Here is a 121,896-nt window from a genome sequence, read left to right as displayed (position 1 = left end):
TATATAAAATGAAAGGAAAAAGTAATGAAAAGTGCTCAAAATCAAGGAAAAGCAGGGTTTACTTTTTTAAAATTTTCTTACCTTTCGCGGCTGGTCTGTCGACCTCACTCATATATACGAGGGTGCCGTCGTATACTCTCGCGCCAAGCGCTGATTTTCCACCACACGGCACTAATCCTACTGAAGATTTCGTAAACTAAACTATTGATGTGTATGCAGTGAAGAAACCAAGGCTAATATGCTTGATTTAGAATCAGAAGTTTGAGAAAGAATGATTACTTTTTGTTAAGATATTCCTTCCTATGTATATTTGTTTTAGGACAAAAAAATATTTGAGTTAATTTAAATCTTTTTAAAAACTTCTACATTAGTAACAAACAGTAACTACTGAATATAGGAAATAATAACAAAAATAGCTACTGTAAATAGCAGTTAAACTTTAGTGTAAAATATTTTTGCCAGTCTTTGTTTAATGTTTTAGATAAAATTAAACGATTGTTTTTTTTTTTTTTTTGTTTTTTAGATTATAATCTCGCATTGAATATTTATCAGCAATTAGTCTCAATATTAGGTAAGATATGAATGGAATTGTTAAATATGCTGCTTTCTTGCAAAAATACAGAAAAACAACTCTCCCCCCCGAGGAGTTGACATTCCCCCCGGGTAAAAATGTCTGAATTCAACACATCTTCCATTGAGGCAGGTGCTTGGCTCAAAGCTTTGCCCTCACGTCCTCTAGGCCTTTACCTGAATGATGAATCTTTTAGAATAGCAATTGCGTTAAGACTGGGAGCAGATATTTGCGAACCCCATAAATGCCAAGCGTGCAAAAATCCTGTTGACGAAAAAGTTGAGTTGATTTTAGTTTAGCGTCCCTTTCAGCAGCGAGGCCATATGAGACGTGGACCTACTGATTAACGTGGAATCCGAACCACATGAGCTCCCTGACGAAAAAGGACTACATGGTCTCTCCTGTATAAAAAGCACAAGTAGACATCCTCGACACTCGAGCTGCAACGACATCATTGTGAGAGCACTCATCTCCGCATGGGTACCGGCAATAAGGGAGCCAAATGGCTGTAGTAGAACAGATGGAAAAAGACCAGATGGGATGTCCTTAATTCCTTGGAAGAAAGGTAAAACCTTAATTTGAGACTTCACATGCACAGACACTTTTGCACCTTTTAACCTTCCTTTCTCTTCAATCCAGGCGGGCAATGCAGCAGGTCGGAAAGAGATAGAGAAAAGAAGAAAATACAACAACCTTATGGAAATATATCAATTCGTACCAGTTGCAGTTGAATCCGGTGGCTCGTGGGGAAGGGAAGGCCTAAACTTCATAAAAGAAGTAGGAAAACGCATCACACAGTTATCCGGTGATGAAAGGGCAACCAGCTTCCTAATTCAAAGAATAAGCATGGCGGTGCAGAGAGGTAATTAGTGATGAGCGCAAGAGTCTTGGTCTTGCAGTTTTTGCAAGAGTCTTGCATGCAAGACCAAGACCAGGAATCCCGATGCAAGACCAAGACCAAGACCAAGGGGTGCAAGACCAAGACCAAGACCAAGACCATACCTGCAAGACCAAGACTCTTGCGCAAGAGTCTTGCACAAGTACCGGCACTACTTGAATTTTTTTTTATAGAATGTAAAAAAGAAAGAGATGAATTTCTTGGCTTCAGTAAAAATGCTACTGGAGTGAATGTGTTCCCAGTAGATTATGCAATCCGTGTGATTCGATCTCCCCCTGTAGCATATAGCTACAGCATGTCGTTTTCTGAATTGGTTGTTAGCGTTTTCTGTAGATATTGCTCGTTTTCAAGCCACGCACGTGTCATCTTGCGCCATGTGAGCTTTTTTGGTGGACAAACACTGTGTACATGGATTTTCTCGGAGTTTTCCCGTTTCCTCCCACTTTCTTCATTCTATTATTTCAGTCATTTCTCATCATTACCGCCTCCCTTAGGCTTGGTACATAATCGCGGGACGTTAAACTAGATACTTAATTCTTTTCAAAGGATATTAGTGGTGTTCTTCTACCAAAACTAAAGAGAAAAGTAGTAATGAACATCGGTAATACCGTACACCATAGGTGTCGACTACATGGATATAGTCTTGGCTCCGAGACTCAAGTATCCGTTGGAAATTTTTAATGTGTGCTCATAAAATTAATATCAAAATAACATTTTCAAGACATTGGCAAAAACTTAGTGCATGTGAACGCAAGTTTGATTTCATAGGAGGATGCTTATGAATAATTGTTTATTAATATAATTTTTAGCCTCCTTAGGTATACGGCATATCGAGGATTGAACGATATAACCAGAGGGCAAGGGCGCCGATTTCTCTGTAAATTTCGGGGACCAATTCAGATGCAGAAGGCATATATGAGGATTTTAAGACAAATTGCATTCAAATTATGCCAAATATTGTATATTCTTAAATAAAATAAGGGAGACCCACATCAGCTTTGGGGAGCCCTCGGCCCTTCATGATCGGCGCCCTTGCCAGAGGAGGCTAGGAAGGCCTGACCCCCTTAAACTTTTCGTGACCCCTCCAGACATCAATACAAAAATCACAATTAAGATTTTTTAAAGGAAAATTTTAATGACTTGCCCCCCGAACATATTCGTGCCCCCCCCCACAAACCTCTGTGGCCTCGGGCCTGCATATAACATTATACTATCTATATTATAAAATTGAAAGTGACTATTTTTGTGACTCCTAATCGATCTCGATCTCGATCAAATTTTCAACATAGATGAGGTTTGGGCCTGGGAGTGTTTTCATCATTTCACTTTGACAGTAAAACTTCGGGGAGGGGATAAGGGAGAGTTATAAAATAATAAATAAAACTTAATAACTCTTGAACCAAACGACCAATCTCGATCAAATTTTTAACATAGATAAGATTCAAGCCTGGAATGTTATCTGTCACTTCACTTTGACGGAGCAACGTAGGGCAGAAGGAGGAGGGATAGATGTACAAAAATCAATATAAATAAAAATAAAAGTGACTAAGTTTGTAACTTGATAACTCTTGAACCGATCTCAATCAAATTTTTAACATGTATGAGGTTCGGTCCTGGAAAGTGTTTTAGAGTTTGTTTCAATTTGATAGTAGAATCTAGGGGGGAGAAGGAGAGGGGGAGGTGTATATATAAAATAAATAAAACTTAATAACTTTTGAATCACCCGACCGATCTTAATCAAATTTTCAACATAGATGAAGTTCAGGCCTGGAGCGACTTTTATCATTTTACTTTGACGGTGCAACGTAGGGGAGGGAGAGGGGGAAGATATATGTAATATATATATATATATATATATATATATATATATATATATATATATATATATATATATATATATATATATATATATAATATATATATAAGACTGTCTGTGTGACTTCATCACTCTTGAACCAGCTGGTCGATCTCAATCAAATTTTCAACATAGATGAGGATCGGACCTGAGATGGTTTCTGTCATATCACTTTGACGGTGCAGTTTAGGGGAGGAGGAGAGGAAATATATTTAAAAATGATCGAAAATGACCGATATTAAAATGGAATCTATAGCTTTGGGGGTCGCTGAGATAAACAGTGACACTTCTGAAGCTGTTTAAATCCAAATTCAGCCCCGGAGCGTGGCGGAGGGAAGGGAAGAGATATAAAAATGATCGAAAATGACACATAATACCTACACCTGTAGGTAATTATCAAAAATGACCAAATATTAGTGTCGAATCCATACTTTTTCGGCGTCGCTAAGGTGAACAGTGATACTTTCGATCCCGTTTAAATGCAAATTCAATACCACAACTTGGGGAAGGAACGAGATATATAAAAATGATAAAAAATGACCATCATCAATATCGAACTTATAGTTTTCAAGGTCATTGAGATGAACAATGACATTTCCAATGCCGTGCCTCACAACATGGGAGAGGAGGAAATGCTTATATAAGTTTATTGAAAATGACCGATATTAGTGACGAATCCATAGTTTTCAGGGTCTCTGAGACGAAGAGTGAAACTTCTGATGCCGTTAAAATCGAAATTCAGCCCCGCAATTTGGGGAGAAGGGGGAGAGAAATATAAAAATAATCGAAAATGACCGATATCAGACAGCGCTTTACTATTAGTAAAAATGTGACTGACTAACGAAATATATTATTATTATTATTATTATTATTATTATTATTATTATTATTATTATTATTATTATTATTATTATTATTATTATTATTATTATTATTATTATTATTAGTTTAACCCAACGAAGTGGGTAATTGATGCTAGTAATCCATATTCACAAGTAAGACTTCAAATAACTTGGAGTTTGATGCTGTTATTTTGTATTTCTAATACAGGTCAAAAGCATTTATATAAATTGAGTTTACACAAAAGACCTAGACAATTGAGTCGTTTTCAGTTTTCACTCAAAATTTTTCTAAAATATTAAGAGTTTTATTATAATCATTATTATTTTAATTTTCTCTCTCTTTTTTTGGTCAATATTGCTAAACATATGCTCATAATCATTATAGCTATTCTGCCATAATTATTGGCTGGTTACTTGCTGCAACTGAGAAGATTCGACGTTCGGTGGTCCTCTGCTAGTCTCTTCGTCTTGATGTAGCAATTTTCCGTTTTAATACGTTCCTTCAACTAGTCTCCTTCGCTCCCTCCCCCTCTTTCCTACCACAATATCCTCTAGCACGTCCCTCATAATACAGTTCCTCCTCATCCAATTCCCTAATAAGTTCCTCTTTCTCCTCAGCCAATATCCTAATCAGTTCCTCTTCCTCCTCTTAACAATATCTAAAATTCTTTTTTTTTTTTCCCTACTGCTAATATTTCTAACACCTCATTCATTTTCTGTTCAACACAGCTAATTCTCTCCTTTTTTCTCCATGCCCACGTTTGGAAAGCCTGCAATTTTTTCATCGCTTTTGCGTAATGTCAATGTTTCTGCTCCATAGAGTACAGATTGGAATCAGTAAAACGAAATCTCAATATTTAATTGGAAGTTTGTTTAATACAAGGATTGGCTAATCGTGGTTGAAAAGAAAGATCTGACGCCTTTAGAGTGTAAACATAATTTTGCAATTCATGGTGTTTTAATAATCTGTGCCGTCTTGTTTTTCTTTCATGCGTCTCAGGGGTAGCCTCCCCAGTTTGGGAACCAGAGGAGTGTTGGGTCTGTTAAAAATATTGAAAGATTACGAAACGTTGTGATTTAGGCATATCTTATAAGTAGTGAAGCGTGGGCACCCATTAAAAAAAAATAAAGATCATCACATTTGTTGTACACTATCATCATACCTACACGAAGTTAAACCATATTACATTTAGAAACATACATTGTATTTCCATTACTGTTGGCGCATCGTAGAGTTTATTATCCCTCATATCCAGAGTAAAATTTACGTATTAAAAGCATAAGATTTCTTAAATGCAAGACTTGCAAGACTCTTGCATGCAAGACCAAGACCAAGACCAAGACTGGGTGTGCAAGACCAAGACCAAGACCAAGACCAAGTGTTCCAGTGCAAGACCAAGACCAAGACTGGATGTGCAAGACCAAGACCAAGACCAAGACCACCCCGGTCTTGGTCTTGGTCTTGCATTTGCTCATCACTAGAGGTAATGTAGCTTCAATACTAGGAACCATACCTCCTAGTAAAGCACTGGAGGAGATTTTCCTACTTTAAAAACAAGAGTAATGTGTCCATATTGTTGTATACTAATTATTTTTCATTGTTATTCATTATTATTTCAACTGCAACAATGTAATTTTAGTTTACAACTGATGTATTTGGATGAAAGAGGTGTTTATAAAATTATCTTCCAATTAAAAAAAAAATAAATAAATAAATGGCAATGCTTTAAGTGATAAATTTGGAAGATATAAGAATTATTTCAAAGATTAAATAACTCCTTCGTGCATGTAAAGAGTTGTGAAGCAGAAGATAAATAAACATTTCAATAAATGTAAGTAATTATTTTGTTGGTGAGGGAGATCAACGAAATAAAGATGAATTACTAAATAAAATATTTCGGGGGAGACTCCTCCTTACCTGCTAATCTATCTACATGTCTGAAATGAAATAATAAATAATAGAAATTTAAATTAATGGATCAAAATTATGTTACAGAAATTTTACTTTCCATACTAAACTTCCATATATTTCATAATCAAACGTTATACAATGAGAATACTATATATCAAAATCTTATCATCCTGTAGTACAAAATCGTTGGGTTAAGTTCAGTTTATATGGCTGAGATAGCATTTTATGATGGATTCTATGGAATATGTTACAAAGATGCAAATATTCAATGCGACATTCACTCGTGTCTTGATCAAAGTCTATGAATGGTTCAGGTGGAAGTTAGGAATCTGAAATAAAAGAATATAAATATAAGTAATCAAGTAATGGAATTATGATAAATACTTATATGGAATAAATAAATAAATACATACATACATACATACATATATAGTAACATTGTCCAATCAAACAATGCGCAATCGATGAAAGAGTGAAGAAAAGTGAGAAATCTAAAGTTTTACGGGCCGACACCCAGAAACACAGGAGATACAGAGGAAAGAAGGATCTAGAATCGTGTGAAGATAGCAATGCAAAAGATACACTAACACAGAAAGAAATTCTAAATGACATTTACACAACAGTATAGTAAGCAAACAGTGTACCCACAAACATGCTCAATAACATCCTATATAATGCAGTGTTGCCAACTGAGCACAAAATAAAGTTTTGTTAAATGGCACAGCACACAAATTATAACATCTAGCAAATCCAATTATAAGTAGAACCATACCTGTAAAGTCGTGATGTACAGTGTTGCCAACGTTTGAAGATAGGCCTATATGAATTCCTACATAAATCTAGGATGTAGAAGAGTACATACAGTAGGCTTACACGATTCGAACTAATTAAAACCAAAATATGAGACTATAAACAAGAATATAATCATTGAAGTACAAAAATAACGGACGAAGCACAGTGTCGAAGCATTTTTGCCAAAGGAAAATGTCAGAATAGTACTAAAACACATCACATAAGCTGAAATGATCCATGCCCTTGGATGACCAAGTGGTTCGCAGGCTCGCTGCTGGTGCACATGTTCGATTTTCGATTGGAGCGTTCTGCAACATAGTAGGAGTTGAAATCCTACATTAAGCTAGATCGGAGATGACTTGCACGATCTTAGCTCGTTTAGAACGTGAACAAGGAATTCATATAGGCCTATCCTCAAAAGTTGGCAACACTGTACATCAAGACTTCATAGGTATGGTACTGCTCATAATTAGATTTTCTAGATGTTATAATTTGTAGAGCTCCTTCGTGGCTAAGCGGTTAGCGTACGCGCCTTTGGCGTGGAAGGCCCGGGTTCGATTCCCGGCGGGAGCTCATGTGGTTCGGATTCCACGTTAATCAGTAGGCCCACGTCTCAAATAGACTCGCTGCTGAAAAGGGACGTCAAACTCAAAATCAAGAGTCTCAAAAGTTATAATTTGTGTTCTGTGCCGTTTAACAAAACTTCATTTTGTGCTCAGTTAGAAATATTGCATTTCATATGATGTTATTGAGCATGTCTGTGGGTACAATGTTTCCTTACTATACTGTTGTGTAAATTTCATTTGATTATTTTAATCATTTGAAGTTCTTTCTGTGTTAGGGTATCTTTTGCATTACTATCTTCACAGGATTCTAGATCCTTCTTTCCTCTATATTTCCTGTGTTTCTGGGTGTCGGCCCGTAAAACTTTGGATTTCTCACTGTTCTTCACTCCTCTATCGATTGCGCATTGTTCGATTGGGCAATGCTATTATCAATATAAGATGTTCTCTTGTGAGTGCTTCTATCTACGAATGCTACTGCATGCAATTCGTGGACCAACATGTTTCATAGATTTAAAACAAAAATCAATGGATATGTATGTGAAACGCACAGAGAAGCATGCCAGCGTTTAGGATTACTAGAAAACTATAACCATTGGGAGTTCTTCTTCTTCACTTTTAAAAGTGTTTGAAAAGGGCACCAGGAAATAACCAGTTTGTGCCATAAATGCTATAAAGAAAATAGTTGTGAGTTGATAAATTTCTTCAGTAAGAACTGTGAAGATCGATAATAGTTGATATTTTTTTTTTGTAATTCCGTTTTTTTTTTTTTTTTTAAGGAATTGTATTAATGTCTTGATTGGCATTTGTTGATTTATTGCTAAAATGTATTTATATGAGAAAAATGCACTTCCTAAATGAATATAAAGTTAATTTAGAATTAGAGATCTAAATGATTCAAAAAGTTCACATACAAAGATGATTCATAAGCACACTCAAGTAATCTATATATATATCACAGATTTTTTGATTTCATGTTTTTTTTTTTTTTTTTTAAATTTATATTAACGCCTGTTTAATGGCAAATGCTTCACCTTCGAAAGTAGAGATTTGTTTGTGTAATTTATATTGCAGGGTATTTATATTGCTGTAATAAAGAACATAGGTTGTTGACGATAATATCAGATGTAGTTTGTCTACTAACTCCCTCGTTTGATATCATTGCTGATTGAATTATCTTTCTAATTCCTTCTTTTAACTTTTGTTTAGATTGTGGAGTAAGTATTAATGTTGTCATAGATTCTTTATTCTTTCCGGAGAATTGTATTAGAGTTGTTTCCGGATGCTCTAATTTATGAGGATTCTTTTTATTCATTCCCTTCGAATCTTCAAGGGGGCGAAGTTATGATTTCCAGAACATTCCGATACCGGAGAAATCACTTTTCTTCGTAACATGTTTGAATTATATTTGTGTAGGATGAAGTTATCGGCTTTTTTATATGTCTTGTCATTATCATTTGAAGATATTTTTGTCTTGTTAAACTCATCCTTTGTTGTAGGAATTGAGTTTTGGCTCTTCGAAAAGCAGCATTGACAACAATCGCAGAACAAGTAAGAGATCTGTCTGCAATAATACTGACAACATGAAGTCCATCGATTCCAAAAAGATTATGGAAAAAATTGAAAGAAAGTATGAGCGATGATGTACTGCACCAAATGCGTCAAGCTCATCCTGATTTAAACATCGAGTTCAATGAAGATATACTGTACATAATCAAGCACTTATTCTTTTGGAAAATAAATGCTTAGCAATAAGCAATCAAACTTTAGTTTCACTTGGAATGGAAGCGCCAAATAAAGATGGACTCGATGCATTAAATTCCGAAATATTGAAAGAGAAAGGTTATAATGTTCATGAATTATTGCAATACATCGCTCAAAACAAACCATTGTTAAATGACATTCAAAAGCAAGCTTATGCGTTCATTATGGATCATGTAAACAGGGGTATGGGGGAGTAATCTATTTGGATGCATCAGGAGGTACCGGAAATAAAATATTTGATAAGTTTAATATTAGCTGAAATACGCGCCAAAAAAAGAAATTGCGCTTGCATTGGCATCATCTGGAATTGCGGCAATATTAATGCGAGGAGGACGAACTGCGCATTCAGCTTTGAAACTGCCATTAACTTTTGCAGACCACGAATTTTCCATTTGTAATGTATCAAGAGCATCTGGACGAGATGAACTTTTAAAACAGGCTAAAGTACTCATTTGGGATGAATGTACAATGGCATATAAAAAAACATTCGAAGCATTACATAGAACACTACAAGATCTCCGAGGTAATTCAGAATTAATGGGAGGTGCATTAGTGCATACTTTCTGGAGATTTTCGGCAAACGCTTCCAGTGATTCCAAAATCAACTCCAGCAGATGAAATAAATGCATGTTTGAAGCAATCATTTCTCTGACCTCGAGTCAAGAAAGTACAATTAACAACAAATATGCGAGTTCAACTTTTCAATGATAAAGAAACGAGACACTTTGTCGAAAACCTCTTACAAATTGGTGAAGGCAAGCATCCAATTGATTGTATAACTGGTCAAATTGAACTTACAAGTGATTTATGTAATGTTGTTCACAGTCCACATGAAATAATATATAAAGTTTACCCTAGCTTTGTTCAAAATTACACAAATTCAAATTGGTTATTTGAAAGAGCCATTCTAGCAGTAAGAAATGACGTCGTCGATGATATTAATTTAAAAATTCAAAACAAGATTCCAATAATCTCCAATAATTTTGTTGAGAAATTTGTATTCACCAATATTATGTAATGGAACAAGAATGATTGTGAAACAGTTACAGGGTGTCTATCGGTCACGAAAAAGTCACGAAATCAGAAAACGGTCATGAAAGTCACGAAAAAGTCACGAAATTTAGCTTTTAGGTCACGATTTTTTTTAAAATGTACAAACGTAAGTACAGATTTCAAAATTTCGTTCTATAAAACGTCAAAATTCACCACCAAAAAGGTCTATGGTCGGCTTTAGACGCTACCAAATCGCAAGCAAAGTACGTTTCTATCGCATGGATGAAAAGTCGGCCTAATTCGCACTCAAATTTGCTCTTGAAAATGTTAGGAAATTTTATGATTTGGTGAAGAAAAGGTCACGAAAAAGTCACGAAATTTCATTTTGGAATTTTAGTAGACACCCTGAGTTATCAAACAATATAATTGAAGCAAAAATAATATCAGGAAAGGATAAAGGAAAAACAGCATTTATTCCAAGAATTCTGCTCATATCTACCGAACTGCAGTTTCAATTCAAAAGACTGCAATTTCCAGTAAGATTAGCATTTAGCATCACTATAAATAAGGCACAAGGACAAACGTTAAAAAAAGTGGTATTAACTTAAAGGAATCCGGTCAGTTATATGTAGCTTGCTCTAGAGTGGGAAACCCAAAGAATTTATATACCTATTCACCAAACAATAAGATAACAAATGTAGTTTATAAGCAAGTATTGTAATAAAACAACTTAGTTAAGTATGAAAAAAAAATGAAAATAACATTAAATAAAAACCAGACTTTCCTTTCACTACAATTTTCTTCATTCGAATTTAATAGCATTATTGTTGCTTTTCTTTTTAAATGAATTTCCGTTCACCAAATTTTCCATTCTTGTAACCGTGCACTTCATACATAAAAGTACGAAACTTATTAAATAGTCACAAATCAATTTATAGCGAGTCACCTATTTCTTATAAACATATTTCCCTCGTGCGAAGAACGAGCATTTCAGCTAGTATATTAATAAATGTACATTATAGAAAGTATTTATGGTCATTCTAAATGGCGTGTATATTGTGCAATGCAAGTTTAATGAAACGAAAAGAAAAATTAAATCAATCTCCTCAGCCAAAAGAGAAGACTGATGCTTAAGTGAGTGCCACTGTGAGGCCTTTCCAAAATACATGTTTTTTTTTTCTTCATGTAAACAAAGTGTTCCACAAATGCAACTTCTCTTTTTTTTTTATCGAAAAGACACTGTAATTGATTAAATATTATTTTCAATTTAACATTCCATTCTCTTCTGATTGCATTGTTTTACTTGTTTTCATATACAGAGTGATTCGTTTAAAAGGATTCCATTTGGTTCTAGAATTTCTAATTGGTATCATGCAGCGACGTAACTGAGGGGCCCGCAGGGCCTGCAATGCGGGGGGCATCAGAGTTTGGGGGACCACCGTGAAGAAAATGAAAAAAAAAAAACTATAAGCAACAAAAAAAATGAGCTGAATACGGAATATCCATTTTCCTGAATATTATTATTTACTTTAGAAAAGGAAAAATATGCTCTGGATGAAAATTTATGCATTCTAGTAATACAGTTTAAAAATCATATTAGCACTCGAGGATTAAGGAAAAATAATTTTGCTACCGACTGTACAATGTGCTGAAAATGTCTTTTTTGGCGCAAAAATTTAAGCAAAAGGAATAGGTATCTCTCTTACTACATTCAGTTCAAAACCTTTAAAATTTACATTGTTGTCATTTCAATTTGGTATTACACAATGAAATAAAGTTGTAAACAATTCGGGAATTAGTATATTCAGGGGTAAAAGAGGAGCTGTGTTGGGAGATTGGCAAGATGGGTTAAGTGCGTTAGAAATGGCAATATGTAAACATATTAAAAGAAGAAAGTATTGTATTCGCTGTGGTTTTTTATGTTCGTTTATATGTCCAAGTCTGATAAAAATTTAAAAAAAAAAAATAATAATTTTATGTATATCAACAGAGATCAACAATTTCAGAGAAGACCTAACTATTTGATTTCAAGGATTATACGGAACCGCACTGACATGGAATTTTAACTTAAATTTTGGACTATTAAAACAGAATACATAATTTATATAAAACAAACCAACAAAGTGTAATAGGGAATACAGTTCGAAGCTGCCTAAATAAAACCTAACCCCTACTTCTGGGTTAAAGAAAGAAAGAAATGTCTTTTACAGGAGTATATTAAGTATCCGTTTATATTACTAAATTATATATATGGGTTTATATTGATGTCATTTTCAGTGAAAATCATATGTGGTATTAAAGTACGTGTCCAGTGGTACATTTTGGTTAATGATTCTTTTGCAGAATTGTTTTATAATTTATATATGATAATGCTTATGTGTAGTTAGGCCTATTTAGTAAGCCTAACGCTATAGGGAAAGTTTCTGTTTAACTATCTGCTGCAGGACATACAAGAAAATATAAATACATGCTAACAATCTGAAAAAGTAGGAGGACGGTAGGTAGCGGCATGACGTCCCACCGTCCCCCCGCCTATCTTTGCCCATTGTAATTTTTTTAGGAACTGGGGGGATGCCGTACATATTTTTTGGAGGTAGGGGGACGGTATCCCCCCGCACTTTTACCCCCTGAGTATACCTCCTATTAATAGATAACTATACTTTGGCTTCTAGCATTCTCGGTGTATGCACAGCTTTTTTGTTATTTCTGACCTTACCAATGAGTGTTTCTGCAGCGGAGAGTTCTAATCTTTTTCAAAATTAAAACTGATAAAGAACTAATTACGCAGTTCCATGTCTCAAGAAGGTTGACCTGTCTCAGTATTGTAAGTGTTGAATGTGAGAGAACAAGAGCAATAGACAAGTAATATAATAGAAATATTTGCAGAAAAAAAAAAAATGATAGAAGATTACATCGCTTCAGATGAACTTCGACATTCGTTTGTTTTTTCTGATGAGCATTAATTTTTAATTGTAGTTTAATTATATTCCATGGTCACTATGTTAATTATGATTTATGAACCATTGCCTTCTACAGGAACATAACATAGTGGCAAGTTAATGGGCATGGGAAGGGGGACCCAAAAATAATTCTGCGGGGAGGCCCGACATTTTTGCATTACACTAATGTTTTCATGCGGTTTGTGGTAAATGATTAGGGAAGGATGGGAGATTTATGGAACTATGTGTACTGGTTTAAATTCATCCCCGGTAATGTCGGCTACGCCTCACAAAAAACAGCAAATATTCGCCAGTGTACCTTACAATTGGAATGAGGTGCGGTGCGGTGCGAAGATTTGAATATTTTCTGTTAGATGACAACTTCAGCATAGTTAACAAGAAACAGGAAACAGGGCAGTTGTATTGGGAATTGTTGTGTTGTACTGTTGTGTGCTATTGTATAATTGTGATCGGGATACAGTAAGAATGGTGTACTCTTTGGAGCAACGTGTGTTGATCGTTAAAAGCTTTTGGAAAACGAAATCTGTTGTTGCTACACAAAGGGCATTTAGAAACAAATTTGTCTCACGTTCTGTTTCAGACGAGAACACAATATTGTCCCTAGTGAATAAATTGGGAGAAACAGGATAGCTTCTGAGTAAGACAGGGAAGCATCGGACCCCGCGGACGGGTGTTGTCTCCGTCGCCTCCCAAGAAATCTCTCCGTCGTTTGTCGCAAGAAACTGTCTATAGCTATTCATCAACATGTCAAAGGGCAGCTAAAACTGCAAAATTATGGCCGTACAAAACTACAGTTGTTCCAGAATTAAAGGATCCTGATAAAGATAAACGTGTTGTTTACTGTAACTGGTTTTTAATGTTCGTTGTGCGTAATCCGGATATTCTCAAAATAACGTGGTTTACTGATGAAGCCTGGTTTTATCTTTGTAGGTACATTAATTCGCAGAATACACGGTTATGGGCAATAGATAATCCACATAGCCTAATGAAAATTCCATTGCATTCACTCAAAGTTGGGGTACGGTGTGCTGTCTCAGCATCACGTGTAGTGGTACCAATCTGCTTCAATGGAACAATGAACACAGAGCGGTACAGGGAAATTTTTATTGAATTTGTTGAAAATTTGGACATTAAAATCACATAGGATGGAGCTACATGCCATACATCATATGACAGCATGGCCCTGTTTGAAAGTTGTTTTTTTTTTTTTTTTTACAATAGGGCGATTTCAAAGGGATTATGGCCTCCTAGATCTCAGGACTTGACTACACCTGACTTCCTTCTGTGGGCGGACATTTTCAACATCTTCTCTAAAAGTAAGATGTTATGCATCTTCTTTTATGCCATTAATAATAATGTAACGTAATAATTTTTATGTTTGAGTGTTACCATTAACAGTTAATTTGTATTCTGCAATTTTGCTTCAAAAATCAAAAATCTCATTCCAGTTGTAAGGTACACAGCGCGGACGATATTACCCGCGATGAATTTAAACTAGTGAACATAGTCCTATAAATCTCCCATCTTTCCTTCATCATTTGCCGCAAACCGCATGAAAATCGGACTTCAGTTAGAAATTCTAGATCCAAATGAAATCAGTTAAAAAAAAAAATCATCCTGTATAATTTTTATAATTGTTGCTGATGTCAAATTTATTATACAGTATATACAGAGTTGTTTGTTTTCTTTAGGTGCAACTTTTATTTTATGATTTTAGATGTTTTTATTTTTTTTCCGTCACAAAAAATGCCTTTAGTTTAAAAATATTCTGCGTCACAAAACGTTGCCTTTAGTTTTAAAATATTCTGTGTCACAAAGTGCACAAGAAATAAAATTCAATTTTAATAAACTTGTGACAGCTAATCCACCTGCTTCTGAGGATGTAAGTTATGTAGTTTTCGTTTTGCTTCAAGCATGAATGTAGTATTCTTCACATTGGAGCGGATTCAGGACGGACTTCTGGCGGGGGGAGGGGTTGTAATACTGCTACTTAGAGCTACTTTTAAGAGCTCCAGGGCCGTATGCAGAGTCATTTTGACATGTGATTAGAGTCATACTAAAGAGTTCAACTAACATAAGGTTCCTGTAGTAGTCAGATCTTTAGTATGACGCTAATCATTCCTCAAAACGACTCTGAATAAGGCAGCCAAACTCTGGGATGGATTTTATTTCTATATAAAATAAGAAAGTTTCCTCTTCTGGGGGGAAGATCGCCCCGTCGCCCCCTTCCCTGGATCGCCCGTCTTCACAGCTATCAGTGGTAGAGTGTTCACCTCTGGTGTATGGGGTCCCTGGTTCGATCCCAGCTCGCGCTGTGAACTTTGTAGTGGAAAAACACCGTGTGCGTGGGTTTTCTCGGGGTTCTCTTGTTTCCTCCCACTTTCTTCATTCCACCATTTCATTCATTTCTAATCATCACCTTTAGCCTAGCCGGCATAACTGCTGGACGTAAAACTCAAATATTTCATTTCATTTCTTCACATAGTTAGACCTAGAGTCACACGTTTTGTAAACGGTTGTTTAAGCGTACTGGTTTAGATTATTATGTGCGGGTTTAAAAAATGGAGATAATATAATGAGCCGAGATCACGTTGTTAATGTAACAGGTTCATTACTTTAAAAAATCTCTGCAAGTGCAATTATGAATACAAGCATTTGAATCATGAGCACAAGTTGAATATGTTTTGTGAATTTTCTGAAATATCTGATTGCAAAATGCAGAATACTTAGTTCATGGGGCTAATCAACGTTATACCTATATTCCGTCGCTGGAAAGTTGTAGATGCAAATTGAAGCCATAGGGAAACGACTGTAACGATTAGTGTTCCAAATGAAGCTGGAAACGTTGTAAAAGTGTGTAAAAAAAACATTTCTGAATGTTTCTGGCATTATTAAAAGGAGTATAGAAACGTTAGTTGCATACCTAAAGGAGGGCGAAATGACTTACTTTGATAAAAAGAGGCAACGGAGCTAGAAATAATAAAAATACCATGCTGATGATGACAATTAACGGATTGTTAACTACATAAACTCTTTTCCCAAATAAGAAAGCCACTATTGAAGGGCTAAGAGCGGTAGAGAGTACTTAAGCTCTGATTTCATCAAGAGTAAGTTACATTAAGCTTTTAACGAAAAACATCGCGAAAACCATGTTGGAAAAAAAATATTTTTTAAAAAGTATTGACATTCAAATTCCCAAAACTATCTTTTCGTGCGCCACACGTACGATACTTGTGATCTGCTACATGGCTCAATGAAGAGAACCGACTTGAAATTAAAACGTCGCCTGGAATTACATCATCGTAAAGTCGAAAAGGCCAGATAAAAATTGGACAGTCATCATAAAAACTCGCAAATCCCCAAGTTTTACTCTTGGACATTGAACAAGTTTCCTTTACTACCGACTCTCACTCACAGTAAAATGTAATACCCAAGGTAGCTTAGTGTATTCAATTTTAGTATACACATTGAGGACAACAATCGTGTTTTTACTTTTATGTGGGATAAAGGACAAACGGGGCCGAGGCGGTAATGAAATAGCATCCACCGTGTTAAAAGTAACGTTGGGGCACAAAATCCGGTTTTTAGGAAAACCGAAACCGGTTTTTGAAAATTTAAAAAAACGTTTTTTCACCGAAACTAGTTTCGGTTTTTCACCGGGTGCGGTTTGGGTTTTCAAAACCGGTTCCGGTTTTTTCCAAAATTGTTTCTATTTCTGACCAGACTAGTGTTTCGTTGTTCTCCAGAAACCGATTCCGTTTCCACAAAAATAGTTGTGTGTGTTTTCCAAAAGTTTTGGAGAAAACCGAAACCGGTTTTGGTTACCGAACCGGTTTTGGAGAAAACCGAAATGTCGGTTTTTCGGATTTCGGTTTTTCTAGATGATCTCTTATCGTGAAGAGTGTCACTGACGAAAAGCTGTGACCGAGATTTCGCACAAATAGAGAAACGAAAGAGAAAGTCTCATTGCGAGATGCCTGTAGGTCTTCTCAGAGTTATTGTTTCTGCGAGACTAGACAATCCCTATCTAGCATGTATAATGCAAAATTATGTTTTTTATGATTTTAAAACTGCAGCTAAGAAGACTTAATATGAAAGTGGCGCAAATCTCTAAGATTGATTAAGATAACAGAGTAAACCTGGGAATTTGTTGACTAGAAAAATATTTAATAAAATGGAGGAATGGAATGAAGACTTTAAGAAAGACATTTCAATGGAAAACTTCTCATCTTTCCTATCGATATGTGCTAACGATGATGACAGAGGACAAGAAAAAGGACTTGAGAGAAGTGCTTAGGGTTTTAAAGGAAGAAAGTAGTCTTGTGTTCCAGGACTTGATCAAGTAAAGCTTTCAAAGATTCCTCCTATTTTCATGTTTTTTATTAGCAATGTCATTGTACATACACTTTTAGCGTGTACATTTTTTACTTGTATACCTCTTTTGCACATAAACTATAATTTTTCTTCAGATAAATACGGTAGTGTAGGTTAATTTGAAGGATGGGAGAAAGCAAAACGTGTTGTAAAATTTTTACTTGAAAATTACATCCTATTTCACTGGAATGTGATTTATGTATATGGCCGTTAAAAAAAAAAAAAAAAAAAAAAAAAAAAAAAAAAAAAAAAAAAAAAAAAAAAAAAAACCTGGTGTATATGGTCCATTTTACTTTTTTATATTTTGGAAAATTTTTTGGCCGATGTAATGCAAAATATTTATACTGTGTAATAAAACTAAAAGTTCTTTTAAAAATTTTTTTTGTCTTTACAGTGTTTTCTACAAAAACTTCATTTTTCTCAAAACTTTTATTTTGTCTCTTGCCCCGTTATATATCTCCACTCTTCAAGTATCTCTTCTTATATCATGTTGAATTAGCATTAGGAAACATGTGGTATCATTATATAATTAAGTTATGGGTTCAAAATGCAATTCTTAATCCTTTTGTCTTATTGATCTGTAACTACACCACCATTCTTTCAATATTTTCTATGTTCTTTAAATGTACACTCAACTTCAACAGCATCATGTATACTATACAGTTTGAAGTTTTGAACATTTAAAAATAGGAAAAGATGCTACATTTAAATTTTACGCTGACAATTTAGTGCATTATTAATATAAGCCACTAAAGAGCTGTACTAAACAGTAGAAGAATAGGAATTACGTAAGCACTTACTTACACTGTGATATTTCGAATAAAAGTATGTAGATATTGTAAATATTTATGTGTATTTTTCAATCGACATCTTTGTATTATTTGTGTAGCTTATTCATTATCACAGTCTTCACTCATTATTTACACTCTGTTTCCGGAACATGTACTTTACTTCTACATACAACTGTTTTGTTAATTGTACAACAAAAATAGAACAATATTTCAAATTATTTACATTTTTTTTTTCAATAATAAAAAAGAAATCCATTTGCAAATTCATAACTATGACAATCGTTTCATTTTCTTCTTCATGTACAGTCTTATGTGCATTCCGAAACAGTTGATACATCGAGTCTCTTCAAATTTTTGATGTAATAAATAACTTTCTTTCTAAAAACCGAAATTTTCTCTAAGTATAAATACTGTCCATAAATAATATCTTCTTCAGACATCACCATCATTAGTGCAATATTTAACACCTAATCCTTCGCATCATTCCAGAACTTAAACCTAGAATACTGTCATTCACTGATTATTGGTGGTTCTGCCTCTGTAGGAGTTACAGGTGTTGTGGGAGCCGCAGCAGAAGGCATATAGGAGTCATCAACTGGTTCTTCTTTGATACTGACAATCGTAGGTGGAACAGAAGCCGACTTTAGAAAGAAAAGAAAGAAAAAAACATTAATACACATATAATGCATTTACCTTGCATTCACATTTAAAATATATACAGTGGCCACTCTTAGCGTAGTTGCTAACGCTCTTGCCTTCGTTGCGAGTGGTCCCGGGTTCGATTCCGTATAGGGACACTCCATCGAAAAAGTGTAAAAGCTTTTTCAGGCCAGCCATCCTGAGTTTTTCTCATTCACACCAGGCAAATGCCGGGATGGTATCTAACATAAATGCTCACAGGCCGCTTCCTTCTTTCTTCCCCAGTTTCCGGGTACTGTAATCGCCGAAGGACTCATCCTTCATAGTGAAGACTACCATCACCATAGATGCTGAAAATCTAAAAATCTAATTCCTCATCCTAAAATTTATACAATGCAAAACTTTATATAATACACGTCAATAAATGTTATACAGACGGTAAAATTACGATATTTGAAATGGCATGCCCATCATTAGTACATGAAATGGTATGAAGTGCAATAAAGTATACACTGGGTACAAGCCGGTAGTTGAAAGTAGGCCAAGGCATTTGGATAGATCAAGAAGGTGACAAAAATATAATATAAAGCTAGATCTTAGAGGACGGATTACCAGTAATCTTAATTGAATTGTATTCGTAAGATGGTATCCACTAACAGGCTTTTCTTTCTTAGACGATTAACATTCAATTCAAATTTCTTAAACCATAGCATAAGTTAGATATGTCTCAATTATTATCATTACAAGTCTTATTGAAATATGAAATATTAGCTGAATAAAAAAAAAAAAAAAAAAACTCCTCAGAAATCTAAACTACATGTAAAGTCCAACCAGTCTCATGCCATACAAATTAAAGATCATTTCCGACTGTATTAACATTCCATCGAATCTTGCAAGAACTATTTACAAATTTCCGAAGAATACCCGAAGACCGAAAATATTTAACTTATTATAATTAACTGAAGTAGTAATGTTTCACAGTACATGAATGAATAAGTCACTTTTTTTTTTCAAAACAGTTGTTTCCGCACTACCATCTCAATTGGGAGGTCTTATTTCTTTTCTTTATTTTTTTATTTTTTTTTTCTCACAATTCCTTTGGTTTGTCAAAATTAACGAAATGAAACAACCAAATCCAAAACATATTGTGCAGAATTAAATTAGGAATAGTATTTGGGAAAACTATCTTTCTTGGACAATGACAGCAGTTAATTCTTGATTCTTGGATGGACAAAGTTACGAAGGGTATTCAAGACTAAGCAACTTGGAATATGCTATTTGCAGATGACATCGTGCTAGTGAATGTGATCAAGGCAGCACTGCAAAAGAAATTAAGATACTTGGAGAGGAGCATCAGAGAGCAAAGGGGCTTAGAATATAAAAATTTTAAAAAATCAAATACTTAGGATCAATACTACAGGAAAATGCAGGAATAAATGAAGATGTAAACAGCAGTATTAGCCTATGTTGGACAAAATGGAGAGACGCAGCAGGAATGTGACCGTAGGGTATCAATAATGTCTTAAACGAAAAGTTTACAAAACAGTAGTGAAATCGTCACATTGCACGAAACGAAATGTTGGACAACGATGAAAAAAGAATAGAAGTTGCATGTTGCGGAGATGAAGATGCTGCGGTGGATGTATGGAGTGACGCGGAAGGGCAAAATTAAGAATCAAGTTAAACGAGGAACAATAAATGTGAGACCAGCAGTAGAAAAACTGCATGAAAGTAGACTACGGTGGTTCAGACATGTAAGAAGAACGCCTTCGCAATACGTAGCACCGAGTGGATGTTATAGAACTATAAAACTATGAGTGAAGCGAATCAAAGAAGTAGGAAGACAGTGTGTAGAACGATATGGTGCAGTGTGATGTCACAATGGATAAGACTTAAGATAGAAACAAGTAGAAAACAGCGATCAGAAAAGTCGACCTCAACTAGCAGAGAAGAAGGTTTAGAAGACCTTATTATAGTCTGATACAAATTTCTGATATTTCAGCGGCGAGCCGCTGCTATGAAATCGGGCGTTGCCAATAACAGGGCTCATAGTGGTCTGGTCTCTTGTAAATAGTTGAAAAGTGACAAAAAGTACACGAAAAAGTGACCAAAAGCACACGAAAAAGTGAACAAAAAGTGACCAAAATCTCATCATGCCTCTTTTTTCCTTTGTCAATTTCTCCATCCCCTCTCTGTTTGTTGTTTTGTTTCGTATTTTCTTCTTTACTTTTTTTTATTTCTTTCTTTTTGATCTTTCTCCTTTCTTAGATTTTCTAAGTATGCTTTGTAGTTACGGTAAGCAGACTTAGCAGATGTAAGAAGCTTCTGAGTAAGTGGAACCAGATCTGGCCTATTTCCGAATTTCTTCCCAGAAATCCCAGACATTATATTTAACTTAGCATTGAGAGTTTTCAAAGCCATGAAATATTCAAATTCATCAAATACTCTTAAAAAGAACATACAAGAAGCATAACACAAGACGAACATGATGAACCACACAAACACACACACACACACACACACACACAACGCTGAGCGGAGCGTTAACTATTGCGAGAGAAAACTAAGAGACTATTATGATAGAAGAAAGAATAGACACAGAAGGGTTCTCAACCCCACCTTGAGAGCTTAAGCATCCACCAACCATCCACTGTGCTTTAGAAAGAAGAAAAGCTGAAGTGAGAATAAAGCTGACTGTTACTGCACATGTGGCAGCAAGTACTGAAGCTTTCAAAAGAGTAATGAGTAACAAGTTTCTGCCTTTTTCCATTTATTTGTATATTTTTCTTAGAAAACTGTCAATGCAAACCATAAATCACACAAAAAAGTCACTTTACCTCCCAAAAAGTAACTTTTCGTGACAACTTTGAAAAAAAAAAAAAAAAAAGTAACTTTTAGTGACCAACTTGAAAAAAAGTAACTTTTAGTTAAAAGAGTGACTCGCTATGAGCCCTGCAATAATACCAGGTTAACTACCGATAGAAAATTATTCACGTTGTTAGACCTTTTGTTTGCTTTTCGAGCTGTCAGAAACCTACACAAATTTAAATCAAAGTTTAGATTTCCAACGCTTCAATAGCATAATTAGAATGAAGTAAATTTCTGGTTGGGGTTAAACTTACGTATGTCCGTTCTAAGCAATGAGTCAAAAGTGTTTATTGTATACTGAATAACCGTCGGTGACCACCAACTTAAACTAAACTATAGCCACTGTTCTTCATACTACTGTAACCATACCCTTTACATACAAACACAGTCAGGACGGCTCCTAGTTTCACATTCATTAATGTTTATGAAAGTACTGGAGAGGTTTGATGAAAGCTTTCGGGTCACATCCTAAACGAAGGGAAAATCCCAACCTACATCTTCTCGCGGGAGAAAACGGGCAACGTCTTTGGCTGCTAATGTAGGTGGGGACCGACCGCTTTTACCAAGTGCCAACGGCCTTTTCGGAGAGCGGATGAGTGGGAGGAGGTCAGGGCACCTTCTTGTTCTTAGGAAGGGAAACTGTCCTAAAATGCGGATGAACCACTAGATGGTCAACGGCATGGAGATGTGGAAAGGAAATGGGAATACTACCACATTATCTTTTTTCCAGAAGGGACGAAGGAGGTGAATAAATAAATATGATGGTTCTTCCGGAGGTAAAATAGTTCCCCGTTCGGATCTCCAAGTGGGAACTACTCCGGGAAGAATTATCAGGGGAGAAAATAATAACTTTCATTTCAGCATGGGAACCTGGAACGTACGAACTCTACGACGTGAGGGAAAATTTAAAAGTGGAAATGGACAAATGTAAAGTGGACATAGTGGACTTGAGTGAAGTGAGATGGCCAGAGAAAGATGAGATAGTATCGGGAAATTACAGAATATACTATTCGGGTGGCGATAAGACCGAGAATGGTCTCGCGATAGCAATGAAGAATGAAGTAGCAAGAAGTGTAACCAAAGTGGAATGCTGCAGTGACCGCTTGATGTTTGTAAAACTACATGCAAAACCAGTGGATATTGTGATAATACAAGTGTATATGCCAACAACTGACCATGATGATAATGAAGTAGAAGTAATATATGATCAGATTAGTGACATACTGCATCAGGAAGGAAGAGGTAAGGTTAACGCCATAGTAATGGGAGACTTCAACAGCGTAGTACGAGAAGGAGCTGCGAATAATGTAGTGGTACCATTTGGACTAGGTAGAAGAAACGAACGAGGTCAAATGCTTATCGATTTCTGTAAGCAACATGATCTGGTAGTGATGAACACCTGGTTTAAGAAAAGAAAAAAACAACGTTTCAGGAATAGTGTACGAGACGTGAAGACACTGCCGGGAGCGGACATTGGTTTGGATTACAATCTCCTGGTGGCGGAAGTGCAAACCTGGTTAAAGTCGATCCAAGAAAAATGGGAGGAGAAATCGAAATCGAACTTAGAGCGACTAAGAAATATCGACGATTATGTGAAAGAAGAGATTGAAGAAATTGACAATATAGAGAATAGTTGGGGAAAAGTTAAACAGATTCCACTTGAAACACTCTATAACAACATTGGCAGGATGGAAAGACCACCGAGAAAACCATGGATAATTGAAGCAATACTTAAGAAGATGGAGGAACGCAGAAGAGCAAAAAACACGGACATCAATGAATACAGATGGCTGAATAATGAATTGAGGAGAAACGGACAAAGCCAAAGAAAAGTACATGGAGCAAATATGTAAAGAAATAATGGAACTTCAACGGCGCGGCAGATATGATCTGATGTACCAGAAAGCGCAAGAATTAAGAGGGAAAGCCAACAAAGTATACGCATGTTGAAGATCAACAACGTCATGTAGTCAGTGACAATCAAAGAATCCTTAGAACCTACGAAGGTTATATAAAGAATCTGTATGATCAGAAGAACTGCCCCACAGATATTGCGTTCAAGTACAGGAAGAGGTGGATGATAAAAAAAAAAAAAAAAAAAAAAAAAAAAAAGGATCCAGTGTATTGAAAAGTGAAGTAGTACAAGCCATCAAAGACATGCGAAGAAAGAAGGCCACTGGAGACTACGACATACCAGTAGATTTGCTCAAGGAATTAGGAGACAACGCAATGAAAGTACTGACTTCACTTATTAACAAGATCTATCTGAGTGGAGAATGGCCAAAGGATTTTCTTGATGTTACAATGATTGCATTGCCCAAGAAAAACCAAGCAAAGAAATTCAGCGATCACAGAACCATTAGCCTGATTCCCACACTGGAAAGATCATTGTGCGCATACTGAACAGGCGGCTGGAAAGTAAGATAGATGAGAGGTTAGAAGAAGATCGATTTCGATTCTGGAAAGGAAAAGGCACCAGAGATGCTATTAGATTGATGCGAATTATATCAGAACGGATCCTTGATGTAAAGGAAGAGTTGTGTTTGTGCTTCATCGACTGGCGTAAAGCTTTCGACCGGGTCAATTGGACGAAACTTCTGAAAATACTTAAAGAAATCGGAGTCAACTGGAGAGATCGACGACTCATTCAAAACCTGTACATAGAACAACGAGTGAATTTGCGCTTGAATGAAGGAGAAACCAAAAGTGTGGAGATTGGAAGAGGAGTCAGAAAAGGATATAGTTTGTCGCCCCAATTATTCAACATTTACAGTGAATGTTTAATGAAAGAAGCAGTAATGGGAATTGGAGATTTCAAGATTGGAGAGCAGATCATTAACAAGATCAGGTAGGCACATGGTACGGTTATAATAGCTGAAACCGAAGGAGGACTCAGGAGATCATTGACAACATAGTTGACACTGGAAATCTGTATGGAATGGACATCAAGATCGAAAAGTCGAAAGTCATGAAAATATTCCGTGGAAACACGCCCTTACGGATCGGAGTAGAACAAAGGGAACTTTAAGAGGTCGATAATTTCAAGTATCTGGGAAGTAGTTTGATGAGAGACGCTTACTGCACCAAAGAGACCAGGTCAGGAATTGTCATAGCTAAAGAAACATTCAACAACAAAAGATCACTCCTACCTAGCAGGCTCAATATTGGACTTAAGAAGAAGTTAGTCAGGTGCTATATATCGAGCATTGGACTGTATGGTTCAGAGACTTGGACATTAAGGAAGTTAGAGAAGAAATATTTAGAGAGCTTCGAAATGTGGTGTTGGAGGAAGATGGAGAAGATAAAATGGACAGAGAGAGCAACAAACGAAGATGTTTTAAAACGGATAGGAGAGAAGAGGACACTTCTAGCCACCGAATTGGACACATCCTGCGAAGAAATTGTCTTCTTCACACCGCCATAGAAGGAAAGATGGAAGGGAAGCAAGGAAGAAGAACACAGCTGATCGATGATTTGAAAGATAGTAAAAAATATTGGGAGTTAAAGGAGGAAGCTGAAAATGAGAAAAATGGAAGAAACATTTCCAAGCCCAAATCTAAAGATTGAAAAAAAAAAAAAAAATCATTAGTCCAAGGACCTGCCGAAAGGCAGAATACTTAATAATATAATAAATAAAGTACTGTAGTCACGTTCAAAAATACTGCAATCTTTATTTAAATTTTATTAACCTTTTATGCACATTTTTATAAACATACAAAATCAGTGACGTTATTTCTTGTCTAAAATTTTAATTATACTTTCTTATCAGTCATTTTTCATATTCTCACACGAGTTCAAGCTTTTATTAAAAGTAAAGTGTGCCCCCCCCCTTTTTTTTTAACGTGAGTATACAGTATGTTTAGTAACACCAAATATTAGCATTACTATACTTGTTCAATGCCACGAGAACAAGTATAGTAAGTAGTATACTTGTTCAATGACAGGTGTTACAACTATAAATATCAGTACTTTAAACTTACCCCTTCTGTATCCCCTTCAATATGGTACCTTCCCATTAATACATCCATTATGGTCTGTGGTATGTGTCCACGCTGTAAAAAATAATGAATTTCTTTATATTACACAGTTTCCAAACATAATAAAGTAATAACAGAAATCATAGAGAACCATGCTGTATTATTATTTTTTTTTTTTTTTTTTTTTAGCTTATTTGAATTAACAGTTGTCCTAAAACAATTAAAACACTACATTATAATGCATATTCTACTTCGAATTGCCATTCATTTTGAAAGGATTTTATAAAGTATTTATTAATAACAACGTTCGAAATCTTTAAGTGACAGACTTATGAACTCTAGACTAAAGGAGACAGATGATTAATGAAAGTAATGATTATGAAATTAATGGAATGAATACCTGGGAGGAAACGAGGTAATTCTGAGAAAACACATCATAAAGTTATTTTCACCACAAACTCACATATCTAGGATTAATTCAGGGTCCTCGCACTAGAGATGAACGCTGTACCACAGTTACCGTGCCCCTCACCCCCCTGCTTCAGGATGTTCGACAATGATTGCTACTGTGGCTTAACTTAGTTTTATATTATTTTATTTTATTTATTTATTTCATAATTTTGACGCTCGTTTTATGAGATGCTATTCTTTGCTTTTAGAATGTACGTAGATACTAAAATGATATCAAACCTACGAATTGCTCGTAATATATGATAAGTGCGGGTTGATCCACACTTGGACGGAAGTTATTTATTCGTATTAGATAAGAGTTAAAAATCCATTTATTTTGACTCCAAAATTAATTTGATGCCATGTTCAGATTTTCATCTTCCTCCATCACTGTAAATTTCACCAACACATGAGTTCAAAGTTCAGCAGTATCCAGTTTTAAAAGTACATTTTAACCTTATTTGTTTGCCAAGTTACTGTAGTTCAAATATAAAAGCTAAAGTAGAAATTAAGGGTATGAATTTCAACTCTCAAGTGAAGAATGTAGAGTAGTGATAAAAAAATAAGTTGTTTTTGAATTAACTTTTATTTATTAAAGAGGGTTGAAAACGTAAAAGCCGTTTCACTCTTCGTTATTAAAGTCCAAATTTCTAACACATTTACCGACATATTTAGGAAAATTTTCATTAATAAGCATTTATTATACTAAACGAAATACGGAATATACCCACTAATTTTAACTTCTTTCACTAACACTAAAAAAAAAAAAAAAAAAAAAAAAACTTCTTTGACAATAAGAGAAAAATTTAGATGTAGTATAAACTAAATAAATACAGCTAAAGTCGAATCTCAATTAACATATTCCAAAAGCAAGAATGACAGCCTTATGGTAGTAATATAAAGAAAGACGCAATTATGATTCATCGGTGATAATGATATAGCATTTCCTACTGACGAAGTCTTTTAAAGCACATATAATTAAGATTGATTAGTTGATTGTACGTTCAAATGGGCACATCTGCGTCGGGGTTATTTATCCCTGTCACGAACTTGAGATCAAGTATGCGACCTGTGCACACCAAAGAAAATTCTACTAATGAACCCCTATACTGAAATGGAATTTCAAAGTATTGAGCACTAAATATGGATAAGATTTACAAAAACTGTGTATTGTTTCTTAAATAGTTGCTAAATAAACAGTTTCCACGATATTAACATTATTTTTACAAGAGCTAGAAATTCCCCGTGAGAAGTTGGGATTCTCCCTCGTTCTAGATGAATCAGAATGTTCCCAGTAATTACAATGTGATTACTGCCTTTCGTTTCGCAACGGATCGATATGTTAATGGAAAAGCTGCGCTACCAATTTACTTGCGATAGACGACAAACTCTCCCGGCCCGTAAAATATACATTTTTATCACACAGAAATAAACGTAAGCAGCGCGTCAGCTGAATTGATCATGAACATTATATTGTTTCTTATTTGAAAATTTTATGAACAAACAAATTAACAAAACATGATTAATCTACATTAGTCTCAAACATATGATACCCATAACATATGATTACCAAATTTCGATTTATTTCTTTTCTTTTCTTAGTTTTAGGTTTCTTAAATGTGTTTTGTCCGTTAACAGAAGAAAGAAGTTCTACCCATCAGCTGTACGTCAGAAGAAAGAAAAGTTCCGGATTAGAAGAAAGAAAATTTCCCCAGTTTCCAGTGATGGTAAGTATATACATATACATATATGTAGAATAGTTTGTAAATTTAGAAAACTTGTAGGTTTGTAGTAGTAAGAACAAACTTTGTAGGCTTGTAGTAATAGAAGTAGTGCGTAGTATAGTAGCTATTATATAAGTTGTTGCATGTATGACTTCGACATATTACGTATTCAGAAATAATGTAATATCCTTTACAGCTTAGTTTTATATCTGTGACCTATAAATATATATTTCTCATACACATAAATGTTGTACTGTATGGGGTGGAAACGTGGACATTACGTAAAGGTGATGAAAATCGACTGGAAGCCTTCGAAATGTGGGTGTGGAGAAGAATGGAAAGAATTAGTTGGGTCGAGCGCAAAACGAATGAGAGTGTGTTAGAAATGGTGGGTGAGAAAAGAACACTTTTAGATATTATTAGGAAGAGGAAAAGAAACTGGTTGGGACATTGCCTAAGAAGAGATTGTATCATGAGGGACATCCTAGAGGATATGGTGGCGGGAAAGAGAGGGAGGGGGCGAAGGATACTACAATTAATGAACAGATAGCTAAACATGCAATATTGAGTACTTTCACCTACTCCCTTAAATTATTTTCTTATTTCTTTATTATTTACTCGTTCTTTATCTTTGTTACTTCTATAATACTGATTATACTTTATTTTCGCCGATCCAGTTTAAGCTTAAGTAATCATTCATATTTGGGGCATGTTGTAATTATAAGTTGTATTTCTAATGTTGTAATTATAAATTTATTAGCGTAAATATTTTATGTCATATTATTCTCTAATTGTTTGTGCATTGACCATAGATAGGTTAGGTTTGCTGTTAAAATACCAACTTGTATGCAATAGCTATGCATTCGAATATACAAGACAGGAAGAAATGACAGACATACAGTATATCTCGACGCACTGAATAATTCCTGAAAAGTTTGAAACATTACCATGATATTATCAATGTCCCACTTAGTGTTAAAATAAATTGTTTTATTACTAAAATTTTGATTTATTGATTTTACTAGTATTTACGTCATTAATTAATCTATAAGTACCTAGATAAATTATTTTATCGGTAGGGAATTCTGCCGGATTATAACCAGTTAAGCTTCCATCTTTCCCATAACTAATTTCTTCCACAAATACTTAAATTCAGCTATTTCATTTCAGTTTAAATTGAACAACGATTCTTAAAATAACCATACTTATCAGTGTTCTGCACAGCTGCCTCGATAATATTTAAAACTAATTTAATTTAATTTATATTAAACTAGTATTTTTTTTTTTTATTCTTGATCTAACATTATACTCTTCTTTTTCTTTCAGATGCTGAATTTTGTGGCAACGTGTGAAGTACGTTTTGTCAACTTACTTTCATCAACAATTTCAATCTTTGTATTTGAAAGTAAACAAAATTGGAAAATTAAATTAAACGAAAAATGAACAAATGAGACAAAAACATTAACACGATACAAATCATAAATACCATTACCATCAATACCCATTAAACATATTGGAATTATGGTTGGTTAAATTGTAACGAAATCAGCGGAGCATTAGAACATAGTCGATGGGAAAATTATGGAACGGAATTCCATTGTCCCTCTCTCTCTTTCTATCTATTGTCACACTGACAAGTCGTAATGTTGCATAGATAGCCATGCTTGCACAGTGTGAAAAGCTTAACAAGTTGCTTTATCCTTTTAATTTATATCTCTTGTTCTTACCTGTGTTTCAGTGAAAGACATAACATGATTAAGCATTGGTGGCTGAAGATCTGGAGACGCTTGAAATACATCCTTTAATTGCGCTGGAGGAAGGTTGAGAAGTACTTGAAAGCTTTGTGGTTTTGTCCTTTGACAGCATTTGATGAATCCTTCCCACACCTTCTTTTGTTTCCATACCTGGAAGAAAAAGAGAAAGTATGAAAGATGTTACGTGGCCATGGATTTTACATTTTTATGGCATATAGAACAGTTTTTTCGGAAGTTCAACACACCTGCCCTTGCAATAAGTAAAGAAAAATACAGCAGAAGGCGATTGAACATCTTATTGCAAGCAGAAAATATTGTTTGGATACAAAAAGTCATACAAAAAGTTGACAATAAATACAAATCAACTCTAAAATCAAAGTCTTGTCAATTTTTTCACACTATTTGATTCTGATCTCCATGTTTCTTCTCAGCAACAGACTGAAGGGCTGCAAAAATCACTGGCTGTGAATTTAGCTGAATAAGAAACAAATTAATGATTATACAGCAGGAGAACACTAAAAGACTCAATACATTTACATTATATTCACTTTAAGACAGTCATTTTCAGCTGGATGCTCTGTGACGTCACAGTTTTCTGCTGCCATTCTCAATACACTGTACACTACACTGACCAGGAATGTTTTCCCAATAAAATGGACTTCGTATAATTTGAAAACAGATTTAGATAATCACTCCGAAGGGGTATCATTTTCCAAAGCTGTAGCTGCTAATGGGGATAAATAATGAAGTTCTGGCACAATCAAGTTTAGACAAAAGTGAACCCAGACAATGATAAAAAAATTTAATATTAATTTAAATAACCTGAAATGTATTTAAGTAATCTATAATAAATTTTAGTAACGTTATGCATACCATAGAAGTTGTTCAAAATCATTATCGTCAATGATGTAATATTAATGAAGTTGCCAAATCGATATGCACTTTTTTAATTTTCAAATGGCATTACGTCATGTTATTACATTATAAAATGACTACATAATGATAAGCAAAAATATGTATCTAAAACATAGCAACGTTAAAAACTTCTAACAGTTATTCGAGGAGATTGAAAGCTGCAGCTTTGATCCATAGATTGCAAAATACATAAGAAAAAAATTGTTTCTGACGAAAGTAATTCCAAAGAGGACTACCTTACCTCAAATACAAAAGTATATACGCTGACACAAGAATGTTATCAAAATAGAAAATTATTTTTTAATAATTTTGTACAGAATATTCCGAATGGAAAAGTTTCCAAACTAATATAACACACTTCTCCTATCAAAATATTACCAGCATACAAACTGTAAAATGTCAGTAAATTAAACAAAATAATCGTTAAGGAATCAGATTAGGAAAAGACAGTGACGTGAAAATCATTAAAATGATTTCGTTTACTAATATTTGACGTGGTCTTGTGGTTAGCATACTCTGAATTCCCACGCAGCAAATTGGGGCTAGAACATTACTCACTTCAAATATATATGTTTGATTTTGCCACTCGGAAAATACATTGAAACACAGCAGAAAACTTCATACGCATGTGAGACATCATCAAACGGTAACATTAAACAAATAGTGTCAAAGTAATGGCTTTGGTGATCTGTTATGTAGCTAATGGTTTTGATGGGGACTCATTGCTATAACCTTAATCCACATAGTACAAAAATGACATTTACCGAGTAAAGCAGTTTTGAAGAGAACTGTCCTATTTTCAAGTCCAAAAATATATAGAGTGACAAAATAATGTTAAAGTATAAAATTATATTTCAGTAACTTTGTAATAGATTCCTGTCCAATCCATTCCGATCAAGGATCAAGGCTGGATCAATGTGTCTCGAATTACTCTTAAAGTCTGCTACAATGATACGCATTATACACATTCTTATTATGCTCCTTGTGTATCCAAAGAAACCAACTGGAATATTCAGACACATAACAAGAAAATTAAGTAACTAGAGGTTGAATTTCAGAACATAAAGCTTCTTCGTATCACATCCGGAAAATAACCAACGCACTGATTGGTATTTGAGTTACGGAATGCTTTCTCCCATTCTTGTATCAAAGAAAAGTATAACGGTATCTCCTTCTTGACTCATGGACTGGACAATGCATTCTTGTGTCTCCCAAGTGTTTTCATTTCATTGCAATTCAATGGAATGAAGACATTTGGGAGCAAAACCTCCAAAAGACCTCAATATGGAAGAAATGAAACTTCTGAAAGTTCCACCGCTACTATACAGTTGTTTGATGTGAGTTTTAATGGGATATTAAATATATTTTGAAGCGTATCACCGACTACGCTGCCATTACAGAAATTCCACATAAATTGTATCAATGTAAAAGAAAGTTGCTGCTTTGGTTTACATCCAATATGCTCCTGCTTTTCAGTCACTTATCAATATGAACTCAGACTTTACACTGGTGAGTTCTTTCACTATTTGATATCCAAGAATGTGCTACGTAATCTTTCTGCATATTGTTCACTTTAGTCATGTGAACATTCTAATGTTTGTTCTTACTATGAAAAGGCAAAAGTGAAATAAAATGAAATCCTTAAGTTTTACGTCCCACGCTTATGCCGGGTAGGCTAAAGGAGACAGTGATAATGAGAAATGAATGAAGGAATGAAGTGGGAGGAAACGGGAGAACCCGGAGAAAACCCACGCACACGATGTTTGATCACTACAAAGCTCACTTGGCACGAGCTGGGATCGAACCAACGACCCCATGCACCAGAGGTGAACTCTCTACCACTGAGCCACCGCGGCCCCCTACTATGAAAATGCATTGTATTTTGTTCCTGGATCAAACCTTAGACATACATTATACCTTTACTCACATAACTAAAGTCATTTCCTTAACATTATTAATTTGATGTTAATATTCGATGATATCTCGGGTGTGTACAAAGTTTTCTACTGTTCTCCAATATTTCCGAATAGGAAAATCAAACGAAAAAGAAGAAAAACCGTAGATGATCAGGACCCTAGCCCGCTCTGTGGGAGTTCGGTATGGTAACCACAAGATCACATCGGAAACTGATACAAAGAATTCATTTTAGTAATTTTCATGCCACTCTCTCTTCCTGGCCTGATTTCTTGATGATTATTTTGTTTAGTTCACTGTAATATTTTACGGATCGTATGTTTGAAATATTCTGACATGAGAAATGTATTGTATTAGTTTAGAAACTATTCTGTTCGGAACATTTTGTACAAAGCTATGGAAAAATAATTTTATACTCTGACATTGTTGAGTCAGTCAGTGAATCAGTGTACGTATTTTTGTACTAGGGGCTAGGATTGTCTTCTTTGTAACTACTTTCGTCGGAAACTATAATTTTTTCTCGTGTATTTTGCCATCTATGGACCAAAACTGTAGCAATCAAGCTTCTCAACTAACTGCTGAAATTTGCAACATTGCTATGTATTAGACATATATATATGTTTGTTCATCATCATGCAATCATTTTATATATGTAATAACATGACGTAGTGCAATCTGAAAATTAAATAGTATATACCGAATTGGCAACACAACATTACTTACAGCACTGACGACACTGATTTTGGATAGCGGGGCTCCGTAGTGCAGCGGTTAAAGCATTGGACTCATGTCTGCGTGGTCCGGGATTTGATCCCCGGCCGATTCATCTCAATTTCCAGCGTTTACTCAGCGCCGTTATGCAAATAAAAGACGTGACAGCCACTAAGTCCAGAAAGCTTCTGATACCCCTGTTAGAGTGACACAACGCACTGACCACGTGTTCGTAACTACGCCACATGTAGTTTAACCGATCGCTAACACATAGCGTTGAATGGCTCGTGTCGACAGAGGATTGTGATGCCAGTGGTTAGGTAATTAGTTTAAAATGCTCCACTTTTATTAAACCTTGGTTGTGCCGAACTTCATTATTTACACTCATTAGCAACTACAACTTAGGAAACTAGTAACCCCCCGGAGTGGCTATCTAAATTCTTTATCAGTTTACGCAAAACTCATTTTACAGTTGGGAAGCATTCCTGGTGAAAAAACAAGGAGCAGATATCAAAGTTGGCATTTTATCTCCATCCCTTACATTGGCCTTCTTCTTGTTTGCTCCACTTAATATTTCTCAGTCCTTTCTCCGATCGCAAAACCATGCTTCTACGTCATGCATCGCCCAATTGGAAATGAATGCTTTAAGTTATGCCGCTGCTTAAATATCTTATAAAGAATCTGACATAGTTAAAAAGTTCATTAACTTTTTCATACGCTTACTATGCTTGATCTTGGGGTAATTTCAACAGCCTATCTGATGCATTCCTTAATAAATTTTAAAAGTAAAGAAACGTCTGTTTTCAGAACCCATATGAAGTTCTAATTGCCCCCCCCCCCCCCCCCACACACACACACAATATATATATTGAAACCGCAATCTCTAATTTCTTGGTAGTCGCCTTCTAATTATATCTTAATACCTTTATTAATCTAAACACAACATTACCGAAGCCCAAATTATTCGAGATACGTCATCACAAATTGAAAGAAATGTGTTAGAATTGTGTTACTTAGGACTAAACATGCAATACTAAATCTGGATTAGGGGAATATCGAAAAGAATTGGGATGGTGTTACTGTTCCACTTAGAAATTGTTCCAATCACGTCAATTTCAATACGTAACTCCATTTTCCGGGCAAGTTCAGAGCCTGCATGAAGGAATATTTTGTCTATAGGTTTGGAATTTGGCAACAGTGAAGACTTGGCAATGTCATTCTTTTATAATCCCAAGATGGTCGATTTCTTGTGATGAAGAGTTTACGTAATTGTGATGATGTAAACATTTGATTCGTCTATAATAATTATGTTTACGAACTTTAGCAAGAAATGAAAAAGGAGACCACTAAGAAGTTGAAACGGTAGTTTTGGAAGGTTTGTGTCGTGAGAAAGCAACTAAATTGAACTTCATGTCAATTACAGAAGCACAGGTTTCTTCATTTTTAAAATTGGCTGACAAAAAAAGTAGATGGACTGCTCAAATTATACAGAGATTACACATCATACGTGCATGAAAAGGTCACCGAAATGTTCTTTATTACAAACTTGAGGTAGACATAATTACTTATATAAGATTAATTACCTGCTTAAGTATAAGTCGTTGAAGTATGTTCATAACAAATCCTATAAGTCGTGGATACAGTGACAGAGACTGAATTACTGTCCGCATAAGGAGAGTGGGTAAAGGATTTTGTTCCATCAAATGCTGCATTACGACCGCTAATACTTCTTGTGTATATACTTGCTTTTCGCTGAAACACAACGATGTTGCTGGAAAAGAATGAAGAAAGAGAAATAATTGACGATATCTTGATCTATTATCTAATACGACATGAATGGACGCAAGTTCAGGTCTGTATTTACTAAGATTTTTTTAAGGTATTTTGCAATTTAATTTTACTTATCGCCACTGACGATGACGAAGGTTTGCCGTTGGAACTATCCCCGTATGGTCTATAAATATTACTGGCGCTTAATTAGGTGTCTTTTCTTTCCTAAATAACTGACATTATTATTAACAAAATTAATACTTACTATCAAAAGAAATAATAAAAGCAAATGGCTGAACTATGAGCTAATTTTCTAAACAAGCAAAATTACACATGCTATTACTTTTACCCCCTATCACTTCAGATCTAGTGTCCTGCTTTCCGAGAATTGATTTCCAACCAGTACTGCGTGAGTTTTTCTATGCTTTGTTCCAAATACAGTAATAAATGTAAAAACAAATCAAATTTACTCTGGGAACAGTTCTGGAGTACACTAAAAAACTCAATATGAAAACATATTAAGTGGAATAAATTTTCTTTTATATACATTTTACTAAGTGCTAAAAGTGAAACATTTTAAAGTCATTCTCAACAATAGATTTCTACCTACTTATTGAATATGCTTTAGTACATGTTGTTATTTCTAAATTTACGGAAAATCAAGTAAATAATTAAATACATATATAATAAATAAATAAATATAATCAACAGAGGACTTCACGGGAAAAAACACTTATAAAGCAAGAACTATCGCGAAATCGATTAAATATAGTAGTATTTTGTATACGTCAATACTACAAAATTTCAATTCAAATAGTTTTCATTTAAACAAAAAATAAAATGAAATCTTACCATCCCACGGTTATGCCCTTTACGCTAAGGAAGACGAAGTCTTATAAAACAACAATAATTTATTACAAAAGATAATATTCTTGTTTTTCTGTCTATAAACATCATCATCATCATTCTAGGTATTCTGCCCTTATTGGTAGGTCACGTGCCGCAGATGAGAAGCTTCCATGCTCCACAGTCTTCCGTTAACCTCTTCGTCTTCACGTATGATATTTCTGTTTTTATACCGTTCATTAATTGTAGCCTCCTTTGCCCTCTCCCTCTCTTTCCTGCCACCATATCCTCTAGCACGTCCCTCACGATAGTTTCTTCTTAGACAATGTCCCAACCAATTTCTCTTCCTCTTCTCAATAATATCTAAAAGTGTTCTTTTTTCCCCCACAATTTCTAACACCCTCTCGTTCGTCTTCCGCTCGACCCAACTCATTCTTTCCATTCTTCTCCACCCACATTTCGAAGGCTTCCAGTTGTTTTTCATCACTTTTACGTAATGTCTATGTTTCCGCCCCATACCGTAAAACACTCTACACGAAGCATTTTGTAAGTCTTTTTCTCAACTCTTTATTCAAGGTCCCACAAAACAACCTTTTCTTCCTTCTAAAGGCTTCTTTTGCCATTCCTATTCTTGCTTTTTTTCACGTTCGCACTTCATGTCATTACTAAGAATACTACCCAGATATCGAAAACTATTCACTTGTTCTATTTTCTCTAGAAACATAATCACCTCATAAATTTAGTTTAGGAAGACCAATTAGGAATTTTACTTTACCTATGATACTACATACGTACAAAAATGAAAGAAATAGAATTATTAAAGTTTTATTACAGACTTGTACTTCTAAGAAAACACTGTTGACTATAATATTGTTTTCATTAACTACTGAACCAAATGTAATTCGAAGATTCGAATTCTATTAATACATTCATCAATAATAATTGCTGACAAAAATATATCCCATTACTCTAATTGTAGTCAGACTATCTGGGTTCACAGTAAGTTGGAAATAGGAGGGTTATGACTGAACAAAGAGTACATGATGACAAAATTGAAATGAAATGAAAAAATGGATGTTAAAAGATAAATCAATCAATCAAATCTTCAAACTTCTGGAATCAAATCAACCTCTGGTTTATAATCCAAACTCGTAAAGGTTATTGACAGAGCTTTCAATAAAAGTGTGTCTAGCCAGGTTTGTTTGGAACAAATATATAGCTAACCCAGAAAGTGCAAGTTTCCCTCGGTCTACTCCTGTCAAGAACATTTTTGGAATGTTACGAAGGATTTAGTACTCAATTTAAATTATTCTATTTTTCCTTTTTCTTTTTCTTTATTTTTTTTAACTCTGTATCTTTTCATAGTATTAAGGAAGTTACAAAACTCACAAAACAAGTGAGTTTTGTTTCACGGTCTGAAACTACGGTAAACTTCCAAACTATGAGAACTAAATACTCAAACTTGAAGTAGTACATTTACTTAGTCTTACCATAAATACTATCCCAAAGTTGTAAGTACGTTAACAGAAATTGGTTAGAGATATTTTAATATGCCAATAACATGAGCTACATGGATGCATTAGGAATTAAAATCACACATAATTATTCAAAATGACCACAATTAGAATGCACACATTCCAAAAGTCTTTGTGGACACTCATCAATTGCATTACGCAACACATCAACTGGAAAATCTGCAGCTGCCTTCCAAAGAGACCACTTTGAACTTTCAATATTGGGATGTCTCTTCTTGCAAGTCATCTCCTGAAGCTTGGACCACAATTTGTAGTCCAAAGGGTTTAGGTCTGGACTTGCAGAAGGCCAATCTGAAGGGGAAATGAAGTCCGGAACATTTGCCTCCAGCCACTGCTGGGTTGTCCGTGCCTTACTGGTATGCGCTGGGAATGAGTTCTGCTGGAAGCTCCAATTCTGTTCATGGAAGGAGGTGTTGGTGAAATTCTTGATTAGTCTCTCAAGCACTGTCTCCTGGTACACATTTTGGCTGACGTTTTGAGGCCCTTTTCATAGAAATGGAGCTCCGTTGTGCCCTCGTAGCTCATATCCCACCATACCATGACTGAGGCAGGATGATGACCCCTCTGGCTCCTTGGAGCCTTTTCATCAGCTTCTCTAGAGGATGTGGCATATTCTGTCATTTTGGGCATTGAAAGTCTCAACACTGAAAACCTTTTCATCAGTGAAAAGGATTCGACGGTGCCCATTTGCTGCGTAACGCTTAAGTAAGAACTTTGCCCTTAGGGGCCTCTGGCGCTTCAGTTTATTTGTCAGGAGATGTGCTTTGTGTTGTTTGTAAGCATGTGAAGTTCCAGGTTACTGCTTAATGTGCGAAACAGACATTTTCGATATCTTTAGCTCACGAGCCATAACTGACTGTTTCCTAAATGGATTTCATTGGACACGCGCCGCCACTGCTTTCACAAGTTCCGGTGTTCGTACTGTGCGTGGTCTTCCTTGCCGCGGACGATCCTGCACAGTTCCAATCTCAACAAAGCGCAAGATAGTGCGGTATACGAATTTTTTTCCTAATTTGCAGCTTCTGGGAGGTTTGCGAATCTCCCTACTGATTTAGGATCTCCATCCTAAATACTTACAACTGCACCTTAACACTTCTTCAGCTCATCTAGCTATGACTCACGCTTCACGATATCGCTCTTTGACGTCGCTCGCTTGTAGGGGCGGAAATACTGCCACCCCAAAAAGTTGGAACGGTTTTTATGGTACGACTAGATATAACTACTGGTTCCAAAAGATTAATAAGATCAAAGCTAGAACCTGTTCCTCGGAACCAATATTAAATGCCATTACTCACTTTACCTTATTGTTTTTGTTCTATGACAATAATGGTTGAAACCAGAAATGGTTAATTTGAACCAATTCCGGACTCAATGGAGGGTTAAAGAAGAATTCAATAGAGGGTTAAAAACTGCATCTTGATATGTCTTACGGAAGTCAGTATTTAAACCAAAAGTAATAGTAAATTTCAAAGACCCTGAATCGGTTGCAGAAAACCGCTTGTCGGTACCTATTACTATTTTTGTTCTATAGGGAAAAGGATCCACTTTCGCATTCTTTAGAGGGTTAACAGAGGAAATGAAACTATTCTTGGGACGCTGAATAGATTGCAGAACACCGCATCTCGATATCTCTTACCGTTTTTGTTCTGATCTTTATCAACAGACGGACGAACGGACAAAGCAATTCTATAAGACTTCCTAAACTTACGCATAGCATAGTTTGGAAGTCTAAAATAAAGCAATGTGCTTTATGACAGCTTTTTCAAATCTAGTTCAAATATCAAAGTTAACTCACCTTTAATAATAGTCTTCATGTCGCATTTTGTCGGATCAATGTTGTGTAGAGCAATAAGTAATTCTGCAGGGGTTAATGGTGACGTGTAACTTGTTGCATCGGAATGAGTGCCCAAAAGTCGGTTGAAAACCTATAACAATGTTAAAGAATTATTAAACTTATGGTATAAAGGGAGAAACAAACAATTATGAAACCCCAACGTTACAGTTTAGTAGATAATAATATAATTGTTTCAAATGGACTAAAATATTTCTAAATTATGTCTACTTAACCTCGATGCTGGCGCCATCTCGTAGCATCCCACACCTTTGGAACATGATATATCAGGAGCGGTGCATCTGACGACACTGGTTCCTTGACAGGCGTGTTCTACGCATCGGAAGCTATCGATTGCAATTACGGTCGGACAAATTCACGGGGAGATGAAATTTTGGCTAAACTTGGCCGCACTCTTTATTAGCTTTCTCTGTTATTATTTACAATTTTGTGAAATATTAATACACTGATTTTTCTTTGTAAGCATATTTGACTGTAACAAAATAACCACCTAGAACAGATGGATCACAACTTCAAACGAAATTGTTGCTATATTACTTTTCATTTTTTGTAGAAGAAAACTGAAAAAAATTAAATTGTTATGTTATACAAAATGCAAGCTTTCGGCCCTGTATACGTAAGTTGCGATCCAATTGTCACTATAATTTTAAATCTGCAAATTGTCTGGACGCTAGTGGCAAATAGGTAACGATACCTATTAACTTAACTGTGTAGAAATTAGCGTTACTCATAATCTGGAATGTTTTCGCATTAAAACAGGATCTTAGTGGTGCACAGTAAATAACTACGCACAATTATGATGATAAAATCCTCCCCCTACTCGTCGAGAAAAGGAGAATCATAACTATCCAGAATCCTTAGCAAGTATACACATGTCGATTAGAACAAAAACAAAACAATTATTAAGAGCTAAACAGGTTCAGCAGTTTTAATTATTAATTACAACTTAAACATAATACTGCGGAATAATGTTTCCGCTAATGTTTCTTTATATACAACATTAACATTCTCTAGCATACAGACAGCCATCACTAATTTGTCCAACATATATTGACTTAGGAATATTACTGCTAAAGAAACAAAAAAATGTACCTCTTTCACAACGATAGGATTCAGCTTAATCAGTTTTGGGAGAGCTGCTATCACCTCCTTCTTTGTGAGACCGTTCAAAACAGGAATAAGAAATCTAACATCAGAAACCCTCTTTTGGTACAGATCTCGGACTCGATTTACCAACTCAGCACTAGGTGGAACTACAAGAAACAATTTATTAGTATTTAATTAGAAACATTAATCTAACAGTTTATTATACTGATATACGGCAAATAACTCAAACTAGAAATTAATACTTATTAAATAGAAAAAGAGCACAAAAGTTTAAACGTGAAAAATACACATTACTGAAATTACATTTGCAGCAAAACGGTAGTTCCACTACACACAATTAGTAAACTAAAGAATAGCTTTTATCCTAGGATGATAACTTTTCATAGTTCACTGACTGAAGATCTGCAGTCAGATGAAGATTTACTCTTGCCTTAAATGTTCTACGTAGAAAGTGTTTCAGCCTTTCCCACACGACTAGTAGCTGACACGCGCATCTTTAGTGCATAGGGTGCCGGTTTCAATCTCTGGTAAGACAGCCTTGAAATCTGAATGATTATTGGTTGTTCGGATTCTACCTTAAACTGTGGGTCCACGTCTTATATTGTCTCGGTGCTGAAAGGGACGCTAAACTAAAACAACAACAGCAGAAAGTGTTCCGCCGATTCTGATCACATGGATCGTGTCCTATTATTCAATCATGAAATAGTCACTGGTCTATTTACGTACAACAGATGTTGTGTTACAATATCCATACGGTAAAGCTGGCTGAACATCAGCCCTAAGAATGAAAATATTTAGCTGGGGAAAGCACCGGATTAGGTAGTGTTTAATCCACCAGTACGATATGCCGAAGACCCGTTTCTGTTTATCTGTCTAACTATACATCTTCGCTCTATAAATTTCATTCTCTTGATAATTTTGATCTCCAGACTGAACAAGACATTGTAAAAATGTATAAAGTAGTAACGTTAATAGTTAACCGTGTTTCATTCTATGAAACAAATTAAATTAGATTTCTATTTAAAAAGTTAAATCCAACTTCCGAACTATTATCACATTTAAAGTATAATAATTCTCACAATATTAATGAAATTCATGTTACATAAAAATTGAATAATGATATGAGGATGATCGTGGTGGAGATTTCTTTCATAAAAACTAAGACTCCGTGATTCACATTGAACTGTGGTCAGTTAGACGAAAATTGGCTCTCCGAAATATTTTATCGAAATATACAACCCTATCGGTTCAAACCCTGGAAGCTTTGCCTCTGTACATTATGGTAACAGGGAGATACCCAAGACTATTTGGACGTGACTCAACATTTACGTTCTCTAAGTTTTACTTACATATGCAACACTACATCAATACCCTCCCAATAATGAATAATGAACTAAAAGGTAATTTTAGATTTACTGAAAGAACAAAATTTTATGAAATTCGACTATTAACCAAGTGAGATATATTCGGAGACCACATATAGTAAGGTAAAGTAAGTCTAATTAAGTGCTAACTACGATGGGAAATGTTAAGACAAAAAAGTGTAATTTAAGAAGTGTCTGTACTGATTGAGGAAGAAGCAGACAAAAAAAAAAAAAAAAAAATCTTGTGAATACGGACTTGAAATAAATCTTGTGAATACGGACTTGAAAGAGATTATGTGTAGGACTGAGCAAGATGAGAGAAATTGACAGAAATGTCGACCAGGTGTAACTGGGAAACAAATTATTACCGTATTTTACGGACTATAAGATGCATTTTTTTTCTTCGAAAGATTGCCTCCAAAATTCAGGTGCGTCTTATACTCGAAATTAATATAAAAATGTCCAGTTTGATTTAAAATTCCCGCCAGTCTTTAAAATGACCATATATTCGATGCCGCGGGAAACCTATCTGGCAACATTAGATTCAACTGGACGCAACAGTGCACTGATGCGATGAACATGAGTTGCGGGGATTCACAAGCTTGCTAACACTGTTCCCCTCCCGCCCCGCCATCACAAACCCAGAGCCACAGATTAGAATATACAGACCGTAAACTCTGCGAAAAAATGGAAACAAGGCGAACAGTAGCACCTCTAACACGCAACGACGGAACTAACCAGTCGATCTGTTAGTCGACAACCCATGATGTCACGCTCAAAAACCGATGGCAGCGTTAACCCACTTGCGATAAAACATCGTTCCCCACGTCTTCACCGTGCAGACGACACAAACTAATTTCAATAGCGCATAGTTCGGTTTTATAAACTAAGGAGTTTTTAGTCGGATTTTGCAATCTAATAATAAAAACAGTAAAAATGTTACGGTATTTAAAAAAATGCTTAAAAATTAAGGTTAAGGTGCGTCTTATAGTTAGTAAAATACTATATTATTACTGAGTCCTACTCAACACGGGTTTTACCATATAAGGTTAAATGCTAACTCTAATCCCTTTCTACTAAAATAGTTGCCCTCAGTGTCCAAGTGGTTAACGTCGTGTTTTGTATGCGTGTAATCTAGAATTCGATACCTAATGGAAGTACCTACTTCGGGCACAGATTTCGAATTCCATTTTATTTAGTAGGTCTCATCTCATATAATTTACGAGGGCAAGATAAAACTTCTCGATGTGGCAACGAAAAGTTTTTTTTTGTCAAAAATGCACTTACTTTTCTATCCTTTCTTAGATCAATGCATTTTGTTAAACTTTTTCCTAGTGAGTAATTACCATCCTTGAAGTGTGATTCTGAGAAATCTGTAAAATACCAATCAGAAAATCTGTAAAATACCCGTATGGCTGCTATAACCTCTTCATTGAACTCAAAACGTTTTCCAGTCCCAAATTTCTTTTGATGCGGGAATAAGTGTAAATTAGAGGGTACCAAATTTGGTGAATATTCCAGCAATTCGTACTTCAAATTCTGTCCTTCCATTACCGAAGCATCTTATCCTGTTCTGATAAAAGATATTTTTTCTTTTGAAATGCAGGTGTATTTTTTTTCATCCAGCCCACAAGATATGCAAGTATTGGACAGTTATTGTTTTACCCTTAATCAATGCAAGGTAATCAATAAGAATAATTCATTTCCCATTATTATATATATATATATATATATATATATATATATATATATATATATATATATATATATATATAAAGGGGGGGCATAACTTTTCCTGCAGATGAAATGAATTTCGTCCTTTTGGTGAAGAACTACTGGTTTCCACTCACTGCTTTGATTACTGTTTTGTTTCTGGTATATAGTAGTGGGCCCACGTCTCATTCACGGTAACAACTCGGCGCATAAAATCAACTGGATTCTCTATAAACAGGCTGAGAAATTCGTTTTCGCATTTGTTTTTGACCAGCATTCAACATGTGTTACCTATCTTTCACAAAGTTCTCTCATATTTAACCAAAAGCCTTCTCAAATTTCACTTTTCATGTAAAATGCACTGTATTATTTCATCTGACGAACTTATGCGTCAGCTACGCCGATCGTCCAATACCATATTGTACACACTATCTTTTCATCTGAAGTTACAGTTTTGGGACGTCCTTTATGTCGATCATCTTCAAGTAGGTCCACGTTTAAATTCAGCCATGTATTTCTTAACTGTTGAAAATGAAGGACTAGACTCTTTATAAACCTTCACCAACTGTGGATAGTCCGTTGGCGATACACTGCCCAAAACAAAATAATTTTATGACACCGTACTCCAGTTTATCCATTTGCACGAAACACACACAATACACTTACTTTCGAAAACCGTATAAACAAAATTATTCGGTAGATCAAACTGACACTTTATCTACACTGTAGAGAAATATATATACCACCATGGAAATGTAAATTTATATTGATATCAACGCTTTACTACAAAGCCAAGAACTTTTCGCCTTGCCATCACCTTGCCTAGGTACTACAACAGTGCATTTAATACTAATTGATCAATCTTTTATTGAACATCTATTTTTAAAAGATGACTACTTACTACTTTTCATACTTACTGTTATTTTCTGTTAAAAGAAAATTCAGAATAAGGAACTTAAATATTTTATCACAAAGAATACAGTTTGTTTGCCTAGTATTTATTTTATACTGCATTATACCTTACAGTAGGTTTTTCTTTTTCTTTCAACTCATTGTGTATGCTCTATATTGATAATATAAAGTGTCGTATTACTCCTTACTGGCTGGTAGCAGTACCGATAATCAAGTTATTATTTCTATTATTATTACTATTATTACTTATTGAGCAGTTGCAAAAATGAATACTCCAAGTAACTAGCAGAATATAATTTTCTTCATTTTAGCTATGGATATCTGAAGACAAAATGTGAAGAAAATACAAATTTATCTTTCGATTCTGTGTTTCGTACATCATAATGAACTTCGGACAATAGACAAAAATTTCAATATTATAATATAAAACAAATTCCTCTCTTCTGTGTTCAGCAAATACCACTTTACTGTCAACTAGAGGAGCTTCAAGTCTACAGGGGCTTAAGTTCCCTCTTGTAAGGCATGGCGATGAGAATGATAGTAACTGACCTTTATCTGTTAGAATGTGGATAATCCTTGTGACTAGAGTTTCAGCTCCTTTAGGGCAATTTTCTACTAGCAATAAAAGCTGTGGCGAATCCATCCCCATTCCTCGAACAGGTTGTTCTAATACACGAAGGATAGTTCTCTTTACATCCGCAACAGTCTGAACATAAACTTGGGCCAATCTAGAAAGAAATGATCTCTTTACTTCACATAATTCACATATTGTAGATATAATAACTCTGCATATAGCTTTTAATCTCTTACATACTATGTTTTGAATCAAAACCTGGTCTACCATGTCTAACTGACGGCAGCTATCGTGCTACTGTGAAATTCTATTATACATTTTCTACTTTTTACGGGGAGAACGAAATACTTATTGGATTAACTACCTAAATCACTAAACCAGTATGAAGTTTAAGTATCTCCAAAAGCGCATTTTCCTCATAATTCTGACACAAGAATATCAACATATTGAAAATCAACTTTGAACTAAATAAACTAGAAAAAATATTATTCAACAGTGTGAGTACCTTGTTTACTGTGTCTTTAAGGGTTGTAAAGATGCAATACGAAGCAACTATAACTTTCTGAATAATATTTAAAATGTTTTAATTACTTTCTTTAAATAAATAAAATTGACGAAAAAAGTCACTCTAATTTCATTTTTAAAAATCACAAAATAAATAACCAAAGATATGGCTACAAAGATTTTTCAAGTTTACTTACTCTTGTATGAGTGATTCGTTAATTGGTAGAAGGGCAAGGTATAGGTACAAGCACACTTTCACAATATCTTCATTCCATTCTTCAACTATAACAGGCCTTCCTCGATCAGGTCCAAATAAAACATTAGGAGGGGTTGGAAGTAATAAAAATCGAAGGTAGAAAATGGCATATTCTTCAATGATGTTTCGTAAATCTCCGCGATCGTACAGTTCAACTACTCCTTTAATAGCACGATTTCGCACCTGGAAGTAGATCAAGAAAACAATACAGAATAAATACTCTCTCACTATTGTATAATGGATAAAATGTGACAAACATGCTTTGGTACTTTCTGTATCTTTCATCTACGAAATACCCAACTGACCCTTCGCAATTCCACAATAAACCCGAAAACGGATAGTGTTGAGGATTCATATACAATAGCCTGGGTTAATTATGCTCTTGCTCTTTTCATAATGTAACAACATGACTATGAAAGTAGGGATAAAATTTAAAGTAGGGTGTGAACCATTACTCGTTTCTTCATAAGGTTTTGAACGCCGAAAGTGAGTAAGTAATCTAGATATTAAGCTATAGAGGAATGCTATGACTGTATTTTTAATTTAGTGTTATATATCAATTTTTTTCTCATCTCTGAAGTAAGTTATCTGAGTCAGCGATGGAGGTTTTCAGAAAGTTTCGGCATTGTTTTTTAAATTTCGCTTTTGAAAATCTTTGTTTTGTTTTCTATTGTCAAACTGCTTCACGTAATACTATTAGCTTCAAAGAAGATACTAACTTCACACGCAACCGCTTAGATAAAATGGCAGACAAGTGAGAGGTGTTTAATGACAATTTTCTCGGAAATTTCAAATAGAAAAAATCCTGAAAATTTTTAAAGACTTCTTTTAGATCTTTATCGTCACAGTATTCTTTGACATGAGTTAACTTATAGCTTATTTACATGTTTCAGTACTTATTATAATTCTAATTATTATACTACATTCTTTTCTTTATTGTCTACAATAAATACGGCCTTGTTTATGACTTTGCTATAATAGCATTGACTTTTGAGAATTGAAAAGCAGAAAGGCCGAAAAAAGAATATTAAAACTCAGTAAATTTCTATTATTTAAACATACACACTAGCACTGTTTCTTTCTGGCGGAAGTCGCTACCGGCACTTTTCTACACTTCTTTATAAAATCTCATTTCTCTAACCATTTTAAAATTTTTGTATTTACGAAATGAATATTTCAATTTATATCGATTTGAAGACTAGAACATGAGTACGTATGATGTTGGATAATACTATCAATAAATGGTAGCACATGCCAATTTCCCCACTTGTTTAAATTTTAATGCTTTTCTCCATAACAAATCAGAACCCGTGAAATAATGTATTCATGACCATAACCAGCTACTGAAAAATCCCACATTCTTTCCATGATTAATTTTTGTTATTAGTCAACAAAACAAGAGCTTTGAATTTAGAAGTTCTATATAGGAAGAACGAAACTGTATATATGATACTTACTGTACACGATTAATAGTCCTTTCTGACCTAATTTTATTTAAGAAGACTCTAAAAGCCACAGTAAATGAAGATTTAGAAAAAAATCTAAACTACTGCTAAACAACTCTGAACTACGGCCCATGCACTTTGAAGTACACTTTCTGAGATGATTATACACATACACATGTGATTTTACATGTATATCTTATATAACATACATATGTTTATGCAACTTATATAAATAGTTGGACACTTGAGAGGAGATACGTCTCATATAGCCTCGCTGCTGAAAGGGACGTTAAACTCAAAATCAACTCAACTCAACAAGAGAGAAGACACATTATATATGTAAGAAAACTTAACGTGTGTGACGTCCAAATTCAATGAGATATCTTTAACACTTTTCCAATCAGCTTTTCTTCCATTACGTAGTTTAAATTTTGATTTCAAAAGAATAAAATTAAGCACATTTAAAATTCCCAAGAAATGTAGATGACAGAATTTCTCAAGAATCCATACATATCGAAAAGCTGTTTTAAATACTTTGGATGCAAATATGCTAATGTTGGTATTAAGAAAGTATCCTCTCATCTAGTTTACCATATTAATGCACTTACTTCAGGACTGTCATGAGCCGTGTGAATAAGTAAAGCGTTAAGAAACACTAGCTGACGTGGAGGTCGTCGTACAATCAATTCCTGAAGCAGATTTAATCCTACAGCAGCCTTCGATTCATCACCACACAGATGTCTAAGCAAGTCAAGAGCCTCTTCTGTAATCAACGGAGCTTCTAGATAGATACGTGAAAGTAATCTGTACGAAAAGAAGGAAAAAGTGTAACACCACTGGTTCTTAATAAGTATTTCTTGAGCCACAATATCTATAACAGAACATTGAATCGTAAATATTATTTATTTTATACCTTCGTTTACAAACCGTTAATTTCTTGTACATCAATTCTTCTGAGAACTTCGTAATCTTTTACTTAACAACCTCTCTTATTTATATATCCAATTACAGTAACTAAGGAGCAATGATAATCTTTACAATTTACTTTTTCTTCTTCTTTACAAAATATGCTCCGTTGTCGCACCTCTGATCGTCTTTCTAATACCGGTACAGGTAAATAATAGTACAACAGTACAACAGGTAAATAATAGTACAACAGTACAACACTATACAACATACCGTTGTATCTGGCGCCACGAACATGAATTTCATTTATTTATTAACAATAAATGAAAAGAATCCTGGACCGTACAAGAATATACATTTTGATCATCCCTTGTATATACATAGGGTTACATTTTATATCAGTATCATATATTAATCACATAATTAAGCATATTCTTTAGCCTGTCATTATAATATAAATAACAAGGTGCGTCAATAGAAAAGTAACTATAATAATACGGTCCACAATTATTTTTAGATTCACTGGGATATATTTACTATAATGTATATAGTTTAATTCATGAAATTGAGCATAATTGCACAGAATTAAATATAAATTTGTTCTCTAATAGAATTGATCCAAATGTAAACACGGAATAAATATTCTACGTGAATATACATATAGAACACATAAAGGGCTTAATGAGTAATTATAGTGTTGTGAACACAATAAAACAATATATCATACATTAACATTGAAGAAAATAATTGTTACACTAGAAAAATAGTTGAAAATAAAATAACATGAGGAGAAATACAATAACTAAATTATACAACTATAAAATACTGTGTTTATCTCGTTTTGAGATTGAGTTCCCTCTATTATACATTATTTATATTAATTTTGCTTATGATCTCAGGAGGGACTACATTTTTGACTAAGTCCATCCATTTCTTTCTAGTATTTTCGGTAGGCTGCCATAATTTAATTTCATCAATATTTCGTAATCCTAAAATTTTTCCTGTTTTCAAGCCCATTAATTCAAATACCTTAGGACTGATTTGTTTAGAACATAAATAAGGTCCAGCGTACAAATCACAAAATTTGTATATCCTTTTTAATGTAGCGTCACTCTGAGGGTGTAAGCGTACAAATACTAAATCTTTAGGTTGAATTTTAACTTTTCCCAATTGTTGTTTTTCAATTTTCAAATTTCGAGATTTAAATTTCTGTACTCGTCGTAAATGAATCATGCTCACTAGGTGGGAATAATCTATTTCGTTGTTATTATCGAGTCGAATCCCAAAATGTTGTTCAATTGGCGCTACGTAATCTGTACCATTGTGAATATTGGCAGGCGCCACTCCAAGTGTATCAGACACTGAATAGTTCAGAAAATACGTGATTTCAGTCACATATTTAATCCAATCCTTATGATTATTACGACAACAGTGTCGAAACAACATTCCTAGATGACGATGAACATTCTCTACAACAGAACTGCTGGGATGATACGGTGTTACGAAATGTACTTTGATACCTGCATTATTCATGCCACGTAAAAACACATGACTCCTAAATTGTCCTCCATTATCACATAATACATGCTCAACAGGACCGCAATGTGGAATGTATACATTTAAAATACGGTTAACTATCGCTGATGCGGTTGCTCTTCGCGAAGGATACGCTACTATGTACCTGGTGAAAATATCCATCACAGTGAGCAAAAAGGTTTTGCCGGTGGAAGCTCTTGGAAGTGGACCATACAAATCTATGGAGATGAATGAATGTGGTCGTTCAGGTATTATGGACATCATAGGTTTATACATAGAACGGTAGTTGTGTTTGATTCTCATACATTCTTCACAATCATTAATATAATTTTTAATCTGAGATCTAAATGATTTCCAATAAAAAGATTTATTTGTAAAAGCATACACCTTCAGATAACCGAAATGTCCAAAGTCATCGTGATAAGCTTTCAATATGTGGGGCACCAATTTAGGTGGAACACAAATTTTGTTTCGATGTTCATATCTGAAGTCTTTAATTACCAAAATATTATTCGACATTTGATACAGGGTGTTCCAGGAACGAGGACAGTCACATTTATCTGCACATGACGTCAAATGTTGAATAATTTTTGCATAAGGTTCATATTCTCTTTGAGATTTTTGCAATTCATCAACAGAAATATTTGAAATTTCTTCTTGTAAAACTTTAAAAGCATTTATAGTTAGTACTCGATGATTTTCACTAGGGAATAGTCTAGATAAGGTATCTACAGGTACGTTATCTACTCCCTTTATATGCTTAACTTCGAAATCAAAAGATTGCATCTCTAAGGACCATCTTAACAAACGACTATTGTATCCCTGTATTTTCTTCAGATGGCATAGTGAGCTATGGTCAGTAATAATGGTAAAGTGGCATCCGCTTAAGTAGGGAGCAAATTTTTGCAAAGAAAATCGCACCGCCAATAATTCAATTTCTGTTATGGTATATGCCTTCTCCGCATTTTTCAGAGTCCGACTTACACAATGTATTACTGACGGTTCATTAGTGTACCGTACTCCAGGTTGCCGGAGTATACCAGAAATTCCTGTAAGTGCTCCATCGCACTGAACAAAAGAAGGACGACTATAGTCAGGATGGTTCAAACGGATGTTTCTCATTATGCATGTTTTTAAACATTGGAAGCTTCGTTCTTGTGCCTCCCCCCATTGCCATGGTACTCCTTTCTTCGTAATCGAAAACAGTGGTCCAGCCATCACAGCAAACTTAGGAATGGATCTTCTGAACCAATTAAAAAGTCCTAACACCTGCCTAGTTTCTTTTAAATTCGTGGGAATTGGTAGATCTCTAATTGCTTGCACTTTGGAATCACTGTAACACATTCCATTTGCATCGATTGAATATCCCAAAAATTCAATAGACCTTTGAAAGAATTTAGATTTTTCAATATTTACAGTTAAGCCGAAAGTTTCTAAGCGCTGAAGAACTAAGTCTAAATTCTTCAAATAATCCTCGGGTGTTTTTCCCATAATCAAAATATCATCAGCATAATATACGACATTACTACGTAAATCTTGCTTTAGTACTTGATTCAAACAAGATGCCAATGCTGCACTACCATTTATCAATCCAAACACCACTCGATTATATTCATATAACTGACCTTCAAACAAAAAGGCAGTGAAGGGTTTCGAACTTTCATCCAGCATAATTTGGTTATATGCCATGACCAAATCTAAATTCCCAAATACAGTATTACCCTGTAATAAACTGAGGATTTCATCTACAGGAGGATATCTTACTTGTTGTAATTTTATATGTGAGTTTAATTTTCTGAGATCCATCACTATTCTCAGTTTTCAGTCTTTCTTTGGTACTACATGCAACGGGTTTAAATGTATACTTTGAGAAGGTCTTATTATTCCTTGCTCTAATATCTCTGATATCTGTTTACGCACATTTTCTCTAAATCGATATGGGATAATATAAGGTTTCGTCACAATGGGATCTTTAGTATCTACTTCAATAGTATATACAAAATCCTTACAACAACCTGGGTTACGTGAAAACACTCTCTTATGTTTATAGATTATATCTTTAAACGATGAAATAATTCGGTTATCTACAGAACCCGATGAATTTAGAATATCATCTACACATTTACGGAAAGAAAGATCCCCATTTTCTATCATCCTTTTACTAGCATTGGCTTTCTCCAACTTATTAGCTTTAATATCCAAATTATTTATGAAAGGTTGACATTGAGATGCGATGTTATCTTTAGCAGGGATTAATTTCTGAATTACTACGTCATCTAATGTACGTATAGTAAACGTCTTTGTTTCAAAATCTAAAACGGTACGTAATTGCGTTAGAAAGTCTAATCCAATTAGTATCTTTTCGTTCAATTCACTAATAACTAGAATAGGGATCGTGACTTTATAATTTTGTATTTCAATTTCTATTTGTGTTTTGCCTAGTACTCTTTTTTTATGCTTGCCTGTGTAATCAACCAATATCAAATTGTCTACCTTTTGTAATGTAGGATTTGAATAATTTTTGGTAATTTCACGCCAAAAAGCATATGACAAAAGGGATACGGTAGCTCCTGTATCAATTAAAGCATGGATGGGAATATCATTAACTTTTATATTCACTCTCGCCGTACAAAAGGTTTTTAAAAAGACAAAATCCTTTTCAGTGGTATCTATATTTACTTCCATATCATCATCAAATCTCCAAAAACAATTAACAATTGGTAAGTATTGATAAACGACGTTTGTATCTAGGGTTTTTAAATCAGTCTCACAATCAGAAAGGTGATTGGAAGTATCTAACGCTGACGTGGGTAAAACCCCTTCCACATCAGCACAATCTAGTTTAAATTATGGTGATTAATTGGTTCTATTAACTCACATTGTATTCCGCATTCTTGAGTAGAATCGGATCGATTGTATGTATACACAGAATTTGGATTTCTGTTATTATAATTGCTACCACCTATGAATCGATTTTGTGCATAATTACGATAATTGTTGTTACTTCGATTATAATTTCGGTGATTATTTCTGAAATTCCTATTATTATTTCTTCCATTAGGTTGAGTTGAGTTACCGGTATTATTTATATTACACGCTCGTTCATTAAAATGACGATTGCCATTTCCTTGTGTGTGTGAGCTATTTCCATTCTCTACACTTATATTGCGAACATGAGCATAATTAATAGGATTGCGGCTAACATTACCCTGACCTCTATTAGGATTTTTGTTGTTTTTCTGCATTAAATATTGACTCTCAAAGTTCTGCACTAGCATGACCATATGACTGAAATTGACACATTGTGCAGACATTAACATTTGTTGCAATCTGAACGGCAATAGGATGCGAATTGGAGCAATTATACGCGATTCAGGATGATTAGGATTTAGAGCTTTTAATTCGTTGTATGTCGAAACTACAAATTCCGTAACATTCTTGTGACTTCGGGGATCGAAAACTTTGGTACGTAATAAAGCATCCCTGTTAGCAAGCATAAAGTCGTTTTCATAATTGGATAGTAGGGCAGCTTTAAAAATCTGAATAAGCATGGAGATTTTCTCGAATGGCTTTGAACCACGTTAAACATGGGGGTTGTAGGACGTGTGGAAGTATCTTCAAAAATTTTGACTCTTTGATTCCTATTAAGTCGCATTCGTCCTCAAACTTCTCGATGAATACCCGTGCAGAAATATCATCATGTCCACCGCTAAATTTGGTCAATGATTTTACCTCGCTAAATCGCAAAGGTTTGTCATTATTATGGGATTTTGAATATTTACCGTAACATTTTGAATTCCTACAGGATGAATATTTCTTTCTTCTTCCAACTTCAGTACTTCCTTCACTGTATCCCGAAGACTCACTATCCTCCAAAACTCGATGAGGTGTTACTGATTCTGGTTCTTTAGAAGGAAACTGAGGGTTAAGTTCCAAAGTTGGGCGTCCGTTTCCAGCAAAAGTTTTAAAATTTAGAAGAAAGATATGAATAATTTGATCGTTTGTGTGCTTGTTAATATATGAGAGTCTCGAAAAATCTGTTTATTTGTTATATATAAGCGGCTATAAACATGGGACTATACGGCGAGCGGAGGGAACTACTTGGCGCAAGGTAACCGAACAGTTTTAACATTTGGGAAAGAAACGAGCATTTATGTTATCAACATGGCGAATGTACAAGGGCAATGAACTAACAGTTTTAACATTTGTGAAGCAATACGTTGATAACGAGCAAAATCTTTTAAAAGTTTGTGAAGAGCACGGATTAATGAACCTAATAACAAATTGCAGAAAATGTGGAAAGGAGATAACAGCGAAAAAACGTGGCGAAAGCGGACGCCCAACTTCGGAATAAATGCCGAAACTGATTTCTATGACCAACATCATGAGGGATTGCTGGTTCTAATCCATTATACGCAGCCTGATTTCTATGTCCACTATCATGAGAGATTACTGGTTCTAATCCATTATACGCAGCCTGACTTCTATGTCCATTGTGGGACTGATGTCTATGTCCACCGTCGTGCTCTTCCTTAGTAGCATGGTACCACTCTTGGAAACAATTCATATCCTCTCGGAGTTCTCGGATGTGAAAGGTGTGTTCGTTAATTACCGATTCCATGGCTTTAACCACATCCTGCATCTCAGTGTAATTTTGAGATATTCGTTCCATCTTTTGGTCATACTGCTTAACTCTCGTGGAGATCTGTTCCTCCAATTGACCTTCTATTTTGCATTGTAATTGATCCATTTTATCTTGCAGTTGTTCCTCAATTTTATGTTGCAATTGCTTTAAGGAGTCCTCCAACTGTTGATGGGTTACATTCTGAAATTCCTCAAACTGTTGTTGAGTAACCATTTTTTGTTGGAATTCCTCAAATTGTTGTTGAGTAACCATTTTTTGTTGGAATTCCTCCAATTGCTGATGGGTTACATTCTGATTCTGTTGAAGTTGGTTCATTTGGCATGATATCTGCTTTAAAAGATCTGTCACGGTATCAGGAGCATGACTACCACTTTCCATAGGTCGGTCTTGGATTTCTTCAGTTTCCGACATACCTTGGTTTATTCGTTTACCACTTCTTAGTATAGTGACATAAATATTGGGCTCAATTGTGCTCGTTGTTACTCTACTTCAGAACGATACACAAACTCCCGGTATGAAGGCACCATTTAATTATGTAACACCACTGGTTCTTAATAAGTGTTTCTTGAGCCACAATATCTATAACAGAACATTGAATCGTAAATATTATTTATTTTATACCTTCGTTTACAAACCGTTAATTTCTTGTACATCAATTCTTCTGAGAACTTCGTAATCTTTTACTTAACAACCTCTCTTATTTATATATCCAATTACAGTAACTAAGGAGCAATGATAATCTTTACAATTTACTTTTTCTTCTTCTTTACAAAATATGCTCCGTTGTCGCACCTCTGATCGTCTTTCTAATACCGGTACAGGTAAATAATAGTACAACAGTACAACACTATACAACATACCGTTGTAAAAGTATATTATACAATGTAAACAGCATAGCCCAGACTTTTGAGATAATTATATTTGAGATTTGAGATAATCATAGTTGAGATAAATATATTTTCTTCCGTCAAAGTGTGTAAAGGAGCATCAACGTATATGCGAAGCAATAGAAATGCTTTGACACATTTCCTTTTCTGACTGTTTACAGCCCTTCACTCCTTGTATACATGCACATCATCTTATGAATCAGACAATAATCTATACCATAGTTCACAGCTATTATGTTAACCGCACTAAAAAATGTTTAGAGTTTAAATGATAATTTGTACTCTCTCTTCATTATATCAGTACCACGCAATTCCCTCTCTCTCTCGCAAGATTCTGTGACAGTCAAACTGAGAAATGACAACAGGAAATTCGATTCTCGGTAGAAAAGATCTTTGTCAATGTCTTAAACTCATATTTATATCGCGTTGACATTTCCTTCTTTGACCTTCCTCTATTTCTTGCCTCTTCTTTCGTTCACTTCCTCTAACTCAAATCCTTTTCGAGCTATCTTTCTATCAAAATTTTGAGCCCTTTTTTCTATTTTCCTTCCATCTGCAATGCATCGAGTCTGTTTATCATATAGACTTAATCTCGTTTCTCCATATTCTCGAGCCACCTGAGCCTATTCTCTTGTATCTTCTTGCTTATGAGTTCACCTTAACTGTTCATCTGATGAATTAATTCCGGATCCTGTTTACTTTTGTCACCCTTGACATCCATCTCAGCATTTTTTTTTTTTTTTTTTTTTAATCTCTATTACACCTATCTTCCTATCCTATATTCCTGCAATTGCTCAGGTTTCTGAACTGTACACTTAGCATTCCAAGATGAGTAGGAGGGGAGGGCAAGACTGCTATTAGTGTCGAATCTATAGTTTTCAGGTCGCTTAGAAAAAGACTGACACACCAGATGCCGTTCAAGTTCAGCTCCAGTAGCACACTGTGTGGGGGGAGTTGAAATGAAATGAAATGAAATGAAATTTTGAGTTTTACGTCCCACGGTTATGCCGGTTAGGCTAAAGGAGACGGTGATGATAAGAGATGAGTGAAATGGTGGAATGAAGAAAGTGGGAGGAAACGGGAGAACCCCGAGAAAACCCACGCACACGGTGTTTGTCCACCACAAAGTTCACTTGGCGGGAGCAGGGTTTGAACCCGGGGGGGGGGGGGAGTTGAAATTGTGACATGTAAAAGTAATTGAAAATTATCGGTATTAGTGTCGAATCCGTAGTTTTCGGGGTACCTAAGGTGATTGGTGATAGTTTCGATGATCTTGAAGTTTAAGTTTAGCCTCTAGTAGGAGTAAGACCCCATAGCATATCTAGGGAGAGTGGGAGAGGGTAACATATAAAATGATAAAAAAAGAAATGACCGATATTAGTGTAGCGTCCATAGTTTTGGGGCTGGCTGAGATGAATAGCGTCACTCTCGATGCAGTTTAAATCCAAGTTACCTCCCATCCAGTACTTCTCTGTGAGCGTGTGTGGTAGGAGGGGAGATGGTAATATGAAAATGAACAAAAAAAAAAAAAAAAAAATATTAGTATCGAATCCATAGTTTTCGGGGTCCGTAAGTTGATTGGTGACACTCCATATAGCATTTCAGTATACGTTTAACTAGCACTAGCATCCCTATGGTGATGAGAAGGGGTTGACACGTAAAAATAACGAAAACGACCGATATTAGTGTCGAATCCATAGTTGTTGACTGAAATTAATTATAATCCCGATAGCGTTCAAGTCCAAGTTCAGCCTCCATCAGCATTCCAGGGGTGAAAGGGGATGAAAAATAAAATTTCTCAAATTATTGAGATTAGTGTCGAATCCATAGTTTGGGTTCGTCAAGCTATTAAGCTACAACCGCGATAACATTTAACCCCAAGTTTAGGCATGAAAGGGCAAGTCAGCTGGATCGTGAATTTAAACGGGCAACGCCAAAGGTCTTGCTCACATATTATATACAGGGTGTCCAATATACAATGCCACCCGGAGTTTGGGATAGTAGAACTTTTGAACCGGAAGCGGTATACAAAAAATGGTTATACCAAAATGAAGCCTTGTTCATGCATATATTTTTAAACTAGGAAGCAACGATTGAAGTACACTAGGAACCACACACTGTTGCCAGTTGTAACCGAAGGTGTAAATCAATTTTTTTTTTTTTTTTTTTTTAACAAAACACATAAATTGTTGCCAGATGTAGCCTGTAGTAGAAGGTGTAAATCAATTTTTTGCAAAATATGTAAATTGACTCATAACTCATACGTATGGATGCTCTGTCGTTCATTTTCAGTTTCAATAGTTGGAGTAGCTTGGAAACTATAGAATGGAAAAAAGAACTTTCATTTCCACCGATAACTAATCGGATGAGGCCTCTGTAAGGGGTTACTAGGGAGCACGTGGTTTTCATAATTTAACATTCTCAATTGGCAACAGTGGTGATGTTTCAGTGCATCAAAAGGTGTGTTAAGGATCTGTCTACATTATGCAATTCCTAAAAACAATGAAAAACAAACTTTGAAATTATCGCGATAAAACTTTTACTTATATGCACCTGGCAACACTGCTATTCATTGAATCAAAACGGGGTCACTTCCAGAATCTGCCGTAGAACTGACAATTCAGTTCGTGAATACCAATGTTGCCGGGTGCATATAAGTAAAAGTTTTATCATGATAATTTCAAAGTTTGTTTTTCATTGTTTTCAGGAATTGCATAATGTAGACAGATCCTTAACACACCTTTTGATGCACTGAAACATCACCACTGTTGCCAATTCAGAATGTTAAATTATGAAAACCACGTGCTCCCTAGTAACCCCTTACATAGGCCTCATCCGATTAGTTATCGATGGAAATGAAAAATTCTTTTTTCCATTCCATAGTTTCCAAGCTACTCCCCAACTATTGAAACTGAAAATGAACGACAGAACATCCATACGTATGAATTATGGGTCAATTTACGTGTTTTGTAAAAAAAAAAAAAAAAAATTGATTTACACCTTCGGTTACATCTGGCAACAGTGTGTGGTTCCTAGTGTACATCAATCGTTGCTTCCTAGTTTAAAAATATATGCATGAACAAGGCTTCATTTTGGTATAACCATTTTTTGTATACCGCTTCCGGTTCAAAAGTTCTACTATCCCAAACTCCGGGTTGCATTGTATACTGGACACCCTGTATATTTGGATGGAGGTGTATAAATAAATGTATATATTCAAGCGTAGCTCCAAAACATCTGGAACAATTTTAACCGAACTTGGTACACTTGATATTTATCTTTAATCAGGAAAAATATCGTGGGAGTAATACACCCTAAAGAGTGGGAGTTGGAAGGAGTGACATGTAAAAATACTGCAAAACGACTAATATTAGTGTGTATTCATAGTTTTCAGGGTATCTGAAATGAATAATAATGCTCCCAATGCCATTTAAGTTCATGTTCATTCCCATCGGCAGGGGGGGAGGTAGATGAAAAAATGTCAAAAATGGCTGATATTTATGTTGAAGTCATACTTTTTGTGGTCGGAAAAATGTCTGATCCGTTTGAAATGACTTTTGGAAGATAGATAGTACCCATTTCAAGCTTTTTTTTTTTTTTTTTTTTATCATATCAATTTTATTAAAGGCGTATACTGTGGGGGGGAAATGGTGATTTAATATTTATGCAAGAAGTAGTGTATCTTTTGTATTTTTATCATTATACTTTCACTGAAATAAATATTTTAAGGGGGAAGGAAATTCAAATATTTCCCATAATAATTTTCTCTGCTTGCGAAGAACGGGCATTTCAGCTAGTATATATATATATATATATATATATATATATATATATTGCTTGGCACAGAGTTCAACATATTTCTTTTAAATAGATGAATTATGTCCTGCTTATTAGTGCTTTCTTGTTGTTACATATTTCTAATTTTACAGTACTTTTTAAAATTATTATTTTGTATGTTTTAGCGCTTTCTTGAAGTCAGTTAACACATTTTTGAAGTTTTCATTTCTACATATACAATGCTTAAATAAATAAGAATTTCTTCCAACAAAATTAAACCCTCAAATTATCATTTTCAATTCACGACATACTTTTTTTTTTCTTTTTTGCGCAACAAAAGTTCATTTCATCATTATTATTATTATTATTTTCTCGAAAACTATGTATGAGAATGTATCGACAAGCATGTTATTTAGTTCAATTCTAAGTACTCTACTAACTGAGGTATGTTTTAGGTGCGGTCCACTAGCACACACATAAGTGAAAGTGTGCGTTCATGGTACACACAATTACTACGTATGCACAAACATTTTGGTTTTTGACAAATATAGCTAAAAGCTTGTTGCATTAAAAAATACCATAAAGTACAAGGAGCGTTTATTATAACGCAATTAATGCATCTGTTTGAACTTAAATTGTTAGCGCTGAGCAGATATCCAATAGTTTCAGGAATCGTAGAAAACCATGAATAACTTTCTTCGATAAATTAGAGATGAGTCCCTTGATGAATTCCTTCCTTTCGAAATAATTCTTTCTTTCCCTGTTGTACTGACCTCCTTGGATATAAACTGTTTCTAGGGGTTTGCACGAGACGACAGATGGCTCGTAAAATGTCTCGTCTCATCAATACTGTCTCGCAAATATATATTGTCTAATTTTTAAAATTACTTCGAAAGAAGTATTCTCTCAGCAAGAGCAATCTTCTGAGCAAGAGAGAGCAAGGAGAAACAATACCAGAAGTAAAAGAGCAGAAATGCCTAAACCTAATGGTTAACGTTTCATAATTAAGCTTTATTAATTATTATGTAATAACAGTGATGTGCGGGTACATTATATAAGATACACGCATAATAAAAAATTGAAAAGAAATAAAATTTGTCAGTTTTACATTCCACGGTTATGCTGGTTAGGCTAAAGGAGACGGTGATGATGAGAAATGAATGAAATGGTGGAATGAAGAAAGTGGGAGGAAACGGGAAAACCCACGAGCACGGTGTTTGTCCACCACAAAGTCCACACGGCGCGAGCTGGGATCGAACCAGGGACCTCAAGCACCGGAGGTGAACGCTCTACCACTGAGCCACCGCACCCCCTATCAATCAATGGTGGAATGAATAAAGTGAGACTAAACTGGAGAATCCCGAGAAAACCCACGTACACAGTGTTTGTCCACCACAAAGTACACTTGGCTACATTCATAATAGTACACGCTTAAGTCTTCTTCTTCTTCTTATTATTATTATTATTATTATTATTATTATTATTATTATTATTATTATTATTATTATTATTATTACCAAATTTTGTCTTTACGAAACCATAGTTCTTACTCACTAATTATTTTGCGTTTGAACGACATACTGAAAAATCGAATACTGGAACATACGTAATTATATTTCGTTAAAAACTTCCAACCTGAGGTTTTGTGATATATCTTGTATAAGAACTAGCGGCGGTCGAATAGGTAGCATTAGAAAATTAATAATTCAACTTCCGAATTCCAAAATGTCAAAATTTCTGAATTCCGCAATTGTAGAAGTAAAAATCCCATAATGAAACACATGAAACATGACACAAAAACTTCGCAAAATTGTAGGAAAGAAACCGTATAAATTCACACTGTCACTAATTGAGAAATGGGAGTAAATTCAAATATTTTCATTGCCATTTGTTGTTCAACTGTGTTCAAACATTTGCTACATCGAGACTCCACGATTTCGGAATGTGAACGAACACCAGAAATTCATAGTCAAGTTTCTTTAGGATGACTTTGTACGTTATGTTCATGTTAGTTCACTACCAGAGCGCGGGATTCTCAATCGTCAGGTCTTGAGTTTAAATCCTGCAGAGACTTCTTCTTTATTAGTAGAACTGCACAAAAATATGATACAAGAAGTGGTTGCTACGGGAAATATTTTCAGAAAAGTTTAGGTAACCCTAAAAAGGGCTGTTTTGGGAGTTGGGTTGGGGATACCAATGTTGTGTCCAATACTCTTCTGCATTTATTACACGTTCCATCTTCTAGGGATGAAATTTATTAGATGGCCGACAAATTCTTCCTCTTACCTCCAACCATGCCTCCGGAAACAATGCCCCACAGATCATCCCCAGTTCTTGATGGATCTGCTTCAGGTCAACTGTCCCTTAAAGTACGTTTCACCTCTGTCCACATACTTTCCATGATATTGAAGACTACTCTACGAGACGGCGAGTCAATTAAAACATTCCGAAAAAGCTTTCTTTAAACAGTCAAATTTTCAAGTCCTTGTAACTCTGATCGTATTTACTTGAAATCCGTCATATGATCATAGCATTCAACACTAACTTACTTTGGACGTTAAATATCTAATAACAATGTCTGTGATACTGTAGCATCCTTACTTTGAAATATTTAATAACAATTGTGGTATTGTAAGTTTTTGTTTAAGAAGCGGATCTGAAATATATAATAATCTGACGTCGAACTATTTGAAAAAATAACATTTTATTGTTTGGTTGGCAACACTGATATTCTGGGGGAATTGCAGAAATGAAATGATTTTTTAAGTTTAATGTCCCAGTTGATATTTGCTTCGTTCATTTTTTTTTTTTTTTTTTAAATCAATTAATATAGAAGTTACAAGGGTGCATCAAGTTAGGTGGTTAAGTAATAACTGTTTCTAATATTTAATGTTTTCTTAATCTTACAATTTACTTACACATCTCTGTCTTTTGAATCTGGCTTTTCCAATAAGTTAAGAACAAGTCCACAGAGCAGTTTATTGTATGCTTCGATTGGTTTGAGTTCTCGCCTAATGTATACTGGTAATCTATTGAATCCTTGCAAATAACTGTACTCTTCGTATAACCACGAAAATGCTAGGTCAAGTCTGTTCTTTAAGTCTTCATATATAAAATCCGTAATCACTGAAAATAAAAATACATAGATATTTATACCCAATTATTATCATGCACTGTAGGACTATACATTACAAATAGTATGTGTGAAACTGTTAGGAGTATTGTCATTACTAGGAAGAAACAAACAACAATAAATACTTATACAATCTACAAGCTATCAGTCTGTGTGTGTGATTGTTTTGAAACATTTATTTATTTATATGAGCTTAGAGCGTTAGCGACTACGCTGCGCGGGACCACAGTTTATTTAAACATATATAGTCCATAGATAAATACACAATTCGTTCCAGCAGCATAAAAATTATCAATTATTATTGGCAACGATAATAACTGATAACTGGGAGCCCTTGGGCTTCCCTTCCTTACGCCACTGCAATTACAACGAAAAAAAATCAGAAGCAGACATGGATAAAATCACAAAATAGTGAATAAATGTATCACACAACATTAAGGAATGTATACTATAAACACTTCATCAGACAGGAAAGCGAAGTAGGAAGAAAGAATTAAAGATCAAAAAACAGATGTTAAGTATCCTAGTTGTTTTAGGCCACTGGACATAAAATGAAATGTGGTATATGAGAGCCTATTCATAAATATAACACTCATCTCATCCAGTAACATTTAGGAAATTAGGCCTTGATAGGATATTCAAAGAGAAACAAGGGAAGCAATATTGAGTCTGCGGTTGATCATGGAACAGCACATCAGAATAAACAAACCAATTGTGATAGCATTTGTTGATATACAAAAAGCTTTTGACAACATAGATTGGAATATCATGTTCAGAGCACTGAAGAATCTGAAAGTGGATTAGAGACAGAAGAATAATATACCAACTTTATAAGAGCCAGACAGCTGTTATAGGAAGAAATAAGAAGGAAGCAAGAATAAGTAAAGGAGTAAGGCAAGGGTGTGGACTTTTACCTCTTCTGTTCAACGTCTCTACAGAAGAGGCTATGAAAGAATTCTTTGATAAAAATAAGAAAAGCGTAAAAGTAAATGACCAGGTTTTCAGCACAATAAGGTTTGCTGATGACATACTATTGATAGCGGTGAACGAAAATGACTTGCAGGAAGGACTTTCAAACTTGAACGACCCACTGGAAAAAACATGCAAAATGAAGATAAATAAGGAGAAAACCAAAGTGATAAAGTGCACAAGAGCAGGACAGGAAAAGACAAACGTATGACTAGATGTAAAGAAAATCGAAGATGTTAAGACGTTCCCCTATTTAGAAAGTCAAATATCCTCGGATGGAAGAAGTGAAAGAGACGTAAGTTTCAGAATAGTGCAGGCTAAACAAGCATTCAATAGGAAAAGAGGACTACTAACATCAAGAAATGTGTCGTTGGGGGTTTGTAAACGATTTATTAAGACCCTGGTATGGAGCGTGGCGATTTACGGATCAGAGATGTGGACATTGAGAAAAGCTGAAATATCCAAGCTGGAAGCATTTGAAATGTGGTGTTGGCACAGAGTGTTGCGCATATCATGGACCGAAAGGAAATGGGATGAAGACATACTAAGGGAAGCTAACGAAGGGCAACAGATCATGAACATAATAGGAAAAAGAAGAAACAGCATGCTTGGCCATCTTATTCGGCACTTCAATTGGATCACCGTGCTGATAGAAGGAAAGGCAGAAGGAAGACCAAGGATAGAATATCTGGATGCAGTTGCCTTATCAAAATATAAAATAGCTCTCCCAAGCGAGAGAAAAGTTTTAAAATTTCCATGTTGCCCAACAACCTACGGTTGAGGTGAACAAGAAGAAAGATATTCAATATATGATAGACTCAAAGAGGAGAGAATGCAAGATTCTTTTGTAACTGTGGGAAGGCCCAGAACTCCAGTGAATTCGAACTCACGTCAGAGTCAGAAACCAGAGTTGTGTATACCTAGGTATTTAAAATATTTTCTGTTAATCTTACCTATTGCTGAATAAAATTCTCCGATTTGTTCGCATTTTCTAAGCTCAAATTTATTGTCCTTCTAATGAGGTATTTCGTATTGGTAACAGCGCTCAATGAGGAACGTAGGGCGTTGGCACGGAAATCGCTCTCGTAGCACGTGCGTTAGTTTCTTTCCCCGTTCCTTGTTTCGGTTCTTTCTGCCGAGCTTTGCTATGCTCACATTTTGTGAATGCAATGTCCTATTTAAACGGTTGAATCTAGGCACACCACGATTCTATTTCTTATTATCGTGTTTTATTATTATATATCTGTATATTACTTTTTATTATAAGCCTTCAACGTATCGGCCAGGTATGGACGACAGTACATTCTAAATAGAAAATAGCAGCATAAATATACAAGATAAATATTAATTATTCAGTGTTGGCATTTAGGCATTTCAGACTATGGTAGCCCTAGCTCGATGATAAGAGAGATTAAGACACAAGACAGTCAAAGAACATATTAAACAAATTATCTACCCATTGTCAGGTGTTCGGGTGTAACGTTGATGGGTTATTTCCAAACATATTTAATACGGATTATAATCTAACTTACCATCTCTCACTTCTTCGTCAAACTGAGAAGCAAATGTAATAAGTATTTTGTTTCTAACATCTGGAACAGCTCCAATCAATGCATTTTTCTCTGCTTTCAGGATTCGTTGCACAGCTGCAACAAGCATCTGTGAACGTACTGAACCATCCAGAGGCTTTGTGATTTCTGATAGCTTTAACGTTTTTATCTTCTGCTTCACTTTCGAACTGCCAGATGGAAGCAATGGGGCAATATGTTTCGTCGTATCATCTTCCTGAATTTTGAGATCCGATGTTGTTCCACCTACAACAGTACTAATTGTTTTCTCCATACTAGTGAAATCCTCCTCTTCATCATGGATAGTTAATACCTACAGAAAAGATACGTGAAAATTATTGAAATAGGAATGTAATTTTCAATTAAATGAAATAATGAACATTTCTTGGTTGTTACGTAAGCTAAAGAATGCAAATTATATAACCAAATTAATGTGATTAAACAAACTGAGAAATGTTATTATTGTGTTATAGCTTACCGATTCACAGCTCTTTTCTTCACATATAAATGCCAAAATTTTCCGTTTTCTTGGATTAGCAACTCACCTTCTAAGGAAGAAAAAATTCAAAACGAAAGCACAAAGGTATTCACACGAAGATAGGAATCGTCCCAAAAATGTTTTCCAAGCGTTAAAAAATTGAATTGTGCCCTATAGGGGAATGACGGAACACTGAAGAACTCACTGGCATGATATAACATATTGACCTAAGCAACAACACAAAAAATAGTTTACCAGTGAAATCATTGTGACTACATAGCAAACACAATTTATCAAGTACTTTAGTTCATGATATTCTGTATATGAACATACTTTATGTCAATTCGACCTATCAGCTCTTTTTTGTTCATTAAGTCTATTTATTCTGGTAACTGTAAGCAACATTTCTTGATGAAATACAACCGATAAGGATTTTATCTACCAATTATGAGTTCCACAATTTAAGTCAGACATCTGGGAACTCAGCTCCTGCCTGAAATAATATTTTTTATACATATTTATCCACTCATACTTAACATGGAATTGGTTTCTCTGCAACAGAAACTACTTTCATGGCTTAGAAGAAGTATTCATTTTCATAATAAACAGCCAACCTGCAACACATCTACAAATCTAGTAACACAACGTATCACACGTCAATGTTAAATATATTTCAACAATCAACTTAAACGTACCCTTCACTGATTTAACTAGTTGAAAATTAAACCATAAAGTAACTATCAAAATTAAACCATAAAGTAACTAATTCGAACGTCTTTTTCTTCATCAATACTGCTGCTGTATTAGTAGCGGAAAATAAATGAATATACCTTAATAAAGAAGTGATTATTTATTTATTTGTGTAGAAGATAGATAGTACACTTACGGTATTTGATTTCTTTGGTAGTTTAGGAATCTTTATCACTTTGAACTTATTTTCGCTTGCAAATAGTCTTTACCTAATTTTATGCATTGCAACAATTAGGAAACGAAACCGGGAATGAGTAAACTGTAAATGAATAAGAATTAGAATCAACTTATCTCGGTTTATTCAAAGCAGGAACCTCCTTTATCCAAACAGTTTGCCCAATCCAGTAAGTCATAGGAAGTTCTGGATTGTAATGGTGTTCAAAGTTGGATTGTTGAATTGTGGAGACTTCGTCAACAATGCAAACTCAAGAGACTTGCATTTCGGTCATGCATTCAAAATGATCTCCCGAACTTGGTCATCATTTCAGTTGTTTTAAAAGACTTGCTTGAACCTGGGCGCTCATCATCATCCATAGATTTTCTTTCAGTACTAGACCTCTTATGCCATTCAAAAATATGTTAGTGAGAAAAGCAATTGTTCCCAAAACTTTTTTCACTATCTCATATGTTTCCGTTGAAGTTTTCCCTAAACGCGCAAAGAACTTGATATTTACTCTTTCTTCCACCGTTGAAACGGTGAAAAAGATATTATATCAGTTTATATTTAGCCGCGTCGCGTGCTACACTGGCGACCGGCCGAGCTGTAAGGCTGCACATGTTCCCAAGACCACATCTACGATTCACTCTATGAAAAGCTTCAGTGCCAAAACTAACTTCACAGAAAAAAAAATCACACACATTTCCTAATTGCCGCATCTTGTATACATAGTGAATTTCTTTCGAATTACGTAATTTCTGAAGAGGAGTATTTAATAAATATATTCGAAAAGAGACCAGAAATCTTCACTTAGTTTTTCATGAGAAGACTTGACCCCTCCCCGAAAAAAAAAAGAAAAAAAAACTGAATAGGCCCATTTCTTTGTCAACTTGGGTTGATACTCTTTTAAAATTGAGTTTTGAATATAGCTAAAGTTATTACTGAGCACTCAAGAGTACTTTAAGTTGTTTAGCTTAAGATATATTTTAAATTATTTATACCGTTAATGTTAAATAAACCCACTTCTGATGTGTTTTGAGGTATTTTGGGGAATTTTTACTATTATGATAACGGCTAAACACAACTGTGGGTGTAAATAATAAACAACATTTAAAGTACTAGTTAACATGTATTTTTTATTATTATTATTTTAATGTGTGAAAGTGTATGTTTGTGTGCGAATGTTGGCTATGTAACTTTAGTGTATGACAATTTTTAAGTAATAAGAGGATAGGTTAACAGGACCATATTTGACGATGATTATGATGATGATGTTTTAAAAATTTAGAAGTTTACTGAGCAAATGCAGCAACCTTTGATGTATACTATCAGTCTATTTAAGTAACTTTGTAAATGGTATATTAAAGTCTCGATTATTAATTTTGACAGATTCGTTATGTATTGTATATCAAAAATTTAAGAAGCTGTTTTTGACTCTAACTTTCTGACTCTGACTATAACTAACTCTTACTTCAACTAACTGTGATGAAGTAGACTGAAGTGTATATACATATACAACAAAGATGCTTGCATTCCAGCACGTGGAGAATTTTACTACTGCTTTGATAACAGCTAAACAAAACTGTGTATGTGTAAATGATAAACACCATTTAAAATAGTAGTTAACATATACATTTTTCATTTTTAATGTATTAAAATGTGTTTGTGTAGCGAATGTTGGCTATGTAACTTCAAAATGTATGACAATTTTTAAGCAATAAGAGGATAGGATAGTAAGACCATATTTGATTATGATGATAATGTTGTCTTAAAATGTAAAAGTTTACTAAGAAAATGCAGCAATCTTTGATGTATACTATCAGTCTATATAAGTAATTTTTTAAATGTTACATTAAAGTCTCAATTGGAAGACCCGGGTTCGATTCCCGGTGGGAGCGAATTCCACGTTAACCCTTAGAAATCGGGAGACGTCATATCACGCAAAAATGAATGGTTGACGTGATATGACGTTCCACCACGTGGGTCCTTCATACTCTCGTTTCTTCGTTTGAAAACCGCTGGTTTTTGGTTAGTTTCGTAGGAAAAAATGTTCATGTTTCGAAACACCTATGCCTACAAGATATGCGTCAATTATCAATTTGCGGCACCAAGTAATAATAAAAAAGGCTTGTTATTGTTTTTTAAAAATTAAAATAAAGAAAGAAAATACTCGCGTTTCTTTGAGGACCGCTGGTTTTTGGTTAGTTTCGCAGAAAAAATGTTCTTCATGCTTCGAAACACCCATGCCTACAAGATAAGCGTCAATTATCAATTTGCGGCTTCATATAATAAAAAAGCCTTTCTTTTTTTAAAAAAAAATAAAACCAGAAAGAAATCTTACGTGCGTTTTTTTCCCTCTGATACCAGCAGACACGTGCAGGTAGCAGAAGGGAAACCCATGATAGAATTCGGTCACCCAACGTTAGTGGGTGGGGGTGGGTGCTCTTTCTTTGTCCTGTAGAGTAAACAATAAGAGTTCTACGCCAAACCTCTTTTTAGCGTGGGTGCAACAGAACACGAAGAGGCCTGTGTTTTCTTCTCTCTTTCCTTTTTTTTTTTTTTTTTCGGGATCTTTACATTTCTACTGACAATTTTCTACAAATCAAATCGAAAACGCGTGGGTTTGGGGGAGCTTTCCCCCAAATTCATGATTTTTTCTACAATTTTGGACTTTTGCCCCCTCCTGGCCCCACTGATTTCGGGCAAAGTATTTCAAATGTCACCAAAAATTATAGCAGGGACCTTGCTTAAGAATATAAAGGTGATGTCATTTTTTTTTTTTTCGAGGCATTACAATGTAAATTTCACACAGTTTTTTTTCCAATTTGGAAGGTGTCAGAAAAATTTTTTAGTAACAATACTATTTCGACCTGAAACAAACTGATTTTGCATTGGGAAGGTTGTAGTTACATTTCTAATGATAATTTTCTACAAACCAAATCAAAAACGGGTGGGTTTGAGACGCTTTTCCCCCAAATTTGTGATTTATTTCCTACAATTTTGGGCTTTTTCCTCCTCCACCCGGCCCCACTGAATTCGGACAAAATACCTGTATCTCAAATGCCACCAAAAGTTATAGTCGAAACCCTGGGCACCACAATACTTTTTATTTCATGTCTCTTTCCACAATAGAAGTAATGCTATACGCTTTTGTTTCATACACTACAGACTATTAAATATCATTTAAATATCCCGGCGTACCGTGAAGCATTCTGGGCGTTCGGGCGTCTTACAGTAAGGATAAGTGATCAGTAGGTCTCGTCTCACATAGCCTCGCTGCTGAAAGGAACGTTAAACTCAACAACAACCCAAATCAACTCATTGAAGTCTCAATTATTAATTTTGATTAAAATTCGTTGTATATTGTATATTAAAAACGTTTACAATGTTCTTTTTTAAATTTAACTAACTCTTATTTTAACCAACTATGACAAAATAGACTAAATACATATACAACAAAGATGCTTGCATTCCAGCACGTGGCTCTCAAAAATTTGAGTCAAAATTATTACACGTCCGTATAACATTTCTCTACGAAAAAAATTAGTTAACCAGTTCTTTTTAAAAATGAGCGTTATGTCAGCACTTTGCATTTTACATAATTTACATAACACTGTCTGTTGCGATGTGTTTATGTCAACATAAAATTACAAAAATGCTTACATTTACAAAACATCTTTTCAGACAATTTAAAACATTAATAACATTCACAAACTATGTTTTATAAAATTACAAATACCAAAACCAAAACAAATAAACTTTAATATTTTTTACAAGTAAAAATTAAAATGCACTATCTCTCCAATTAATAAAAATAAAATATTAAAACTTCTTAACATTTTAAACAAAAGCACTTTTCTTAATCTCCTCCCTGGAATACCAGAACTACAAGATTTTCCCCAATTAGAATATAATCAGTAGATTCAATATTATAAATTAAAATTATATATTTTTTCGCATTATCTTATTTTGTAGTAAGTTAACGGGAATATAAGTCAAGAATTTCAGTAACGCCTTGTAACAGAAGAGAGGTAAAATTTGAATGAAGGTACAAATGAACTTGTAGTCAAATCTAAAAATGAAATCTTTGAGTTTTACGTCCCACGGTTATGCCGGTTAGGCTAAAGGAGACGGTGATGATGAGAGATGAGTGAAATGGTGGAATGAAGAAAGTGGGAGGAAACGGGAGAACCCCGAGAAAACCCACGAGCACGGTGTTTGTCCACCACAAAGTTCACTTGGCGGGGACTGGGATCGAACCCGGGACCCCAAGCACCAGAGGTGAACGCTCTACCACTGAGCCACCGCGCCCCCCTGTAGTCAAATCTAATGCATATCATAATTTGGGTGTAACATCTGAACAAAAAAGGGTGCGCCTTAGATTTGTGTAAATACTATATATTCATAATTAATAACAGTACCGAAACATTCTTCTTCACATGCTTGGCTCCAGGTCCCACTCCTGCAGCTGTAAGTTGAGCCCCTATAAGTCGAGCAACGTGTTTTATTTGACCCGGAGTTCCTGCTGCTGCTATTGGTGTGTATGTAGAACTGAAGTGCGGTGGCATTGTATCAGGTAGATTGTTCTGAAAGAAAGGTACAAAAGCATATCACTAAACAACACCGAACATTTTGTAATGGACAAACCTCTAGAGTAGCATTAGTTATTCCTTAGTGTAAAACTGTATTTAATTTTGAATATTATCCTCTTACATATGTGAAACGTCCCGTATGACTTAGAATTAAAATATCTTGGTAATGTATATATAGATATAAAATTTATACTACGCTAAAAATAAATCTCTCTCATATCAAATAACATTGTCATGGGCATGATTAAAAAGAAAAGAAAAAGAAAAAAAGGACACGTATGAAGTTCATGTAAAGAGAACAGTGGTGAAAATTTCTTTATCTGAGAATTCTTCTAGGACAAATGCAGCAGCACCTATGACAAATTAACGTCGATTGTTTGTGCGCGAGATAATGCCTGAAGGTAAGTATATACAACATGATACTACAGACAAAATAAATTATACATTCTGCGATTTATACCACACTTCAAAAGTTACAAAATAATAATAATAATAATAATAATAATAATAATAATAATAATAATAATAATAATAATAATAATAATAATAATAATACAAAAAGTTTCACAATTATGCTTTGAGACTAAAGATGGAAGATAAAACTAACGAGTGATGAGGAAAGAAAGGAGAAATAAAGGCCCGGAAATACTAGGACACTGTGGTATGTCCATCATATGGCTTAGGATCGAACCTGGATTCTTTTTATCAGATGTGAGCGTTTTACCACTCAGCCATTATGCCCTCACAATATGACCATTTTTCTTTGTGTCGAACTTTCTGTGTATGTTACTATTGTTACTGAACTGACATGCGCTACGTGACAACCTTAACTTTGACAACTTTTTTGTATATTTGTAAGCGCCTTGTTTCATGGAATTATCTGACGTGTAGTGATACAGCCATATTACCGGTATTCGTAAATTCTGACAAGTTTTTCATATTTCTGTAAGAATTTGACAAGTTATGCTAATATAAATTCAAATAATATAATAAGTTTACAGTAGCAGGTTAGAAGGGAAAGAAAACTGAAAGAAATGTCTTTTCACGCGTAAATATTATAATTTTTGTCAACAGACAATGAATTATTTGTGTTGAGAAGAAATAATGGACGTTAAAGTGCTTCTAATAACAATACTTCTTTCAAAGTACTGCACAAGCTCCCTACACCTTTCATAGCTCTGGTCACCATACTTAAACAGAAACGTCGGTGACAACAGGTACACATGGGAACCACAACAGCATTATACGACTTTATACAACACCGCTCAAAAGTTTTCGGATTTTTTGAGAGGATCTACTGCGTAACTGTTGTTTAGGCACGAGAAATTTGCTGCCGTATGTCAGAGGTATTCCTGCCTAAAACAATAAAATTTGACGATAGTTGAACCGAAATCTGAGAGGTACTGCAGATGATTGCTTTTCTGGTTTTTTTTTTGTTTTTTTTTTTTTTTTTTTATTATTTTCGTTCTTTTTTTATCAAAGTAGAAACTGGATCCAGTTGGCTAAGGATAGAAGTCAGTGGAGAGCTGTTGTGAACGCGGCATTGAACCTGCGTGTTCCATAGGCCATACAGTTCGTTAGTTATTTTCTTACTCTATTATCAACTTCGCTTTTATCTGCAGATTTTGCACTTAACAAGGATACTTCTCAAAATATACAACGTCTGCGATTTTTAGACATGTGACACTTACAGAAGTTGTTAAACAAATTTAATAACGGCGATGAATTCAACAAATTTAATAACAGCGATGAATCCTTTCAGAACTGCCCATATATCTACAAGTATAGACAACAAGAGATTCAAAGCAGTTATCAGAGCTGACAATTTCTAAATATATCAGACATTGGGGACGCCTTCAACTATGGAAACTATTCGCCAAGACATTCACTAATTTGGAAAACGGCATATAAAGTGGGACAACGGATTCAGCGTAAGTTGGCTAAGGTCTGAAAGTAACACAAGTAAAGAATTGTTTCTTCATTGTTTCATCTTGATAATTGTATTCTTTACAATAGTTCACGACGCCGTCATGGTCAGACATAACATGAACACGCCCTTGCATCAACACATGATTAATACAGCTATGTACTCGCAGCAACTGAAACATGTGCATAAAAAATGAAAACCGTGGAGCCAGTGTTTTTAAATTATACAGCTGTCATTCTCTTCAGGACAACGAGAAGCCACATATTACTAAGATTACCCTCAGTCCATTATCCAACTTCACTGATAAATTAATACATACCCATATTACCCGTGCATTTCACCGTTTAGATTATTACTTGCTCCATTCGTTAGAAACAACAACGGTTCCGAATCCTGAAACAAGTGATCCAAATACTGGGTTATTTCTTTGGTTTACATTTCACTAAGTTATACCGTATGACATCTACATTTTTTCCGTGCAATGAGGAGGTTATTGATGTTGATGGGGAATACGATATAGGATGCCAAGATTTTCAACGACGTCTTATGTCATATCATCTATCTTTCAGTAGGATCAAAATTCGACACAATTTCTGAGTACCTAATAGATCTCTGTGTTCACCATCATTACCGAAACATGAAAGAACAAAAATACATTCAATGAGAAATCCGAATTGTTCGTTATCCCTCACTCATTCCTCTTAAGTATAAGCGTTGACACCTACGTAACATAATTGATTCAGTAATATTATATATATATATGTACATTCATATGTTCTTCAATGAAACGAACTGGCTACTACAATGAAACCTCCATAATACGGACATATTTTTCTGTCCTGGTAAAATGTATGTATTATTACGGACCAGACCCCTCCCTTTCACAGATACTTTCAAATAGTCATGGACAGTCTTTTTTTCCCGAATGTTTTAACGGCGTCTTCATAACGGACATGAGCTATTTTTAGTATTGGGGGACTAGTATTTGGGACATTAATTCCTCTCAGGTCATATGTATTTATCACAGTAAATAATCTTTGCAATTTGCAAACCATTTCCCCACAAAATCTCTATCATTAAGTCAATATCCTGATAAACTACCACACAGAACAGCTGAAAGCTGAACTTAAAATTGTTCTTTTCTCTGTCCACAATACATTACTTTCGGTTAGAAATCCTTTAAAATATTTTACTTCTAGTACAGTCAGTGTAGGAATTAAGGGATTTTCACAGGGAGATAACACGTACTTGAGTTGAAAAATTACCATTCATGCAGTATATTTTACAGTACAAACCCACATGAACACATCCCCCAACGATACTTGTTTCTTTACAGAGAGAAATTCCCACAGTAATTCGAACACACAGTATTCCGATATTCGCTATATTTATAACTAATGCACTTTACTATAACTACTTTACTTTCACTATATAAATTTCCTTATGACTTTTGAGTAAGCGATATTTGCCTAATCTCTCCGTTAAGGTTCATACAAAGGCCAGTATATGACAACACAAACCCCCCTCACTCCAATGAGTTTTATAAGGAGTGGCAATATTCACAATAATTCAGTTAAAACCAACAGATATATTTCGAAACTTTACTCAAAAATAAATTGTATTGATAATCAGACAATAATTCGTTCAGTTTATAATTCGTTGTTTTATTGACTGTTGAAAACTCTTAATTTTAGTTTTTAGAAACCTGTTCCAAATAATGAAGCTCTATCGATAGTGAAAGAAACATAATAATAATTATTAAAAAAAAAAAAACTACATGGATTATTCTCTCATTTGGTTTTAGACAATTTCGAAACTCATCTCTTGAATTGAATTAAATTATTCTAAATACTGTCCCTCCCTACAAAACACATTGGAAAGATAAATGAAACGTTATTAGCAATCCTTTAAATTTGCGTCTATTGGTTATTACCACTCCTTTGAATTCACCTTAATGGACATCTCTCATTTATGGACAAATAATCATGTCTCATCAATGTTTATTATTTAGAGGTTTCACTGTATTACTTGTTAAGTGATCTTTGTACACGAAAAATCGAAAAATGATTTTTTTTTTCTTTCTTATACCACACCTTTTATAGGTGCAAATTTAGAAATCCTTGTAGTAATTCTTTTTTCTTATTTCATCAAGTTTATCGTGGAGTTGTTTTCTTTAACAGGAATCATACTTCAAATTCTATTTATAAATAATTCTATTCAAGATATTTTGATATAAAACATTTACCATTGATATTATCACCAACTGTGTGGCTAGTTCTGGTGATAACCTTTCTAATACAAACTGTTCCGCTATATCCACAGCTTCATCTGTGTGCACTCTCACAGCGTCCAAGGCAGGTCCTCTTTGTTCTTCCTCTTCTTCTTCTTCATCTTCCTCTTCCTCTAAGCGAGGTTTCTTCGCTACTGGTGCACTTTCTCTAGGTTCACTCTTCTCCAAACGCTTTTGGCGCTTCTTTATATCCTCTGACTTTGGAAGGGCTTTCATCACCTGAAAAAGAAAAGAAACAAAGTAATAAGGCACAGAAAGGCAATATAATAATAATAATTTTATACTAGTTAAGTAATAATTATAATAATAGTAATACAGTCACATCGACGAGATGTTGAATGAAATTGGCAAATTAGTAACTGAAAAATGCTGAACTATGTTTTAAAAAATAACATTTGTGTTACTTGAATATAAACATCTTTTGAGAAAATATAACTAGTAATTTACTGAAATTAACTTCTAAAAATTTCTTAGTTAAACGTCCAAAGATTGAGCTCTAAAGCTAAGGTAGACGGGGATGTTGAAATTAAGAATCGCCGTCTGGAGAGTGTAGGTCTGTGTCTAGAGAGTGTATGAAATACGGGAAGGCTAACTGCATCGATTGTCACTTTCGATGAAATATGGATCTCCTACGAATTTGTAGATGGTCAAGATAGTGGTTGGGCCACAATTAACGTCCAGAACGGTTTTCTAACCCATCTCTCCACTTACAGGTGTTGATGCTGGTATAGTAGTCTTTAGTGGGAGTGATCAATTATGAATTCCTCAGGCGAGATGAAACCATTAATGTAGATCGTTACAGTATTGAAGTCCACGAAATGCAGCAAACTTTTCCGCAAGTATCCATTCATTAATGGCAACAGACATGGTATCCTCATGTTGGACGATAGTGCTCGCCACATATCGCACAAAGGACGGTGCAGGCGCTTCATGAGTTGCACTATGAAATCCTTCCTCACCCACCGTATTCCCCGATCTCTCTCCCACTGACCTCCACTTCTTCCGGCATTTCAATCATCTCTTAAAAGGAAAGATGTTCCCTGATAACCGAGCGGTGCAACATAATGTTACATTGTGTGATTTGAGCATTAATTTTGAGGGGAGTACACCAATCTGTTATAGGTACCGATGAGAAATGTAAAATAAAATTGTTCAGTATGTTCAAAATAGTAATGATACGAAATTATGCTCAAACATATAATGAAAGATTAACTATAGGTGCTGATGGTAAAGTGAAAACATCAGAGAGCATCTGCTGTCAATGAGATGGTTGAGGACTTATTCCATCGTAAATTGCAAACGTCTTTCGCCACGGAATCCAATCATTAACTAAGCGATGGAACGAGTGTGTGGTTGCAGAGGCGACTATTTTGATTAACCAGGTAATTTTAATGATTTGTCTTTTGGAAACGATGCACCTGGGCAGATTTTATCCTCACCAACTTTGTTTTTGCTGGTTCGCAACTTCTTATACAAAAATCTTCAATTATACTCTTACCAGTTTATGTTAAAATTATTAATCACTGTCATAATGAAATGCTGAAAAAGTGATATAAAAAAATCAACATAATTGCTTCACAAATAAAATAAAATATACAAGCCTGAAACAAGATTCTAATGGGGTTATAAAAAGTTGATGCAATGAGCCCTTACCTCTTGGTACGTTGCTCCTAAATCCGTTAATAATGTTGTAATATTTGTGTGATAATCTACTGCTGCAGGATGCTTTAAAATACTTAATAATTGCAGCTTAAGATGTTTCCGAACTGAGCTTACTTGTGACTTCGATAACGTTGGAGGAAGATTCGCTAAAAAAAGAGATATTATCATACATTTTTTTCCTAATACAATTTAATATAAATTTTCTTTACTACCATCAATATGTATATAATACTTAAGATTAGGTGCATACTTATTATATAATAAGATTAAATAAAATAAACAGCATATGTTCTAACATAGAAAGTAAATAAGCACTTACCGTGTAACATTTCTAGCGCTACAATCACCTTTCCCATGAAGTGAGGTCTCATTTTGGCAATCAAGGTTAAGGAACCCATACAGGTCATAAGATTTACACTGCTGATATGTACAGATCCATGGAATTTAATAAGTAATTCAAAAATCATGCTGTAAAATATATGGAATAAAATATCAAAAAATGAAAAATAGTTAATTATAACAAAAGAACGTTAATTATTATATTCAGTTTAACCATTATTAAAGTTACTTCCCCAACATTTTTATTTACTCATCGATATTGTTCAAACTCCTTTCCTACATTTGATAACTTAACACAATACGAAGTTGTAAGCTAGACTTGAAAAAATGCTATTTTTAACCAAAATTATTGCACATAATGAAGTAAGAAAGAGTCTTTCCCGCAAACCTAGAATCACTACGTTTACAAGAGTTTTAATGGGGTTCATATAGTTCGTACATAAATAAGACTAAGAACTTACTCAACAAAATAGAAGATAACAAATCTTACAAGAATATATTCACGACAAGGGTATCTCATTATTTAGGATGAGATTGTTCTTTAATGAATCTTTGAAGAAGTTAACCACTAAATAACTTCCTTTAACACGAATGAAAACCTCACACATAAGGCTGAAATATTTGATTTGATTTTAAGTTTAGCGTTCCGTTCAGCAGCGAGGTTATATTATGAGACGTGGACTTACAGTTTAACGTGAGATCCGAGCCATATGAGCTCCCGCCGAGAATCGAGCCCGGGTCTCCCACGCCAAAGGTGCGTACGCTAACCGCATAGCCACGAGGAAGACCAAGGATGAAACATTGCTTGTTCTAAATATTAATGTCATTTACATTACCTGTTCTCAACAGGGACGTCTCATATACATATGCAAAGAGTCTAGAATATGCCAGTTTTTTTCTACCCATATGACCAAACAAAGGGTTTTGTGCATCTTGCAAAAATCCCTATCATGAACTAGAAGTTGTCATTTAATAAAGTACTCCTTTTGTAACACAAAACGAAGAGCCCTAATTATTATCATGTAAAGCTGCAACTAAAGAGTATGCGGCTATTACGAAGACAAGTTACTAGGTCACCTACTAATCACTCCGATTCTCGATATGGACAGAAGCGGTCCTATCAATACCAAGAATGAAGAACAGAGATTATTCCACCATTCAAAACAAACAATTTATTACATTCATCTCTTTCAACTTATTATTATTATATTGTTTTTAACATTTATATTAAAACTTCTTGAACGGTCGAAAAATACAACGAATAAACACAAAATTTTATACATTTCCAGCGTAATTATCTTTCCCTTGTATTCTAATTTCACGGTCATCGTTGCCAGATCATATTTTCGGAGAGATTTCCTTAGACATTTTTACGAAGTTACTATGCTAGTAGAAAAGTATCAGTACTTAAGTAAGGATGAATGTAATAGAAAAAAATGAGATGCTGTGTTTATTTTGTGAAAACCTGGTAGCAATATTATGCAGTTTCTCTAAATTCACTAAAGTTTCTTTACTTTTTTTTCCTTCATTCTTTCTTTTTTGCTTTTCCTAAACTGTAAAGATTCAAAAATCAACCTTATAGCGTGTTTAGTGTGTAAAATGCACTACTCTCAATCCTATGTAGATTTTCACATACACTTCCCTATCTTTTAGTCCAAGAAGTCAAACACATGATAAATGTGTATTGTTCAAATATAACTGAGTAGTCTGGAGGAAATAAGAATGCGGAGGCATGAGTAAATGTTATGATTTTCCATATGTTCTGGGTTCAAAATAAGTTTTTCGATTTTATTATGTTTAAATGAGATGTTTTCACATATACATCAACCATTCTTGGGTATTATGCATATTATGATGATTATTACTATCCACACTATTTAATTTCTATTTTAAACTTATGAGGGTTGGATAAAAAATAACGGGACTGGCAACCCTGTCAGAAGTATACGCAGAGCAATGGAAAGTGTATACGCGCAGAGCAACCTTGAACCTTCGAGAAGAGAACGATATACATGAGTTGCCGCTCTCAGTCTGTGAGCAGCGACTGAGGAGAGTGGTGTCCAATTGTGCTGCTGGAAGAATGGCAAATGTAAAAATTGAGCAATGCATTAACTTGAAATTCCTTGTGAAATTACAAAAATCACTGAGTAAGTGTGTGAAACTGTTGCAGGATGTGTATAGTGATAATATGATGTCACGTACGCGAGTGTTTGAGTAGCGCAAACACTTCAGCGAGGGATGCGAGAACGCTGATGATGATGATGAAACACCAGGTCGTCCTGTAAAGCAACAACAGAAAGAAATGTGGCAAAAGTGATGACATTGTCCTGAGAGATCGCAAGCTCAACACTCGAATGATAGCAGACATGGTGGGCATCGATAAAGAGTCTGTTCTCACAATTCTGCACGACCATTTGAACATGCGCAAAGTTTGAGCTAAAACTGTACCAAAAAACTCACGCAAAAGATGAAGGACTTCCGGAAGCACCTGTGCAGTGACATAATGAACGCCTGGAAGCAGAACCGGAATTGTTAACGAAAATCGTCACTAGTGACAAGACGCGGGATCTTTCAGTATGATTCTGAAAGGAAAAGGCAATCTATGCGCTGGAAAACTCCCTCACCACTGCGAATCGAAAGTGAAGGTCAACCTCATTGTGTTCTTTGATATCAATCGCTTGCTCCTGATTAAATAGGTATTATCAGGTCAGACAGTGAATAAGCAGTATTATCAACAGGTTTTGGTGAAGCTGAGCGAACGTGCGGAAAAGAAAAGGCCCCTCTTGTGAAAGACCAATGAATGAATTGTATATCACGACAATGTTCCTTTCCTTTCTGCTTGGATCGTTAAGCAGTTTCTGCCAGCTAAGACGACTCCAGTGTTAGAACACTCACCTCATTCGCCGGCTTGGCACCGTGTTTTTTTTTCTTTTCTTTTTTTTTTTTTTTCCAGAAAGCGCAATACTCTCTCCAGGGAACTCGTTTTCAGTCTGTCAAAGAGGTGAAGCAGAAAATGGCAGCGGTATTCCAGACACCTGAAGATCTCCACAACTGCTTCCAAAATTGGAAACTTCGTATGCAAACGTGTATAGAGAGGAAAAGGGAGTATGCGGAAGGGGATCACCTTTAATTTATAAGTTTGTGACAATAAACCGTACTTTTGCCACCAGTCCCGTTATTTTTTAGCTAGAATTGGTAAAAGTTTCTTTTCAGCACTAAGGTTGCGTGAGGCAAAACCTTTTATTTAGCTCGAAATGTAGGTATCTCCACCGGAAACTGAACTCTGGACAATGCACAAATATACATGCTACTATTTCACATGCTCACTCAGTTTTTAATATAGAATTCGAATCTTTAACACAGGAATTTTGGCTTGAAATGATACAGAAAAAAAAAGAAGAAAACACTCATGTAAATAAATTCCACTCTTATTTAAGAAAACAGCTGAGTAATACAAAGTTCATGGCTTGCATTATTTCAAGAATTTAAGGAAAAAATTTAAAAAGTATTAACAACAAACTTAAAAAGTTACACTACATTATAAACAGTGGAGGTAAAACCTATAACACATGTATATATGATCGATAATTTTATCTTCACTGTCACGGGAAAAAAGAAAAAGACTTTTGCGATGACTAAGGCAGGTCACTTGCATGAAAAACACTGCGGGGGATTGTTTAGTAAGGAATTTTTTTTGGGAAAGAGGTCTTTCGGTAGGTCAGACAGAAGATGGAAGTTGGCAATATTTTGCCTGAGCTGCCTTAAATAGGGTCAGCTGACCGAGTTTGTTTTCATGTCGTTAAACATTCTGGTCCCTTGAGTATAATGTTTATCACTTATTTTTAAAAACATTCTATAAATAGTTTTTTTAAAAAAAACATTAAAAAATGAAATACATACTTAGCCTCCTCTTCGAGTTTCCGCCGACGAGCAATTTTTAATGTAAGAGGAATATCTTCTAACGAAAAATCATTGTCTCGTCGCATACTGTCAGGTCCTGGGTAAGTTTGAAGTAAAATTACGGCTTCCATGAATTTCACAGCATGTGTCCGAATACTGAAAGAGAAATAACATATACAGAATAGTTTGTGAAATTTAAGAGAATAACATCATTATACAACATGCTAAAAAGAAAGCAGGAGAAATGCAATAGTCTTGATGCAATATGTTGGTGACGATTGGAAAGAAATTACTGTTTTGCATTTAAATAAAATTCGTATCATCTATCATCCTGACACTGATTTTATCACTAACATCCAAACTGCAATGCACTATCTCATTTAATACGCCATCCTATCTAAGCATTAATTAAGCACATCACTAAAAATATCACAGCCTGAGTATACAAAAGCAATGTCAGAGGCACATAATATCGGTAATAGACTACAATGAGGTACGTGGAAAGCGTATGCACATATTTCATTTCATCCTACAAGCAATCTATTCTAATGGCTACGAAAATTTATCGTTGCTTTCAATTCTCCTAAATTTTCCTTAAAACTCGATTTTTTACATTTATTTTTTAGAGATGCCACTACATTTATGGTATGATCCTACCCGCTTTTCTTAAAGACAATTTGCACATAAACAAATTTGTAAACTGGACCACTTGTAAAGATGTTACACACCCTGATTCTAACAGCATAATACATATATATAAACTACGATATTAAATAAAATTCAGAATACAAAAAATTATCTCAACTGTACCAAGAATCGAACTCGGCTTACCATGCCAATGCACAACCACTATCCTACTATGTCCATTCCCGATCAACCATACACTCCTGAACTCATGAGGTCGGTGCTCAACACATCCAGAACACATGGACTGCATCATAACTATTAATGCACCCAGTGTCTATATCAAGTCTGGGTCCACTTCTGACTGGACAAGCCATAAAATACGAGATTGTTACAAAAGTTGTAAGCCTACCTATAAACGGAGCAGCAAAGAGTTTATGGATGGTGTTACTTCTTAACATAGTTCCCTGTCAAGTTAGCACATTTTGTCCAATGATGTTCAAGTGCGTTAATGCTGCTGGTAAAAAATGATTTGTCAAAGTGTGTAAAATTTCATCTACGGCATACATGACGTCATTATCAGTGTCAAACTGAGTACTTCCAACTTCTTTTTGAGCTTCGGAAAGAGACGAAAGTTAAAAGGTGCCAAATCAGACGAATTCGGTGGGTGGGGGACCAATCTGTAGCAGCAATCGTGAATAGCTGCCATTGCGATCACTGACTTGATGGAGAAGCACGCCTGCTGTCAGTTTCCCAAGACGCTTCTGCCGAATATTATCGCGCAGCTGTTGTAGGAGACCTGTACAGTACTTCCAAGTCACTGTACACCTCTTTGGAAGATCGTCCACCATCAATATCCATTCTGAATCCCAGAAAACTGCGATCATCACTTTTCCAGCTGAGGGCACCGTCTTGGCCTTCTTCGGAGGAAGGGGATGAGTGATGCTTTTGCACTGCTTGGAACTTTGTTTGGACTCTGGTTGGTAATGGTGGACCCAGGTCTCATCTACTGTTATGAATCTTGTACGAAAGACATCTAGATTTGTCCGGAAGAGATGAAGAATTTCTCTTGAAATACTGCGTCTGGCGAGCTTCTGATCAGGTGTCAAAAGTTTTGGCACTCATCTCGCGGAAATCTTGCTCATTTCCAGATGCTGGGTGATAATTTGGTCAACGCTTGTAGTAGATGATAAGTCCACTGTCTCAGCAATTTGGCTGCTGGTTATTCGCCGATCATTCATGATGATTCCACGCACTTGTCAATGTTCTCCTGAGTTAATACTTCCACAAGCCTTTCTGATCGAGTGTTATCTTCAATCAAGGTTCTCCCCTTCTCAAATTTGGCTGCCCATTTGTTCACTGTGGCATATGAAAGGGCACTACGACATAAATTAGTAGCCATGTCGGCGTGGATTTCCTGTGTCTTTAAACCTTTCTTGTGGAGCTATTCAAAAACAGCTCTCGCCTTAAATTTCTGCATTTGGTAACACTTCGCTAACTGTTCTGTCTTTCTGGAGCTAGACAGAACAAAAGAACAGAATAAAAGTCGATATTAATATCAAATTTGGTATAATATCATAGAAGGTTCAATAAATACGGCCTAAAGGTATTACATGTCATGTTCTAATATTTCTTGATTAGGCTTACAATTTATGTAACAACCCTCGTGAACTATATTAAATGGAAACCATTAACATTTTTGTAACATTTTTTTTATATAGTTCTAGTTATTCATTTCAAGATAAGGGAACGAAATTTCCACAAAGAAACAAGCCAGAACATATTTTAAAATGTATAACTGTTCAATAAATTATTTACCCATCGTTCTCGCTCTCGATCAACTGAAGAATGAAAAGTTTGATTTGTGTCATCATATTCCAAGCTGACTCCATCACATCTGTTACTGTTCGTGCACTAGCTAGCCACTGTAACATCACTCGAAACATTTGTGTTGCTGCTTGAATAGCTCTCTTTTGCACTTGCACTACTGAATCTTGTAGTAAAATCTGAAGATTGGCCACTACTTTTGGTAGTACTTCTGGATCCTTTTTGCTGAAAAATAAATAAATAAATAAATAAATAAATAAAAATATACGAAATAAAAGCTTATCACATGTTACACTACTAGAACTAACTAGATATTGCTATCTCTAAGAAGTAATTCAATTTGTAATTTCTGACGGCGTCTAGCACACTAAGAGCATTGAAATTTGGAAATAAAGTTAGAGATATCTACAATAATAAAAAAATAACAATGCAACAATGGAAATATTTTACACATAAACAAATTTCCATTAAATTCTTTATATATTTATGAAAATACATCGTAAAACGTACAAATTCTATTCTAAACGTGTTTAGTATCAAGTAGGGTTGATTTTATTTTTTCTAATCAGTAAGTTACCTATAAAGTAAGTGTAATTAAACAATTAACAACCAAATGGTAGGTGAAAATTTTTTGTATATGTATGTGTTGATGTATATGTATGTGTGTGTTATGATTTTTTAAATCTGTCCAACTTATAATTTAAATATTAATATAGATACTTAAATATAATAATTAGAAAATTAAATTAAATAAAAAAAATTAAAAAATTTAGATTGTTTATATATATTTTCGTTTTAATATAACTTTTGAGTTTATACTACGATCCTTACCCTTCATAAAACATTTTTTTCATTATATTTCCAATACTGTTTTTCTCGGTGGTCGAACTAAATCATTGTCATTATTTAAAATGCAAGCTTAAAATGTATATTTCATTTCTATAAAACTACAGAAACAGGTACACAAGATGTTATAGAATTACTTACTTTTTTTTTTTTTTTTTTTTTTAATATTGTCTAATTTTGAATGTCGAATATACATATATACGAATACAACGCATTACATTTACGTAACGTTACCCCTTTGAAGTACTCTTGAAATATACGCAACGTGTTTCAGGAATACAAAATTTATGATAATGAAAACTTATAACTACGTGGAAAGCAATTGAGTTTTTAATGTTACTAGTGCAAATCACGACAAAAGAAGGCTGCTAGAGCTAATTAATTCCCCATCATCACCACATATGAAGTTATGAAGTTTGATGTCCTTATTTATTTATTTACCTAACATTTGACGACATAACAACAGGTTTAACACTTTCTTGAAAAATACATAATTCTTTTACGTAATGAATTTTATTTGGTTCAATAATATTGCATTTTTAAAACAATTGTCTTACCATGCTTCTTCGATAAATCCCACAATAAACTTGCGCACTTCAGTTGTTCTGTCATTCTGGAAACCTAACATTTCATCCAAGAAGTTATCTAATAAACTCGGTTCTTTGTTGATAATAATTTCCTGCACTCGTCGCAAATTATCAGTTTTAGCCGTGTCATTTTGCAGGAGCGCTGCTTGGTTCAGTAAATCAACTATCTGTAATACAAAAAATAACATATATAATGTTTTCAACAATTTTTCAATTAATAGTCGCACAGTGAAATAAGCTGCAAATGGAACGTATGAACTCAACTGCCTTCAGTGGATCCGAAAACCTGAAAATGGAAACTACATCAACATGTATCTTCTAAAGATACAATTTAAATTTTATGTTTGAAACTTCGTATCTTAAGTTCTGAGAAAGCGTCAACAATGTACTGGCATTTATCACTTAACTAGAATGAAGTCATTTCCATTTTCTGTCATACTGCGCTACTGTCAGAATAAATATAATTTTGCTATATCGACTAACTGAACATTGACTATTAAGGAATTTATATCCGTTTTGTAGGAGTCTGTTTCCCCATGATGATGCCACTGCCCACTTCATGTCTGGGTAATGTTGATAATTAATATAACATAAAATAAACTGTGGATCTTTAACAAGAGTAGTGGTTAAGCACATACACGTAGTAATGGGTTCAATCTTCAGTGGAGGACTGTTTTCATTATAAAAAGTATTGTATTCAGACTCAAATATTTTGATTAAATAGATAGAATAAAACACAAAATCTCGTATAAATAAATAAAATACAAAAACGTTTCAACTTTGACATAAATCTTGCAATCTAAATTTAACTCATCTCCCGATGTCATACATTGATGAAATTTTGCACAGAGACTCGGTCGGGGAAAAATACTATATTCCATTATTACTCTAATATACTTGTTCATATATTTATAAATTGCTTATTACATAAAAACGTATGGCGGATCATACAATGTATCATATGATGGACCGTACGAAGGCGGACATAGCAGGAGGAGTAATGCAAATATCCCTGGTAACAAAAAGTAAGGGTTTTCTTCGCAGGATTTGAACCACTGCTTCAATTTGTTTTGGTTTACATAGCAAACGTAATACCACTCAGCCACCAAGTTTCACAGATTAGTGTGCTTATTAGTACAGAACTCACTGAGACAAGTACATTCACTGGTGTATGTGATAATACGTTGCTAATAAGTGGGTCGAATTAGGCAGCCACGAGAGGGTTGATGTTGTTGTGAACGAACATTTATTAAGAGTGTGTACAGTCCCCTTGGGATTCGATCACAGCTGCCATACGCCGTGGCATTGAATCCATCAGGCGAGAGATACAACATTGTGTGCAACACCCATCTTGAACATGCTACCATAACTCGTCAGATGTTCGTCCAGGATTGTTCGACCAGGTTTCCTGTAATACTTTTGCAACAGAGGCCCACATATTTTCAACAGGGTTCAGATCTGCTCCACGAGGAACCCAGTCAACTATCTCGATATCAGATTGCTTCTGCAGCCATGTCTGAACCACACTTGAATTATGTATCGAGCATCCTGTTGCCAATATGCTGTCATCTACACGAGCCTTTATTTCCGAAGCGTTTCGTCCAGATGTTCCACATACTTGTGGGCATTTAGGTGACCAAAAATCCTGTACATTACACCGAAGTTTTCAGCCTTGCACATCCATGCCCAGCAGTGGATTGTCCCATGTCCCATTCGACTTAAACGGGAAACGTATTCAGAAGCATACTTTTTACCAGAGGGTGGAGCGGTAAACACGTTTCGACTCGAAGTTTGCACTGAAAAATACTTTGTCTGTAAAAATGACCTCCTCCCACACACATGAAATATTTGCCTGTGCAAACGCCAGACGGTCAACCATGTGGTCTTCTGTTACCCGCGCTTTAACAACGGCCCCGTATGATCTCAAACCAAAGGATTCGAGTCTCCGTCGTAACATCACCTGGGAAATTGGTTTCCTCTTGTAACTAACTGTCGGGCAGAAATGAAAGGCTGCTCATGGCATTGGTCAATTAATCTGTGGTCGCCTTCGGTAGAGGAAACCTATTTTCGCACCAGAAGTAAAATGATTACTTAGGTGCTTCATTTAACGTCACGTAACAAGGCGGAGTTTCCTCCCATTGACAATATCGTACGCCCTCTGCTGGATGTTCATGAATTTTGTAACAAAACAAGCCGAGAGAAATGAGTTAAATTAAGGTTACAAGAGTTGATATCAAATCTGAATATTGTAAGCTAATAAAAAGCATGTAATAACATCTCATATTTGAAATTAATTTCGGCTTAAACTAGCTGCGACTACATTTAATTCACAGTAAACTTCTGGAATGCACACTATGAGTGTAGCTAAAAGAAGAAAGAAAGAAAAAAAAAACAATAAGAATGGTCGGAGCTCGAACCTAGGACCATCTACGTAGGAGTCCCTTACATTAAATCTAACGCACAATGACGTAAACGCGCTATTTTTTCAAGTCATACATTTGCATCTAAGTGACACTCTTATCATGCGCATTTCCATTCCTTAATATATATATATTTTCAAAACGCTAACATGTTTACGACGATTTGTTTCATTTTCTATTAGAACTTCGCAAAAGGTAATTTATGTCCAACCAGTAAGTATTTGGCACTACTTTATCAGACGGTTCTACCAAAATACAACTTAAAAAACACAGTAGTAACAAACTTCTACAGCCTTAAAAAGTGTTCCTGAACAAGAGCTAGTTTATTATGCACCCTGTAATTAAGCTATAAGAGGTCTACATTCGATGTCAGCGGCGCATCCACCGAGTAAACTTTTGAAATATTCCATTCTATTAGTTTCTCAACGTAGTTAAAAGAAAAGTATATGAATGACCGAGTAGAGTTCTCCGTGACTGAAATGGATAGTCATGGTTCGATAGCTAAGAGGTTCGTGGTTCGGAACTCGTCTCGCAATCTGAAGATTTCTAAAATTCTTAATTCTCCAGATCTTAAGATCTTTCTCTCCCTTCGCCATCATCTGATGCTCTAGAAAGAGTTATCCACCCTAATTCGACAACTGCCTGATGTGATTCTCGCAGTTCGGAAACTTTCCTTCTTCTGTTTCACAAAATCACAAATTTCGTCATAATATGGATGCTGTCGGATCATTATTTCTTCAATTTTCAACTTGCAAATGTAAATTATCCCTCCCTGTCTCCATATTTGAATCTCTCTCTCTCGCTCGCTCTCAATGTTGTCCACTATGAACGCACATAGCTTGGGATCAAATTTTCGATTCTTACAACCAAACGTAAGCGCTCAAGCAATGTGCTATTGTATCTCTATAGGTTTGTTGCTAAAAGCAGCGTCATTGTAGATTTTGTTCACAAGGGGGGGGGGGGAGGAATTCTCTGACGACTTAAGAGTTTCACTGTTTATATCAGTGTTTTAATATATATTAGATCGAACAATATGTGCTTATTAAACTCAAGAGAGAGGGGAATTACACCTTTCTGTCCTGCCCAAATGACGCTCCCGGAACATTTGACTTCTGTAAGACTGTTTTAAGACTTCTGAAACCTTTAGTGTCATTCTTTGTGATACTTATTCATCACGGACACCAGTACGAGCTGTAGTGTATCATCCTTGAAAATACAGTCCATGTTTGCCTGTACGCATGCTTACTTTTGTCCATGTCTTCCATGCCTCAGTTGCCTACACGATAGGGCCTACAGCGATTCTCGGCCCTGCAATCTCTGCGTACTCTGCTTGTTGCGGAACCGCTGCACCAACATCCATGACTGACGGTGTTCCCTTGAATTGGTCCCCGACGCTGCAATGGGGAATCTCCCCTTTTCCAGCTCTCACCCCACAGTTCGTACGTAAGTCATACGTAACACGTCATAGTACATACGTGTGTTTCACTTTTCACTGCCCCTACCATGTCTGCTTTGCGGAATCCCCTTCTTCCTGTATGGACTCCCATTGCGCAGTTCCATCTGCTCCATTCAGTTTGCACCATCAGTTCCCTTGAGTATGATTTTCTTTCTCATTTTGTGGACCGACGTCACTATCTCAATTCGTTGAGGAGATACATTCGTTCGGGAGCAGCAACACACATAAAGAGGTTAACAGTTAAAACTTTTTTCTTTTTTCTTTTCTTTTCTTTTTTTTTTTTTTTTGCATTGTTTTGAAAATTAAAGAAACGAAAAGAAGGAAGTGAACATTTTCCTTCTTTTCGTTTCTTTAATTGTTTTCTAGAAACTTTGTTCCTTATAGAACGCTTCGATTTATTGTTTATGACCACCAATGTTGTCAACAGTTGTCAGTTCGTAAGTTTAAGTTCTCTACTTTCCTTCAACATTTTGTTTGATTCTAAATGATTATAGGTTGCTGGTGTCTATGTATTTTGTTGCTGATTTGGAAATTCTAATTGTTTTCGGCAGTGTATAAGTATATCGGTGGTACCAGATGACGTGGTCCTTGTGCCAGAGAAGTCCAAGTTAAAAAAAAAAAAGAAAAAAGAAAAAAAACGTGTACTTGGAAGAGAAGCACAGTTAGTTTAAGGAAGGCTGAAGGTTGTCGAAGGGGGTTCAACTTCTGGTTACTTTAGTGAAAGGAGACCACATATCGGAATAATATAAAATAATTCTAAACAATATTTATTTAATATTACCAGTTTATTGGCTTCAATGATGTGAACCATAGACCCAGTCCACGTCACTAATCTTAGGATACTTTTTCATGTAAGACATTTGCACTCAACTGAATTGCATTGATTTCAATACAAAAGTAAAGTATTTACAGATATTCTCATAATAGCCTGTTTTAAATTTTATTTTAAATTTCGGTACTGACGGCTTTATCAACCAAGTATTAATCAAATTAACAATTTTGCTGATATTTTGCACTAATGTATGCTTCTAATTACCTCACGATATTTCTTTAATAAAACTAAAATTACAATATTATAGAAATTGACCTCATTTCTCCTTCTAAGGAAAGGAATTTTAAAAGTCTGTAACTTGCGGTCTTAATTTTAATGAAGTGTGTATTTACTGAATTTCGCGCCTTCTTAAGCGCATCCTCACATTCGGTATTTTCTGAACAAATAATCGGAAATTTGAGTATCAGTACAGACATCTCTCTTCTTCTATAGGAGAGTAATTTTTGAAATCGCAGAAACATGTTTTCGGTTAATTTTAATGAAGAGTTTATTCCCCTAGTTTTATCTTCCTAACTTCAAGGATTTGTGATATATTCTATTCTTAGTAAAAAACTATTTGAACCCTCATTCACTCTTCTATGGGACATATATTTTTAAAAATCTTTCCTTAGCCCTTGCTTTTTGACAAAGGAATATTCTGTACAAATCCACATTTTTTTTTATCTATAATAATTTGAGTTAGGTATTGATGAATAAGTCACTTTAATCTTTCTTTCTTATGATAGTGTAGATGTATTTATATATATATATATATATATATATATATATATATATATATATATATATATATATATATATATATATATATATATATATATATATATATATATATACATATATATATATATATATATATATATATATATATATATATATATATATATATATATATATATATATATATATATATATATATATATATATATATATATAACCCTAATAAATGATTCGTGTTTAGTTTTGATATTTTCGTCCTATTTGAATTATGTTGTAAGCACTGAATCATTTAACATTTTTCTTAAATCATTTTTTATTACACAATTCACATGTATCTTTTACAATACGTTTCTACTACGATTTTCGCAATGGCTTTCTTTACAAGAAAAGTAAAACATATGGTGTCCATACATTTTCAAGAAAAAATGTGACAACTTTGTCCCTCAGCACGTGCAGAAAAGACTTTTGTGGTCACTTGTGGTTATGCTTGCGGAAGGGGCTGTTTCTTACCAAGGGTATGGGTAAGGGATGTTTATCAGTGGTCGCAACTTTAATTAAAATTGTATTTATTTTTTTAAAAAAACTACAAAAAAATCGATTTAAATCACAAAAATCAACAAAAATGATTTTTATGAAAAAAAAATCGTGATTTTTTTCCAACTCTGCTATAATACATATAAAAGTCTCTATTAAAAAGTACATAAACTGATGGATAATCATCCCATTAAGACAAATATGAAACTCACGATGCCACATTAAATAGCGTAAGATATACTACGAAAGTGATTATTGTTGAATTTCACATTGTATGAAACATGCAAGGATAGTCTGCTGACCTTACATTATAAAATTATACATGGAATACCATAAAGAATTTGATAATAATTTAAATCAGCAATCTAAATAACAATAATAAACTTCAAATAAATACGAAATGCATCAGCTTAAACGTAAAACTAAAGAAGTGTCAAATAAATCTGTGTAAGTGAATACCTTATTGTATGAACCAGTTTCTTCCATCTCCTCCTCCATAAAGAATTGAGCTGCCGTACTCCTGCGAGACTCCATCTCTCTCTCTCTCTTAATTACTTTACTGTAAACATAAAATAAGAATCGTAATTAAATAATGAGACACTAAGCGTTAAAGATTACCAAACACAGTGATGGTAACAAATGAAAAATGTGAGGTAACAAACGAACACACATATAGATCAATTTCTCCACATTCAATATATTCTTCCTTACATGCATTTTTTCCCTTTTAAATAATTTCTCAATGAATATCACCAGATCTACCTTTGTACCACGGAAAATAACCTATAATCGTGAATTATTTCGATCAATTCTGTGATCTTGGTCATCATCACAACCGCTTGCATAACTTGATAATTAATTAGTCATTATTGAGGTTGTCGCATGTAAAATAAACAAGAGAACACGGAATTTTTTGAGAAAACAACAGTTATCGGTGTATCACTTTCTGCTCCCATAATTTCTACATTTACACACGATAACTTTGTTTGTTATATGTTCTCCTTTCAAAGTTACAAGAAACAAGAAACGTGGCTGTTCCTTGTAACTAATTTTTGAATGTCTTAAGAATTTATTCTAGTGAACTTAAGAAAAGTAAATCACCTTATGCCTCCGTATTTATTGGATATTCCCTTTGCCTCTGGGAACGTCATCAGCACCATTTTTATTACTGTATCGCTGGATCCTTGCTTTTACTTTAATTGAATATTTCCTTACTCTCTGGGAACATCATCTGAGAAGGAAATATTCAATTAAAGTAATACATACGGAGGCGCAAGGTGAGCCAGTTTCATTATGATTATGTGCCCTATAGCTTCTGTAAGAAGATATTCTAGTAAATTTAGTTTCCTGATTTGAAACTACTATGTGGCAGTTATTTTTTAACATATAAAAGTTCTTGTAGCAAAGTGATCGTGTGTGAATAATGATATTATCCGTGGTACTGGTTATGTAATATGTTCCTTTAACTTCAATTAATAAACTTTTCAATAGATTATTCAATTACAGTAGATCGATTTTGATGTATTTTCTTACCTTCAAGAGTATACAAGAAAAGGTATTTGACTACTATTTGCGACTTTATTTCTAACCACATACTCCATTGTGGTTCGAACCCAGGATCATGTGCCTGTGAAACATAAGCGTTAATCTTTGACCAATGCAGTATAGCAGAGTCCTGAAGCCCTCAGTGGCTAGAACATGTGTCTTTGATGCATGTAGTCTTAATTTCCGATGCGAGAGCAGAAAAAATTAAATATTACAATCATTTAGTTTCATTAATTCCCTGTCTCCTTTAGTCTAAAGGGCACTAAACGGAACATCCCTAAAACGCTAAACTAAAAAGAAAAATATGTATTCGATGTTTAAAAGACTCTTGAAGAACCAGCCAGACACGTGTAAAGAATTAACATTGTATTTTGTTTCTATTTTGGTACCGCTATGAATGTGTGAAGTGACCTCGAACATTCTAATAACTTACTGTCGATTTTAGTATTCAGTGTGGAAAAAGGGCTATATTGAATAAAATATATATAAAAAGATACCTGTAGAACCGAAGTTCTCCACCAGTCTAGCTGTTGAAAGTACAGGATTGGGTGCCTTTATCATACTAGGAGTACAATAATAATTTTAGGTTTCTTAGGGTACATTAAAGATGAGTGTAAGTAAATTTGATAGCAGCGAGGCTATATGAGACGTAGAACTACGGCTTAACGTGGGATGCGAATCATATAAGCTTCCAACAAAAAACGAACTCGGGTCTGCCGCCCTACAGCCGCATACGCTATCCACATAGCTATGAGGGAGATCTGAAAGTAAGATAATTTTACCAAACTGAGTCAGATGGTATCAGGTTAAGTACTTTGTGTGTATATTAAAGTTAAAACGTGAAGGAGAACGTAGAGATCATACTGGAAGACAAAAGGATAGAATGATTGAATGTGTGGCTGAAATAGATATTAGTTAAGAATCTGTCTAAAATATAATTTTAGAAGATATAGATATAAAAAGATATCTAAAATATAAGAATCTGTCTAAAATATAAAAATCTGTCTAAAAAATATAGCCAGTTACATGTTCAGAAAGTGTCCGTACGATGGGTGCTACGGCTGCTTACTCATTTTTAAAAGAGAATTTGAGAGAAGCTTCAAGGAAAATGTTGGATCGCCGTGAGCGTAATGAAGAGGATTTATTCGGCTGACTAGTCACAATAGATAAAAGTTGGGTATACCAGAAACAAAGAAAATGAACAAGCAATGGAAATATCCCTCCTCCCTCATATCTACAAAGGAAAAGGTGCAAGTCTGCCGCCAAAGTGTTCTGTATTCTGGGACTATAAAAGGATTACATGACATTATCTGCCAGGTCAAACTATCACTTGTCAATATTATTCTCATTTCCTAGCTCGATCACGAGAATAATTCGAAGAATGCTAAGCAAAGCAGTGCTACTATTGGCACATAATGCACCAGCTCATTCAGCCAATGCATCTATAGCGAACACCAGTCCACATATTTTACCAGACCTAGCATCAAGTGATTTCTTTCTTTATCCAGAAACTAAGCGTCCACTCACACGACGCTGCTCTAACATACGGGATTATGTCACTTCTGAAGTAGGAATGTGGTTTCATGCCTAAAGTGCAGACTTCTATAAAAACGACTTACGCAAGAAGGACCGCTGGCAAAAATATGTTCCAAAGCACGGTGACTACGTAGAGAAGGAGTAATGCCATCATGGTCTCAAGTTATTTTCTTGCAGGTAATTGAACGATTTTTTTATACCCACTTATACTAGTCATTACTGTCCTGGTTTATAGTACCAAAAGACGTCCGAATAAAAACCGATAGATGCTTCCTTGGTGACACATGTATGAATTATTAAAAATGTATTTTTACTATAATTTTCAACTTGTTTCTAGAGAAAGTGTCCGTAATATGGAGGTAAATAATACCTATAAAAGACAGTCCGTGCCCGTACTAGAGTGTCCGCTTTACAGAATTTTGCAAATATGTTTTTTTTTTTTTTTTCCTATTACAATGTTTGGGGATTACAAAAAATGTCCGTTAGCAGAGGTTTCACTGTATTAATCTGCTTAGAAAGACAGACAATTAAGGATAACACAAGACACCTCCATTTCAAAGTTAATTGCGTTGTATGGGAAAAGATGAATAGCCACTCCAAAAGATGGCAGATTTTCTGATCCTCTCTGCTGCCGTGATCCTCAATACTGACGCCCGCAACCAAGAATGGCATACGTACTTATGTCAGGTTATAAGATTAATGTAAGGTGATTTGAGTTCAGCGTTTCGTTCAGCAGTGAGGTTATATAAGACGTGGGCCTACAGCTTAACGTGGGATCCGAACTACACGAACTCCCTCCGGGAATCGAACCCCGGTCTCCTGCGCCGCAGGCATGTACGCTATGCACATCGCCACAAGGGAGCTCATATATTAATAAACAGTTGAAATTTTATTGTGCTTCCACTGCATTAACAGCGGTTGGAATTAGTACCTAGCAAGACTTTGGGTGCGGCGGCAATGAAATAAACATTACAGAATTATATATCGGCCCTTTTGTAGGGGACTTGTAACTTTTGTAGCAGCTTAAGGCTGTGTCCAAAAGTGCGAAATGCACACTTCGAGCATGCATACTCAAAGTCTACAAATAGAGTGCACGCTGAATAGTGTACACTTCATCAGATTAACTATTGGTCTGCACTTCATTCCAGCGCCTCATCGTGGTGGAAGATGGAATATTGATAACAAAAGAAGAGCGAATTTCGCGTGCTAGAATTTTTTTTAATTTTATTTATTTTTTATGAATGACTTTCCAGTTCTATTATATCGTACAGATTAACAATATAGAGCAAAAATAAAAGGACTTAGGATTTTCTTTTATGTATGCCAACAGTTTCAGCTTTGTCGTACCTGCAAATATTTGTCATTTTGGATCTCTCACGTGGAGCGGAGCATAAAGGCAATAACAATATATAAATATGTTGTGTTACATGCACACTTTTGACCTTTTGACGAACACTACTAGGTGACGTCTGTTCAGGAAATAAGCGTACTTCAAATGCGCACTTGTATCTTTTGGACACGGCCAAAGAATATTCAGGCGAAACTGAAATACCTCGGACGAAACATGGAAAGAAAAATATGCGAGATAAAATACTTTATAATGTAAGAGGAATCCCTATGTAAAAAAATTTAGGCAATTATCTGTACACTCGGCAAATTAACCGAAGATACTTTGTGATTGCAACCATCTCTATGCTATTCGCTTGCTTCGTACTTCTCGCTCCAATACCCTCTGCAGATAACGATAACAATCCCTTTGTATCAATATATTTGGAGCAAAGGTGAAGCCAGTAACATAAAACAAAATTTTAAGCCATAAAAAAAAAGAAAAAAAATCCATGAAGATTAAGGCCTCAAATTCTGGACTATACGAGTTCGCGGATTGATGCGATATTAGGTAAACAAGGAATAGAGCATAATATGACAGTGTTTCAAACCCACTTCTTATTAACTAACCGAGGACATATATGCCGATGTAATGGAGGGAAATACAGACATATAGAGCGGAAATAATAAGAAGGAGTTGCATCTGAACTGAATGTACTGAAATGGCGCAAAATTTTGGGTGCCATCCCATTTTTATGTGCGCGTGTGATGGGGGAGGGGGCGTAAATTTGTTAAAATCCACGGAATATGTTGCTTCATTTCACAATAGGACTGCACAAGTAATGAAAATGCATCGGGATCATATACATGCAAGCAAGGAAGAAAGACGAAATCTAAAATGTGTTCTTAACCACTTAGTATTCCATAAGAAAGATATGATGAAGTGAAGTGCTATGTCAAAGCAATGTACAAATTGATCATACAAGTCTCGCAAAGCTGTGCAACACACAAGGCATGCATAGTGATGGGCAGTGGGAATATTCCCGGTTTTTTTCCCTGACCTATAAATTCCCGGGAAGGAATTTATTCCCAATTGTTTACTTTATCTTCCAAATTATAAGAACCATATGGCTAATTACTTCATTTTAATATATTATTATTTACTACTAGGTTTTAAAGATTTTGGAGGTTAAAAATTTACAATTCTTTGGCTGTACTTTATATAACCAATAATATGATTTTTTAAGTTCCATTTGAATTTGCACTAAAAAGTAAGCTAATTGTTTATTTTGGGGGGCCAAAACTAGCAAAAAGTAGGATGATTTACGGGAGAAATGAGTTGATAGTGATGTTCAAGTAGTCATGAAAGTATCGAACACAATTTTTTAGGGCAGTAGGGGATTTGTACAAACCGTAAAGATAAGTGGAATGATTTATGTGAGAAAAGAAAGTGAACTGTTGGTAACGAAGATATAAAACAACGTGCCATGCCGGGCTCTAACCCGCCTTCACTCGCTAACGCTCGCTCTGCATTGCTGTCTGAATTTAATGTTGGTAATGTAATTTAACGTATGAAACCATAAAACAACCGCATCGGAATAGAATATCGCAGAAAAGTAGGTGCAAAAGCTGGCCCCCAATGCTAAACAATAGCCAAAATTACCAAAGTACTATTACAAATGATGAAGAGGAACCATTTTGTAAAGTAATTCAGAATTAAGTAAACTTATGTAGAAATAGAGATGAAGTACTATTAATAAACCCTGAATCACCGTTAGTAATAGACGTCGGTCTGTCTCCTCTCTCTGACTCGAATTTCCGAAGAGGTACTCGGACTTCTCTTACATGTGAATTAACGCACGAAATTTCGAGAAATGGGCAGGAGGAAAGGTCGTGTGTGGCAATGTAACATGCAAACTTATAAAGATAAGAAAGTATCTTGCAAATATTGTGAACATACATATTTATGCGCAAATGTTGACAAAATTGTTTATAACATTTAAAAATTTAATATGTTTATAATATCAGTAGTAGAGTCAAGTTTAGAAAAGCCACTTACATGCAAATTTAAACTGTTTAGCGGTTTAAAAGTATGTGGACTTACTATACCATTTTTGAAATATATTTACTTTCATAGGACCCTACTGTAAATAAATATCCATTTATGCGTACACTCTAAATATAATAGAATATTAATAAAATAACATAACATCGTTCAGAATATACATTTTAAAGACTCCTCTGGGGACAACAGTAATAATATGCTGTGACATAAAAATTAATTCAACTTTGTAATCATAATATAGTAATAGAATGCAATTTTCTTTCTGATTGTACATAAATTCCCATTTTGGGAATCTTCCCGGGAATTTACCCATCACTAGGCATGCATTTTATGCCATATAAAATAGTATTCCACTATCCTCGTTTATGTGTACACTGACTGTCGCTAATGCGCTTGCTCTTTATGAACGTACCCCTTCGCTACGGCTAGGACCCCTGTGCAGTGCTCCTGTCCTGACTCAGTTAGATAGCATTCGTGTTTTTAGTGGCCAACTAGCACAAGTGGTTCATGTTTTATGGTAGGTAGTTTTTATGCTATATGTCTACTCTGTATTAATACTCTTCCTCCTGAAGGCAATATGCAACTAGTAATGGAGATCCTCATGTAATGGATAAAGGGAATGCTATAAGAAATGAATTTTTCACGGACTTAAGTATGCACTCATAGAATAGGATAGCACACACAAAAAGAATTATTTTTGTATGACTTGTAATTTTTAATATCTCAAAGACGTGTATTTGATAGGGGACACGGTAAAAATGCACTTTGAGCAGAACATTCACAGAAACCGATTTACCTAACTTTACCTAATAAAGGAGGATCTATTCCTCTAATACCATATCCTGTGACAAGCTCACTTGTTCTGTTCAAAGTGCATTCTTACCGGGGGCACCACACCGAAATCTCCTGTAAAAGTTCATTTACGTAATACTGTCAGGATTGATTGTTTTAGTAATTTCATAGTGTGTAGTTTGCAACACTTAACAGTAGGGTTGGCTCGTATAAATCAGCTGGTTCTTCAAAGAAACCAACTGGTTTAAACCAAGAAACGAAAAATGTTCGTAAAATTGTAAGTGTTTGTAAAATCTTGATGAACATACATTTGTGGGTTATTACGTTTCACTCCGGTATAATATTCGTATCATATTCAGACCTAAAATCCCCATTCATTACTCAAGAAGATTATACTACAAAAGCAACTCTTGTTTTTTTCTTTATATGTAAGTTTATAAATGTTTCTTTGTTTATATATATATATATAGTTTGTTATTATTGTTATGCAATTGCAAAGAAAAATTCTAAATATTGTTTAGTTTTAACAATGTTTACTATTGATAAAATACATCGAAATGTTGCTTTTTTTGGGAGGGGGGCATACAAACCCCATGAGAGGCATTTACTGAAATCAGAAGTATCTTTTTATGTATAAGTGGGTCAGAGTCACAGTGGACTCAAATAATTCGTAACTTTATTTACTTTTCTTACTGATATGCAAATTAAGAAGTTGTATTTCTTTAACTTGCACTAATAAAAGTCGTAGTTAACAAACTTGGAGTAAATTAGTACTTCTGTACTATGCAGTATTTTGAAATTGTCCACATGTAATACTGTATAATAGTTTCACTTGTGTAACTGTTTATCTTTTTGTCCTTCAGAAATGACTCTTGACAATTATATTAACAACTATGTAAAGATCAGTACAACGTATTTTTATCAGGAGTCCTTCGTGAGTGAGTCGGCAGACGTATCGCATCTCTGGCCAATTAGTCCCAGTTTCCAGCTCAAATGGAGGACAGTTTCTCTCGGATGTAAGCCGAGAAGCGGTTTGAATTCCGCTTTAAGCTTACGTGACCCCCTTCCAGCATAACCCGGTTGTTGCATAATAATACCAAGGCGAAACAAACTTATAAATACATAGAGCTAATTTTTTAAACCAAAAAACCGAGTTTCTTGGTTTTTTCAATAAAAACCATGGTTATTGCCAACCCTGCTTAACAGTTGGAAGGTACTAACTTTGCGCTGCAATATTATGTTGACTATACGTATGAAGAAAAAGGAAAAGGAAGTATGAAAATAAGAAATATTAACAGCGAAAAGTAAACGCCGGAAACAAACTAGAAGTAACTGCAGGTAAGGTACTAAATTAACGACAGGTAAGTAGTAATACAACGATGAAAACAAGCTCATGTGTCTCTTATCCGGGGCCGCACATCTGCGGAAGATTAGTCTACCGCATGCCATTTTTATGAAGGACTATTACCGCCTTTATATCATATAGCGGGATATTATCAATCTACATATAGACGTACATTTAGACCCTACACAATTACGAACATGGTAAAGGCACGGGTACAATAAGGGGGACCAATACAAAGTTAACATAACGTAACCTGAACCAACACAAAATACAGAAAATATACCCAAAAAGTAAGAAATTTGAGTTAAGTTTTAAAGTTGGTGGTAATAGTTAAGAACAGCTACTTCTCATCTCCCGTGCACGAGGATACATCTTACTGTTGCACTACCTAAACACCCTAAGTACAAGGGCAAGAACTCAGTCTATTACCTACTTTTTAACATCCTAGATAGTCAATGAATAATGCCTGAAAGTATGGCGTTTCTCGTCCTTCCCTAAATGGGAAGTACGGCTCCTTAACTATAACCGCAGAGGGAACTACTTGGCGCAAGGTTACTTCATGGTAGGATTACGGGAATGTAATGAGCATTTGTTTTGTAAACATGGCGGTGATAATCAGAAAAATCTAGGAAAAGTGAGTAAAAGCCATGGCTTAATAAATCTAAAAATAGACTGTATAAAATGCGATAAGCAAATAACTGTAAAGAAACGTGGAGAAAGTTATACCTGTCAATATAATGGTAACATAACTAATATGGTGGCAAGGTTCTAGAACACTGGTCCCTATTCCCATTTAGTTTTACTAAAGGCAGAAAACAACGTGCCCTGCGGGGCTCTAACCCACCTTCACTTGCTAACGCTCGCTCGGCAATACTATTTGAATTAAATATTAAACTTTGATATAAAAAGCACCAATTATTATGCCTTTAGCCAAAAACTAGGCGGACCACCAACTTCGGAGTAAATGCCGAAATTTTAACTTTAAAAAATTCTGATTCACCAAATCAAAAAAAAAAAAAAAAAAAAAAAAATGCCAAAGGTACTTTCATACTGGTAAACATACTATACAAGACACGTAAGATCAATTTCCTTATTGTAGAGTTACCGAATAGGTAAATACATAAAAAGAGTAAATTCTCAACATTTTAAATGTGAACAAACACTAACCCTATCTACATACTTTTGTAAGTTATCAATAATAATTTATTCACTTCCTTTATATACCAATAAAATATGACCATAAATATGTATACGAGCCATTCAATGGAAGTTATTGACGATAAGGTCGAGGAATATCCTCATTGGTCTTGAGAACAAAATTATTTTTACCTTTTCTATTAACAAAAGCACTGTATTTTTATTAACATTTATAACAATTACACTCAGTTCAAAGCCTTAAGTAAGTTTTATTCTGGTTTATACACTTCTTCACCGAACATCATGATAGAAACAAAACACAATCGTTTTAGAAAGCGACGGAGATGGATTTTTACACTGTTGCCAGCTCCTATCCGCAAAATCTCGCTAAATTCAGTTCCGAAAGTTGCTAAAATAATTATTTTTTCGAATTTAAGCATGAACATTCCCTTTTTCTGTGTAATAACATAAAATAAACATGTATCACGTGCGTAAATATAATCAGAGCTCTCTTGTGGTTAAGCGATAAATGTACACGCCATTCCTATTGGTGTTCAAGGTTGATTCACGATCGCAGTTGTCATCCGTTACTCGAAACTCTGCCAGTCTGCCGACGCAAAAATGACTTCACTAGGAAATACGTTTTTTTCTTTTATTTTTATTTTATTATTATTTTTTTTGCTAAAAAAAGGGTTGCAGGGGCAATGCCCCATTCGAAATGACGAAGGACACCCACACAACGGAAATTGGATTTCGGTGGAATTGCTTGAAATCTTGATATGTTGTAGATATGGTTCCTAGGAAAACGTCTCAATAGGCATAACCAAAAGTCACTCACCGTTTGGCCAATACAGGGCCACTTTTTTGAAAACAACCGAAGATAACGACATCCTGGATTTCGTTAAAAATGACCGAAACAGTGGTATGCCAGATACGAGGGCCACTATTTATTTCAGCCTAACAATGTAAAAAACAGTAATTTGACATTGAAAATTGATTTATTGTTTTTCTAAATATTCTCCTTTATAATCAATACACTTTTGAATTCGTTCGAACCATTTGTCAAAACATTTTTTTCCAATCTTTTTAAGACACTTCCATAATATGGTTTTTGAACGCATCAACTGCTTCTTCCGCCAACGATAATTATAGTCCACGCAATTTATTCTTGACATTCCGGAACAAGAAGAAGTCATTGGGTTCCAAATCAGGACTGTACGGCGGATGATTTTGATACAAAGTCACATAATTACTCCGTTTGTTATTATGTCTGGCGTAAATGACCACCAACGGAAGCTATATAAGATTTAACGACCTTCCAGATTGAATATTCTTGAGGACTTTTTCAGGTTTGCTTAGAATGTGCTCAGCATCATTTTGGTGCATATTTTATTTCTATTGCAATTTGTTCAAGGTAAAGTGTCTTTTTTACGTACGTTGACTGGACGAAATGGAAAAAACTTCATTCAATCAATATAGCTTCCAACATTCAACCAGCAAACTTGTTAGAGTGATGCGCTAAGTTAGGAAATATTCAATAGTAAGCGTTGGAAACACAGATGGGTGGAAAAAACCTGGTGCAAAAATTATCACTGATCATAGTGAAGAAGACAAAACAAGACAAGAGTTGGCATTTGGGATTGGTAGGATGGCGTAGAATGTTTTACACAATAGAGCGTTATGCTCTTTAATTATTTCATTTTAAATTTGAAACACAATTTCAATTTTAGACACAATTTAGTGTATTGCATTTTTTATAGTATTATACATAACTTTTTGTTTATTCTACGTTTCTGCCTTCCTTCTTATTTAACAAAATAGTGTGGAAACAGAAATACATGAAACAGGCCAATTCGTCAATTTTGGAACGGGCCATCTTCTACAATTATAATATCAACAAAAAGTTGAAAAACAATTATAGTGAAGCAGTCAATTGGGCCACAGTGATGTGACTTTGTTTTATAAAATCTCTCGCAAGGGAGATGAATAGAATAGAGTTAGCATTTTTGTGGGACATATGCTAAATTATCAGAATGTGGTTCCTGTGCCGGTACCAGAAAATACATAGTTTTCTTTACTAATATCGATAATTCATACTAAGTACTCATACCAGTACCACCATTCTAATATCAATATTTGTAGGCTGCATGCAGTTTTGTGTAGGAAGTGAAACGTATAAATATTGAAAGGAAAACATTGCACAGAAACATTTTGTTCATAGGTTGAACATACTTTTTGTATGCTGTGCAAATTATCTCCACCTATGGGGTTACTTTGCACCAAAGTTTATATTTCAATAACTACTAAATAAACTCAATAACTGGTCATACTAAATGTTTATTAATGCACTTGTACAAATGTTTTCCTTATATATCTAGCTATTATACGTTTAAAATACAGTATTTTAAATTTTTGTTTGTAAGTTACATGCGATTTTCTTTAAAATTCCTTAAATCTTGTGCACTATAAATTATGCATCTTATGGTACTGGATAAATTATGCATCTGCATGTTATGATTATTGTCAATCGTTGCCAATTTTTCAAATAATTTCAGAAGATGATCTTCCGTCAAAGTAAGTAACATGTTCACAATTGTATAGTATAACATGCTTAATTATCATGTTGTATACAGGGTGTTCATTTATTATATAGTCAAAACCCACTGGTGAAATCCTAACACCTTAACAATAAAAAAAAAGTTCATATGAACATAAGGATAAAATCGCGTTGTTTCAAAGTTTCGAGATGCCAAAATCGGGAAAATTGTAACTTTGAGGCTGTCTAGCTCGAAAACTATGGGAGAAATCAAATGTCGTTAAAGAACTATTAGAGCAAATAGTACACTTTCTATCTAAATAACCATGTTTCAGAGTAGGGTTGTACCGGAGCACATGATTTTAGGGAGATGTGGAAGAGCGGAACCTACACTGTAGCTCCGTCTATAAAATCCTCTAATAGTTTTCGAGCTAGGCAGCCTCAAAGTTACCATTTTCTTGATTTTGGCATCTCGTAACTTTGAAACAACGCGTAGTAGATATCCGGGCGGATAGACGGCCGAGTCAGGAAAAAAATTATCTTGTTTTCCTAGAATTCGATATAATTTCCTGGAATTCGGAGGCAAGTTTCGACAAGCCTTTAGTTGTTATGTTCATAGCCTTTTACGGCTACCACAGAAGTCCGTGGGAAAATTTTGGTGTTAGAAACCGGGTGTTGCTATGCTCATAGTCTTTTACGCCTACCAGATGTAGAAACAAGGTGAAACATGTCTTTTTCGGCCTTTTAGGGCTACCATCAGCTATAGGCTCATGAAAAAACATACCTTTTCTAGTCGTCTTGTATTAGTTAGCTAATTTGGATTCCCAAGCCCCGCCCCCTCCCGTAAAGACTCTTGGACGACTACCGGATCTTCATCAGAGTCCTTTCAGTTATCACGATTGAAGCCTCCCAATTGATTGTTTTCAGCCTAAAACTGTAGTGTGTGTTTTGTGATACCGGTCCTTCTTATTAAAATAGGTAAGTAAAATATATATATGTTCTTTCTTCATTTAGTTATAAAGGCAGTTGAAAGAACAAATGTATTTATTCATAGTTCAGTTCAGGTTCTAACATTAAAGAAAAACAGACACATACATACATATATATGAATGTCTGTTTTGCTAGTATCTTTCTTTTTCTGTTTGCTAGCACATTGAACTCCATCTTAAAATTGTTTAGTTTCAAGAGCAACAGATAAGATAACATTGTCAAATGTTTTGATGACTCGTATTGCAGCTAGTTAACAGACTGACCTACAGCCCTGCTAAACGAATAATGAAAGGTAGAGTACATTTAATTGTATGTTAAATAATATTGTGCTTGGGAGAACCCCCTGGAACATCGAATCACTTCACCTTTAAGTAATGATAATAGAATAAAAAAAATGTGGAACGAGAGAAAGAAAAGAAATGAAATCTGAGTTCTATAGTTATGACTACTAGACTAGTGGAGGTGGAAAGTGACGATGGGAAATGAGAAGGTGGAACAGGATATTGAACCTGGGACCCAGTGGGAGGAAACGGAAGAACTCCCAAGGAAATCCATTCATACGGTGTTTGTCCACCATAAAGTTCATTTGTCTGGAGCAGAATTTGAACACGATGCCTCACGCATCACAGGTGAACGCTCCGGGAGAACCCAGAGGAAATCCACGTACACGGTGTTTGTCCATCATAAAGTTCGTCTGGTGGGAACAGGATATTGAACCCGGGACCCAGTGGGAGGAAAGGGAAGAACTCCAAAGGAAATCCATTCATACGGTGTTTGTCCACCATAAAGTTCATTTGTCTGGAGCAGAATTTAAACACGGTGCCTCACGCATCACAGGTAAACGCTCCGGGAGAACCCAGAGGAAATCCACGTACACGGTGTTTGTCCATCATAAAGTTCATCTGGTGGGAACAGGATATTGAACCTGGGACCTCCCATGCACCAGAAGTGAACGCTTTATCAGTGAGCCACCGAGGTCCCTGATGAAAAAAAAGTATAAAAATATGGTAAGAAACACGTCCACCGAACTAAGATGCACTGCAGACAGTGTATTTACTTTGCGTTTTCGTATTTGATTGAGATGAAATTCTAACGTAAAAAACACATACATATAAGCGAGTCTGTATGATGTATGATGCTTCTGATCCTGCACGTTGATTTCTGAGAACATGATAAGATGGAATTCCTGAATGTTTTCTGACTCGCATTGCAATTAGATATCAGCCGACTTAAGAAATGTCTGGTGTTTTAATTTTGATAATGAGCTCCTCCGTGGCTAAGCGGTTAGCGTACGCGCCTTTGGCGCGGGAGACCCGGGTTCGATTCCCGGCGGGAGCTCATGTGGTTTGGATTCCACGTTAATCAGTAGGTCCACGTCTCATATAGCCTCGCTGCTGAACGGGACGTAAAACTCAAAATCAATCAATCAATCAATCAATTCAATTAATTTTGAGAATATCATGCCTTCATGTCTGTTTGTTTATTTGTCTGTAGTATGTTCTCGGGGCCAGCAAACATTAAAGGCGCGAACAATGAAATCTTTGAGTTTTACGTCCCACGTTTATGCCAGCTAGGCTAGGCGTGAACAATGAAATGAAATCTTTGAGTTTTACGTCCCACAATTATGCAAGATAGGTTAATGGGAAATCTTTGAATTTTACGTTCCATGGTTTGAAATCTTTGAGTTTTACGTCCCACATCTGTGTCTGCTAGGTTAATGAAAACGGTAATGATGAGAAATGAATGAAATGTTGGAATGAAGAAAGTGGAAGGAAACAGGAGAACATCGAGGAAATCCACGTACACGGCGTTTGTCCACAATAAAGTTCACTTGGCTGAAACAGGATTTTGAACCTGTGACCCCCCATGCACCATAGGTGAACGCATTACCACTGAATCAGCGAGGCCCCCTGCCGAAAAGGTATCAAAATTTGGCCATGGTCTCAGAACAAAACGAAACGAAGATATGTGTGTATTAACCATTGATAATATCATATGATAGTTTTAAATAAATTGTATATCTGTCTGTGATCTGGGGAGTCAGAGAAGGGAGCCAAAAAAAGTTATCAAAATTTGGTCATGGTGTTAGACAAAGAGGTGGCGTTTTGGGGAGTTCAACCCGGGACCCATGCATCATAGGTGAACGCTCTACCATTGAGCCACCGACAACCCCTGATGAAAAGGTATCAAAATGAGATCAGAAACACCACAACCCCAACCCCGCAACAATGAAATAAAATCTGAGTTTTACGTCCCACGTTTATGACGATTAGGATAATGGGAAATCTTTTAAGTTTTACGTCCCACAGATATGTCGGGAGTTCAACCCGGGACCCATGCATCATAGGTGAACGCTCTACCACTGAGCCACCGACAACCCCTGATGAAAAGGTATCAAAATGAGATCAGAAACACCACAACCCCCACCCCAAAACAATGAAATAAAATCTGAGTTTTACGTCCCACGTTTATGACGATTAAGATAATGGGAAATCTTTTAAGTTTTACGTCCCACAGTAATGTCGGTTATGCTAATGGAGACGGTGATGATGAGAAATGAATGAAATGTTGGAACGGAGAAAGTGGGAGGAAATTCACGTACACGTTGTTTGTCTACCACAAAGTTCACTTGATTGGAACAGGATTTTGAGCCTGTGACCCCCACGCTCTATCACCAAACAACCGAGATCCATAAAAAGAGAGAGAGAGGTCAAACCACAACACTCATGCAGGGTCGCTGTGTTCAATGATGATACTCTGAACTCAATAACACATCATCTAAGGGTGTTGAAGTTTGGGGGTCTCCAGGGTTGATATCGAGACCCGTAAAAATAATTTTAAATGATCGATATTAGTGTCAAATACATAGTTTTCGGGGTCGCTGTGTTCAATGATGATACTCTGAACTCAATAACACATCATCTAAGGGGGTTGAAGTTGAGGGTCTCCAGGGTTGATATCGAGACCCGTAAAAATAATTTAAAAAGAACGATATTAGTGTCAAATACATAGTTTTCGGGGTCGCTGTGTTCAATGATGATACTCTGAACTTAATAACACATAATCTAAGGGGGATGAAGTTGGGGGTCTCCAGGGTTGATGTCGAGACCCGTAAAAATAATTTAAAATGAACGCATTAGTGTCAAATACATAGTTTTCGGGGTCGCTGTGTTCAATGATGATACTCTGAACTCAATAACACATCATCTAAAGGGGTTGAAGTTGGAGGTCTCCAGGGTTGATATCAAGACACGTAAAATACTTTAAAATGAACGATATTAGTGTCAAATACATAGTTTTCGGGGTCGCTGTGTTCAATGATGATACTCTGAACTCAATAACACATCATCTAAGAGGGTTGAAGTTGGGGGTCTCCAGTATTGATATCGAGACACGTAAAAATAATTTAAAATGATCGATACTAGTGTCGTGATAGCTTTCGTAGTCATTCAGACATCATACCATGTTAAGAGAGAGAGAGAGAGAGACAGAGACAGAGACAGAGAAATATTTCAGTTTAACGTCCCACAGATATGCTCCTTACGTTGTAAAACGGACGATATTGTCAAATACATATTTTTCGTGGTCGCTGAAACTCTGAAAGAATAAGTATAAAATTCACCTACAGAACGTTTATACATTAGACAATACACTTGAAGCAAACTGTGAACATGCATTTGTTTCACTCCCGTGGAATACGAAAAAAGTTACAATTCATTTTAACTACTTAAAAGGTATGCTATTTTTTCCCTTGAAATTTCCAGTTTTTCCATATAACGAATTGAAATCTATGTATATATATATATATATATATATATATATATATATATATATATATATATATATATATATATATATATATATATATATATATATATATATACTGTTTATATTTATAAGTAACGAGATGCATTTCTTTTTTATTTTAGGTTGAATACAAATAAAAGATACGTGTAATCCTTTCCTAATCATTACTTATATATATATATATATATATATATATATATATATATATATATATATATATATATATATATATATATATAACCCTTTTTATTTATTCGTATATTCTTTTAAAGCGCTTTTATTTATATTCTATTTGAAATAAGACTTATATATCCACTATTTACATATACATATTGGAAAATTTTTGTTTTGCATTACGTATATACATCCGGGGAGAAAAATGGAAAACAAGTGTACGCAAGAGCTATTAAAAGAGATTACTGCATTTATTAACGACATAGAAGAAGAAGAAGAGGAGATTGTAGTAAATAAAGAGACGCAAGTTCTTCTAAAAGAAATAAATGCCGTAAGCATTTTTGCCGATCCCAAACGCTTCAGCATTCTTGCCAATTTGATGTCGAGAACATAATCCAAACAACCCCTGTGGGGCTTCTAACCCGTTGCTACTACTACTACTACAACTACTACTACATTAGCTGTGGATCTATATAGTACAAGGGCAAACGTACTATTACTACATTTGCTGTGGATCTATATAGTACAAGGGCAAACTTATTTTAATGAAAGAAGTTTAATGAAAATTTTAAAACTATGATCGTTAAATCACTTTCTGAATATTATTTTAAATCTTATTTTAACGAAAGAAGTGTTATAAACATTTTTAAAAGTAGTAAAAAAACTGTCCGTAGGCAGGATTCGAACCCTCGCCAAAAACATTTTCCTTACTAGCATGTTACGCTAGACCACTCGGCTAACAGAGCCGAGAACAATTCTCGTTTACTTTGTTCTATATGTAGATCATGTCTTGTGATATCGCATCTGTATCGACCAATCAGATCAGAGGATATGCTGAAACGTTTGGGATCCGCAAATATGCATGCCGTAATCGGAATAGAAGAAGATGATCATCATGAAAGGAAGGAAGAAGAAGATGAAATGAAGAAAGGTACACAAAAAGAAAGAGTACTCATAGAAAAAGAAGAGATGATCATCAATACCGAAGAAGAAAGAGATGCAGCTAGTGAAATTCAAATTGCAGAAGAAAAAGAAGAATATGAAGAAGTATTAGAAATATTGGAAAGTGCAGGTAATAGAATGATAACAGAACAAGAAGAAGAGGAAGCATCCGACCGTATTGCCCAAATTAAAAAATGGTTACAAGAAGGAGCAAAAGAAGCAGAAGACATCGAAGATAAGACAAAAGAAGAAGAAGAAGAAGAATTGCTAAATCTAACGTTCTCCCAAATAATAGGAGAGACTTACAATGAGGAAGAGAAGAAGGCAGAAGAAGATGAGTTCTACGAAACTGAGCTAGAAAAATGGATTACCAATTTATTTCCTAATCCTGAAAAAGAAGAACAACAACAACAAGAAGTAATATATCCATCAATTATGGAAATATTAGCTGAGGCTAATACAGAACATACAGAAATAGAAGTCGATTTAGAGGAAATAGAAAAAGGAATGGACGAGTTGCTATCCGTATTTGAAGCAGAACGAAACTCAAGTGTGCAAATAGGATTTGGAAATAACAGACGTAATGATGGAAACAATAGATTTCATATAATAGAAGAACGCAGAAGACAATACAGAAGATACAATATGGAGGGTACAATGTTAAGATTCCGCCTAGCCCCCGTGCGTGCAGGTGAAAATCCTTTTACTGCAATTGAAACAAGTCTACGGGCTTTAATAGATTATTTGCTACGTAATGTGGACCAGCATGATTACGTGGGAATAACAATCACAAATGAGAGAGAAGGACATCGCCCTTTTTGGTTGTCGTTCAGAGAAGCAAGAAATCTCTCAGCAGAAGTTCTATGGACAAGTTATGAAAGAGTACTGCAAAGTAATGCGACTTTTCTTTTAAATGAAGATTGCATCGTGAATTTTCATCATGTACGCATGCCGAGAGGACAAGGGGTATTGAAACAACATGTTATGAATACTGAAGAATATGTAAAGGCAAAACAGGGTATTATCACAATTCAAAATAAGGGCACAAGATGTTTAGCACATGCAATCGTAGTTGCCATAGGACTGAAAAAATACAAGGGAAGAAATTAAACTGAGTACAATAGATATGTAAAACATCAAAGTAAATATATCATAGAAAAAGAAGCAGAAGACCTATGTGAATCTGCTGGTGTAGATCTTAGTCATGGTGGTGGAATTTCTGAAATTCGTAAATTTCAGGAATATTTAAAGGATTGTAAAACCAGTGTATAGGGAATTTTCAGGAAGTGATGTTATGTTTGAAACCCCACCAAGTGATAACGAAGAACTGCTTTAAATTTACTGTTCACAAATAACCACTACAACGTCATTGAAACCTTGACATCATGTTTTAGCTGTAGTTATTATTGCGAAAGGTGTCATAAGAAATATGAAAAAAAAAAGCATGAACATTTGAAACATTGTACAGCTGTATGTTACCGATGTCATCAAAAAACACCATGGAAAACCTTTATGTTCAACTGTGAAATGTTGTGCCCAGTGTATGAAAATTTATGTAGTAAAAGGAAAAGGATCTCACGTATGTGGAGAAACTTATTGCAACATTTGGTATGCTATAGTACCACCTAATCATGAATGTTACATGAAAGTGAATGAAAGAAGAAAATAAAAAAGCCAATGAAAAAATTATCATGGAGAAGAAAGCTATTATTGTGTTTTATGAGATTGAATGTACACAAGACACGAAAATAGAAGAGGAGGACGCAAACATATATGAGCATATACCTAATGTTTTGGTTAGTTAATATACATGTTACCGATGTTATGAAGATAAAAACATCAAAAATGATTGTATCGTTTGTGGAAAACGAGAAAATATATTTGACGGAGAAAATGTAATAGAAGACTTTCTAAAACACCTTCAACAGCGACGTCCAGACATTAAATCAGTAACATGGGTAGCCCATAATTCTAAGGGCTATGATGCACATTTCATCATTAAGACCATGGTTGAGAAGATGAATTGGACTCCAGAAGTAATCATGAATGGGACAATCTCTTAAAATAGGGAACGTAACATTCATTGATTCACTAAGCTTTCTTCCTATGCCCTTAAGTAAATTAAGTGGTGCATTTGGTCTTCAATCGTGCAAAGGATATTTCCCACACTTTTTCAATCGACGTGAGAGCCAAACATATGAAGGTACACTTCCAGACATTAGATATTATGGAGCAGATACCATGAAAGTAGACGAAAGACGCAAGTTTCTCCAATGGTATACTGAACATCGAAACAATACCTTTAAAATGAAAGAACTCATCAAATATTGTGTACAGGATGTTGAAGTATTACGCCAAGCATGTATTTCCTTTATGAATACATTTGAATCTGAAACAAATGTAAATCCCTTACTTGAATGCATTACAATTGCCAGTGCATGAAATTTGGTGTATCGAAGAAATTTCTTAAAGGAAAATACGATTGGTATCATACCAAAGAACGGGTATCGATGGAGAGACGTCCAATCAGTTGAAGCAGTACAATGGATAGCTTGGGAAGAAAAACAAGAAACATACAAATTACCAATGCTGCTCGTAGTAAGGAAAAACGAATTGCATCAATGAAAGTAGATGGTGTATGGACAGATCCTGTAACGCCCCTGTATAACTTATTTACAATTGTATTACTGGTACAATTTACAATATACTTCTTGTAACCTTTTTGTACTTGGCAACCCTGTTGAAACATCATGTTCGCGGGTGCGCGCAAGGGATTCTGGGTACTTACTCAGAAGACATGAAGATGCAATGGTAGTAGTAACCTTTGTCAGCTAACAAAATTTGGTTATATCTCTATCGCTAGTGATCTTCGTGGTATTTAAAAATGGTTTACGTTACCTCGTAACCTGGTAAACAATATCTCACATCTTATTATGTGCAACTAGTTTGAATAACAGCAAATTTTTGAATGGAGTTGGGAAATAGTCATTTGCCCTAGCTCACACGTGTGCCGTCTTTGTGTGTGTGTGTTTCAAGTTTGCCTCTATTTGGTTATACTTTCATATTTGGATATCCAGCGTTAATTCTGTTGGAGTAATTTAGTCATCATGTCAATCTCACTACGCAATTTGTACTTGCATCTTGAGTCAAGTAACTTAATGTGTAGCTAAACTTTTAGTAGCGGGGCCCCCAACCCACTCACAATGTCCGTGAAGCAAGGCAAAATTAAACATTATCTTCATCTGTTCTACTCAGTTACATCCATGCAATTATTCACTATGAAGGTGACAAGTGTGTATAGTAAACTCACCAGTAATAATATAACCTTCTGTGAGTGGAGTCCAGAAAGTCGTCACTGCAGTAAGTTATGTGAGTGGCACGCATGGCTGCAGGGCTACCGTGTGTTCATAATAATCTTGTACGTACTGTTCAGCCACTTCATCGTATGTAACCTTCTGATCAATGTGAGCAATCATCTTTTGGTGGCTATTCAAGAGATTAAAAATGCAGCATCACGCCAAGTAGAAAGTGGAATGTTGTGTATATACTCATGTGTAAAGTGTTGACCAATGAGAGTCACTTTCATATATTTTCGTTAATTATCTCTTTGAAATATCAACAAGGCGTCCAGTCTCCAGTACATTGCTATAGCCTTATGTTCATTTTACTTATCAGTTGGATTTAAGTTCATAATCGTGAATAGACGTATCATCATCATTATCCAGACTGTCCAGTGACCTCCATGAAGTGGGTGCACACCAGCTCCTACCTGCCCAGGCGGATCGTGTAAAATGAAGATGTCTTCTTACGCTTAATCTCCTATGCCAAATAATTTAGAGGAACAACTCAGCAGCAGTGATCATTTAATTCATCCAAGCCTCAGTGCCTTGTGTGTGCTTAAAGCAGCAGTTAGTGTGCATATCGTGTAATTTGTTTCCTGTTGGAAATGTGTTTGGTTAATGGTGAAAGTGCATTTGTGAAAAGTATAATAATTTTGTTTAATTTATACCTGCCAAAAGGGTAAGTACCTTGTGTCATAAGAGCCCGCCTTCGTGGCTGGCTAATAATAATTCTGCCTCGTACAGAATTATCGTCTTCACTATTGGTGATCTGTTGAATTACGTGTACATATTGCACCCTTATGTGGATTTGCCGGTGCACGTTTAAAGAATGTTGTTCTGCAGGTATTCATTTGCACTTATCAACGCCGCAGTTACGTTGGAAGTATTCTACCAGTAATATAAGTGCATAGTTAATTACTATTCTTTGAGTTTATCACTGTCTAAGTCACGAGCACGTCTCTCGCATTTAAGAGTCACTTGGCTATCTAGCACGAGTTGGTCAGGAATGTTGTCCCTTTAGCTTATTAGGTTTGTGTTACCATTGAATTAACTTTGGCCAGTTCATATTGGTTTCTCGCTAGTTCTTTCCTCTTAATATTTGCCAAGGTGTGTCTAAGCCATAGCAGTGTCCTACTGTGAAATGATTACATGGGCTTTACTAAGTATGTCGCTATGCCTACATTAATATGATAATCCACTACGTCCAGCATCGGGATCGGAGCTTGGTTGTTAGCAACCTATTTGTCAGTACTGGTCATTATGTCGTGCATCTATATCTGTCCAATTGGTCCACCTTTTGTCCACTTTAATAGCCTTATTCAATTAGGGTAGTTCATTTATTTTATGGCGACGTATAATGTGACGAAAACTAGACCTAGCATGGTGTTTCCTTGGGGTTTATTAGTATTTTATTAATTACTTACTGTTATATAATGGTTGAATTTAAGCACTACTTATTTATGTGTACACCCGACTAGTCGTGGTCAGTAAAGCTTACCTCGCTCGAGCTATTTGTCCTAATAATTGTCAAAACCATGGTGAACTCCTTAGCATGACATTTTTCCTATAAGCTATATTATTTGTGTGTATGTTTAATTGCTTATCGTATGTTCATTTTACCACCAACGTATAGTTGTATCTAGTATGATTTTGTTCGGTCATGTACCTGAATAGGTTATAAAGGAAAACATTGCAGAAGATTCTCAGAAATTAGTTTCAGTCTTAATCTCAGTATAATTATGTTGTTATATTTAACAGGTGTATAATGAATGATCTTAATTGTGAGAATACGTTTAGCCAAATAAATGTTACAACACCTTAACCATAAGTGTTATATTCCATGAAACCAAACATTACTGGTTCTTCTTTCAGCGTCTGCATTCTCTTGGAATACGTATAGGTAAGGAAATCACGGCACAAGGAAAGGGCTGTTTTCTGTGCACTCGTAGAGTGTGCAGGGGGCAGTCTCGCACAGGTTGGATTCGTTTACCGTTGTACCAAAGTATTATGTTTTTTTATTTTTATTTTTTATTGCATCAATTGAGTGCAGGTTTGTCCTGTTTTTGTATTTGTTTACTTCTCTCCTGTGGTCTAAGCAGATCACAGGTGGCGACCCCTTTTCATATATCTATCAACTCAGTGCCCCGGCACTGAACATCAAACTTAGCCGTAGCCTGCCAGGGATTAGGGCCCTCTGGGGCGCTACAATCCCAACACAGGAAGAATACACGTGTGGGAATATGAAGACGATTTTACACATGGCTGTATCTACTGTTACCCTAACGACAGAGATAAACCCATCTATAACAATGCTACAGATACCATGGAATTTCGAAATGAAGCAACAAAGAAGAAAATTCAAAAATTAAAACATTTTGGCTGTGAAGTGCATGAAATATGGGGCTGTGAATTTAAAAAACAATTGGCAGGAAATGAAGAGATGAAGAAGTATGTTAGTAATCATCCGTATACAAAGAAATCACCATTAAATCCTCGCGACGCTTTTTTATGGAGGACGTGTGAATGCCATACGTTTGTATCATAAAGCACAAGAATCTGAAGGAAAAACAATTGAATATAAAGATGTTATTTCGTTGTACCCATATATCTGTAAGACTAAGAAGTTTCCAATTCGTCATCCTACTATCTATCTGCCTGGAGATTCAAATATTCCCACCATTGAAGAAGTAGAAGGATTAGTTAAACTAAGTATTCTACCTCCAAGAAATCTCTTACACGCAGTTCTTCCCTACAAATCAAATGATAGATTGATGTTTCCACTTTGTCGTACATGTTGTGATGAACTAAACCAGTCATCTTGTAATCACAGCGATGAAGACCGAGTTCTACATGGTACATGGGTAGCAGATGAAGTAAGAAAAGCATTAGAAAAGGATACAAAATAATAGATATTCATGAAATTTGGGCATATGATGTACAATATGATGAAGAAACTAAAAGTGGCGGCTTATTTGCAGAGTACATAAACACCTTCCTGAAAGCAAACACGGAAGCCAGTGGATGGCCATCATGGTGTGAAACAGATGAGCTAAAGCAGAAGTACATTCAGCAATTTTATGAAAAGGAAGGAATACGTCTCGATGAAAATAAAATTCAACATAATCCAGCACTTCGGAGTTTAGCTAAATTAATGCTAAATTCATTTTGGGGAAAATTTGGACAACGTGAGAACATGGGTCATGTAAGCATTATTAATGATCCAAAGGAATTATATGAGATATTAACATCTCATGATATAGACGTTCATCAAATATTTCCAGTAAATGATGATATGATATATGTATATTGGCAATACACAGATGAAGTTCCTGTTTCACTACCAACAGTCAATGTCGTCATAGCCGTGTACACAACAGCACAAGTAAGATTAGAATTGTACAAGTATTTAGAACAACTGCAAGAAAGAGTATTGTATTTTGATACAGATTCAGTCATTTATACGCAAAAACTGGTGAAACTACAATCCCAACTGGTGACTTTTTAGGCGATTTAACAAATGAAGTACTCGAGTATGGTAAAGAGGCCTGTATTTTAGAATACGTCTTGGCTGGACCCAAGAACTATGGGTTACGTATTTTTGATCCCAGTACGAAGAAGGAGTTTCAAGTATGCAAGATACGGGGCTTTTCATTAAACTATGAATCTTCAAAACACCTAAATTTTGATGTAATGAAGAAAATGATAGTAGATAGTGAAGAGGAGGCCGAAGAAGAAGAAGAATCTTGTCCCACTGAAGTCAAAATTACCAATGAGAAAAAAATTGCCGCAGGAAAGACCATACTATCGTCAGCATGCCCGAAACAAAAATTTATAAGATAAATTATATAAAACGACGTAGAATACCAAATTCATATGATACTCTTCCATATGGCTACCCTACTTCCAACAAATTAGAAGCAAAATGTAATAAGGCCCTTTATAAATCTACGTATGAAGAAAGAATGATCATACTATTTAACATGAACACGACGTGGAAACATCCCTTTTCATGTATTGTTGCCGGTCCAAGTGGATGTGCAAAAACTTCCTTTGTAATACGATTCCTGTCCAATTTATCACGCATGGTTAATACATCGTTTCGTCATATTTATTGGTACTATGCAGAATGGCAAAATGCATACAGAGAATGCATACAAAAGTACAATTTATTGAAGGATTACCTCGAGCAAAAGACTTTTTACCTGAAACTGGACCACATCTTATTATTATTGATGATCAAATGTGTGAAGTGAACCGCAATATAGTTGATTTCTTTATAAAGAGTTCTCATCATAAAAATCTTAGTGTACTATTTATTACACAAAACATATTTCATCAGGGAAAAGGAAGCAGAGATGTGAGCTTGAATTGTTCTTATCTCGTATTATTTAAAAATCCAAGAGATAAATCACAAATTAAACATTTAAGTTATCAACTAACTCCTAAAAATCTAAAATTTCTTCAAGAAAGTTTAAACGACGCAACAAAGTTACCATATGGATATTTGTTTATTGATTTAAAACAGGATACGCCAGATGAACTTCGTTTTCAAACAAATATCTTTCCTGATGATATTTATCATTACGTTTATGTTCCAACGAAATAGAAGAAGGTGTGTTTATAATGTTTGTTTTAAACTGTGTTTCTTCATTCTGACAATATGTCTCCAAGAGTAAAACACGGAGATCTTCTTCGTACGCTGAGCAAAGCAAATCCTAAATTATGTAAAGCTATACTGGCCAATGCAGACTTCAGTGATTCGAAGTATTTGCGAATGTTTTTATAATGTATTAAAAGGGAATGTACCTCTGACACAGAAAGCAAGATTAAAGCGATACAAGAGAACGCTTCGATATTTTGTGAAGAAAGGAAACTCCATCCAAAAGAAGAACTATTTATTGGTGTAGCAGCAGGGTGGATTCCTACCGGCATTATTAGCTCCTATTCTTTCTGGTGCATTATCAAGTTTACTATTCCGTTAGTGCAATGGAACACGCAAAGAAGATGATTTTAGTTCCACCTGAAGTTCTTAATCGTATACAAACACCATCATCATCATCATCATCAGCCCTGGAGAAACGTGAATCTAATTTGGATCAAGAAATGCAAGAGATTTTACAGTTATCATCCCTTAGTGATGAAGAAAAGTGGAATCAATATAATAATATTCTTCAAAAATATTTACATTTAATACGAAAACAAGAAGAACCTGTGACACTTTCAATTACATCAACTAAATCAGAGAAGCCTGAAGTAGAAGAAATATTATTATCTATACCCAAAATGTTTCGTAAAGGTGCTGAATTACTACTACATAGAATGAAACATGATGATAATATCACGTGGGATAATAAAGGAACTGTTTACATCAGAGATGATAAACTAGAAGGATCACACATTGTAGATTTAATTTCTGATGTGTCGCGACCCCGGAAACACACAAATCCACCGGGATGGGAGAAATTTTGTAATTATTTATCTTCTAATAACACACCTCAAGAAGTTATTGGAAATACAAAACGTTTGTCATATATTTTACGACAAACTAAAGCATCACCAACAGCATCATCGTCAAGGGAAAAATACCTCTGAAATCGTTTCCAGAAGACGACGAAGAAGCAGAAGAAGAAGAAGAAGAAAAGGAAAAAGTAGTATCTCCTATAAGGAAAAGGAAACGTGCCTGTAAATGTCCAGTATGGTCAAGGTGGAAACCGTAAACAAACAGATAAGCAAGATTTACTACAACCCTTCACATGCTGTCTCGTTTTCAACTGTTAAAAAATTATGGATAGCTACAAAGAAGAAAATTCCTATAGATTGTATAAGAAGATGGTTACTGCAACAAACAACATATACGTTACACAAACCTGTACGTCGTCGTTTTAAAAGAGATTTCTATGTAGTGAATAACATTGATGATGAGTGGGAAAGTGATATTAATGATCTTCCATCTCTTCATAAATTTAATAATGGATATCGTTATATTCTTACAGTGATAGATGTGTTCAGTCGATATGCATGGGCTGTGCCATTAAAATCTAAAAGTACAAATGATGTCTTAAAAGCATTGCAAATTGTGTTCAAAGACAGAAAACCAATTACATTCCGAACAGATAAAGGAAGTGAGTTTACTAATAAAACAATACAGAAGTACTTAAAAAACAACAAAATAAAACATTACAACTAAAAATCCTGATATAAAAGCTAGTATTGTAGAACGTTTTAACAGAACTTTAAAAGAAAAAGTGTGGAAGTATTTTACAAAGTATCAAACGTATAATTATTTAAATGTATTACCTCTTCTTGTGAAATCATACAATGAAGGTTATCATTCAAGCATAAAGATGTCACCTGCAAATGTTTCTCAAAATAACCTATTACAAGTATGGCATAATCAGTATGATAATAAAATAAAGAAGAAGAAGAAGAAGAATTCAAATTTCTCAAAACATCTTAAGATTGGTGATACAGTACGAATTAGTAAAACTAAACGTACATTTGATAAAGGATATATGCAAAATTGGACTTGGGAAATATTTAAAGTGAAGAAGATAATAACAAGAGATCCACCTGTTTATGAAATTGAAGATTTAAACAAGGAACCACTGGATGGATTATTTTACAAAGATGAATTACAACCTGTGACGTTATCAAAGACGTTTTACATAGATAAAATCATACGTACAAGAAGAAAAGGCAGCAGAAAAGAATATCTTATTCATTGGAAAGGATATCCTCCTTCTTTCGATTCCTGGATACCTGCATCATCCGTAAAGAAGATCGAGAAGTACAATGGAACCTGATGGAGATTTTTACGTTACGCTTCCCAGTAATAGTTCTATGGAATATTTTCCTGACAACACCGTAACATCATACACTACGAAACTTCATCAGAAAATGGAATTCCATGAAAAGTGGGAAGTGGCTATTGTTGAAATTCATTATCCTTATTTAATATTAAATATTAATGAAGAAAATAATAAAATTTTTTACAAACCTGCAAAAAGTGATGAATGAAAATTTATAACTATTCCTGTACGTTATTACACTGACATATCAGAATTGATAAAGATAATAAATACGTACAACAGATTCACAAATTTACATATTTCCTATACTCGTGAAAGTAATACCTGTTTTATACGACGTCTTCATAAAGACATAGATGTAGACGTTGCATTATCACCAAGTGTTAGTGCTATGTTGGAGTTTGATCCAAACGTTAATTTAAAGGATATGCAACAAGGCCTAAGCATTCCAAATTTACGTTTAGGACTTCCATCTACAATGTATATGTATTGTGATATAATTCAATTTGTATTTGTTGGAGATACAGTAGCACGATTATTACGTATCATAAATATGAATCCTGTGAATCATACATTTGGAAGTAGTGTTATAGAAATTTTTAATCCTCCACATTATGTGCCTATAGAAAAGATGCATTTTGAACACATCAAAATAGATATAAGAGATAGTACAGGCTCTCCACTGGCATTCACTTTCGGAACTGTATGCGTTAAACTACATTTTCGACCAGTGCGTCAACATCAACAAATATGAATAATCCATATTTACAATATTATCAAAAACAATCTCTTTCTGGAACTGGAAACGTTTATGTTGGATCCCCTTATCAAGTTGGACATGGAATTGAAAGTTTTCTTGGAGAATTATTTTGTTCTGTCATGCCACTAGTAAAACAAGGAGCTAAAACTGTAGGAAAGGAATTATTAAAATCTGGAGCAAACGTTATTACTGATGTCATCATCGATAATCAACCTATTAACGAATCCTTTCATCAACGAATGGGTGAAGAGAGATCCGTCTTGCAAGACAAAGCAAAAAATAAACTTAAATCTATGCTAGGATCTGGATATCAACAAAGGAAAAGAAGAATTACACATCACTCCATCTTTAACCCTTCATCATTACACATCATCAAGCGCAAGAAGAACAAGGGAAAGAGGAAACGTACACAGAAAACAAAGAAAAATCAGTCTTATAAGAAGAGGAAGTTAACACACGATATCTTTGATTAAATCATCACCATCATGGCTTTCTTACATCATCAATCCTGCGAGTGTGTAAAAAGTGAACTAGATATTTTTTCTACAAAACCAACGCAAACCACTATATTGGATAATCATGTTGTTACATACAAACCAATCAGTTCACTAGCTGATAATGCTCCTATAGAATTTGTCATCCCAGGAACAAGTGATGAATACATAGATCTACCACATAATCTTCTTTACATCGAAGCTCAAATCGTTAAGCCTGATGGATCAGCATTTGTTGAAAGTGATAAAGCTGTGGCTCCTATTAATGACTTTTTAAATTCTATGTTCAGTGAAGTGGAAGTGTATTTAAATAACAAACTAATTTCATTTCCATCTCATAATCATCCATATCGATCATACATTGAAAAACTGTTAAATTATAATGATTCTGATAAAAATACTCATCTTCAATGTGCATTCTGGTTTCAAGATACTGCTTGACATATGGATGCAACATCTAGTGGTAATACAGGTTTTCGACAACGTTATGAATTAGCAAAAAAAAGTGCAAAATTCGACATGCTTGGACATCTTCATTGTGATATTTTTAATCAAGATAAATTTTTAATCCAAGGAGTAGAGTTACGTCTCAAGTTAATTCCTGCAAAGCCAAACATTTGTCTCATCGCTAGTGATTCGTCTGTTGAGGCTAAAGTGAATATTTTAGACGCTGCTTATATATTAAAAAGATTAATGTTAGTCCTACAATAAAACTAGCACATAACAAGCTTCTACAATCAACAACAGCCAAATATCCTCTCACAAGAGTGCAAATGAAGTCATTCGTCATTCCAAAGGATCTTCAATCAAAAACAATTGATAATTTATTTATGGGAGTATTACCAACTCGAGTGATTGTGGCGTATACACAAAATGATGCCTATACAGGAACAATAACTTCAAATCCATTTCATTTCAAACATTTTGACATCAATTTCTTCTCTATACATTGATGGAAAACCTGTACCTTCAAAACCATAACAACCAAATTTCGAAAACAACCTCTATGTTTCCTCATATCTTACCTTATTCTCTGGATCAGGTATTCAATTTTCCAATCATGGAAAAAATATTCCTCGCCTTGCCTTTCCTCAAGGATACACTATCTTTGTTTTCGACATTACTCAAGATGGAGAAGCCAGCGCTGTGCAGCATTGGAACCTTATACGTCACGGCTGTGTTCGTCTGGAAGTTCATTTTACGAAACCTCTACCAGCATCTATCTCATGCATCACGTATGGAGAATTCCAATCTCTCTTAGAAGTGGATCATCAGAGGAACATCATCATGGATTTTTAAAGGTACGTTATTTAAATATCATATCATATATGTACATGTCTGCATTTTTATACATGATGTCCTCTACACTAGATTTATTGAATGCTTTGCAAACAAATTCTTTATTTCACAATCATTTCGTTGCAGCCAATCAATTACCAACACATGTTCCACTACCTGCAGCTATCATCATAAATACAGATCCCTCGAACAAACTTGGCGCACACTGGATTTCCGTATATATTCATACTGATGGACGTGCCCACTACTTCGATACATTTGGATTTCCTCCATATGTAAGGCAACATATTCAATTTCCACGTAGAAATTCCACTTCTTATACATTTAATAATAAACAAATTCAAAGTGTGAAATCGTCCCTATGTGGGCATTATTCATATCTTTTCCTATGCTTCAAAGCTAAAGGAAAGTCCTTAAATGAATTTCATTACACTTTCTCATCAACTCCAGAAAAAAATGATCGTCGCTTGCTGTATTTACTTTTACAGGTAATC

General features: G+C 35.0%; 1 protein-coding gene and 1 long non-coding RNA gene across 2 annotated transcripts; one reads left to right on the top strand and one right to left on the bottom strand.

Moving 5' to 3' along the window:
• The first annotated feature begins 12,389 nt into the window (after positions 1-12,389).
• On the top strand, positions 12,390-29,707 carry LOC145695132 (uncharacterized). The gene is made up of 3 exons (XR_014133115.1): positions 12,390-12,490; positions 27,852-27,976; positions 29,300-29,707. It is a non-coding gene; the product is annotated as an uncharacterized LOC145695132 (long non-coding RNA).
• Positions 17,515-100,608, bottom strand: Sym (symplekin scaffold protein). Its single transcript, XM_081772057.1, has 20 exons — positions 100,443-100,608; positions 90,964-91,063; positions 84,516-84,712; positions 83,104-83,337; positions 80,662-80,817; positions 76,742-76,890; positions 76,414-76,568; positions 74,716-74,979; positions 70,373-70,537; positions 64,531-64,879; positions 61,815-62,022; positions 47,754-47,949; positions 45,642-45,883; positions 44,916-45,094; positions 40,363-40,523; positions 39,214-39,343; positions 34,851-35,038; positions 29,701-29,877; positions 25,803-25,874; positions 17,515-18,956 (listed from the first exon to the last, which is right to left on the bottom strand). Exons 2-20 carry the CDS (start codon positions 91,036-91,038, stop codon positions 18,825-18,827), a joined length of 3,429 nt encoding a protein of 1,142 aa, XP_081628183.1. The 5' UTR covers positions 91,039-91,063; positions 100,443-100,608; the 3' UTR covers positions 17,515-18,824.
• Between the last annotated feature and the right edge of the window lie 21,288 nt (positions 100,609-121,896).

This window comes from Thermobia domestica, chromosome 9, assembly GCF_964235325.1.
Source record: "Thermobia domestica chromosome 9, izTheDome1.hap1.1, whole genome shotgun sequence".
NCBI lineage: Eukaryota > Metazoa > Arthropoda > Insecta > Zygentoma > Lepismatidae > Thermobia > Thermobia domestica.
Note: the sequence above shows the minus strand (reverse complement) of the source record. Positions and strands in the feature narration are given on the sequence as shown.

Coding starts and splice junctions, on each gene's coding strand:
- Sym (XM_081772057.1), bottom strand. CDS start 91,038: ATGGAGTCTCGCAGGAGTACGGCAGCTCAATTCTTTATGGAGGAGGAG. Junction 74,980..76,413: donor TAGGAGCAACGTACCAAGAG/GTAAGGGCTCAT, acceptor TTTCTTTTTCAG/GTGATGAAAGCCCTTCCAAA. Junction 40,524..44,915: donor CCACATTCTAACAGATAAAG/GTCAGTTACTAT, acceptor TGTTTCTTGTAG/TTCCACCTAGTGCTGAGTTG.